A 125,479-nucleotide genomic window follows, 5' to 3' on the forward strand; every position below is an offset into this window, starting at 1 on the left:
TTGGTCTAGGGTTGGTACGACATTTGAATGTACCAGGTGTGATTGTATTGTAGGTAGCTGCAAAATGAATTGATGCTAGTTTTAGGAAATGGGCGATCGTTGGCTTTCCAGGTAGACATGCAGGTAACCATTGCATGTGCATGGCGCGCTCGTGGTCTTGCACACGTTCTGCAAGATATGGAGTCTAAAAATCGACGAGTGGATTAAAACATATCGATATACTTCTATTTGAATTAACGCATGTGAGGGCGACTCTGATTACAGTTTTTTTTATCTTTTATTAATGGCCTTCGTTTTTAGGGTCCCGTCGTTGCCTCTCTCATATTATTGGAACAGGGACTTTACATGGCAACAAAGAGGATACGGTTCAACACACGCCTAAGGATTGCATAGCTTGGGATGAACTGCGCCGAGAACTCACCAACACCTATCGCCACTAGGCTTCGTTAGGACGATGGTACAGTACTAGCAGTCACAGAGCGCTGGTGTAACCTTCTGCCAAAATGCGATTGCAGAAGGAGGCTATGGAAAGAGAGAGGATAAAGAACGTCTCATCTGCAATCGTAGACCTAGACGTCGGAGTGGGTGGGCGCGGTATAAGCCCTTGTCCAACCCCCATAACATGGCCTTGGCGGCAGTTTCGGGGTGATCCGCCGCAAGTATGCCCTGGCCCTGCAATGGCACGCGAACTAAATCTCGCGTATTTATTACGGATGGGGTACTCCAGCTCTAGTCCAAAGAGTTGAGTCACTAGGCCACCGCCGTTGAAACTACGGTAGTACGCGAAAGCGTTCCCGTAGTTTTAACAAAGGTCGTTGAAGAAGACCGTGGGATTTTAGCCAGTAGGAGTCCCGTATAAGTCTTTCGTCGGGATTTCCCTGCTGGATTCTTACTTATTTCTTTATTTACAGTTTTCGCTCTTTTTCTTTTCGTTCATCCGCCATAAAATCTTCTACTTCTTTGGAATTCTTGTCATCCTTTCACCCATAGTCTTCCATCCCTTTACTCCGTTCAGAAAATATTACAGTTTTTATACTATGATCATTATCACATTTTTCTCATCACTTCATTTTTATTGTTTTATTTCACAAATTTATTATTTACTTTAAATTTGGTGGTACTATTACATTTATTACAGGTTTATAGAGTCATTTTATTGGTTAGTGATATTTTACCTCACATATTTAGCAATTAAGAGAAGTGGCCAAGAACAAAGGCGAGGTTATCCAGAACAACACTTAGATAACTGGTTTGAGTCATCTAAGGCTCTGAATTTACTATACATGTAATTAGAGCTAGCAGAGAAGAACTGTTGCGCTTCGAAAACATCATTGCTGTAATATTGGAAGTATAATTTCTTTCTTTCATATTTAATGGAATCAGGCGTTACCTCGCGGAAGTCCATCCTAAGTAAGAAAAGGACCAATATTTAGCCAATTCCGCGCATGCAGTGGTAGTCGTGCAACAAAATGCACCGCCCGCCAGCCCGCTGATAAATGCGTATGCGGCAAACAATGCGAATCACACAACCGCCACCGCCAAATTACTCAACACGTGTTTCACCCCTCCACGGGGCATCTTCAGGAGTTATGTTACACCGATTAGTGCCAAACGCAGAGTTTCTTACTTCTTTCTTTCAACTGTTTTTTCTTAACTGTGCATTGTGTGCGATTTCATCCCTGCTAGAAATAACTTGAGGTCATAAATATATCTAATTCAACGTATGTTGAATAAATAATTTTTGACAAGTAATAATTATGCTTAATTTTAGCGAAATTATGTCGTAAGTAAAATTGAAAAGAAACAAAGTCCTCTATTAAACTCATTTAGACAAAATAGATCTATAGTTTAATATAAATAGTCATGAAGTCCCTGGATGTCGGCAGCGCAAGGCCGGTCATCTTGGCAATCTTTGTGTGAGGTCTTGCAGAGGGCATCTATCGACTGGAAAGAACTTAAGCTTAAATTACTTAACAGCAATGTTGTGGCTTGAAATTGTACTTAAATCTGGTTAATCCTAATGGTTGTGTTACTATAATGAAACAACATAGCATTTTATTTTACATCTTGGGAACTAACAAGTATAAATATAGAATAAATATCGTTGAAGAATAAAGAAGAGTGTTGATAGAATATTCTAGTAAATATGGTCATCATAACTGTTTTGAATTCCGAAAGTGCTTGTTGATTTATTCACACTTTTTACACACATTTTACGATGGCGTACTTAATTTTATCTTATCATTATATATCAAAATAGAACGATTGTGTTTTTTGAATTAATTAGTCATTTTTTCCGGACTGTATAATATATCTCGAGAAAGTTATGGCATGTAGTCTTCACTTCCAGAAAATTCTAGACGTGGTTATTTTTTAATGTATATCGTATATATAGTTTGTGGTATATGTACGTGTTATGTATATGTGTGTATAGATGTGTATGTAACATAAGAAACACATAAATTAGTTTTCATCGATTTATAATAGTAAAATGATATTTTCAAAAGGTATATAAAACTAATTATTTTTCTAAAATATTTACATTTTAAAATTGTTAGCTTTATTTAAATATTCCACCAAACAAATTATTTACTTTCAATTGTTCCTGTTTACATTTTTAGATGTAGAAAATTTGTGGATACAAAATTTTTTACCTGCTTTTTGGTTAATCCAAAAGGGTTGTTTTTTCGAACACAATTGAACCAGGTTATAATTAGCACAAAAATGTCGTGGTCTCTTGTTACAATTTTTTTAAAGCACCTCGCCCGAGTGCCGGAGAGGAACACGATGCTATTTACTAAGAGCCCACGTTTAAAAGGATTATTTCTCGGCGGCCATGTCACTTGAGCGTCGTGAAAAAAGTAAAATAATTGTTGGGGATTAGCTGCCAGTGTCAAAGTGTTAAATATCGAACACACGGCGTCTAATTTGACAACTGTAGCCGAAAATCTTGGGTCTGTGCCTTCGCGAGCTGAATAAAAAATATACATTTGACAAGTGTGTCGTATTTCTGTTGAGATGTGACAGTTCGATTTTAGACTATGTCGCCGCTTCAAAGTTGCGATGCCTTAATCTCAGACTAGGGTAAACATTGCACGGTATTATCGTGGACAGTCCTATATTGGAGTCATTTATTTTACTTTGAAAATTTCAAAATCAACTATACAAGAAAGAAGGAAACCTTTTACTTTTTTATTGTAGATTGATTAAATTATGTAGTGAATGGTTATTGGTATAAGTACAGGATTTAAAGGGTTTAAAGTGTGACTGATTAGCTGTTGATTAATGTGGTTTTGTGGTACACAGACACACTGCTGCCCATCCTCTGTAAACTCGGAGAAGTGGCGACCCTATGTCATTAACCCTTAATTAGGCGCATGGGGTCAGGGCCGCTTGAAATTCAAAAAATAATGGCTTACAGTCTTCAGAGCGTACTAACGCTCTTTCTAGCTTCCTCATTCCCCTCGGGGTACGCAAATTAGTCGCATCCAGAACATTAACTCTTGACGACACATCGCTGTCCTTTAGAGAGCTGACCCCATGCGCCCAGTTACGTCCCATTTTTTGGCAAAGGTAAGTTTTTACTTTTGTGATTTTTTTTGTGTTTATATTAGTATATTGTTTACTGTTTATCTTTGTATGTGTGTATTTTGATACGGTGTGATTTCTTTATGTATTTTTGAGTTTTTTTCTATGCTTTTTCTTTTTTTTTGAATTGAAATGCCTAACGACAAACAAATATTGCAATGGCTGGATGAAGTGCTTGATGAAGAGCAAGATGTTGCTGGTTCGGATTCGCAAGACGAAACTTTGAACGATGCTGTCATTGATAGTGCTCATAATTCAGAAAGCGAAATTGAGGAGTCTGAACATCCAAGACATCCCTGTATCAACGGAAGATAATTATTTTTTATCTCGACATACTCAGAGAAATGGCCCGAAAGTGAAATGGTGTAAAGTACCACCATCGAACGCAGTAAGGACCCGAGCACAAAATATTATTTTACATTTACCTGGAGTATAAACATATCTGGAATCAACCCATTTGTCATACACAAAGCGAATACTGAGAAGACTTTGACATATACAAGACGGATTTTCTCGAAGAAAATAGCTGCGGCACTTGTGGAAGATCACCAAAAACATCGCATACAACTACGTGCTGTACCAGCGACAACAAAAAGACGGCTCCATGAAGTTTATAATGTTAACAAGGCGGTTTATCAATCGACAGCTAAGCGCGGGCGCTGTTGATCATATCCTAGAAAGGACGACAAAAAAGTGCCACCAAAATGTTTCAAGAGTCGTAAATTTATTTGTCAGCAACACTCAAGGATTTACTGCGTCGGATGCAGAACAGAAGATTCCGCTGATGAGGCTGAATAAACTTTATTTCTTAAGTTGATCTTGGCTATGCCAAAAAAAATAGTTTAAAGAGAGGTTTACTGTTTTTGTTTTTTTTTTAATATTTTTAATGTCATAGTAAGTATTTGTTTCTTAAAGTAAAGTATATTAAAGTACTTTATTAATTACTAAAGAAATCCATTAAGTTTTATTCCTTTTTGATACTCTTTTCTCAATATTTTTTTGGGGTCATTTAAGATCCCATGCGCCTAATTGAGTGATTTTCTTAATGCGCCTAATTAAGGGTTAATTCATAAAATGTGAATAATTTATGATTTTATTCCCGAAATTGAATCCGCGACGTACGAACGCAAGTCTCGGTCCAATACTTAAAATTCAAAAGTATGCATTTCTAAATATTACATCACTAAATCTGCGATATTAATTTTGCGCGTAGTTCAGTTATATTGTGAAATATTTGAATTAGTAAAACAATTTTTCGGTATAGTCATTAATTTCTTTTAAATATATATAAATATTACATATGCAATTATATATCATTGCACCGATAAACATACGAAACAAAAATAACCAATGTCCTAGAAAGTTTTCTGTAAAATATACTAACACTACATATGAATCATTTTTTCCAGATAAATATGAAGATTGAATTTCATTATTAATTAATGCTACATACAAACCGGTTCACAGATTAGTTTATTAACAAAAAACCTAGATTCGAATAAATGACATTCTCGTGTGAAATATCGATTTTGGATTAATGTTGCCACCCACGATTAATTTTAACTTATTTCTATCTCTCTTGCTGTTTTCCTCACCGCTGGTCATCGTAGACCCTGTCTACGTCAACAAGCTTGAAGTATTCCAGCAGTAACTGGTAACTTCAGCTCCTGTGATATCTGTACTGAGCATCGCCAAGGAGTTCTGTTTATAGGTTCCTTCCACTTCTCTTGTCACTATCACGCGTTCCAAGTGATTGTAGTCTTTACAAGCAAAGCGATCAAGATAATACAGGGTGGTTGATTAAAGGTATAAAAGCTTTAAAGGCGTTAATGTATTGTTACAAATAACAGTAAGCTTATATGTATTTATTTTATTTTATTTATTTACACTTTATTGTACCGTAGATAATAACTAAAAAAAAAGAAACAATTTATATAAAGGTACATAAGGCGGTCTTATCGCTCCAGGCGATCTCTAGCAGTCAACTTTTGGAGATGAAAGACATGTTGGATAGGACAGTTTAGGATGTACGTACATCCAAATACATACATTACTATACAGACATACATATAGTACAAAATAATACAGTCTGTATGGTGCCCATTCTATGACTTTTTTTTCTATTTGAACAATCTAATAACTTCTCGCTTCTTCTGTTCACTATCTATCTCTGCAGGCTTTGTACTAAAAGTATAAGTATTTTTTTTAAAGCTTATTCGTCTATAAAAAGTTTAAGTTTCACTCCTATTACGAATGAACTTTATAAAGTGATCATTCTTGAACTATATTGTAATGCCACAGGCCAATTATTTCTGGCAGTACAAAGTCAACAGGTACAGATAATAAAAAATAATTAAGTTTTATATTGTCATTACATTATTCATTATTTCCGAAATTATTGGTTTTTGTATAGGGTGTACTATACATTGATTGACAGCAAATGTGCTATATATTCACGCCTTTGAAGTTTTTAGACATGTAACCACTCACCTGTATAATTGATATTACCTTCAGTGTCAGAAGCAGTCGTCGGTTATTTTGGAAATATATAGGGAAGGCATACATCTAGCTGTGGACGTCCAACAGATGTTATGATGATGATGATAAAAGACCATCATCAGATCTGTCTTAATATTTTTACGCGACAAAGTACACCTGTCCCCCGATTTACACGGTACTTGTTTTACACGTTTTCGCTTTTACACGGTTTTCCAAAAAAGTTTTTTTTTTGTTTTAATAACCGATTCCGAAAAAAAGAATGAGAGTAATTTCTTTTTTGTTCTTCTTTTTATGTATATTGTAATTAAATTAAAAAAAACGGTTTTCCGTAATTTATTAAATATTTAAACTTGTCAATTCATTTTATTTGTATTTCTTTGTACACCTAAAATTATTTAAAAAAAAAAACAACTGTTAAATAGCAAATCATGCATTTTCTGCAAGTTTTTCGATTTACACGGTTTTGACTTGAAAATTTTTAATTTTCGATTTACACGTTTTTCTCGGGAACGTATTTACCGTGTAAATCGGGGGATAGGTGTATAAAATCACAAAAAAAAAATAGCGCCGAGTTGCCAGTTTAAAAGTACTTAGTACCGTACATTAACTGGCTGATAATTAAAGTCATTTAAATCCTTTTTAAGACATTTACACCTTGTAATAAATAATGCAATTAGAATCAATATTTCCGCCACAGGACTTACAGGACATGACCCTTCCCCCGGTGCATTTAGCGTCTTCCGACGAACATAATGTCTTCTGTGGGTTTAAAAAAAGTAAGCTTCAAGGGTGGGCGTTCTACACTGCATCAAGCCTTGTATCCTGCCTAATATCACTTCGCTGACCAATTCGCTGGACTATGTCGATCCATACGGCCCAAGATAAGATGTATGCAATTTTTATTTTTGTGATCTTCGGTAACATTGCAAAATTGCCAATTGTAAATAAAATATATAGTTTATCACTTTAACGCTCGCCATACTATTATTTACTATAGTCTCCTTTGTCTTATCATTTCACATTTTTTGTTATAACAAAAAGTATACATTGTTTTTAAGTATTGTTGCAATAAAAACAACGCATATATGTATATAATAAGAGCAGTGGTAGACCAGAGATTAATTATTAATTCCCAGGACACAGTCTTATATATAATTCACACTCTGTACATTAATTATATAGGATTGCCACTGCTCACAAATAAGTTTCCAGAAGATGCAGTTGCGTCTTCTGTGTACGATGACATCACGTTCCTTAACCCTTTCCACTCCAATGTCGAGTGTCACTCGACACTGATTTTGTTCCACAAGCTCCATTGTCGAGTGATACTCGACATGATGTAATACTTCTATTTGCGGAAAATTTTAAAACAGGAAAGATTTTTATTACTAAAATGTTTGAATCACGAATGAATGAAACACATTCTAGAATCGCAAGATACTATAATTCAATTAAATTTTATCGATGCTACATAACAGCCTTGGAGTGGAAAGGGTTAAGAGTAACAAAAATATAACAGAAAAAAAGTATTGTAAGGATGTTAATTTTAAATTTAATTTAAATAAAATAAAAAAAATGCTACCTACATATCTCTTAATAATATTTTAGTTCGTGACTTTATAATTGCTATTATTCATTTTTAATTGAAATTGTTAATTAAAATTACACATTGTTATAATTTTACAAAACAATTTAAATTCAAAATTCAAAATTGATTGCACCATAAATAATAAAAATCAAAATGAAAATATCGAATATTTTTAATTTAAAGTTATTTGCTTATTGGCGATATTTAAATAAAAGCGGGTCCAAGTAGAGAATTTTTAAATTTAAATTACGATTCTGTTCTATGTACCACAATATACATACATATATATATATATATATACATATATATATATATATATATAGATAATGTTACATTCATGTATAATTATAGTATTTAGTAGGTATTAGAACAATTATATGAGATGTTTTAATGTGATTATTTTCCCTATCAATTTGTTTTCACTTTTTGTTTTATTATATTAACTTGTTTCACCTATCTTAAATATTTTATCTCTGCACTCCCTAACAATTAACTGGTAATGCCGTACCGTTATATTCGCCATTATACATAAATCGTGTAAAAAATATTATAATTAAATAAATAAATGCGACATAACATAAAAAATGCAGTTGTTTTTATAGCCAACGTCATTCTGAATTCAAAAAAAGTTTTACTGACATTTATATTATTAATATTTAGCTATCGTTACACCAAAGAGGTAAACAATCTCATTTCAATTAGTCTACATGTTCGATTGTCTCGTGGATCCTTAAAGTGCGATCTATTGAACTTTTCTTTGCAAATAACTCGTGGTCAATATTCCAGATGACCTATTAAAATTCCTAATTATATGGAAATATGATACATAGTAAAAATAAACGAAATACATTTTTGCCTATTCGTACCATGGTAATATGTTATCATTACATCAATGGTTCTCAGAGGACAGACAATGCAACCGTAAAAGTGCGTCGTAAGAGCAACGTCACGCACAAAAACCGTAAAACGGCCAAACGCTCCCAAATTCCACGTCATTGATCTAGATACAGGCCATCTTGTCCACAAACAATGCCATTATTCATATAAAAATAAACAACTAGAGGCTTCCAGTCGGTATCCGATGCTCGAAAATTAAAAAAATATATATATATCCTTACGGCATAGACACGCCGGCGCGATCGAATTTTGAATTGAAAGTAGAGCACGGGTTAGGGCTGTGCCCGAAGGAAGTTTTTTTTTTAAATCGATCACAAATTTAAATTTTGATTTAATTCTTTCTTCTTCCTCCGCCATTCTAATGTCATCATAATTATCACATTGAGTTCACGGCACTTTTCTGCCTGTGGGATCCTAGCTATTTATGTATCCCTCACTACTGAGGATTCTGACCCATTTGTTGCTCATTATGCTTCACCGCCTGTGTTAATCTTTGGCGGTGTGCATTACTTAGACTAATGTCGAGTGTGGTCTGGCCTGATCGGACCAATGCGTGAGCGCATGTCTAACCACTATTAATATGATTAAAAGTATTTTTTTAACGAACATAAGCAAAGAATTTGACCTGTTTCGCCCGAAGTTAAGTGATGATGAGGTTTAAGAATAAACCTATTTACTCTCGACTAGACGACTCCTAATTTATAGTTAGCTGAAAACAACGACAACGGCAAGTTGTTCCATACCTTGGCTCTTTTAGTACTTTGCCTTTCACCACTTTTTCTAGCTATGTGTCCGAAAAACACGAAAATATTTGTAGTACTTTATGCAAATAGTGAAAAGGCGAGCGGACACTCCGAGTTCTATCAGTGTAGATGCTTTAGTTCTAAGAACAGTACGAAATTCGTAAAATTTGCTCTCTATTTTGCAACTCCATATCACAAAAAAATTATTAAGTAATCGATCCTTTTCTTAAGGTCCGAGTTTCAGCCCCATATAAGTATATGAAGAAGACCAGCATGATGATATTTCTTTTCTTAGTTTTAATGGAGATGTTCTTATCGGGCTCATAAATTTACTCCGAATTATTATTATATATTTAATTTAAAAACAAACAAAAAATTGTTAAATTGTAATCGTTGCCAACCCTAGCCGTAGACATAACCGTGACGTGTCACACAAAAAGCGCGCGTAAAATATTTTGATATTTGACAACTGTCACGGGAATCTGATCGATATCTGTTTATTTATTTAAACTCTAGTGCTGAATCACGCTGCGGTTGTTGGGACACAATATTATGTTTGTAACGCTAGCTCAATAGTTGCTCTGCTTTTTCATGCGCCATTTTATTAAATTCACCTTACTAAGATACTTCTATTTAAACTTTTCAAATGGTTCGATGTTTTATTTATAATACACAAACGCAAAAGTCTAATTCTGTAAAACAATCACCATTTAATCCATATTAGCCAAAACAACAACAAGAAACCACATCAAAATTAACAGCAAATAAATAAACCAATAAATGTACAATAGATTCTTTACCAAAACAAAACCCGAAAATGAGTAATAACAAAAGATTGCATTATAAACATCTCAGTAAAGAAGGAAAATCTAGGGTCTGGACCGTGAATGGAAAGATACTTATTTTTGTAATTAATTATGTAATGTTCACTTAGTATACATACAGGTGTGTATATCCTTTTTCAACTAATAGACACTAATAGCGAGGCATATTCCTACACCAAAGATGGCCACGGTGATCGGCCTTGCGTTACCCGCATTCAGCGTCATCCTGCAACCCTATGTCGTCGGTCGTAGTAGGGGTAGGGAGGCAACATACACTGCGTTTACCGACTCGTGGTCGCCACTCGAGTAACTCCAACAGCCATCAGGTACACGAGCGCCCCCCCCCTGCCAGACGAGCAATTCTTCGATCTTCAAACCTTAGGTGTTCATCTCCTCAATTCTGATCAGATCTCGCAGCATAATTACGAGCATAGCTCTCTCCTTAGTTCTTTGTCCTTTTGTTTTGTATACAGGGAGGTTAAAACTTTTATAACCATTTTCAATCACCATATATAAAGTGTTTTTTTTTCTTCGGAAATATGTTGCATTATTTTTTTTGTACTGAAATGCGACAAGCTAACAACTTCTGGCAATGCTAATTAAATCAGAACAGATAGTAGATAATAGGTAATTTTAATATACAGTAATAAAAATAAAATCAGAGTAAAACGCTCTTTCTTATTTTATTATCATTAAACTATTTATTATTTATAAAACCGTTGATTTATTACATTCACCCCTTTAAAGCTTTCCATTTGTAACCGATCAATATGTACACAATAATATAATAAAAAAGGTAAGGTGAATTTGTTTATGAAATGAAAATTCTTTATTTATTCTTTCAAATTCAAAGTATTCTCCGTCTGATAAAACGCACTTTTGCCAACGCTTTTTCCATTGCTCAAAACAGTCGGAACAGTCTTTTTCCCGTTTAGTCTTTGATACCTTCTTCGATTCGGTTTTTATCTCCTCAATCGTGTCAAAATAGCATCACCGTTTTGGTCTTTTGAGTTTGCTGAATAGTCAGAAGTAGCACGGAGTCAAATCAGGTGAGTCCGTTGGTCGTAGAACGATATCAGCCGAGTTTTAGACGCTTTTTTTGTCCAAAAAATTTAATGCTTTTCGTACCAATCTAGACTTAGTCAAAACATTCTTTAAAAAGGGGCGGGCGAAGTCAAATGACAATTTTTAACAAATATTATAGACAGTCTTACCAACATACAAAAAAATTACCTGCCTTCCTAATACCCGGGATTTTTTAACGACAATTTCTTGTTATTTTATTAGTTATCTGTGGTAACAAAACATGCGTAACGTCCTTATAGATGTGAATGGCGGACATATATGTTAAAAAACAAAACATTTCTCAATATAGTAAACATAATAGTAAATATTGCGTTTTTATGATAAGTCACCTTCAAATATTATCTAATTTAAGTCTTAATTTTACAGGAGCTTCTGAATTAAAAATATCGATAATATATTTATTATTAAGGCCATTATATTAACGGCTTTGTTGATGTTGAACGCCCTGAGTTTTTTAAAAACTTTAAAAGCTCTTGAGAATATCCTTGCAAGGTATAGGCCTTTCCAAGGATTGACACGATAGCCAGTCTTGCGCTGCTCGCTTCCAGTTACTTCTCGCAACTTTAACTGTTATCTATCTCTTAAGTGATCCTTTTTAATAAATATACACCAATACTTCGCTTTGCGTCGTTTCGTTTTGCGTATTTTTCGAAGTTGCGTTGCTGCTTAATTAGTACTAATTTTGCCTGCGTCGTTAGATTTTCGAGCTTGCGTTGTTTTGGGTTCGAGTGTTTAATTTCTTTTTAAATTTTCTTTTTTTTCTAAAAGATGGCAACACTTTTGTTTTTAATTGTGCTATGCTATCAAAACTCGGTGATTCCCTTTGTAACTAAAAATCAACGCAATTTTAATACAGTTTTATTTTCACTTTGTTTTGCTAATTTTAGAGTTTAGTTTCAATTACGTAGTGTGTTGTAATGTAGTATGTTATGCTTTTTTTAAAAAGAGAATAATAAACTTATATCAATTTTTAGGTGTTGTTTCTGGTTACAAAAAAGGTAAATATTATTCCAATTATTTAATGGAATCAGGCATTACCTCGCGGAAGTCCATCCTAAGTAAGAAAAGGACCAATATTTAGCCACTTCCGCACATGCAGTGGTATTCGTGCAATGAAATGCACCGCCCGCCAGCCCGCTGATAAATGCGTATGCGGCAAACAATGCGAATCACACAACCGCCACCACCAAATTACTCAACATGTGTTTCACCCCTCTACGGGGCATCTTTAGGAGTTATGTTACACCGATTAGTGACAAACACAGAGTGCCACAAAAACACAGAATGCACTGAAGTGGCTAAATATTGGTCCTTTTCTTACTTATTATTCTAATTTATTTGCAGTGTTATATTATTATTGTTTTTTAAATGTTTACTTTGTTCAATTTTCTTTTTAAAAAGTAGTATTTTCGTGACCCTGGTACCTTTCGGAATCTTTACATGGCTTACTATAGAAAATCTTAATTCACTTTGCGTCGTTTCAATTAGCGTCGTGTTTTTTTGGAACGTAACCACGACGCAAAGTGAGGTATTGGTGTACATTATTTGTGAATCTTCTAATTACTTTGTATTAATGTACAGTGCACCTCGCATAGCTGGAATAACTCGCACGTAACAAAACATGTCCATCACCTAATTCGAGATGAAGACAAGCCGACAACGAAGCCTTTTTGTTAATTAAGTTAAAGGTTGTAATAGACAAAAAGGCAACACGCAACGTCTCGGCCTCGGTCGATAGTAGACGAAGCCCGTTGAAGCTGTACAACTGCGGCCGCCCGCCCGTGTGCAACGCCGCCGCGACACGAACCTTCGTGAACAACTATTTGAAAAAAAACTCTTGAATCGCTCACCAAAATTCTGCTTCGTTCAGACATGTACTTCGTTTTATATAGTTTAAAGTTTCACAAGATATCTAATACCTTACTTTTACTAGTTTTAAATGAAAAAATAAATATATATTATTAAATAAATTTATTAGATCATTCAATAGTTCTTTTTTGGTTGATCGAAATGTATAAAACTTGGTTTGTTGACTTATTCATTGTTGATATTAAAATATATATATCAAAAATTGTTGAATATCATTTAAATAAATCAAGTGTTGAGTTTCTTTTATCAGCAGATAAACAAACCGAGCCGGTTTTAGCTTACTAGTTATAATTTTAATATATTCGTAGATTTAAAAGTGCATGTAAATGCCTAGTTGAATAAATATATTTTGAATTTTAATTCTCACTTTATTATTCGTATTCTTAATAATGTTTAGTAAAATTAAATCTAGAAACCTAAATTTAACTTAATCTAGAAGCGGACTTGTATCTTGTGTATATATTTATGAGTAAAAATTATTTTACTGTGGAATGCGGGCTAGGCTTTTGTGTGTGTAATTTCATAAAATTATATTATATAAAATCTTCATATCATTAAGTAAAACACAGTACGTATATACATATATACATACTGTTATAGCCACTTTGGCACACTCTGTGTTTGGCACTAATCGGTGTAACATAACTCCTGAAGATGCCCCGTGGAGGGGTGGAACACGTGTTGAGTGATTTGGCGGTAGCAGTTGTGTGATTCGCATTGTTTGCCGCATACGCATTTATCAGCGGGCTGGCGGACGGTGCATTTTGTTGCACGACTACCACTGCATGTGCGGAAGTGTCTAAATATTGGTCCTTTTCTTACATATATATTCATTATGTATTATTAAAAAAAAACATGATTACATATTAAGGATACTTATTCAGATTATAAAACGATAAAATTATGAAACAGTAAACGAAGTAAAATATATTTCCAGAAATCCTAAATGAGAAAAAAAAAATTTAATTTTTATATTGGATTGTGAGCACTATCACAAACAAGTTCAACAACAAGAAGATGGGCAGCAGCGTCCCCTGCGTACCATAATACCACACTGCGATCACCAACCCGCCCGCCAAATGTGGCGATTATTTTATATCTCTCCATAGATATCCTTGGGATAGTCCTATGTCTTGAAGTAGGCGTCTGTGAGCTGACCACGTCGAGGGTTTTATGAGAGAATAACGACACGCAAAGTCTTGTAGCGGAGCAAGATTCATTTATAAAAATAGAGTTTATATAACAATTATCTCATTGAGAATTCAGAGTTCAATTATTATACATAAAAGACTGTGTATTTAAATTTATACTTAACATATAATTACATGTCATCGTATTGATGTTGGTACGAATTTCGCGATTGAAATGATTTCATATGCAGTTATATTTTATTAAAACTTCACGGTAGACCGTTGTTTGCAGTGACTGTCTATCAGCTGATATGATAATGACATCATCATTATCATGATGATAAAAAACTAGAACTCAATTCTTGAAATTCTTGTGTAATTCCCAACGTATAATTACGTGGCGATAGCCCTATATTTTCTTGTTTCACCGTTCCCGTGTCACGCGATACTTCCCTTTAATTTGACTGTCTACGTACCGCGACAATATAGAATTTCTTTTTGAATTAGAAAAATGCCGTAAAATTTATAACAATACCTAACATGGTTGTGTACAGTGATACCGAAACCTGTTATCATTTATTACTATGTCCCTAAGATAGGGCAGAGGGCGTCCATAGTACGTCGCCATCTCAAGCGGTCTAGAGCTTCGCGGTTTACTTCGCTCCACGTCATTCCAACTGCCTTTACTTGTGCAGTGATCGTCCACCGCCAGGTTTGCTTTGGGCGGCGACGTCATCGCTTTCCTTGAGGATTCCATTCCAGGGTTTGCCTCGGTATGTGATCAGGGTCCCTTCGTAACGTGTGGCTTATTCAATTTCACTTGCGGCGTTTGATCCGCTGGTCGATCGGTATCTCACCGCAGCGTTTCCAGAGATCTACGTTGGAGACTTTCTCAGGCTAGTAAATACCGAGAATACGTCGAAGACAGTTGTTATCGTAACCTGGTATACTCTTGATTTATTTTAACGACGCCCTAACCAATGTCCGGTTTTTAAAATAACGTTTCGTGCGACCACCTTCTCATATATATATATATGAGAAGGTGGTCGCACGAAACGTTATTTAAAAATATTAATAAATATATAAATATATATATATATATATATGTATATATGTATGTATGTATATATATATATATATATATATTGCATCATTTACCGCGGTGAAAAAAATCCACAAAATTCTTTCTTAATAATATCCTGATGATGAAGGTCCTTAACCAATGTGTGTTACCAGTGATGACGTACGTATACTAAACTTGGTCACTTACTTATAGGCCTAATAAGAACGCTCGAGATCACCCAGAGAGCAATAGATGGACTTCGCCGGGAGTATCGTTGCTACATCGACTCAGGAATTAAGAGATCTACAGAAAAACCGTGGTAGTTGTGAGCTCGAAGAATTAGTATTCTGAAGTAGCAGTAGGAGGAGCTCATTGCTCATGCAATCGATGACCATTGGGGCCGAAAGTTTCGCGATGCGACCACAGGCTGATACACGCAGCATGTCTAGGTCTCCTACTAAATGAACCGACGATTTGAGAGATGATAGGAAGTCGCTGAATGCAGGTCAAGATCATCATGGTGATTTAGAGGAAGCCTACACCTTACAGTAGGCATATGTCGGCTGAAAAAGGGAATATTCCACCGCCTTGTCTATTAAAACTAATAAACCATAAACTTACGTACAAAATTCTAAACTTTAAGGTTAAAAATATAAAAATTTAATTTAATAATTAAATTAATTATTTGTTAATTATATTCTCTTTTCATTAAACAGTTCATGCATGGAAATGTGCATACAGTGTAATCATAACCAGTAGATCAATTTATAGCAAAACACGACACTTTTTTATTGTAACTTATAAAGGCACAAGGCGTTTATCTGACAAAGTCTATGTCAATATGATGCTATTTTAAAAGAAGATATGCAATAAACAGCTTAATCGTCATAATTTCAGCCGCAGGTCGTTCACTGTTGAACAAAGACTGATGTGGTCTCCACCCAACGTCTTCCGAGGGCCTTAACAAGGTCGCCGGTCTGCGGTCTCGACTCCAAAACCTCAACACCCCTGCTGCCATCAACAACTAAACATGGTGCATCTTTATAAGTAGCCCTAGGTAATAGTGTACATTAAGAGAATTACTCATATTTGTGACTCAACGATCGCCCCACGATTAAAAGATTAAATTACTATAATATACATTATAAAAATGTAAAAATACTTGTTCGTTTTCTAAAACAAATATTTTAACTTATCAATGTGAACACAAGCCGTGTTCCAATTTACTATAACCTAATAGGTCAAAAGAACTGTATTGACAGCTGAAATAAAAGCTCAAGGAATTAAACATGGCGGTAATCTTAAAGAAGCCGTCAGACTGTCACAAAAAGTGTGTATAAACTTGTAAATATTTTAGAGAATTTAGCTGGGAGTTCTGTAAATATAGCATCTTATTCCAACCATAACTAATAGATTATTTATATATTAATAGATTATTTAGTTATTCCTTCCATAATTTATTTGAATAACCCCTTGTCGACATTGTTTCAGTATAGAGACGCCTCCTGCAAGGCATAAGTCTACCTAAAGATATCTATGGGAATATTCCATGCTCGCCATGCTTGGCAGGCAGGTTTGTGATCGCAGTGTGGTATTATGGTACGCAGAGGGCGCTACTGCCAATCCTCTAGAAATTTGTTTATGGACAGTGGCAATCTCATATAAATAATGCATAAAGTGTGAGTGAATTATAAGATTGTCTCTTGGCAAATAAGCTCGCGACCTACAATTGCAAGTTACAGCTCCCTGTCGCACTGGGCTACCACTATACACTGAATACTTATGCTTAAAAATATGTAATCATGATTTTTAAAAATAATTCACGTAATAAAAATTAAATTTTTTTTCTCATTTAGGATTTCTGGAAATATTTTTTACTTCGTTTACTGTTTTTATAATCTGTGGCGACGTCACGTATGAACCTTGAAAAAAGCAGGTGAAATTTACGACAGGTGAAACTAAATTAATTCGATTACCAAAAAAATATGTATTTAACTTTTTACTAAATTTCATAATTATGTCATCTACTTTAAAATATAGTAGTATACTGTAACTAATATTAACCAAATAATGCACTTTATATATCGTTGCAAGTTAAACTACTAATTATTAAGCATATATAATTGCAATCAAAGAAACTTAAAACAAGAAAATGTACAACTAATGTCAGAAAAAAGCGAGTTGAGTTAAAGATTTGTGGGAGGATGTCAGCCAAATTATTGAAAAAAAAAACAATTGAGGAATATTGCTCTCCGATATAATTTGGGAAATGATATTTCTTTGAACAAATATTTTAAGAAGACAAATATAATGACATTGGATCAGTTTTTAGACACTTCATTCAATTCAGTTTAATAATATATAGATATTACATATTAAACTGTTGCAAAAATGTTGCATATTTTTATAATGGACCATTACAATGTTTAATGAACTTTTAGTTACTAGTGTCATCTACCAGAATGTTAATGAAATAAATCATTACAACTTTATTAATACTGCCATCTATGATGAAAATACAAAACCATTTTTCTAGTGATTTTACGTAGATAAAAATTATTTTCAGTTAAAATTTATAAAATGATTGAGCTCAAAAGTCTTAAAATTAAAGAATACTTTCGTTAAAAATAAAACAAACTCGGATTTTAAAAAATATACTAATTAAAAAAAATAATTCTAAATTATTTTATACTTTTGAGTTGGAAACATTACATCAAAATCAGACATGGCGCGCGTTAACAAGTCACCGCAAGTGTTAAATTTTTTCATTTATTTCTGTATAACAATATGTTGTTTTACAAATATCGTTAGTGCAACTAGTGAATTAGATGAAGATAATTGGAGAAAAATCCTCAATGGCGAATGGATGGTGGAATTGTAAGTTTTTTCTTCAATAAAAGGGCACCGGCAAATTTCGACGTATTTTTAAAAACGTGTCACTGTCTCTTTTTAATGTTTTGCTTTTTTCTAACAGCATAAAAAATAACAAGAATTTTACATTTTTCGATAGAAATGAGTTGGAAGTTAAAAATTAGGCTTTAATGTGTGGCTTCCGTGGGTCGTGAAATGCCTTGAGTTCAATAACCATTACAAGGCCGCTAGGGTCTCAAAAGAACCGTTTTGTATCCATGACGCATCCGTCTATCGTAGGCGCAGTTCACGATTTCTAAAACATTATTTAAATCACAGCCTGGAAATGAAAAAGGTATTATCCGAGAAAATAGCTTTTTGTTAATAGACCAGAAAATATATTCATGTATTTTAAGATGTTTTTGAATATTTATCAAAAACAAATAACTGTTCCATTACTATTATAATAAAACATATAAAACAAAACAAACGTAAACGATTTTAGGGTCAGAATCATTCGTTTTTAAAACTAAGAAGTTAGGTAATGAATGAAAATGGAAAATAAAGAAATTCTTATAAATTTAAAATAAATAATATTGCAGTTATATAGTAGTAATAAAGATTTCGTCACATGCCTTTTCCAAGAAAACAATCAATTTTAAAAGACAATTCAAAGACTTTATACTTGGTCATACAATTTAAGTTTGATTTCTAAAAGGGGTTTTATTTGTCAATGTAAATTCATACTTACTGTTGTATGTATTGTGATATTCTCCATGTAGCCTGATATGGAACCTCCATCAAAATTTGGCTCTTGACATATGTTAATCTTTATATATGACCAAAAGTAGTGAGTGTATGTAATCATTTGCTGACTAATAAGCTATAAATTCACCCTTTATAGCTTTTACACCTATTAATAATTAACTTCTTTACATATTCACTTTGAATTGCTTATAGTCATCACTTATGTCTTAGAAGAAAATCAAGATCCAAATTTAAGAGAAACTAAATTCAAATATACTTCCTCTATAATAGTACTCTTGTATTGTATATATAGCTGTGAGAGTCTACAGAAACAGTTATTATTTTGTTTTATGGTCACATTAATATCTGTCTGTATTAAATACTGTAGTTAGAGCAATTTAATCTCACACTTTCCATTAACTTCAAAATTTATTTCTTGATAATTCAGAGCATTACATGAGAGTTTATTATAATAATATCATAGAGTGTGAAATTACTTAACAGGTTCCATGCCATTGTAATTATAAAGATTTCCCATTCAGGCTGCATGAGGCATATACAACCCTCACTTAAAAAATTATGTATATTATGTATGTTTTACACTTTTTACTATGCATTACATATATGCATACTTGATGCAAAGTTGTTTATATTCAACTGTACAATTTATTTTTTAAGAATTCTTTGTTTTTCAATGAGAACTTCAAATGGCCAGAATAGAAAGTGCAGGGAGGTTGTATTATTGATTCTCTAAGTAATATAAAAATTTCTTTTTTTATATTGTGTTCAATGACATGTCAATCCCATGAAAATATTAATTTCTCATCTCTGAAGGTGCGCTGCTAGGTGATTATAACCATGTCATAGACAAGCCTAGAGGTCTCAGTGTAAGGTTTAAATAATATTTCTTAAAACAAACCACCATTGGATGTAGCCATCACAAGGCCACTCAGTATTGTTTTTTTTTTTTTTTCAAGCCAATAATATCTGTCCTTTGCAAATTGTCATACATAAAACAGAGGCATTAATTCTATAAAAACAAACTAATTTGCAATGAATTGTCTAGTTGACCTTGTGCATGTCAAACTGCAACTAAATGATAATGAGTCAGATGTGATGTAAGAATTATTTTACTTCACTGACCTTCCTATCTATAATGATAAATTTTGTTTACTCAAACTTGGGCAAGTGTGAATTTATACACTGTAAGCTTTGTTTTAAATTCAAATAACTAATGTTAATTTGCATTAAACTTTATTAAAAGATGTGTAGTCTCCACAACTATAGCGCCTTACAAAAGAGATTAGAGTCACAAATAAAATAGATTAAAAAAATAAATAGATAATAATTTTTTAATTGATAAGAGTTCTGTTAAAAGTTCCTATGTTGAATAAAAATATTTTATCTTTTTCTTTGTGATATGTAAATAATTGCAATTACACAATGGGACACTACCATTACCTATTGGATGTGTGAACTGGAATTTTTCATGGCTTCAGTGTTGAGTCCAAAGCCAAAGAAGGAGCAATTATTCAAAGTTCTCAGCATTTCATGGATTCATTGATGGCCCCAGTACCTGTATGGTATGATGTCAATTACATTGTAATGCAAACAGGAATGGTACCCGGGCTGACAACCGTGTGGTTTCAGGATGGTTCCTGGCAATACATTGGCAATCACCTTTACTGTCTAGAGAAGGGTTTCCCAACATGGAGCCCACGCCTCATAGGTAGGCAATTTGAAAGTGGACTTTATTCAATTTTAACCCTTTTAGTTCCGAGCGAAAAAGAGGTGCCTATGCAAGAATAACGGGCCGAATTCCAGTTATACTAGGGTTTGGGAAAATGCTCATAAAAACCAAACGAGAAACAATATTTACATGATTCAAAAAGCATTGTACTAAATATGAAATAGACAACAAATCAATGACACTAGTTACTTCTTTCTCTACTCATTTAAAATTATGTAAATAACAGGAGTATAATAGTTCATAAAAATAATAGAAGTTCTCTCTTACATGCATTTGCTTTTTAGATAATTTATTTTTTCATCATAATTTTATATGGATCAATTATGATGAAGGGATATACTTTGCATTTCCAATGTGTTTTGTAACAAGATAAACAATATTACATAACAAAATTTAAAAATAACTCGAAGGTACATGGTTTCATTTTGGTAAGTTCAATAGAAAAAGTAGTCATCCACAGAGTTAAAACAAAAATTTATTTTGAGAGAATTCTCTCATAATGTGAAAAGTAAAGCACTACGAGGCGCGGGCTGATATGCAGGTCTGTCACTTTTTGACAGTGCAGCAGTAGCCGATATAGGCTCTCAGCATTAAAGGGGTTAATATAAACATTATGTTTGTTACATAGTGGGGGGTGTAAGAATTATGGAAAGGATGAAGTGGAATTTAGCAGAAAAAAGGTTGGAAAGCACTAGACTAGACTCTTCTCTGGAGAATGAGCTAATGTTTGCTCTTTATAGGCCTTACTTCTTCAGCAGGTTTTAAGTCTTACCACATAGAAATTTAGAAAAACGCAAATACTAGTTATTTATTTGTGTAGTTCATGCAACTTGTTTACCTTAGTTGTTTTTAGTATATATGTTTCCCAGTAAACTTATGTTCTATGATTCAATGTTCTTGGAAATAGGAATATGTCTTGTCTGGAAATCATTCTGACATATCCTTGAGTATTCTACTCTAAGGACGAAAATAAACAGAAAATTTTGTTTGAAATTCACTAGATTTTTCTTAATGCAAATGAGATTTGGTTTTAGAAACTGAGTTCTTTTTTGTTTCATATAAACTGTTTAATTAGAATGTTTCTAATATGAAGCTGCATGTTAACTTATTATAGGAAGAAATTGTTTACAATGGACAGTAATTTTATATTGAATAAAATGTGTATGGGAAGTGAGGCGATAAACCATATAGGCTTGTGCACAGGTAGGGACTGGCCTAAGAATTGTTCTTAATAATGTTTGTTTCTAAAAGCACCAATATTTACTTGTTATACAGGCGAGGAACAGTATTATGTTTTCTATTTATAAATTAAAGAAAAACAACATAAAAGAACAATTAACATTTGTGTTAATAAATTATTCTAAGAAATCTGTTATTGACTTAATTCTCCCTACAACTTGTCAGTGTATAAACTATTTCTACTATTATATAATACTACTACTATATAATTGTATATCCTATTTTTTATTAAAATTAAGAAACATGGTGAGAAATGTCGTGTCAATTCTGCTTCCTTCAATATATCTATCCATTTATTTGCAAATATGCTTAACTCTTTTCACATTCTTTTTTAAAATGATTTTTATAGCGTAGTTCACCTGTTAAAATAAATACCCTTTTTATATGAATTTTTAGTGTAACAGGAATAATCCCATTAAAAAGGTTTTCATTCTAATGACAGCGCTTACAGAAACTTATCAATGCAACAAAATACAGTTGTGGGAACATGAAGTTCTTCAATCTTATACAGAGGTGTTAGACATCTGTTATATCTGTAGATGAAAGCATATATATTCCAGTTGTAATGACTGTGCACAGTTGTTATAGAGTAGCGATGAATAGTTGAAAAATGTATTTTTATTTGTAATATCAATTTGAATTTTTAGGTTTTGTACCTATTAAAATTTTTTTTATAAATACTATGTATTAAGGGGACCAGTAAGTAATGTCGCTTTCTTAAGTTATATTCACAGGACTACATTTTTAACAAGTTTTTATTACTTATCAATAATTTATTCACCTTTGTTATCAACAACCTTTTGCAACCTAGTATACATATTTTCAATGCTGAAGCAGTAAAAATCTATCGATTTTTCTGTAAAGTATGATATTACTTTCTGGTCCCCCTGATACTAATATATAATATAATATATAATTAAATTTTTTATTTACCCTATGACACTTGTATTTTATACATCCTTTTCCAAGGAACAAATCAACCATGTAAAAAAGGAATTGTGTGAACAAAACCTCCACATGATATATGATTGTGTAGCAGATAATTGAAATTTGTTATTTGTTCAGCTATGCGCCATGGTGTCCGGCTTGCAACGCGCTGGCACCGACCTGGAAGGAGCTCACGGATCGCGCCATCCGCAAGTCGCTGGATATGAACACCGCAGCAGTGGATGTCACCAAGTCACCAGGCTTGAGCGGCCGATTCGTCGTCACAGCTCTGCCTACTATATTCCAGTGAGTTTCATCATCGTCATCAAGCTTGTAATATAACTGTAGGAGTTTGCAATACAAAATCTTTTCCAATAGTATTTTTATGAGTGAATTATATCACTTACCATTACCAAAATATGCCACTGTGCTTTATAAAAAAGGGATTTCAATATTAACACGTTCTATGGCGAAAAAAAAACGCAGTTTTATGTCCAGGCCGTGTCGGTCAATGCTGATGCTGACTGGTGTTAATTATTTCCATAAATAATGGTACAAGTTGACTTTTGTTATAACCAAGTAACATTTAAGTAAAGGATAAAAGTATATAAGCAAAAAAACAATTTAGAAAAATTTTAAATAGATTTATGATTTTTAATAGGCCTGAAAGGAAACTTCACTCTCAGTCAGCACTGACCGTGTTGGCAGAGAACGTGTTATGTCATCATCACCTTCATCATGTCAGCCCATAAACGTCCACTGCAAGGCATATGCTTCTCCCAAATCTCTCAGGTCTTACATTGCCCCCTTCCAGCAACTTTTTGTGATTGTCTATATGTCATCGGTTCACCTAGTGGTGGGCATACCACGTGTTTTGGTTCATTGTTGCCTAGGAACTTTTCAAACCAAGACTATCATTGGTTAATTTAATTAGGAACATTAATTATAGAAAAATACTTTATCATCGAAAATATTGAAATTCAGTAAACTCTTTCTGCAATGTGCATAAGACAACCTGACCTATTAGAAATCTATAGTAGATGGCTCTATGGCAGAAATAATTATAGTAACATACAAATCATTAAAAGCAATGGATCAAGACAATTCAATCCTCTCGAGCAATCTCAAAGCAGAATACTTATTTAACAAAATGACAGTAGCATCCAGTTACATAGTAAGTAAAATGTGTATATCCTCAGTGTCAAGGATGGTGAGTTCAGACAGTACAAGGGGCCGCGCAACGTGGAAGCAATGCTGAGCTACGTACAGCAGCAAAAGTGGAAGAACACAGAGCCGATCTCCGCTTGGAAGTCACCTGACTCGGTTCAGATGAGTCTTGTTGCTCATTTCTTTAAACTCAGCCAAGCATTGCGGGTAAGTAATGACGTAACAGATCAAGTAAAGTACACATAGTTGTTATTTTGGAATACAAAATCTTAATTTTTTGTTACATCAATGCATTATAAAATGAAACATTCACATTAAGGTGTTTAGAAATTGATATAAAAACCTTGAAGGTGTCAATGTGTACCTCTTTGCTGTGAATTAATATATTTACACTCTATCCAAAATCATTGGTTTCATAAATAATATAGAGTATAATGATAATATAATAAGAAAAAATGTTTTTAAAATTCAGATTACAGTATATTAAAATTAATCATTGTTTACTATATGTTCCTGGAGATTTTGTCCTTTCAGAAGTTATCGACGTGTTGCAATGCAAATGAAGAAATAAATTATTGTAACATGTTTTTGGACTGATCCAATATATAGGGTGATTGGAAATAAGTGTAAAAACTTTTAGTTGACAAATGACCTATACATTTATTATTAAAAGATTTTGCACCTTTAATCAATCATCTTGTATATGCAATTCCCGACTAAAATAGTAAAAACAGTCTCGATAAGCACCAGTATAAAATGAAACATCCTACAAACTTACACATAGAGTTAAATTCATAAATAACTGAAAATAATATTTATTAATATGATTTTAACCTAGAAAAGAGACTAATGGCGTATTTTATTTGTTTAGAGTGTGCACAACATGCTGATGGAGACATATGGTTTGCCCACATGGGGCTCATATCTTATCTTCGCCCTGGTCACCATTTTCATCGGTGCACTGCTGGGATTGGTGAGTTAATCTGAATAACTTTATAATAGTAATGACTGTTATTTAAAACAAAATTAAGCATATGACTGCAGTCCGGCCTCTGAAAGTAATAAAACATTTATATTACAACAGTCCTTTACCATAAAATGTTATGTGTCTATTAGTAAAAGCAATATAAAATACACAGTAATAATAAAATACAATTTAAAATATAGCAGTCTAGAAGGTTATGCACTACTATGGTATGGGAAATCTATGGGGGAGGTATATATTCAAGTGGATATTCTATGGCTACAATGATTGTTATACTATATAAGTTAGAGTGTGCGTGTATACACGGGTATGTATGTGTGTGCGCGCGCATGCGTGCGTGTGTACGTACACGTGTCTCTCTCTTCTTCCCTTTCCCTCTCTCTCTGGGTGTGTATGCGCGTGCGTGCTTCTGTATACACGGGTTTGTCTGTCTGTATGTTTGTGTGTCTCTATGCGTGCTTGCGTGCGTGTATAAATGGGTGTGCGTTCTCTCTCATTGAGTGTGGGTGTTTACGTGTCTGTGTTAAAAACTATATATTAATTAAGAGACGTCTAAGTAGTCAAAATAACTCTCATTAAATCTACTAACAGAATTATCAGTAGACCACTTCTTATAAATCGAATACTTCGAATACTTCCTTACGAGACTTAGATGCGAAATGAAATAGACTTCAAAACAATTGTTATAAATGGGTGTTATAAAGTAAAAGCCATTGTAATTGCCATTTCCAAAGTACACAATGCAAAATAAAATATAAAAAGTACAATATATAAGGCAATATATTCCTAACTATTATCATATATATGAAAACAAATTAAAGTTAATGACATCAATTAATACTTCTCAGATATATTAAAACGGCAGCAAATAACATTAATTGTGATGTTATCTGGAAAATGACTTTTACAGACACCTGTAAAGCAGTGTTATTCAAATTCCATTATTTATAAAGACGTTTAAAATTTAATAGTGGTTTAATGTAATATATATAACTTGCAAGTTAGGCTTAGTTTATACACTAAAGATACGCTTTAATAATTATGTATAGTATTAATTTCCGTATCGTATCATAATCATAGGAACAAGTTATATAATATGCTTATGAATATATAGTTAAAATATATTGGTTAGCGCAGAGCAAGTCACCTATCTATATGGTGGACAGAAGGCTTTGTTAATATAGTCAGAAAATACTGTAAACAGGCCGCTTATTTTTCTATTGGAGGAGATATATAAAGAATCTATACCCTCTTCATCTGAAATGAATTTTTTGTGTTGCAGCTGATGGTGTGTGTGATCGACTTTCTATACCCGCCTCGTGGGCCTGGCAAGGTGACGGTGAGCTTGGCAGAAGCTGATAGGCGCAAGGCGCAGAAGGAGCCCAACAAGTCTGATGATGAGCAGGTAGCGGTCAATTACATGTAGAATATTCATTTGTTCATATCATTCAAATTTGAATGAATGATAGTATTTACAAGTGTACAACAACACTCAACATGTATTGTATTGTATCCACGGGAGTCAAAACAAGAGTAACAAACAACATATACCTTTTCCAAAAACATTGTTTTTTCACATTTTACATGACAGATGTTTAATGTATCCCTAAAATCCAATAATAGATATTGGATTTTAATTGGATGGGTCAAAATATAATTTTATTGAACAAATAAGTAATTTTTACAATAAGTGCATGATACACATGTGTTATGGGATGTGTCTAATATTATTGGCCAAGACTGTATGGACAAAAGGAAAATGACAAAAGATCAATATATTAGAAACTAGAATTGGACTCTTCTATAATAACATACTTAAACTTGAAATAAAGACTCAAATATTCTTAGTCTCTTAATCTGATAATAGCAAAGGTAACAAACCCTATGGCGTTTTTAACATCATGATCCCTTTCACAAATGTTGTTAATTAATATCAAAGAATTTCTTTAAATATTAAACACCAGTGGAGATGATTTAGATAAAAACTTAAAACATAACTGGAATGTAAAATGAAGATGCGGAGGATTTTAAACTTGTCCTGGTATAAGAGTTCACAGCAAACTAAGCTAGGTTTATTGTCATCACTTTTATAATAATAGTGATTCATTTCCAACCTGTATTATCCAAAAATTCAAGTTAAAATACTTGAATTGCGACCAAGAGTTGATAGATATGGCAATAGCATAGTCAAGGTCAGTCGCTGAATGTGGGCAGTGCAAGACTGCTCATACCGCGATTTTCGGGCTAGGCGTATAAACATGTTATTTTTTGAATAATGGTACTTAAAAAAATATTTTGAATGTAAAATATTGACTTATTGGGTGCAATTGCAGGAGCTGATCAATGATGACATTGTGGACGACGCCGAACACTCGCAGAACAGCGATGCGGAGAAGAACTCGCCTAGTGACGTAAGTGTCTCCTGTAGTTGCTAATTGTGAAGACCAGAAAAGGTGACAGCTACTGTTACAGTTGGTCTTTCCCATATTACAATTTTTAAGTTGAAGTATTTCTTTATTAACATCTTGTAAGCACGATATAAAATATTACAATAACTATACAAAAGTAGTTAAGATTCATTATTTGGGGACTGGTTTTTATATGAGTCGATTTTGGGACTTTGGACTCTTAATGGAGTCTATTGTGGTGTGATGTCCTACCGGGAATCGGTCCAAACAAGTATGATACAACACACTAAACAGCACAAAAGAATTAGCGGCGAAGAGTCTAAACAGCAAGTACAGCAAATAGAGAAAGGAAAGCTTAAAAAAAACTTAATAATAAGCTACGTGCAAAGTGCGGGAAATTGTCGACCAACTAGCGTGCAGTCACCGTGGCGCTCGGAAGGTCACTGATGACGACAGCCTGCTAGCACAGGCGCGGAGCCTACCTAAACGTGCTGGTCGTTACCATATAAGGCACTACTTTGCATAACAATGATCTCGCCTGGGTTTATTCTTGAATATTTTAAAATAAAAATAAGGTTTTTAATTAAATAATAAATTAGTTACATAGTAACCAGCCTAATATAAAATAGTTGTTTCCACAGCGAGTGGTTTCCCTTGAGTCTAAGCTAGAACCCTGGTGAGAACTGATTCTACAGGATCCTAAGTATTGTTTAAAAAAAATGTTGTATATAACATTTACTACTATAACAGTATGTTAGTTTAATACATTGATATAAAACCATTAAACATGTATAAAGCTTATTTGTAGTTGTCTCCGTTGAATACTGTACAGTCCTTTAAACTTTGAGACTAACTTTTAATAGCAGCACACTATGACAAAGTTCTGCACTGCCAGTCATATGGATTGTATAATATTATAAGCATTACTCTGTGAAATTGACCATAAATCATAAACCAGTGGATTAATATCAGTAGATGATGACCAGCCTTCAGCTCTGATGAAGTCTGGAATGTTCGTTTTTAACTAAGATTAGGTGGTTCGAACTTTATAACCGTGCACCTAGTTTTGCTGAAAAGAGGTTAAAGGGAAGTTAAGGCTTGTTACTAACTAAATATGGTATCTGGATATCAAAGTTTTGAAGCAATTTTCACAAAAATATAGCTTGCTCACTCCATAGTCAACACCCCACCAAACACATTGTACTCTGTTGACTAATTGGAAAGTTTCTTTAGAGCTTTTAGCATAAATACAGTTATGTAAAATATGGCTCAATATACAAAAACCTCAAAAGTAAATAAAATTATAATCGCCCTGTGCATGTCCCATAAGTGCTTGTTTTGATTTTACCACCTTATTCTTTTTAATTCACCAATTAAAAAATAAGCATGTCATAAGTCATCTTTCATAATACGCGACATAGTTCTTGTACCAAAATTTCATCTCGCGGGATAAAACTACTTATAGAATTTCTTCGAATAGTTGTTACACGTCCTTCCTTAATAAGGAAATTGGTCAAATCAATAAAATCTAATAAGTGATGTTAACAAAGCTTTTATAGCACATTTACCTTCCAAAATACCACTTTTACTAATTAGTATCATATAAAATTTTATTGGTAGACCGAGGAAGAGGCACAACCTGCTGCAGAAGGCTCCGGTGACGACAAACCGTGCGAGGTGCGCAAACGGCGGCCACGGAAGGCGGACTAACTGCTCTACATCACCGCACGGTTCGCAGGGGGACATGCATTCATTACGTCACGGGAATTAGCATGGGGGGTTCTAAGGAACGGGTTTACTTGAAAGGGGAGGGGATGTTTCGTAATCTATGCATGGCCCCTACAGTGCTGCCTACATTCGGATACGAAATTATTTAAATCAATTATTGGTATATAAATCTAATCGTGTAATGTTTGTATTATATCTTTGAAAACCGTACATCCATAGGGATGGTACAAATCAAACGTTTTCATGGATTAAGCGCTTTCTATCGCCATCATGCGCCATCTACCGGCGGCCAGTGGATGCTCAAACTGATGCATTTTTAAAAGGTTTTGATGATACGCCGTCTTGGCTTTAGCAATTTGAATATGCTTTATAATTGGTTATAGTTGTTAAAGGCTTGAATATATAGCTTTTTGGGCTTTTTCTAGCTCTAAAGCTGTGAGATCTATTTTCAATCATCCTGTATATGTACACTCTGCACAGACAGATAGTTATTAATTTAAATATATAGCAATTTGAAGTTTAACACTCTTTTCTTACTATCTTATCATTACGTTATTATTTCTGAATTAATTTACTTTGGGATATTGTATACTGTACAATAATTCTTTCTGTATTTATGGTGTATAGTTTATGTAAATCGAACATAGTATGTATTTATATTGTTTCACAAGACTGGCTTTTTATAAAAATATTTTGTTATTTTAGTCGAAGAGTAGGAATGGCGCAGTTACGCACAAACTTACATGTTTATATTTAAAATAACAATTTAATATATCTATCCTGTATATGTATTTTTTCTGGTTATATTAAATTATATATACATAGTATTATATCTTAAAGGATGCATGGAAGACTATGCAGTAGATATAGCAGTTTTTTTATTATATTTATCTAAATATTGATAAAATTATTATTGTTTTAGAGATAAATTTTAATTTAACTTAAAATCTTCCATGTAACTATTGATTTGTCTATCGATCACAAGCTTGTTATATAAATGCCTGTATAAGAGGGCAGAAATTATTATATTATAGGTTAACGGTTCAATACTAAGATAAAGGATAAAATAGCAATGAGTCAAGACATGTTCTGATCTTTCGGACATCTTTAATTCTTCGGGCTTTATATTACTCCATGGAGTGTTTGTCTGAGCTATCTAAGAGCACAACAACCTTCAAATCCATTAAAAATATTAAAAATAAGTCGGACCGAAGCTTCTAAAGGAGCTTTTAAGTGTATTGTAAAGTAGCTCTATCACTTGCGTTCGATGAAAGTTCCTGATTTTTTTATATTCAAACATCTTTTGCTTTGGTCTGCCTTAGGGTATAAACCTCCAACGTTCTAATCTGGCCAGCTGCTACCCTGATCAACATAGCGCTTAACGTAATTCTTAAATCGTTTAAATCTTCTGGATTATCGACTTCTACTTCTAGGGACAGGCATAGAAGAAACTGTTCATACCATAAAGCATAGCAGAGGAATGTTTACGACAAGAAGAATAGAGGAATTTATTAAAGTGGTTAGACAGTGGATGCAAGCTGACACAACAGAATGTATCGGGATCCATATCATATGTTTGATACAAGAAGTAACCACTCACTTACCGGAAATGTTTAAAGAAGTTTTTGCTGAGTTAAAGACAAGAATCTAGGCGAGGAGATTGAAGTGTTAATGAACTTTAAAGACTAAGTAAAATTAAGGTGGAGTCCACATACTGTTAAGCCTGGGTTGGACCCACAGGTGGACAAGAGAAACTTGTGAAGTTCGTCGGAAGACGCTGAATAGTGGACGTACAACTGAAAAGATAAATGGAGATGGCGTATTATCAAAATTATACTAAACTTTTATAATCTAAATCATTCCTTACGAAGAGTAGATGTGAAAACAATGAGCCAGCAAGCGTAGCGTGGGACCTCTGCCAACATGTGGACAATTGCACTCATTAAAAGACCGGTTCTATTGGAAATCTTAAAATAGGGCTATGTCCAGTAATGGATGACCTACGGCTGAAATGATGGCGTATCATCAAAATCATATTAAAGTTAACAACTTAACCCTTATAAAAATTATTTGTGTCGTTTGCTTATTACGTTTTATAGCACCAAACAGCACTTGTTTAATTATAGTGGTCCCGGGTGCGATGAACTGAGAGTCCTTAATGTTTTCAGTTCGAAGGCTGCCCCGGAGACGGTGAGATGTGTTGACGGTTTCTATTTGTCTGTGTTCGCATTCCACGTGTTACTGACATCGTAACTGCTACGTACTTACTGAGATTATCAACGGTTGCGTATTAACTGCATTTTGTAATTAATTGTTTATATAACGTTTAATTTTATGTAATGAAATAAAAAAAAAGATTTTTATACATATGTCTGGTCACTGGTGAGCCTTTGAGGCATTTGGAGCATATTGTAGAGTAAATGTCGTGAAATCATGTCTCAAATTTTTCCCGCCAAAATATAATGACAGCCATTTTGTTTTAGATTTGACGTTTGATAGTTAACCACTAACTACGGATATTTCACTGGATTGACGATCGAGTAAGTTCCTGCGTTGAAATATCATTAAAAGTACGCGTATTTTAAATTCGTCGCGAAATTTTTTAACGGTTTGTCGCGTTTGATGGAAAGCGACGATGACGTATTTACTCCGACCCTAAAGAGACCTGGGCAAACTTAAAAAAATTGAATGCTGACAAAAATTGACAAAATACTCGCCGGCGACGTTTACGTTTATTAAAAAGTAACTGGTTATCATCCTTAAGTCGAACAGAATACCGTTCTACCGAATAAAAAGCTTAGAGCTGGTTTTTGGCGGAGCCATCCCAAAGATAAAGGAGCATTGTTCCACAGACGTTCTGACCTGTGCTTGATTACAGAGTAAGCAGTAAGCCTGACTATTTTAAATTAGCTGATAAAATACTGGAACACCTAGCTTTTTACTAGCTAATTTAACTAGTCTATTTTTGTGTTTATATAATAAATAGAAGTGTTTATGAGAAATAACTTTAAATGCTCTATATGTTAAGGTGTATCAAGCCAGTAGCAAAGGGAAATGTGAGAAAAATAAAACTAAATAATGATATTTATTTTGGTAAAATCATTACAATATGGTTGTAACTTTTTTCAAAATAGCTACCAGGTTATTCTGCCGGAAGGAATAAAAATAATTGAGGATGTGATTTGTCAATAAAATTTACCTTACAATGCTAACACTAGTGATCAGACATGTATCTCTAATGTATTTGTTTATAGACATATGACCTGCCATTACTGAGGCGAATGTGGTTAAGCTTTTTGTTTTAACTCGATGTTACAAAATTGCCTTGTACAGACTTGATTTATTCGTCGCCACATTAGTGAGATAGTGATTTGCAAAATTAAATAAATTGTATTAATATATTCGTGTTTTATTTCTTGCCATCACTAGGCATATCCTTATTAAATATACAAGAAATATATATGTACAGTTCTCTAAACACGTTAAGCTGTTAGTATATAAGAGAATTGTTCAAATTATTTGGAAAAATTACAGCTATTTATATAACAATTATATTATAGAGAAAAGCCAATTGAAAACTTTCACTTAAAGCAGTACATTATAGAAGTCGTGACATATTGGTTATATAGATAGTACAGTACCCAGTGATGAATATTACACATCGACCTTTGGAAAGAGACAATCTGCTAATTTTGGCTTCGTAGAGCGTTATCTCTGTCACACGAAATACAAACAGTTGCTTCTCTTGATATTTATTTTTATTACAATGTCTCATTTTAACAATGTTTTGTTTTTTTTATTTTATTTTACACCAACCATAAGCCACCACTTGTAGAAATATTGGTGTATTTTATACAAAGAATAATAATAATTATCAGCGTGACGAACGTTCCAATGTGTGTCTATTAGCTGAAAATAAGAAAGGAGTTAAAATAAAAAAACCAAGCCATCATTCAAATGTCTCTTTATTCACGTATGTACATAAAATAATAATGACACTTTTGTATCCTTGCTATGTATATTAGTAAATAATTTGGATTTCAATACAAATCGGATACACGAGGATTAGTGGCGTGTAGATACAGAGACCGAACAGCTTCGCATATAGTCGATATTAAAGTCATAGTAGAGAGATATAATTTCGTGTATATTATGCAAATATTTATTTTAATTTTAGCCAAAACTACACCTAAACGATACAAATTCATACAATTTCATTATATATCAACATTATATTTTTATATTAATATAAAATTGGGATGTTCCTCAAAAAACTTTGTCAATATGCGCAATTTTAAATACATAAATAAATAGACGAAATTATCAAGGGAATAAAAAATTAATTAAAAGCAATTTTTTTTTTTATTGTCGAGATCGAAATTTCATTATATATTTATTTATAAATAAAACTAGCTCCTGCATGCGTCGTGCGTTATTACACGAGTATATTATTCAATTTCACTCGTACATAGTCTAGTGTCGCTCGAATATCAAACGCTGTCTTTGGAATTTGAAACGATTTATCAAACGCGAGTGAAATCTGCGCGGGAACACTAAACCACAGCGACGTGCATTCGAAGCGCCATCTTGTACGCGACCGCAAAATGGCCGACCACTCAAATACAAAATAATATACTTAACCTAAAAAAAATCTCGTTTACGTAAACAATGTAAAAATCCTTAAGTATTTAAGACAGAGTTCCAGTTCGGACAATACATTACGGTCACATTTAAAAAAAAACTCAAACAAAAAAAAGACTAGATCGTTAAAATAATTACAACTTACGTTTAAATAATACACAATCACAAAATATACGAGATTTTATGTGATTTATAAAAAACAAATAAAAATACACTTCCATATATAGAGAGCTATAAATATAGGAAGCGGGTAATCTCTAAGATTCATTTGCATTTTCATATATACTAGAAATGGTACAACAGAAAAGCTGTATTAATATTGTCAAACACTAAAAACCGAGTGAAACCGATATATTAATTCATTCTAATAAGATTTAAATACCGATTGATTACTTACAAGTATGGATGGATCTTCGCGTACACGAAAAATCACTTAAAATTACGTAAACACCAAAATGGCGACACTAGCGTAAATCGAGTTTGATAATGGAGATATATTATAGGTGGGCCGAAATATTAAAAATAAAAAGAAATCAACTCGTTGTCTAATTAAAAACACGCTATGATATACTTAAAGCAGAGAAAACTTGCATTAGACGCGTCAAAGCAATTAATAAAAAAATATATTGCCAGTGATATAAGGTTTGACAGTTATATCAAGCGAAATATATAAATATAGCGCTATGCGATAAGTATATACGTGTAACGTATATTAGAAGAGGAAATATTGAAATTGACTTCAGTGACTAACCCGTTTGTATCATAAGCGTATATATACGCTAATCGCAGCATCGGAGCGTATATATAAGCGCCAGCGATAAAACCAAATATTTAACTAAAAACACACTCCTTAATTTTACTTCTCTTTGTTATTAACTGTATTTAATCGCAAAAGTATGCAAAAAATGTGCCCACGTCCCACAAGAGGACAATTAAAAAAAAAACAAACTTAAATAATCGCGGTAAATAATTAATAGGTATAATTTCGATTGACGATACCAAAATATCTTTGGCTATGCTATTACTTCCCTATGACGACTTGTTCCTGTGGTTATATGAAATAGTGTTTTACTGAAAAATTATTAACAAGTAAGGTTGGGAAACACTGGACTATATGAATTCCACATTTAAAATTTTACAATAATGCACAAAAACCCTAATACTTTTGAAATATGATTTTTTATATTTAAATAAACACTCAATTTGTGATATTTTTCATATTTGTACATGATACAAACGGGTTAAAATAAACGTTGCTAATTTACAGTGCATGTATCAGAACATTCTCGAACATTCCACAAGCCGCTGTCGAGTATTCCAAGTACCTCATTTCCCGCTAAGCATCCTATACATTTTCCTTTTAAAACTATCATTACTTATAATATAATTCGCCATTCGTCCGCTCGTTTGGCCCGCGTGTGCCTTCATTTTAAAACAAACAAAGCACAGATAAACGCAAACCGTACGACTGCAGCGCCAAACGTTGAATGACGAAAATATTCGAAACTAATTGACCTACAAGTCACATCGGATTCCAACACATTTATACAATTTATAACATATATTATATTATTATTATTATCATCCTTATACTGGAAGGTTCTTGTATACCGTACGTCAAGCATTTAGCTACGTAATCACACGAATAAATATATTGCAAATTATATTTTCCTTAGCGCTACCGAAACCGCTGTACCGCGCCTTAGGCATGCTATACGGGAAGGGGAGTTTGCAGCTTCTTTCACATCGCTTACCCTAAGGCGCAGTACAACGACATCGGTAGCGCTATAACACATCAAATTAGGAACCCATTAGACATCCATGTATTAATTTAATTTTAAAAAGGATCCCTAGCAACACTGTAAAGGTCAGGTAGTTTTAATTTTAACGTAATTTACAACTTCATCGGTCCTTTTTATAATTTAAACAAAATTTTTTTAATCCCGAGTTATCGTCGCATTATCTAGTGAGCCAATGCAAAGCGAAAATATGTAATAAAAACCTCAAATAAACTTGATCAGCTAAATATATTTACAAATACTTGTCATTTTATATTTTAATGCATTCACTATGTGTTTGAATTTTAAAATATTTTATAAAGAAGTTTTAAATAATCAGAGATAAATATATTCGTGTTCGAGTGGGCTTAGTATGGAAAACACTTTTGTTACGAAATAAATATGATATAAAGATGTAAATGAGACAGATTTATAAAGGACTATCTAAAAAATTATTTTACTGCATTCCTACCTAAAGGACATTGGAATGAATTTACAAGCTTAGAGAGACTTACCATGTGTTTGATTTAGTAATATTTTATTAGTCATGTCCTGTTCCTCTTAAGTATGTTTTTGTACCTATTAAAAATAATTATGTGTATTTGCTTGTATACAGGACTCTGATGTAGTTCATTTATAAATGTATCTACTATTTCATTGAAGTCGCTTCCATAATTTTCTAGCACAACTAACATAACCGTAAAGCATAATTTCTTTGATTATTATAATAAATTCCAAATTAAAATCAGCGCCGTCTATATACAAAACAGTAATTTCATTTATAACCAATAATGCACTTTAATTCATTTTAATCATTTTAGTAAATAAATTAATGTAATTATATTTTACGTATCTTTGCAATGGCTCAAATGCGAAATAGTCACTATACATAAATAAATAAAAACACATAAAACACATTCCGTTCGAATTAAGAAAAGGCGAATCATTATAGTTCTAATTAGAAAGTCAAGTTCACAGTGACCAGTCTAAATGATTTTCAGTGTATTCTCGACGCGAAGGGAATGTAAAACCATACAAACCGTCAGCGAAGTTCCTCAGCAATTGACAACGTATATATATATACATATATATATAAATCGCATATTATTAGCCTCAAATTCTTAAATTATTCAGTTGACGTATGCCAACCTTACGAATGTCACTCGATAGTACGTATAATGGTTCGAATACGCGTCAAAGGAGATAGCATTAAATCGTCCTCGGAACTCATTCGGCAAATTGTATGATCATATTCTCATACAAATGTATGGAGATTTTCTTTGCATCTTGGTGCACATGACCGCAATAGCTCCTTCATTGCAATTGGTCAACAGAAACACGCGTACAACCGCGACATGTCTATCCCCCAGTACGCGTCCAGTTGGTTTCTGCGAACAAAAATAATTTAGATTTACTTATAATATTATGGTGTCATACATAATATGTGCTATATAGCCCTTTTTCCGCCACACTATGGACAAATGAAAGAGATGGATGACTAAAATGGGCATCAACAATTGTAACGATGCGTTTACAAACTTCACCTTGTATGTTTTACAAAAGGCGGCACATGTTTTATATAAATACGAGATTTATCATAACCTAATTTACTATTTCTCACTTTCTTTACATTTACAATATTTCCAAACATCGAACCTTGAAATCGACAATGCTTATTCATTCAATATTCATGGAAAAATCTTTCACTTTTTAAAGTCGCTGTCAGGTTATGTAAAGCATGTTATGTACATATATATTTGTGTGTATTTGTATGTATGTTTTTATTATGTTCATCCTATACCGTACTTTTCTTCATGTCGTAATTTGGAAGAGGTCGATATCGCTTCGAGAGATAATACTGCCTGTTTACACGACCTCTGTACAAACTATACAACTTTTGTTTATCACCTACATTTTTTGTAACATATCTGTCTAGATGTATTGTCTTTTTAGTGTACAATGAATGGAAATAAAATAAATAGATTATTATAGACATGGCTCACCATCAAGGGTCCATCGGATGCGGCGGTGACGCCCCGCAACTGCTGTCCTCCGAGTGCAGACCTTCGCCCATGTCCGTGCCCACCTGACAATGTAAGCCCAGCTGTATAGAATTTCATCTAAATAATTATGGTGCTAGTTTGCTATTAACACTAATTTAAAGTAACAAAAGAAATGAAATTATATGTATATAATAAAACAAATAAATATATATAAATATATATAAATATATATATATATATATATATATATATATATATATATATATATATATATATATATATATTAAAGACTGCACAAGTCTTCATCATGTTTAATACCTGTGTTATATTTGTAAAACAATATATGAAATTAATTCAGCAGTTTAGGCATTTATTACAAATAAATACAACAATACCAGACAATTATATTAATAAATATTGATAAATACAAATAAAAAGTATTGACAACTATACTTCGCTTGTCGGAAAGAGACCAAAAATTAATAGTCATAAAATTGATTTAATACTACTTAAAACCTCCATAGTCATCCTTGTAAATTCCGCCTGTGTACTTTTTTATTATTAGGAAACTATTTATATGTATTTTAGCGTGTACAGCAAAGAATATTGAAAATAAATTGATGTTCATGTTCCAGCCAACTTTATTGTTTTTACGGTTTTTACTAAAATCATAAATCGAACCGTCTAAATGTCAGTCTATGAGAGCAGCAACTTCTCTTTGTTTATGCTTCGAACTGTTATACACCTAGCCTAAGTATTCAGCACACTCAACATTTCCCAGCCTTCAGTCAACGCAACCAATCCGCCCAGTCAGTCTCCTTCCAGCATCCACATTAAGCAGTAGCCTTTCTATTTTCTATTTTTTTCCAAACCATATTTGGGACTCTATTAACTAAATCTTTTTTTTTAAACTTCCTTTTTACAGAGACTCATAACAGATCTATGGCGATTGAAAACATCGGTTCACTATTCTACTATTTTATTTCCGTCTTAATTGTCAAAAAGAAGACATTTATTGGACAGGCACTGTGAAGTGAACGCGCTCTTAAACTAACCCCCCCCCCCCCCACCCCCGCCCCACTATTTCTCTATCTGTCTACCAAACTATCTTGACTTTCCTCTCACCCTATTTCCATCTACTTTCCACGCTGTCTCCATCTACTGCATATGCTATTTCCACCTACGTCCCATGCTATCTCCATCTACTTTCTACACTATCTCCATCAACTCACCACGCAATTTCCATCTATTTTCAACGCCATCTTCGTCTCTCTCAGACAGTCTCTAACTATGTGTAGTTACAAAAAAGAGTGTTTACCTTGAGCACGTCGTGCAGCGAACTCATGCTGCCCAAGCTGAGCGGTGTAATGGAACGCTCCAATAGCAGCGACCCGCTGCCCTGCGATCCGCCACCGATCGACCTGCTCACGGACGGACGCACCACTATATATATATACAAATAACAACTGCCCCGCCCATTTACTCGTTTGATTCAAAAGACCAGTCATTGTAATGACATGTAAATAGATAATTGTCATCATCATCATATTAGACAATAGACACCAATTGCAAGGCAACCTCCCCCAAAGAACGCCACTATGACAAGTTGTAGTGTAGTTCTCTCTCGTCGCTGATAGACATTCGAGGTTAAAGATACCTCTACCGTGGTTACATCCCAACAGTGGGAAGTAAACAAGACTAATAACATGTAACTCCAACATAAATATATGAATAAGGATTGACATAAATGGTTACCTGTCCATACCGCGCGCCATTGTCTCGTTGGCGCCGTCGGTCGTGTCCCGTCGTCGCCACGAACCTGAAAAGTGTTAAATAATTCTTAACTCTTTTCTATATTATATGTATATTATATATACGTATTAATACTATGATAATGCCAAAAATAAAAATAAATATGTATAAAAACATATTTATTTTATTTTTGGCATTATCGGCCCGAGAAAATCACCAACACTGATCTATAGGCATGCTGCTATGTGAGCCCGATCGACCAGCAGATCAAATGCTGGAAATGAAGCTGAATACGCTGCAAAGAGACCCTCAATATATACTGAGGCAAACCCTAGACTAGAATCCCCACGGAAAGCGGAAGTGTTCGTCCTCAACAGTCCTGGCAAGGGACGATAATTGCGAGTTATAACGCAAAGGATGGTGACGCATCGTGGACGGCCTTTGACCCACCTGTGGGACATAAGAACTTAAGACAAGAAGTAAGTCATATAATTATTGGTTATTTATTAAACCCGCCTTCGTTAATTTAGATATATTACCAACCGAGATGGGCACCTTTCATAAAGCTAACCAGCCCTTTAAGAATTTTTTTTGCAATAGGACAATGGTGTAATTAATGTGCCATTTCTACTGCCGTGCAGTATTACGTAAGCATTGTGTTCTGGTTAGATAGTTAAATTATTGAACTAATAAATTATCATCATTTGTCCCGTTTAATGTCCAGATATAGTATAAGCAATATTTTACAAAAAAAATTACAGCATACCGTTATATGAGCCGGTTCCATGCGAGATTGTCAACGGAGACGTTCGTTTGCTGCTCTCTCGGCTACCGTACATCTGAAAAAAATTTATAAATAATTAAAGAACATTTCCTCGTGTTTAAATGGCACATGGACGCTTACGATGGGCCTCATGGGAAGGCTCATGGTCAGAAAGCAAAGGAGACGGCATAGAGATCCGCAGAAGAATCAAAGTCAATGACGTGACTTGTTGTATAGTCATATCAAGTAACCTGTTGCTGATGCTGGTCGTCAGCCGTCTCCACGGTGGTGGGCAGGTCGAGGAGCCGCTGCGAGCGGATGCCGTCGCCGGGGCCCATGTGCGAGAGATGCGCGAAGTTCGTTGGCGCGGAGATCAGACGCGAACGACGCTCGGATCTGAAAATTAAAATTCAAAAATGTATTTTCACGTATGGGTACGTATATTTGAGGCTGAAAACGATGCAATGTACTGTATAAAGCAGTATTTTTAACTTTTTTGTGCCATACCCCAACTTAAGCCTTTCTAAAATTCTTTGCTTACCTACACATACATAATTTTTATATTAATGCATAAAAGTTAAACTCTTTCATAGAATTGCCTTCTGTGGAGCTTGAGCATCGTGGGGATGGAAAACACTGGTACAGAGTGTCGAATAGAAGAGGCTTTGAGACTGTTCAAACTGTTTATTCACTCTTCACAGATATTCACAAAAGTTTCTCTATCTATCGCTGGTTGCTTCCTAAATGTACTCTTAGTAACGCACCTTAAATACCTCTGAACGTCCGAGCTGGCTGGCCACAGCACTTTTAAATTGGATGAATAAAGTTCCAGAGAATTCATTCCCTTTTATTACTCCCACCAGGGCCAGGACCCTTTCTTTCTCTATTCCTAATTTGTTGATTATACTGTCCTGGGATCATATACCTGCCTGACAGCAGTGACCTATTTACGGTAAGTTTTGCCTCTACCATATCCAACCACCGGACTCTTCAAGAATGCAATGGAGTTGTAATGTGCACTTACTTCTCGTAGGTCACCAAGAATGTATTTACTACTAAATTCTCGTTCAGGACACTAGCTAAACTTTTTGCCATATTATCCGGAAATGGCGCCGGAAATGTGGGCATACTGACTTTACAATTCCCATCACTGGATCCAGCCTAAACTACATCCGTCAGCGGTGGGTATTATATACCTCTTTCGAAGTAGGTATAGGCTATAACCTGATGGTTGCCAGCTAGTAAGCTACCGCTAACGGTAGCTAGGTCTCTGAGCGATCTCCCATCATGCGGCCTGTTTGCATGACTAATGATGATTTACCACTCATTTCCGCGTGACGCTGAATGCCCAAAGTAGCGATCTTTGGGGAAGGAAAACGCTCTATATTTGGCGTCTAACACTTCATAGTCAATATCAAACAGATAAACTTACAATCTGTTGTGGGCCTCTATCGCTTGATGGGACTGCTCCCTCACTGAGAACCTCCTCTTGTTGGTGCCCCACGAGGTGGTCGTCTCCACGCTAAGCGGACCCTCGGCTGCCGGAGAAAATATATTATTATTACACATTACTGATGTTAATATTACATTAAAAAGAATAGTACCGATGTGAAAACATTTTTAAAATGAATTTAAAAAATATCACATAATATATACAACTAAGAAAACCAGGATTTATTTTTAAAATTTGTGTTTTAATCTGTCACTCCCTTAACCAGAAGTTCAAAGAAAGCACTCAGAAAGTCAATAATTATAGATGATATTAATTTATTAAAAAAAAAAACATCAAAAACAAGGTCAAGAGCAATATCAAAATCTAAATATCTAATAGATTCAGGCATTACTAAGAAAAGGACTAATACATAGCTACTTCCGCTATGTAGCAGTAGTTGTGCAGACTTTTCTCTTTAATATTACTAATCCTTTTCTTATATCAGTCCCAATTTAATGAAATGTGAAATCTATAGGGTAATATTATATTCACTCCACAATGGACATCCCTTATATTATATAATAATTATAAACATAAGTATATGTAGTAACTATATTAATAATTATATAGGTACATATAAATATATTACGTTTAACGTTTTTCATAGTAACATAGTTTACATTACACAAGTACGGGTTACATCAACTTACGCGTGAAGAGTGGCCGCAGGTAAACGATAAAAGGGGCGGAGTCCGAGGAGAAGGGGAATCCGTTGTTGCCGCCGCCCCCAACACAAACAACGTACCCGCACTCGTCTAATGGACGCGCGTTCGCTGCAAGCCAAAAGTTACACTTTTAATATTTACCACGTTCATTTTGAACCTCGCGCATTTATCAATACGCTTTGATCTTTGACCATTACACTTTTGACAGTACGCCTTGAAGTTCGTGCATGAGTTCTTTAAACTTTGTTCAAACAGTTCATGCGCTGCAAATATATATTATTTTGTTTAACATCTACATCGGTCAACATTAACAGATTACAAAATTTGTTCACATGCTTGATATGTATATATTCAATCGTTGAATAAAGTGGTTCGATAACAAATATGTCACAATAATTTGTTATTTCTCTTGCAATGCGACAGAAAAATAGCTTCAGTATTGTATTGAATATTACATAGTCGACATATGTCACAGGTTCATTCCGTTTCACTGAATATAAGGACATATAATTATTATATGAATGTAAACTCTATCTGGTACGCTTGTACTCATCAGCTTGACTTATTAAACTATACAACAACAAACACTTACGTAAATTGAGCGTCTGTACCCACTCCCCGGATTCGATTTCGTAGATGTCGATATGCGAAGACGTGAATATGAGCAGATGAGTTTCGTTGATGGCTGTCGATAAAAAATCAAGGATTTTAAAAATATACAAAAGTATATAAATAAATACACATTTTTTTATCAGAGCAATACTTGTTATTACAACATTTCCGGCGGTAACTCTAACTACTCTCTTTGCTTAGAATTGCAAGTACACACGTTTTATCAAATTGACAATCCACTCATGCACAAAAAGCGTCCACCAATCTTCGCTATAATAGTGCTTCACAGCCATTCTTCCTTGTCTTTCGCTCTATATACCTTCTTTGGCGCTTTATAACTGTCTCTTTCACTCCCTCCCTCTAGTTCTATCTTCCTCGCTGCACCTATTTCTCACACTTTGTCTCTTTATCTCCCTTACTGTATATATCTCATATTCTGTGTAGCTCTATCTCACAGAGCGAGGTGGGTACTGACCGTGGTGCAGCGGCTGCGCGGTGTACATGATCTCGGCGTCGCGCGCGCGCATGCCGGCGCGGTCCACGTAGAGCGCGAGCGCGCTGAACACGAGCAGCCAGTCGGCGCCGGCCGCCACGGCGCACAACGGCCGCGCGCCCGAGTGAGACAGGAACATGTTCACCTGGTTCTCTGGGTGCACCAGCGCTATCACACAACAATAATTATTCATTAAAATTTTGTTGGAATAAATAAAATATCTTCACTAAATCTTATCATCAGCAAATTAGTATAGATGCTATAGAAACAACTACAACATTTTTAAATAATTGCTGCAAAGTATAAATTTCGTGTCTAGTTTTGGGAATATAGTAGGAACAAACGACAATGGAATCGGGTAAATTTTGAACGTAAAAAAAAGATATAAGTACTTTTGTCCTAGACAAACACCATGTATAAAGAATTTAGTTCAGGAAGTTATAGGGGATGGTGTCTTGATTACTACTTGATACATTGTTGTCAAGGTCATGGTCGGGTTGTGTATCAGTCATGTAGCTTCAAGGAGTCAACCGAAAACAGGTAAATTGTAAAAGTAAAAAATTGGAAAAAGAAAATCTAAGAAACTTTGTTTTAGACAAACCACAGTTGCAAGTGCGCGTGCGCCGATGTATGAGCTCTAGGATCACCAGTAGTAGACGTTGGAAAAAATGGTGTCGCTAGTTGAGCATGCGGTGATGTAGGTACGCCCGAACCTCTGTTTTAAACGTAGCAAGGGTGATGGTGTCGCTAGTTGCGTGTGCGCCGATATCAGTGTACATGAGCAGGTATCGACTACCTGCTCATGCTTGTGTAGATGTGAAGGTATTAAGTGCGTGCAGCGCATCACTTACATACGGCGGGCTGGTCGTGAGCGCGCCGCGGCTCGGGCAGCGCGTGCGCCGCGAACCCGCCGCGGTATCCAAGCAGCAGGCGCGCGCGGCACAGCTGCACGCACAGCACGGCGCCCGGCGCGCGCAGCTCGGCCACGCGCCGCCGCCGCGTCGCCGTGCGCGTGATCTCGTATACGTACACCACCCACGAGCTCTGCACGCACACGAACACACACACACACATAAAAAACCTACAAAAAAACAAATGATAATCATAGCAATTGAATAAATTAAACTACACAAACTACAATGTAGGTCGGTCATCACAATTATTTCAGCCGATAGACGCCTATCATTTCAAGACATAGGCTTATACACTGACTGACAATTTGAAGTGCCAGCGGGCAAACCAAATACCGCGCAGAACAGATGGCCAATGGGACCTTAAGGTTCTTGACATAATGGACCGGCAAGCGCCACGCAGGACATAAAAGTACGGATACAGGTCGCTTCCGATCGGCCTTGTTGGTAATTTATGAAAGTAACTATGCAGTAGTGTACATCCTACCAGTACATTATTTTTATTTTATATTATTTTTACTTGTTGAGGAACCATAAACACTGAAAAATGGATAGATTTATACAACAAGGAGTCATCACAAGTTTCCGCCTTTAGCATAAATTGTGAGGGCATGCAAAAGGATCATAATCCTACATAGAAGGAAGTTACATGCACGACGCAAAGCTATTTCGAAGTTGCGCTGTTTTGGGTTTGATTCTTTTTTCTTCTACAAGATGGTCAACTTTTTTGTGTGTAATTTTAATAGTTTTATTTTCACTTTCTTTTGCTAATATTAGAGATCAGTTTCAAATACGTAGTGTGTTGTAATGTAGTGTGTAGTTCTTTTAAGAAAAATTATATACATTTTGACGTCTTCTTTCTAGTTACAAGAAAGGTAATTATTTAACTAATTTATTTATTTGCAGAGTTATATATATTTTTTATAAAAACTTCTAATTTTTTGTGAAAGAAAGCCGACACGACAACAGCAATCAATGAACTCGTCCGAAAGTGATTAATTTTAAATTTATTTTTCATTTATTAATTAAATAGTTTATTTTCTTTTAATTGAACAATTTTTTTTTGTTTCTTGTACATATGTAAAAAAAAACTAAATTATTTTTGTTTTTTAAATGTTCACTTTGTTCAATTTTCTATTAAAAGTAGTGTTTTTGAAATCCTGAAACCTATGTTCGATATTTACATGGTTTGCTAGAAAATTTTAATTCATTTTGCGTCGTGTTTTTTTAGAAGGTAACCAAAGGTAAAATGAGGTATTTATTGGTGTAGTATGAAACATTTTTACACGCGGAGAATACAGATATTTTGTCATAATATGTCATATATGACAAAACAAGATGCAATTTTTTAATAAAAAAAAACACACAATTTACCTGTCGTTTACATACGACAGCGAACCCGTACACGGATGCATGCAGCTCGCCCACAGCCAAGTCTACGGCACCTTTGGTCTCCGCCAGCTTAACGCTTTCCACCTCAGGGCACTCCAGGGCTCGGATGGGCACCAACCGTACGTGGCGACCACGACCCGCAATCACCACTGAAAATACATTGATTGTTAAGAAATTATTTCTGTGGGGTGGGAGATCAACACTTGTACCATGTATACTTCTAGAATATACATTTAAATATATATACACATATATATATAGGTGTATATCTATACATATATGAAGTATTGTTGGCAGAAGTATAAATAACAACACACTTTGAACCGCCTGTGCATTCGGACTTTTCAAGATGTTATAACAGTATAAGGTTTTTCAAAACTGTAAGTGGTAGTGGGCAGAACAGATACTGCTAAAGCCTTAGGGTTTTTAAAGGACCACAGACAGCCAAACGACCAACGACCCACAGGATGGACTGACGATTTTGTTAATGTCATCAGAAGATGCTGAATGCTAGCTACTTTCAACCGGTCCTATTGGAAGATCCATGTCCGGCAGTTGACATCCTTTTGCTAAAAGGAATTATTAGATTTAACCTACGTTTTTTATTTATTTCTTGTTTTACAATTTTCACAATATACACACCTTAAATAAGCAAAAGTGCATTAGAATTTTTAATTAACAATTAAAATGTTATAATTGTAACATTGTAATGCGTGCTACGAAGTGCTTTTTTAAATAAATATATGCGTGTACGCGTGTGTAGTATACGTGTTCATGTATTCGCGTATCTAATACGCATGTGGATATATGTGTGTGTGTAGGATGCGTGTGTATATGCACGTTAACGCACCCAGCAGCTGCTCCTGCGGCACGTAGCGCATCTTGGCGACGGGCGCGTGAGCTCTGCGCGGCACCAGCTCGGCTCGCTCCAGGTCGAGCAGCGTGAGGCCCGGTTCTCCGCCCACGCACAGCCGCGACCGCTCCAGCACACACGCACAAGTCGCGCCGCGGATCACCGCTGCGCTTGCGTCTGCCACCACGCACGCCGAGTACACCTGAAAAACATAAACTCATTGCATTTGCACTACGAATCTTACACTCCTGCACACACACTCCTGGACACAACTTAATGGATACGTTAATACTAAAAGAAAAACTTTTTTTTTATTTTAGGTGGATGTCTATATATGGATATAGATACCCTGCCCTCTAGGAAGAACAAGGTTATATAGGATTCTTATCCTCTAATTCCTTCTCGGTGTACATTTTCCATACCTTAGTAAGACACCGGATGATATCTTACAGAACTCCGTAGTACCCCTCAGTACTTTGCCAAAACATATTCCGGGATGAAGCTTGATAACCCTTTTTAATTTATTTATTACTACTGTTGACACTTATAAATGTTAAAGCTATAACTTAACTATAATATTATCCTAACCTTTTATGAAATTTATTACTTATCCGATTCAATTTTTTTGTTTTTTTGCTTTAAACAATTTATTTTATATTTTTATATAAAATTTATTGTTTACACTTTCAAACAGATATTATAAATACACATTGATATACATAAAAATGAATTCTCCTTTCACTTTGTCTCATCGTAACTTTTTTTAAAAGCAGATATTTCATAAAATATAGCAACTATTAAAACTGCGTCAAATCATCAAATGCGCAAGCACATTCTCATGTTTAACATGAGCAATGAAAAAAGAATTCTTTTTACATATATATGTCGTGTCGTTGTCTATTCTTCTATGGGCACTGTCATCAGTCGCAAAGTTCCGAAATATAAGTTATGGTTTTGGTACTAACACATTTGTCGGGGAGGTTGTTCCGCTTCAGTATCCTGTGCAGCTCGCTGAGTGCCACGACCCACTTGGTTTTCTCGGACTCCGACTCCGCCAGCATTAGCGTGTGGTAACGTTTGCCGCCTTCCAACTGCGACGTTGATATCTGAAACGTATATTTATAAGTCGCTAAAGTACCAAACAAAGGGTTATATTTGAAGCTTCGCAGCAAAATCGAATCAGAAATCAAATCCACGAAGATCCTGGGTCACCGACGTAGATAGAAGAATTGCTCGTCTGAAATGGGACCGAAAGAGGCGGTAAATAAATACATTTAATTTTTTTTTAAGTTAAACGGTTTTTTGATACCCATATTGTGGTGGTTGTGGAAAAATATGTACCTAGTCCGCCATATTGGAACGGCATCCATCTTGAATTTTAAATTTTGACATAATCATCGTGTTTTACTAGTGTAGCCCTTTTATTTGATATCCATATTGAGGGGGTTAAGGAAAAATATGTAATCCGCCATTTTGTATCGGCGGCCATCTTAGATTTATAATGTTATTGATTTTATTATATTGTATTGTCATCTAAATTAAATGTGTGTACCAAATTTCAGATCAATCTGACAAAGGGAAGGTGCTTAAATTTCAATTTCTAATTTTGATCCAAATAAATTCCGTACGGGTCGAACTAAATAAAACCGTTTAAAAAACAATTATTCCTTAGACTGATCACCAAACTTTTGGCCATTACGATATGAAGTGTCGGCTTACCCTAAATATACAAGGTATGTCCCGCTTGCTGGCGTGTATGACGTCAGACTCCTTGACTGACGTCACACTGAAGTCCGGGTCTCGCATGTCGAGGACTTGACTAACACACACTGATGGTAACGCGTTTCTGCATACAATAAAAATACATTATTAATTAAAAGTTTTCATGTATCATAGGCAAGCACGCAGTGAGTAGGCGCCAAGCAGAATAGATGACCACTGGAGTCTTAAAGTTCTGGAGTGGAAATCACGAACCGGCAAACGTAGCGTAAGATGCCCATGAGGTAGAAACAAAGCATGCAGGTCTCTACCAGCAAGTCTTATGTGAGAGGCCTATGTCCAGTAGTAGACTTCCTGCCGCTGGAATGACGACGATGGTCCAAACTATTCTTGGTATCTGATAGTAACTTAGCTCTTATAGCACCATGTGTGACTGCTTGCCCCACTTGGATAGATATCTAAAATTGAATTCAAAACATTATAAACTGATATTCTTATTTCTAGATGAACCGATGACATAGTTAAGCTAACGCCTTGCAATGGACTTGAATGAATGAATGTTTTTATTTTCTCATTTAACGTATAACCAAAAATGTGATCTCAAATAACATATTCCAAGTTTTATTAGATTGGTTCAAAAATATACTCTATCGCAAACGAAATAGATACTATATTCGTATCACTCACCTGTCCTGAGAAATATCGTAGAGGAACAGTTTGAAATCGCAGACGACAACGAACTGACGCATCCAACCCTTCTTCACGCCGCCTGGCTTAGGAACCTGTCGACAGTTAAAAATAATGTTAAAATGAGTTATATAATGTGTTTTTTTTTTTTGTATTGTAATTGTAAATGTAATTTAAGCTTTCTGCACATAAAACAAAAGATGTTTTTATTTGTTTTTAGACAATTTAATCAACCGATAGCCTGCCTCTGCATGGTATAGGCCTAAAAATCTTCCAAAGGTAGCCTGAATGTCGTCAGTCTATTAAGTGGGGGCCTACCCCCACCGCGTCTACCGGTTCATGGTCGTCACTCGAGAACCTTTCCGCCCCAACAGTCAAGTATAGGCTTATATAATATTAATATTAAAGCTTTTTATCAAATACAGGAATGTATGTCATGTATTGAGAGCGCAAAGTTATCGCTGTTCATCAACAGATGGCTCCACCAGTATGTTGGAAACCTCTATGATATTATATTCCGCAGACTAATCATACTGAAATGAAAGCACTTCATCCAAAGTTCTTTCATATCAGTTCAGATAGAGAATGGCTCTTCTTCTAAACTTCTTTTAAATGGTATGTTGGTCTTGGAAGCGGATGTGTGCTCACCTTTACGTATCCCTCGTAGGCGGTTCCCTGACCACGAGCTGGATCGATACCGAGCGGACGCCGACTGCGTTCTGGTGGTAATGGGCAGCGCGCGGCCACACGTGAGCAACACCGCGTGTGCACGGCCAAACCACATGTCTCACATACAACGCCCTGCCGCGTCAGCCCGATCTGGATACAAGCACAACCCCCGTTATAACAATAACATATTAAATGGTGGGAAAAAAATAGTATAAAATTGTTTAAATTAAAATACTATCAAAAATAGTATAAAATTGTTTAAGCTTGTACTAAAATATCTTCCGCTATATTATTTGTATATGGCTGATTTTGGTAACATTAAATAGGTTTTATTTTAAAGTTTGCAACCAAGTTTGCAAAATTTGGTTTTAAGAGTAGAAATCTTAAAATTCGTATTTCGGTGACTAAAAGTTATAGAACAAAATGACACCTATATTACACCCGTTGGCCCATTGATATAAGGTAGTAATAACAAAAAAAGTACAAGATGGTGTCTGCACTGTATAATGATAGATGCATATAAACGCATCTTTACCTCGTTACCACTAACAAATAATTTGCGCATTTTCTAATAATAACTCTGTTATAAACGTGTGTATTATATGACAAATACATACCATCAAAGACGTACAGTGGTTGCATTTGGTCGGACTGCTGAACGTACGCACAAGGAACTGGTGTATCTTCTGCTTACCGCCAGGCCCCAGAGAAGGATCCTGCAATGAATACTGACGATAAAAATTATTACAGATAAATCGCATAAGACAATTTTTCGCTTGCATTATATAACTTTGTTTAGTAAAATGACCCAAGCTAGGGGTGTTACTTCAAACGCTTCTAGCATTCTGATTGTATATGTACCAGTGTCATATTCATATTGTTACAAAGCACCAATTACAGAACCCTTTAAACAACAAACACGAAACCCTAGTATCAAGAAGTGCCATAGAACTTATAGTTATTTATAGATTTTTGTGTACTCGGATATTCTAACTGAGCACTATCTTACTAGAACCTTCTTTGTAGTATAAATAGGTGTACTCCCCATATCGACAGTTCAGTGTTGTTTTTCGAGTTACAAAATTAAGATCTACGATCAGTGATATAAAGTGAGTATTTAGCAACTTATTTGGACAGTGGTTTCTTAATCGATTTGGAAGCATTCTTTTGACTAACTAAAGTATACTTTATGTTAAAGTAGGGTGACCATCTGATTTGTGAATGAAGGACTCCTTGTGAATCAGTGTTACATTTACACCGCTGGTAGGTGTTACATTTACACCGCTGGTACATAATATACACGAAATGTGTATATTATGTACCAGCGCGAACATATCGTTACCCACTACTGTGGGTAACGATATGTTCGCGCTGGTACATAAAACTGCTCTTTTAGAAAGGAGGACATAGGCGTATATTACATATCTTTGAAAATATCGGTCTCTTAGGTTACTGATTTAATAGCTTTTAAGGGTGAATATGTGTATGAGGCATTTGTCAACAAAAAGCTTTGCTAACAGCTTACACCGATTTCAAATCACACCGTATAGTGTAATGTGTTACATTAATTGATTATTTATATTGGAATGCTACAGGCCAATAACTTATGGCTATACAAAGTCCACAAGGGACCGCGCTAAAAATACTGTTTAATCTTGATATATAATATGTAACATAAAAATCCGAATTTTTAAAATGCTTATTTTACTATATGATATTTGGTTAGGTTTTACATACATTAATTATAGAGCTATACATTCACCCCTTTAAGCTTTTACATTTTACAATCATCCTGTACATGCAATAGGTATTGGCTATATAAATGTGACCCTCACCGTTGACATTTCACTGGGCGAACTCTTGCTGGAGGCAGGGGAGGCTGCCCTCGGTTCCATCTCATCCGGTGACTCCGCCGAGCCGCTCAGAGCGGTGGACTGCTGGGATCCGTACATTAACTGTAAGAGTTTTATATAAATATACCTGACTCTATTTCCTATAATCATCATTGTAATCAATCATATCAGCTGATAGATGCCATGCAAATATCGCCCCGATGACAGGTGTCGCACTGCACCTGGGACTTTTCGGTCCACCTGATGTGGGGGAGGGGGGGCTACGCCGTGTCTACAGCGGTTGCTATTCGAGAACCATAAGTGTCAAAACTATGCCTTTAACCTATTCCACTCCAAGGCTGTTATGTAGCATCGATAAAATTTAATTGAATTATAGTATCTTGCGATTCTAGAATATGTTTCATTCATTCGCGATTCAAACATTTTAGTAACAAAAATCCTTTACTGTTTTAAAATTTTCCGCAAAAAGAAGTATAACACCATGTCGAGTATCACTCGACAATGGAGTTTGTGGAACAAAATCAGTGTCGAGTGACACTCGACATTGGAGTGGAAAGGATTAATTTATGTAATTGAAGTTACGCTACTAGCAGGTTCAGACTGTGCAGTTTTATAAGGCTTAACATTTTGTAACTGCATATCAAAATAAAGTTCACACACGTCAGTGATTTATTTATATATTTAATTTAAATTAATATACACGTGGGCGGATTTAATGCCTTATGTTCAGTAATACACACCTGCCTACTAGTAGCAAGCGAATGAATCTAAGACAATGCTCTATTGTCATCTATTATCTTGATAAGAATTATTTTAGTTTCAATTAATTATAACATGTTTATTCAAAGAGCAGCTATATTATCATTTTTTATTTATTAATAGCACTGTAGCGTATTGTTTAAGACTTGCTAGTATAATCATGGGCTGGACTGTATACGCCTAGGTTAGACCAATGTATTTCAAGTTATACAATTGTTGGCGGCTGACCGGGGCATTTAGAAAATGTCTAAATTTTAATTTTTTATACTTTATATATTTGCAGTTCATGTCGCGATGTATAATATTTGCTTGTTTCATTTATTCTGTCAGTCTATTGTTACATATTACTTTACTGGTACCTTGTTTTGTTAAATTATAAAGAAATTACCGGCATAATTTTCATTTATTTAATCCGTTTATACAGTCCACACGCTCACAAACAAGAACATATAACATCCTTTTAAAAAGAAAACCTAAATAAACATAAGTAAGAAAAGGGCCAATATTTAGCCACTTCCGCACATGCAGTGGTAGGTAGCAAACAATACGAATCACACAACCGCCACCGCCAAATCACTCAACACGTGTTTCACCCCTCCACAGGGCATCTTCAGGAGTTATGTTACACCGATTAGTGCTAAACACAGAGCACTCTGTGTTTGGCAGTTGTGTAGTCTTTTTTTGGTCCTTTTCTTAGTTAGGAGGAACTTCCGCAAGGTAACGCCCTGATTCTATTAAATAAATAAACATAATTTAAACAAGATAGGTTATCGATCTTTGAGGAAGGCCTATATCTAGGCGGTAGGCTTCTATCGGCTGATATAATTATATTGACAATGATTCAAGATTAATATATACATGTTTTATAGTCTTTGACTAATGTAGTTTTCTCTTTAGAATGACGCAACCCTGAGAAAGTTTATTCTAAACATTTTTAAAGTACCTAAGCGGATGAAGGTGGACCTCAGAGCCACCATTACATTATTTAATTAACAAGATAACAAATAAATATATTAAACCAACACCGAACATAATGTTAAATGTTAATAAAATAGCAAAAAAATAAAATAAAATAATAATAAAAAAATACCTTTGCATTGCAACAATGCTGAGCATTTCTGTATCTGTACTGCGGCGACATCTGTGCACGGATAAGCGATGAAAATAAAATGAAAACACGGACGCAAACAAACAAAAAAATATAGCAAATAATAATAGTTAAAATGGCTCTACTGATTAGAAGCTTTTAATACTACGGAACACAGAATAGTTCTTCTTATTTTCAGCCGGTAGACGCCCACTGCAAAGCGTAAGACGTCCACAAACATCGCCGTGATGATGGGTTTTCGCTGCCCGCATACAGCGACCTCAACACATTCCACGTCACGTGGGGGGCATATACGACCCCCGCTGCACTTTCCGTTCAGGCCATTTGCAGTTCTCATTGAAAAACAAAGGATTCTTAAATGAATTGTAGGCTCGAATATTGATAACTTCAAATTGTCTATGCGCGTACGTAATACATATTAAAATTTATAACTTCTTCCCGCTAATTATAGCTTTGTAGTATTGAAAAAGTGTAAGCATACGTCTTAAACAACTTTTTTTTAATTTTAACGTGCGAGTCGCTGCCTGTAAAATCTTCAAAAATTGCCGCGGCACGGCACGCGGCAACGTGTTAACTATATCGTCGATCCACCTAGTGGGGTTACCTTCTAGTTCACGAACCCTTCCGCTCCTTGAACTCAGTACCGATGAAGCTGTGAAAGCCTTAGGGCTGACAGCATTAACATCTTCAGAAACAATAGATGGGGTGCCTACTTACGTCGCGTCTACCGGCTTATCTAAAGTTAATCTAATCAAATTTAAAAATTACTTGTACAACATTAGATTTATTACATACCGACGTCAATATTAGTCTCTATCACTAGTTCAAATAGTAATGTCTCATATTTTATCAGGCAAAAGATGTATATATATTTTTTATATTTATGGTCGTAGGATCCGATAGATCTTATTAACAGCCTTTTACGTGAAGCTATTCTCATTCGACAAAGACTTTTTTCCACATAATTAAAGATTTTTTAGCTCTTTAGAACAGATAACATGAACTGTCCCATAAATCAACGTCATATGGCTATAGTTACGCCTGTAGGTTGTTCCGCTCTTTGTCTGTACGAGTACGCACTATGAAAGTAATAGCGAAACGCTTAGTGCGTGGAAAGGGATTTCAACCGTGTATTATTGTGGTTATATAGCAGATGAGAACACTGGATTCTTATTAAAAAAAATTACGACACCTTTTAATTTCATAAATAATTGAATGTAAAAGCAATATAACTCTCAAAATATGAAAAATGATAATCAAAGATTTATCAGGCCGAACATAATTTATTTTCATTAATTTAATGGCAATAATTTAATAATTACGTCAAATGGAATTTTTTATTTTATCTTCTGGTTGACTTTGGTTAATGAGACACGTGTATACCACCGCCAGTGGTACATTGTTAAGTTACATGTATGTTTTAATTAGTCACGACTATGAATATTATGCTAAGCGTTTTGTTTGATTATTTACACAAAGCCTTATTTATAGAGAGACTTACCTTTTGCTCGTTATTGATAGAAGCCACGTTGTCATAGTGCCTCTCGGTCGGTGCGTCTTTTAAAAATTGATCTAAGTAACTCATCTGTGACGGCGGCCGATCCAAAACTGAAATACGAAAGGGCTAATTTAATAACGAATCTATACATACAGGGTGATTGTTTATAGGTGTAAAAGCTTAAAATCGATTGAACGTATAACTCATTTGTCTGAAAAAAATAGATTTATAGCCAATTTCCAACCAACCTGTATAAAGCGATCATTAAATCTCTATTGGAATATGACAGGGTAGTAACTTCTAGCAGTACAAAGTCTACAGGAACAGAGAGTGAACAATAATTATTCTTTATATATAAATGAGCTATGCATCCATACCTTTAAAGCTTTTACATCTATAACCAATCACCCTGTACAACATTATAAAAAAATTTAACGACTGAATTTAAAAAATAAAAAAGAACACGTAAACCAATCCCAACCGAAACCATGTTCACAAAAAAGAAACCTGTGTCTAATATCTATTAAAAAAAATAATTAACATTATGGTGGCAATATAAGTATAGACGGGTGCAAAAGTGCAAAACATAAAAATAATATACTAATTACAGTTGTATTCTATATTTTTTAAATCACTTTCACGCCCGACTGTACCGAAACATTTTAGTGGACAAATTCAGGACTACTACATGCAATGGACGCTTACGATCGACGCTATACAAAACTAAGCCCCGCGGCGCGGTCGCACCCACACAATACTTGTTGTAGCTTATAAAAGAAAATATTTAACTAAAACCCGTATATTTACACTTTGAACACAAATACGGACATACGGAAGTGTAAAATGGAATAAATGTCTTCTCGCCATAGATGTAGTAATAAGTTCCTATGTCGCTTAGAAATAAAAGTAGTGTATATATATATATATATATATATATATATATATATATATATATATATATATTTATATATATATATATTAAACAATAACAAAATTTTAGATAATAGGTCGAGGAATAAGTTCCTTCGCATTGAATATGAGACAAATATAGCTTTTTGTACACCCAGCTTATTCAAATAGATACAAATAAGCCCGTACATTTTGATCAACTTTATTTAAAAATGGCGTCCGGAGCAAAATCTCAGATTGAAAACGCTTATATTAACTTTAAGTCACTCTTACTGACCACTGCGTTCCATAAACGTCTCAATTTTTTTGGAACTTGCGTTGCATATTTTTAGTAAAATTTGTAAACAAAATTTCACTAACATATTTCTTTTTTTAATATCACCCACCGATAAATGTGATAAACCTACGTTACAGCCAAAAAAAATTGTTATAAGTTTAAAAATATTATTTACGAGCTGGCCTAATATATTTTTCTAAACACACTAAATTTTTTGTCACTTAGGTTAACGTTCTATAGAATTGCGAGAGGATTTCAAAATAACCACAAAAGGGTAGCCGAGAAGAATCTTGGCTCTAATATAGACACACAAGTATTCAGTAAATGGTCCAATATAGACAATAATATATATAAACGGGTTTTAGGTATATGTTGACAAATTACAATATCACCGTATAAATCTCAATAAAATCTTATTTATTAATTTATAAAATAATAAGTATTGTGTGGATGCAACGCTTGCCGCCTATCTAAAGGGTGTTTACAAAAACAGAGGAGTATACAATAAACTGATTAGTCAATACCTATGCTTATACAAACAAGTGTTAAAGAAAAAAAAACCATGTCGCTTAGCGCGTTATGTGGTGTTATGGTGTGGAATTTGTACGGGTAACACAATATTGAAACAGCTGTAAAGTTTCACGCTATAGTTCTTTCGCGTTAAGAATGAGTGAATCATTGTCCGCAAACCTAGCCACGCCTCTTAACGAAACAAATCGTTCCTAGCCACGCCACTTGGCCAATAAATTCAGATTGTCCGTTTAGTTCGAAAGTAATCAATTGAAGACATACACGCAACTGTTTTTTTGTGTAATTTATATATTAAAGTTATCTAACCTAATAGACGAAGTAATCAATAAAAAAAGTTAATAGGATCTTGTATATTCTTGTTACGAATACATACAAGCGCCCAGTAAAAAGCTACCTATGGCAAAAACTGACCCCATGATAGCTAAAAAAAATCAGCTCTAGATGCGTGCGAGGTGGTATCTTCAAGAGATAGAAAGTGAAGGTAGTTAACGTATTGTCGGGCTACGAAGAATAATAGTCATACCTTTACTAAGTCAAGACATTTTCTACATGAGACTTTTTTAAGCGGTTTCACAGCATGAAAAACTTTTTATTAGTTTCTCTTTCATGAAGTTTTTTTACAATTTGTTTAAGCTTTTTCTCGTGTTACTATTTGCCGTACAAAAACACGTAGTAGTGTACATTATAAGGCCGGCGGACAATAATAATTCGCGTCATTCTTGACGCGAACGGACTGTTGTAGTTATCAAAATTAGTTTTTATACGTATGAAAAGGTGTTTTTAAGAAACAAACAAATATGATTCAAATGTCTTTACCATCCCACAAGGCAGATTGTTGAGGGTATTTCAAAAAGATGATTTATTTTTTAATTTTATATAGCTATACTCTGCCACGTCCATGCCACCGCAAGAAGCTTAAGCAAAAGCGAAGCGATTTACACGATGAAGTATATCGGAAAATAATGAAGTAGTTGCCTTTTCGCTTATCGCTGTTTTGGAGTACGACTCCCAATTGTTAAACTCAAAATTCCATATAACCGCCCAAATACCAAAACGTATATATACAAGTTGATTGGTTATAGCTGTAAAAACTTTAAATGGGTTAAACGTATACCCATTTTCAGAGCATTTACACCTATTTCCAATCATTCTATATAAAATTCTCTGAAATATGTTACGCTATTTTTTTCTATTGGAATGCTACAGGCCAATAACGTCTGACAATTTATGAGGACAAACATTAAGCAATGATCATATTTAAAAATACTAATCCGAATTTTGAAAACGCATTTTCTAACTATATCTCTTCTGATACCGTAAATTTTGGATAGGTTGGACCATACATTATTTATCAACAAATGAGCTCTACATTCACCTCTTTAAATCTTTTACACCTATAACCAATCACCCTGTATAGTTTCATAAACCACCCATACAATTTATAACCTTTTACCAACATTTCTCAATCTCTCAATAAATGTATGCCATTGTGAAATAGACAAAAATATATTATGCATAATAATTTAACAACGCATAAAGAATACTACAAAAGAATAACATGTAAAAAGATAACAAAGGCATACATATAGTGTTTTTAATTTTACAAATATATTCACGACTTTCAAAACAGCGATAGTGCGAAAGGGTAAACGTAAAAACATTTTTTTTTCTTTACACTTGCTCATACTTACAATATAAAGTCAAAGTATAAGATATATTAATTAAGAAACGCCGCACAAAGGCAAGAAATCCATTAGGGTATTCATAAATACAATCCCTGTTGTTATAATTTAGACATACGGATTTCAAAGCATTTAACTGTATGACCTGATATGTTTATGGTGCTACCGAAACCGATGTACCGCGCTTCCCTAGTTTCCCTGTTTTTGAAAACTTCATTACCTCATTCATTCAGAATTTCACCAACTATAATAGATTAAAATGCACCAACACACTTGTTCAATGTTTGGTAGCATAAATACATACCATTATTGTTTTCACATATACTTATAACAAAGGGGATGGTTTAGCCACTAGTATATTTAAAAGGACAACAGGGCAGATAAATATAATTTTGTTTTTACTAGCCGATTGCAGTGATGTTTATATATTATAGTGCTACCGAAACAACTGTACCGCGCCTTGGGAAAGCGCAGCGATGTAGGGAATCGAAAAGGCATTAATTACCCCTCTCCCCCTCCCCTATCTTACACATACCTCTAGCGCGGTACAGCGGTATTGGTACCACTGTAACATATATCTTTACAAACAGAATTATAATAAATAAACGTATTCTAACAATAATCAAACAGTACGAAGGAATCTTGTTTTTAGTGATAACAACAGAAACTGTAAACATACAGGTAAACATTCACAAACAATAATCTACTTCTATATAGACATTATGAAACAAAACGGATTTAACATAAAAATAAAATCAACGAACCATTCTCTTCTTTGCCGCTCCAATATGTAGACGATTTAGCAGATCCTTGCCTAGCTGCTTGCAATAACTTTCAAATTTAATCCGATAACCATAAACCGTTGTATGGGCCAATAAAACAAATGTACATAACAAGGCAGTTACAACTTTAATATCATATATACAAGAACAATGCTCTAAACAATGTTCCCATAAACAAAAAAAAAATTTACACATCGCGCGTGGATGTCGCAATACAAAACAAAAACGAAGTAAATGCAGAATAAAAATTAAAATTAAAATAGCAAACAGTATACGAATAATAAATAAATTAAAACCTCTACACTACAGCTTATGTAATTAAAAATCTCACAGATGAAAAATACACTACCATTATTATTATATATTTAATGCATGACTATATAACACAAAATACATTTAACCAATTATTTTTAATTTGATACTTAAAGTGTTCAATTTTAACAATAAGTAATGAGGTTAGATCTTTGAAAGTAATATATCGTAAAATTTTAAATTTGAATTATGACTTGAATTAATATTTCAATGGAGATTTTTTAATTAAATCTCTTAATAAATAATTCCGTTTTTAAATAAGCTGGAGTATAAAGGTAATACAAAATATTGCTTAATAAACTAATTCATAAATATGCCACAGACAATAAAAATGCACTGAGATTCGAAAACTGTTTAAAATTTAAATATAAACAGCACTTCCACATTGTGCTCAAGTTATTTATTAAAAAAAATTAAAACAATTTATCCTATAATGGATATTTAACAAAAAAAATATGATTTAGCTAAATACGTTTTTATTTTATTTTTCAATATTTATCAACTTGTGTTATATCATAGGTAAAATAAAATGACTAGTTCGACTGATCGAAGGCAAAAAAAAAATTAAAAATTATTACAGATTAATAAAATCTTTGGCAAAAATTACAGCAGACTAGATTTAGATTTAAGGACTAGATAGAAGTTCTTAGATGATAAATGACCCAGTTATTAAAACTTCTTAAAGCCACTTAATATTTCTCATTATTTGCTATGTCAGCAAAAACTTGTAATAGTTTATCTATATCATCAAGAACTGTACATCTGATGGTACACTAAAACAGCAACACCCCATATACAAGAAGTGACTCCAAGGAACAAAGGTATGTATGGCTTCAGCCACGTCCGAACTGTCATTAAAAATATAATAACAAAGTCACAATGTGGAAGTTACGATAATATAAAAGCATACAGATATCCACGCGACGAAAAATAAATGCCACAGTAATACACATCGATCAACATAAATGCAGTTGGCGTTTAAAAAATAAACGAACGCTCAAAATAAAGCCGCCATTGTTCCGCCATTTTTAAAATGGCGCGCAATTTCCGTAATCACAGTTCCAATTGCATTTTTCACAGTATCATTAAATATAATTTGAATATAGTCCATAATGCCACCAACGTATATAACATAGCCCGGAATTATTTTCGTTTTTTTCGACGCGGACGACGTTGGACTTTGTGCGAGGAGCCCAAAATTCCATTTGACGTCGGGGGCGTGCAGTTTTTGTGACGTCACGGATACGTACAATTGACGTTTGTGTATTGGGTGGGATTGTGCGGTAACATGTAACCAAAACAAAAGAAAAAAGTGCACTAAATAAACATAATATTACTCCTGTATACGGTGAGTGCTGGAACGGTCGGTACGTGAGATATATATATAACAGTGAAAAAAAAATATTTATATAACTACTATGAACAACTAAGTATACTTTATGTAAAAGAAAAATACTGCAATGATGTGAACTTGATTGTTTGTTACTTTTGCATCTAACAACTAAACATTTAAGAAAAATAAATTTTATAACTAAACAGAGGTGGATAATTTGAATCAAGTTTGGCTTAAACTTAGATGCCTATTCAAGTAAAAATATTTTTTTTTAGTTTTAGTTTTATCTGTAATTATACTTGTGACAGTATTTATGGACTAAAAGTGTACTAAAACGATTCAAATGAAATTTGATAAAAATCCATTATTTAATCATCTTTAATTTATAACATCGGAATTAGAATTAATTTTTCTAAATATGGACTTATCTATGGACATTTAGAGTGATCAGAAAATAACCAAATAGGCGTATTTTCTCAATGGATGTCATTATAAGGTAGCTAAATTTGTTAATCTTTATCAAATTAAGTTTTGACGGTATTTTGCTAATTCAAATTATTTTTTTTTTTTGGAAAAAAATATTTTAACTATATTGGCTGTATCCTGTTGTGGTGTATTCCATATTTAAATTTAAAAAAAAAACTTTGATTTGATAATTAACATTGACTGCCATGTTGGTAATATATGACCGGCAACGGTTGGCCCCGTGACGTCACGGTGGTCATTGATGACCGCAGCGTTTTAATTTTTTAACAATTGTTAGAAACTAAATAAAAATCGAGAGTTTGTGTATTATAATATGACCGGTATATAAAGGATACTTCAAAATGAAAAGTGCCGCATTGAAGGATTAAATTTTTTTAATAGAACGTCAATAAAAAAAAGTTGGAATAAATCTTGCTTCTAACAGTGCACTTTATTAAAGCATAAATGTAGCACCAAGTGGTCACCTTCTTTGTCCTATTTTAAGCAATTTTTAGATTCCAACTAAATGAGTATAGCAATCGATTAATTTTTCGGCCAAATTGATACTATTTTACCAGTTATTCATGTAAATCATGTGTCCCTATGTTGTTGAATATTATTGCATAGATTCATAACAACACTTGTAGGAGTTACGCTTGGTTCAATTGGATTTTTTCTCAAATATATTTGAAATTGATATGTATATCTTCGGCTGGTACATATTTTGAAATTTACTGCCATAATTGTCATTTTTGTTTCATATATAGCCTAAATTTTATAGGTGACCACCAATAAGATAAAAGCTAAAAAACTACCGTGGCAGTCAGTGTTAAACAATGTATACATATCTTTTCTTTTTCATATAATTTTTTATATTAAATATTTACTTATTTTATCTATAATGTGGTTAAATGATAGAAAATTGCTCAGGAATAAAGTAAGTCTACATATATTGCACAAGTATTGTAAAATGTAAATCAATCAAGTCCAATCAATGCAGTAGCATATACCAGTACATGAGTGCGAAGGGGTGTGTGATATAGGTATACTCACAGGAGTTGCCCGGCTGCAGTGGGGTGTCCAGCTTGGCCTGCATGTCGCGGATGTGCTGTTCCTTTCGCTTCATGTCGTGAGCGAGCGTGTCCAACCGCTGACGAGTTTCCAGCAGCTCCCTGGTATAAAAAGGATCATTGAAAAATACTTATTCGGGTCATACACATAACATTTTAAAGAAAATGATTAAGAAATATTATTTAGACCAATGATTATTTATCTGTCAATTCATTTCTCATTCTACCTGTTTCTTTATTCTTTCTTAGGCAAGTGCGATCCAAATCAATTTGACGTCTTTTATTTATTATAAATAAATATGCTATCTACTCTCTTTATCATTCGTATGTATATGTGTATATTTTGTACACGTAACTACACATTACTTATACTTCTATTGTTTCCATACTATGGTTGAGTGTAAGAGATTGCCTCGTGTGATAAGACCGCGCATTGTTCATTGTTCATTCTTTTGTTCATTATAATGAAACTATTTAAATGTATTCTAGCGTGTACAGGAAAGAAGATTAAATTAAATAAAATTAAATATAGTACAAAATAGCTCGTCTGTACCGTGCATGACAAAATAAGGATGTGTTTACATGGTAACAAAATGTCAGTCTACTTCAGTCGATTCCACAGCACATATCTATTATGCTCTATTTGATGTGTGCATGTAGCAATTCGTGGTTAATTTGTGATTTCTTCTGATTAGCGGACAACGGTGGCAGATACAATTGAACACCTATCAATGAAAACGTGCAGATCGTTTTGAAAGTCTGTTACAATATAAGTACGTGAATTTTTATTTGACACATCAGGGAAACGAGTTAGCTTGCATTAAGATCAGCTGGATTCCATACCAATACAAATGCCGGGTAGTATCTGTGTGTACCTTTGACTTGCGAGCAGCTCGGCTCTCGTCCGACTGAGCTCTTCTCCAACGGCTTGTTTGGCCTGGATCTCCGAGTGCAGCGACGATTGGAGAGTGAGGATTTCCATCTTGTCCAACTTCTGGGAACGCCTGTTGCGCCAGCCACCCGCCGCGCCTACCGCTGGGGGTGATGATGGTGGGACTCCGCCAGAACGAGCTGCGCTGGCTGTTTTACAAATAAACATTATTACATAAAAATTGTTGAAGCAGTATAACACTGCTGAATTTCCTAGTTAAAATCAAGTGTTACCAAAATTAAATATAACACAAACTATATCATATTCAAATGATTCATAATAAAGGTGAAGAAGTGTGGAAAAAAAATAATGCAGTTTCTAGATTTAATTTTACGGTTAGTCCGAAACTTATCTTAAATATAAATCGATGGACAGGCAGTAGTTATAAGTCCAATTTTAGATTAGTAACAATAGATTTAATGCTACCGAAACCGCTGTACCGCGCCTTAGGTATGCGCGCGGCGAGATGGAGGTGGATAGTAAGGGCCGCTTCGTTACGTAAGCTCCTTTTCTTCAGCCCTCACTTTGACATGCTTTTCTAGATCGCGGTAGAAAAAGTTTCGGTAGCACTTTACATATTTATTACATATATTAATATACAAAATTACTATATGTAATATTGTATGAAACATCAGTTAAGTCTTACCGTGTTTTAAATAATCCAATTCCTCAGTCATCTTGGTAGCCAAAGCCTGTAGATAACCACGTGCTTCTTTCTCATCAGCCACCCATCGGATAATGTCTGCAATCTACATTAAGAGAGCATTAAATTAAATTTTAAACATATACCAACTGATCTCATTATTTTTGTATGATTGAGCAAAATAAATAAAACGTAATAAGCTGAAATTGAATATGTTGAATCATGGCTCTTTATAAAGAACACCTTTGAATGTAAACATCCCAAATAGAAATGTAGAAGTGAGATGTACAATTATACCCGTTTGTGCGAGACAACAAACTAGGTGTAGTTTACTTTAGCATAAATAGACTATTTATGTATTTATAGTTAGTTACATAGATAATAGAAATGAACAAATTGAAAAAGTACTAATTACTAAACTAGCTTATTACGGAAAACTCTTTTAAAGCATGGACAAGAGAGGTGTACAACCATAACTGTTTGTGCAGGTGAGACTACAAACTACACCTGCTTTTAGATAGACTCCTAGTTAATTTTAATAACTTTTCTGTTAGTAATTATTTAAAACCGCTTCCATAAATTTATATCCAAGGGATGACTGTATGAATCTTAAAGTTTTGGAGCAAAGACCACGGACTAGCAAGCACTGCGTGTCCTACCCACAAGGTGGACATACAATCCTGTTTGCAATTGGTACTGGAAATCTATAGATGAGACCTCTGTCCAGCAGTTGGCGTCCTAAATATTTAAGGATGATTATAATGATACATTCAATTATCAGACTAGATATAAGCTTACGTCGATCATTATAGCAAGTGTTAAATCGATAATATAAAATCACAATCGGTACTAAAAATATAATCAAAATGAAATCAGACCTGCGTCTCCCAGTGCTGCATAGTATCTCTCTTAGCACGTAACTCTTCCAATTCCATCTCCAACTGCCTCCTCTCGGTCTGCCAACGTCTACCGTTCTCTGCCATCTGGTGACAGAGTTATGAAACTTTAGTCACATGCACGCTTTACTCGAAAATGGTTTCTTACAGTAGCAAGTTAAATATTAAAGTTAACCTTTTATGATAATACATATTACGATAATAGGTTTAGAATAAGACCCACTTTAAAGACAAGAAATAATTTTAATATCTAATGTATTTATTCTATTGTACAGCTTTTCTTTAAAAGGAATGAAAGGAGATATAATTACATCTTGTAATGAGTAAGTGTAGAGTTTCTTGCCGCATATATATTTAGAATTCACGTTCATAAGAGACTGAAGTTAGGCCTTCTTAAAATAAAGAATTTTATTTGGTGTTGTCATTGGAATTCTGAATGCACTCAACTGTGTAAAAATGCCGATTTTGAATGTTGTTAATAAACAACATTCAAAATCGGCATTTTTATATATATATTGTATATTTTACAATACAATAAAATAATTATAGTCTATGCTCTTTTGTCAGATATCTCACAGACCTAGTTTATAACTTTACCATTTCTATTGTAAACCAAATTTTTATTGTAAATGTTGTCACTCACAGCATCGAGATCCTTTGCGAGCTTCCTGTTCTCGTTGATGAGCATTTGTTTGTCTTCGCTATCAGACAGCTGTTCCAGTCTACGGCTCTCCAGTTTATCTTTGGACGTCTGCAGCTACAATAATTAACATAAAATACTTATAAACAATTTGTGAAATAAAATTATTTACTTATATAATTAGTTCATCTTGTGCCGACCATAACTTCACCGAAAATAACTTCAAATGTATATACAACATTATCTATATAGAATTATTTACAGCTACTAGAAAGTCTTGAAAATTCTAGTTTCTATGAAATTTCGAATGAATAGAAACTAGATAGTACTGGATTATAAGCAGTTTCATGTTGTATATTCAATTTTCTCAATTTTCTGATTCACTCTCCAATATATATCTGTATTAATGCCAATTAACCGCCAAACTGTTCAACCAATTCGGTGACTATCCAACAACCTTTGACGACATTAGAACTTAGCCTGCTTTATCTTATTTATTTGATAAATATTGTGAATGTAGTACACCTGCAAATGAGGACAATATTAAAAATGTGTTATAGTACCTACCTCTCGATTGAGTACATTCCGCACAGCGTCACCTTCTTGCAGCTGTTCGCGCAGGGCCGCTATCTCCGAACTGTACCGCGCCTGTTGTTGTGCCAGCGACTCCTTGTATTGGAGCTGTATATATACGATACAAATTAGAAACATTTATACAATTACAGATATAAAGGATCTTTAATGGCGACTATGACTTAGACGTGGCGTGGGTAGGCCTACTAGACTAAACGACGACAAAGTCGAGGTCGCAGGAAATCGCTGGATGCAGTCAGGATAAAACTAGTCATCATGGCAATCTCAGGGAGAGGACATTTCCTTGTGGTCATCTATAGGCTGTCATGAATGAATACAATTAAAAACTTTAATCTCAGGTGAAGAGATGATCCCTGTCCTAATAGTAGACCACATGACTGTTCCATACGGAACTTTGTTAAGGCTTTACCAAGTTACATAGCTATTTTTACAACAGCAGGAATAATATCATAAAAATTTCCCACAGCCGATAAAGTATGAAGGTTCAAGTGGCAGCTAAGGAATGTTTGAGTTCATAACGTGGTTAATCACAAAAAAGATGCGTAAATGACCTCTAAAGCCTCCACGTCTGCTTGCAAACGCGCTACGTCAGCCGCTGGCCCACTCGCCGCCGCCATGCCTTCGGTGCGCTGCGACCGCAATGTTTCCTCTCGCAGCTTCCTTTCCTGTAAATAATTATAACTATTAACTATGTTTAGAAATTACATCCATAAACGAATTAAAGCGACATAGACTAACGAATTGGCAAGTTGAAATGGCAGTCGACAGAACACATAGCACACAGAGTTATTGTTATTGGAAGACATTAGATGCAAACCGCTTCCAACCGAAAATTCACTACAGTACACCAAGGGAACCCTAATTTATTAGTTGCCCCCATGCAGCCCTGGGCGTCCTCCAGCACTTCTTTGGGAAATTAGGGTGTGATACTTGTTAAAAGAATACCTTAGTGGCCTCAGCGATGGCGGTATCCAGCCGCGCCTCTAGCTCCCTTCGCCCCTTATCGCTGCGCCGTATATCCTGCCGGAGGGCGTCGATCTTCTGCATGGCAACTTCCAATTCCTCTTCTTTGTCGCGGACCTAATTAAAACAATCATATTTACTATACATACTACACATGGTGATTAATTATTAGTGTATTTTAAAGGGATAGATATGTAGCTCATTTGCTGTCAATGTATTATGATACACTCTATTCAAATATCAATTAATTCAGGAATAATATATAATCTAATGATGATAGAGTAAGAAAAAGCGGTTTTAAAATTGGGATTCCTACTGTCCCTGCATACTTTGTACTATCAGAAGTTATTGGCCTGTCGCACTACAGAAAAAATAATTAATGTAACATATTTCTGAATGATCACTTTATGACGGCGATGTAAAATAGGCGCAAAAGGTTAGTAGTAGTTTGCAAAAACTGACCTACAATTTCATCCCTTAAAAGCATTTATACCTATAACCGATCATTCTGTATATGGCAGAGAAATAACGAACTACCGAGGTATTGTTTATTAGTAATGTCAGCTTTGTATTCATCACTAACATTATCCCGGTGTTTATAAAATTTTCAATGTTCTTCAATGATAAAACGACTTCTTAAAATATTCGATCGTTCCGGCTACTGATGCATTGTTATTTATACCCACTAACAAAAACTTACAACGCCACTGCAAAGTACACGCTATATAAATATAAGTTTACTTCAGTTAATTATTTTTAATCTTTTGTGGTGGTTACATCTGGTTGAAGACGTTGAAAAACATTGTGATTTCTTTCAACCAGACCTATTGTAAATATATGAAGGAGGCCTATGTCCAGCTGTGGGCATACTACGCCTGAAATGATGATTATGATGATGATGACGTGGTCACGCCGTCACACGCATATATATAATATACAAAGACACACCTGCCGCGAAAGCTTCTGTTTCTGCTGCCGAAGTTCAGATAGTCTCTCCGATACTTCGTTATACTCCGCCATAGCCAGCTTACATTGCGACAGCGCATCTTTCAACTCCTTGTCCTAAAAACAACAAGTGTATTTATAATTAAATCATATACCGATATAATGTCTTACATTGTAAAGGCATCGGCTCTTATAAGCAAATCAGAGTTCTGGACGAGCGGTACCTTACGGTTACCTTAGCAGTACTTAAAATGTTAAAATGATTGACGATTCAAAAATGCGTATAAATGCCTATTAAAATAAAGATATTTTGAATTAAAAAATCTGCTCAGGCCGGGATTGTCCCTGTCATTTGATTTCGAATGAACTCCTTGGTTGTCCAACTATTTGGTTTTACCTGCAATCTCAGTTTCTCCAGTGCATCAGTCTTGTCCTTTTGCAGTTCGTCTTTCTCCAAATTGAGCGAGGCAACCAACACCTCCAACTCCCGAAGCCGCGTTGGGATGTCCAGCGAAGTGTTGGCAGGGTCCTGCGATGTAACGTTGGCGCTGAGTTGTTCGTAGCATCTCACTTGCGCCTCCAGGTCGCAATTTCTCTTTGTTAACGCTGCTATTTCTTCTTTCAACTGAATTAACTCATCTGAAATATAAATCAAATTAACTTACTTGTAAATAAAATATTATATTTATTAATCTGTTTACTAATTATATAAAATTGGCAAATTGATAGAATATTTAGGTTCATTTCATCTAATTATTGGCAAATGCCGTAACATCATAATTTCATACAGTTCAGTAGAAAGCGGCCTGGATCCAGCATCTTCCTTAATAAAGTCTGTTTACCTTGTGACTGGCCGTCATACTATGCGCTTGCCGATTCGTTGTCTCCATTTAAGGTCTCGTCTATCTCGGCTATATGTTCTGCGCGCTATTTAACCCACCCATTGCTATTGCAACTTAATTCACCGAGTTGGAACGCTGCTTAGCTTATCGACCCAACTGTTGAGGCCTATTCTCTTATGGGAACGCCATATCTGTACGTCAAATATTAATCCCTAGTTCTATCTCGCTCACACAGTACTTACCACACGCAGACTTGTGCTGGTTCACTCACCTACGAGTTGATACAGCGGCAAAATAAGGAAACCAAATGAAGCAATAGAAACGTAAGAACAAACCAGAAGAGAATTAAGAATCAAATCAATGGGCAACAATCGACTAGCAATATTTAATACATTGTTTGTTCGACGAATTTTTACAATAGACTGCCTTACTGAGTCAGGTGATCCAATGCATTGTGCAAAGAGGCCTTTCTAAACCCGACCCGTAACTACAACGCGATGGGCTCGTCACCTGCACGGCGGATCCATAGAATGCTAAAAAGTTACGTCTCTTATATATGTTATATAATTAAATAAATAATATCTCACCACTATCGGGCTCCAAGCCTACTCCTCCGGCTCTCAGCTCTGCTATCGTCTGCGCGAGCAATGCATTCTCTCGTTCCAACGCTTTTAGCGCTGCTCGATCGCCTGCGTTTGACGGAGCCTGCAGATAAATAAAAGTAAATATATTAAAAAAAAGAAAAAGACAAAAACATTTGCACAGAATTTTTATTATCAGATATTTTCTAAAAATTATAAAGATGATAATAATGATAATGAAATCCAGTAGTCTCTCATCATGGAAAAAATATTCAATCCCTATGATTGAATAACAAAAATAAAATCGAATAAAAGAAAACAATTGATCCCTATGATCGAACGTTTTTTTCTTATGATGGATTAATAAAAATAAAATCGAATAATAAATAGATGGTTTTTGAACCCTATGATCGAAATGTTTTTCTCTTCATGGCCAGGTTATAGCTCTGCTGTTCCAGGCGAGATCAGTCGAGGTAGTTTTTTTTTTATTTTCCTGGCGTCAGAAAGGGTCTAAACTCAAAAAAATGGTTAAATTCATTATCCCATTAAATACATTAACTAAAGCACATAAGAAACCAAAACCCAGAAACTGTTGTATAGCAATGTTTCTACTGTTAGTACATGCATAAGACATCTTCAGGAACTGTGTTTGTTTTTATTCCAACACCGGTTCCCAATGTGTCTGACTCTCGGCGTAGAAAAATGTATGGATAGTTTATTGAATTTAGTTCAAGCCACTTATTGATTGATCAAATTATGATTAATGAATGATATTACATTGCAACTTTTAATTTGTGGAGAACAATTGTAAATGTTTTCTTAATATTATTATACTAAAAAGTATATAATATCTTAATGTTACAATCTCTACCGATACGCAATATATATATATATATCGGCGCGAACCCTGTACTGTGTACCGACCCTAAAAGATGCTTGGTAATTCATGTTTGATTATGTTGTAGCCCTCACACTGATTCCTCCTTGTAAATACGAAAGCAAATTCATTATTTTCAGTAGTGCTTTTTAAATACATTTCTGCGTTTAATAATAAAACATATACATATATACTTTTGGAAAGAGACAATCGCCTAATTTCGGCTTCATAGAACGTTATCTCTGTCGCACGACTGACAAAACGTCACATAGATAGTGTTGGGACGGAAATAACGGTCTACGAAACCGAAATTAACCGATTGTCTCTTTCCAAAGGTCAATGTGCAATATTTAGCACCAGATAATGTAACTTGCGTTATAATCATGATCAAATAAATTTGGTATGTACCAACAAATTGGTATATGCATGTACCTGGCTTGGCGCGTTCTTTGCGGGACTGAGTGGTGTCGGAGCTCCCAAATCTGACAGACGCGAACCCGCCGTGAAGGTGAACCCGACGAACGGTAGATGTCTTCCCGAGAACGCAGCGGACGGCGGAGGTGGTGGTACTGCTTCTGAGAGACTACAAAAAATATTACAAATAAATATTTGTAGATAATAATAACAATCATTATAAATATATAGTTAGTATATAGTTGCTCGTCTGAAGTGGCAGTAGGCGGGGCATATCGCTGGTGCAACGCCCGTCAAGCCAAAAGGTAAGTGGCGACCACGCTATAGCCGGTAGACGCGACCTGGGTAGGGCCTCCCTCTAGGGGGACCCACGATATGGATAAGATCGCGGAAGACTGGTCATCGTGTTGATCTTTGGGGGAGGCCTAACCCTTGCAGAGGATGCCTATCGGCTGATTTGGTGATGATGATGAATTATAAGAATTGCGGCTGTAAGACGTAAGTTAATTATGTTAACTATATACAGAGATATATAAGTATGTATGTATATATATATGTATATATACATATATGTATATATACATATATATATATATATAAATATATATATATATATATATATATATATATATATATATATTTGTCATGTTACGTCGTACGGCTGGATTGATAATGATGATGAATAAAAATGAAGTGAGTGTAGCAACAACAAACGGCTGTATATGCATTCGTTCATATTCATATTCGATGGTCCATATTTATATACGTCCTACTCTGTCGCTCATATATACCGTAGTCTCACACACATTACACGTGTGATTGGTTGTAAATTAGAGATTCTGATTGATTGTGTAAATTAAATTAGTTCTAATATTTGTTAACGCAGTTTTAAGGTTTTGCTAGATAAATATAGTATCTCTGTATTTGTATATACACATGTTTTACATTTAACTCCAAGAGTTAATCACCTAAATACGTACCGTATATCCGTGTCGTCGACGTCAAAGTTGGAAGTATCGGTGGGACTGGAGACGTCGGGTACAAAAGGTGCCTGCATCTCGCGGAGGTTCTCCCAGTCCAGCCCGGCGAACCATGGGTGGCTCTAAAAACAATTATTTTTAATATAGTAGATAGGACAATCAAACAAATGTTTATTTTTTTAATAAACTTTGCCATGCATAAAGTCAGTTAAACAAATAAAATTCAATACATTATTATAGTGTACACTTGAATATATATTTATACCCATTTTAATTCTATATACTACTGCCTTGTCAGACAGTTGATTCTATGGAGAAGAACCTGGCAACATACTCGATTGTTACTTTTTAACGAAAAATTTACAATTTTTTCATGTTATAAATCTATTTATCATGTTAAATTCGGCACGATACTAATATCAAACATTTATGTCTTCTATATAATATCTTTAATACAATATGTTTTATAGATTAATTTTTCCTTGGTATAAGCTTGTAAGTTTTTTGGCAATGAATTTAAAACTTTTTATTGAAACATATACCTTGTCCCAAAAAGGTTGAATCGACTTTATGTAAAAGAAAATTCAGCTTGGCAACTTAATTTTTTTATATATTAAAGTACAAAACGTAAGTGTAATTGGAGGTCTAATCAGATAAAAATATCGTATGAAGCGTTACCTTAAAATCTTGCAACCCATTCTTGCCCAGCCTGTTCTCCGACGAGCAAATCAACCTTCGTATAAGATCCTTCGCTTCCTCCGAAACCTTCAATGGAAATACATAATATTATTATACTTTTCCCATACATTATTTCATTCAAATTTTTAATGAGAATTAAAAAAATTAAGGCAAAAAATTACCCGAACTAGATTTTTTATTAACTCTGTATCAGTATCCTCCAGTTACATATTTACTCCTTATCCTACATCAACTTTTGTTATTTAATATCATATTTTTATTCTTTTTTACAATACTGCAAGAATATATGAAATATCCGAGGTTTAAAGTCAGCAGGGCGCATGGGGCACTTAGCCTAAACATCTGTTAAGATAGCGAAGCTCGATGGTTTCCACTAGAGATTCTAATGCTACTACATACTAGTTTCACTGGATTGAGTAGAATTAATACCTGGGCCGCGAGTTCGTCGGGTGGTGGACAGTGGAAGCACCGCGCGTGGTTCATGATCTTCCCGTACGTCTCCACCAGTGACTCCGCGTAGAACGGTGTTTCGCCAAACAGCATTTCATACATGCAAACACCTGGAATGTTAGTTTAATAATATTGTTAAGTTACCAGACCGAGTGTCGGATGCTTTTTAATCGTCTTTGATGGTAAATACAACTTTAAGACATTTTACAGATTTATATGTTTTATAATTCATTTGCGAATAGAATTAGTGCTGGATTTATTCAATCTTATAGACATCCTCTGCAAAACGTAGATCTCTTCCAAAGATCACCACGATTACCAGTCTTGCGCTGTCCCACCTAATTGGAGGCCTATCCACGTCGCGTCTACCGGTTCGTGGTCTCGAGAAACTTTCGGCCTCAATGGCTATTAGTTATACGAGCATCGTGCCTTACCTACCACTTCAAATGAGCAATTCTTGGAGCTACATCTGTAACTGGTTCTTTGGGGAATCCCCTCATTTCTGATTCGATATCGCAGCGACGTTCTAAGCATAGCCTTCTCTATTTCTCTCTCAACTTGAGCCTTATAAGGCCCACCGAAGGCGACCACGTCTCACATTTATAAGTTATCACCGGCAATACACATTAATCAAATACTTTCGTCTTCTGGCATTGCGAGATTTTGGATATTCATGTGTTTATCATCATCATAATTTCAGCCGCAAAACGTCGATTGCTGAAGTAGGCGGTACCATAACAAGGTCATCCATCAAGTGCATCCAAGGTCATCCAGCAAGTGCAGCATAGGACGTCCATCTCATAGACATGGTGACGTCCTACGCTGCACTTGCTGGTCTGCAGTCTCCACTCTAAGACCTCAAGGTCTCAGTGGCCATCTGACCTGCGCGCTATGTTATCATGCAAGGAATAATTAAAATTGTTAAAACTTTGAACCCACCTAACGACCACCAGTCACATTCAGGTCCATAACGACCTTGACCGTCTTCCATTGCCTGAAAAAGAAATTACAATTTAAATAACATTTTTTTTCACACAATTACTATTTCTCTTAATTATTATTTCTTAAATGCCGATTCGATGAGTTGCTTTCACAGATCTCTATGACCAGCTTTTCGGTATTTTCACGCCCGTCACCATCCGCTACATATAATAATGAGATATACAAGCAGTACCTTTTACCCTCTCCTAAACTATTGCATGTTTGTATAAAAAAATCTAAGTCATTCATTATTTAAACACGAAAAATATTTGGACACGAAGTGAGTTTATATTCAAGTGACCAACAACAAAAAAAGTAACTTTCACAATCAATTGTGACAAATTATTCACGATAAATCTGTTCTCGCTTACATACTCTATTGTTTTAATCTGTAGCAGAATAAATTAACTTTAAATTTATTTTGTTTTTATTCTATAATTCTTTTCACATTCTTTAATATATTTTATTAGTATTAATTGCAACTTTTTAATATTCTCTAGATTTTCTTTACTGAATTGCCACACAAAGAAAAGCCCCATATTTAGTGATATTTAACTCACCCTTAATATCTCCGGAGATATGTAATCTGGAGTCCCCACCGCTACATTACTTTGTACCTGCAATAAATACATTATGAATAAGACACGAGGAAGTAGTTAGCTCTGTTGTTTTTTTTTTAATATGACGTCAAAATTGCAATTTATTGATTATTGACCATGTTTAATATTGGAAAGATCACTCCATTGGTATTTGCTGAACTTCGTTTATTTCTTGGAGCTACGTAACGACATACCAGGTTCATAAACCTTTACCCAAAATATAATGGGAAAGCGGATGTAATGAGTTGATCTAATTTTCAAGTCACTAGTAGCGCACAAACATGTCTGTTTCTTTCTCTTGCCTATTTATAGTCAGATTTTTCTATTACAATAATACATTTATGCATTCGAAAACACCATCTCTATTAATGTTGTAAATACATCTCACCTTGCCATCTTCACCTAACCGCAAGCAGGAACCGAAGTCCGCCAGCCGTATGTGACCACTTGCGTCTAACAGCACGTTATCTGGCTTTATATCTCTGAAAGATTTATAAATTTCTAATTGTTACTACGAAAAAATAATATAAAGACATTCGATGTCTTTCAATGCGTAAAATAAAATTTATTTTTTATACCATTTCTATCAGAATTCTATGATCAGCAGTGGATGTCCAACATCTTAATAAAATGTGGAAGTAATCATAAAGCACATGGGTCATTATCGCTTTAACAATAACACTTATAAGTTAATCTTAAAGTGCAGAGGTGGACCTCACCTATGCACATAGCGCAGCTCATGCACACTCTGTATTGCAAGCACCATCTCCGCGATGTAGAACTTGGCCATGTCCTCGGGCAGCCTGTCCTCGAACTTAGACAGCAGCGTCAGCAAATCCCCTCCGCAGTAGTAATCCATTACTAAATACTGAAAATTAAATCACATTGTCAACAACATCTTCTACACTTCAAGAACCAGGAGGTAAAAGGGCTAGAGGAAGATCACCAACAACATCAACAATCAACTATCCCTAAAAATCTATAATAGGTATTGCTAACCTATTTTTACATGAAGTAAAAATTTGTTTTAAAAAAAGTGAGTAATTACAATATTTTTTTATTTATTTACAATTATACAAGTTATGTATAGTTATCGAATGGGTTACTGGTAGGCCGCGAGTCTATATTAGAATTATTATAGTGCTCTTTCAATCGAACTTTTGAATATGAAAGGGATAGGTATAGGTAGGGTCCTTCAAATTAGATAAATATAAAGATGCGTTTACACACGTCTACTTTGTAAGAATTATAATTGGTGCATTTATTTTTTTCGTCCTTGTGTGTAGGTTGATAATAAAAGCCGCGTCAATATATTTGTTTTAATTTTGTAAAAAAAAAAGTATTTAATTTTAAAATCTTTTCTTTAAAATAAATAGATACGATGGGATATTTATTCTGTGGTAATAAACTTTTTTTAAATACTTACCAAATTATGTTCATCTTGGAAGGCATAGTGTAAATTTGTTATCCATCTTCTATCCCCAAAAACTAAAACGTCTCTCTCTTCTTGGAAGCACGCAGTTTCAGCCCTCTGGAAGAGAAAAAGGTAAATTTAGTTTTTCTTGAAAACAATGGCATAGAGCAGTGGTGGCCAAGCTCTTTGATAGTGTGAACCATTTTTCAAAATTTGAAATTTCTTTTTTAAGCCACAGTTGAATACACATTCTCGCTCTCATTTGCGCACTCACTCTCGAGCCGCAGTTTGGCCACCCATGGCATATAGAATAACTAAGTAAATAGTATAAAATATTAATTAATAGGAAATCTCTATAGGAAACATTACTTAAAATTATTCCGGGCAAACATAAGCTACAATCATGCATACAGATATCTTTTCTATTATCTTTATTTTTGTGATGTAGATATTCAATCGTTATAACTCTATTGACTCTATATTTAAGATGACTCCAAAGTAAAACAATCCAAAGTTATTAAAATAATTTCTATTACTCGCTTTTGTATGTTATGACAATGTCAGAAAATCCTAATTAGTTGAAACTAAATCTAATCTAACTACCCTGCCTGCATCGGCATCTTTAAACTTAAAACTGGGTTCCAAACACACCCTGACCTGAGTCTCGTTTCATTAGTTTTCTTATAACTAATAAAATCCTTCAAATTGTAATAAGATTTGAAAATACGCATTTTTGAATAATAAACTTTTAATATTAACTTAATATCTCTTATATCATAACTAAGAATGGATTTTACTAAATTGCATCCGCATGGGGTTGATGGTGCGTTCATTAAGTTCGACGAAACAACTAATAAGTGTATAATATCAAAGTGTAGGCACTCGCCTTGAGCATTTCCCATTTGTTCAATATCTTCATCGCATACACCCTTTCGCCGGTCGTCGTAGATACAGTTCCGCCGGAAGCAGCCGCCATATTTCCGCCGCAGTCCGCGCCCTGCTAATGTTGCAATTGCATCATTGTATTTAATATTATTCGAAATTTGAAATAAAAATATATAAACTATTAATCATGTTTTTTAATCAAATATTGTATGTAGCCCGTATACGCCCACTGCAATGCACAGGCTTACCCCAAAAGATATCTATGGAGGAAAGCAGAGGACGCTTCTGCTCATTCTCTGGAAACTTGTTTGTGAGCAGTGGCAATCTTATATAAATAATGCATAAAATGTGAATTAAAATTAAAATGTGAATTGTAACCACTGCGTACGATAGTATGTCTCAATCTTCTACCGCAGGGCATTAATTTGTATGTATATATATGTGTACATATATATATATATATATTTAATGGAATCAGGCGTTACCTCGCGGAAGTCCATCCTAAGTAAGAAAAAGACCAATATTTAGCCACTTCACACATGCAATGGTAGTCGTGCAATAAAGTGCACCCCCCGCCAGCCCTCTGATAAATGCGTATGCGGCAAACAATGCGAATCACACAACCGCCACCGCCAAACCCCTCAACAAGTGTTTCACCCCTCCACGGGGCATCTTTAGGAGTTATGTTACACCGATTAGTGCCAAACACAGAGTGTCACTATACATATATATACTTAAATATATATGTATATATAAATATATGAGTGTATGGGATGTGATTTAAAGTAAATCTTACTTTAATATTTATTAAATTATAATTCTTATAACTGTCACACGCCTCTCTATAAAGTGTCCACTTTGAAATATGTTACATTAATATTTTTTTAAATTGTCTGTAGGGACAGGTAGTAAACAATAATTAATTTTAACATATAGTAATTCGAATTTTGAAAATGTTATTTCTTACTATTTTATCATTACATTATTTGCATTTTAGATGTGTTATTCACAGTTGATTATACAATATTTGAAAGCAAATGTACTACACATACACTTCTCTAATGCTTTTACACTTATAACTAATGACCCTGTAGTATGCAGGGATATGTACGCAGCAAGTTAAAGTTACCTGCAGGTATGAGGCGCGGACGACGCAGACCTCGCCGAAGGCGCCGCGTCCAATCACTTTCACCAGCTCGAAGTCGTCCCTGGACAGCCGCAGCCGCTTGAGAGCCGTAGCCACAGGTTTCACTGGAAACGACATCATTATTATGTGATTGTGTCGACAACAAAACGTTGAAGACGATGAACACACTTCCTGAAATTTTTTTTATTCATATGAATATAATTTATGAAGGCGGCAGTCATTTGAAAAGAATATCAAGATAAGTATCAAATATATATTACTTAACATAATTTCGTGTCGCTGTCGTCCTGGGGTTTCCTTTAGTGGACGATGAAGGGCGTTGTATGCCCACGAAACCGATACTCTTGTAGTCGCCTTATGCGACTGGTAGGGGATATTCTAGCAATATTCTCAGAAACTCGTAACTGAATAAGCATGCCGAGGATATTATCACCCTCTCTAATATATTCATAATTTGTTGCTTATGCTGTCCCCAAAGCTCCCAATGGTTAGGTTTTTTTTTCTTGAAATGGCCCCGCTATTGGAGGCCTCTCGTATCCCTAACTTATTTATGGGTTACAGGCTTTAATCTCTTTTTAATAATTGTATCACTTATATTTTTATTTTCGCGCTCTTCTTCCGTGCATTTTAAGATCTTTCATTCTTTTCCTTACTTCCTACATTTCATCTGTCTTGCCCTTTCATTCCATTTTTCCTCTTTTTCGATGCCTTTCATCCATCACCTCGTTTCGTTTATAATTTATTAATATATACTTACTTATCATTTTCCTTACATTCGTATTATTTTATTAACATTTTTCTTAGATTATTGATTTCTTTTTTAATACGTTTATCACAATTTTTCTACATAGTCTAAGAAACTGGTCGCATCTCATCATTCTCGATAAGCTAGGATATAGCGTCCTCGCAGATCTTAGTGCCTAACCGGCATTCGGAGCAGATTCAGAGTCTCCCGAAAACCAGACAGTTGGCCACAAGGTGGACAAAGGTCTGGGCCACGCCCGGTTCACAGAAGCTCCAATGGTTAAGTTAAAAAACAAACAAAAACAAATGGGGACAGTACGAGGGTGGATTGTTATATAACTAGCCTTTGATAGATGGCGTCACTTAAAACCGAATTGCTCTCAGTTTTGACATTTGACATCCATGACATGACGTCTGTCAAAATTTGAAGCAAAACAAACTATTAGTTTGGTTTTTACAGCCGTCAGAAGCAAACAACTTTTGTGTTTTCGAAAAAATGGAAAAAATCGAGTATCGTTCCGAGTGCAGGTACCTATTTTAAGTGCGCGTACGCACTTCCTGATTCTCAAATCAGGCGATGTAATCGTAAGGTACACTCTACATGTACGAAGCTACGTGTTCATCTCCATATCGTTTAGGGAGGTGCTTAGTAACTCACCGTATTGTATGAAGTCAGCGACCGCCTTCTCCCTGCGCAGACTGCTGTTGCAGCATTCGTCGTACAGCACGAGCAACATATCCAGCAGTGTCTCCACGCTGAAGCCGCTCGTGCGCGGGCCCTGCAGCCGCCGCGACACGAACATTGTCTCGATCTGTTTAAGACGCTTGTTGCCGAGGACTGTGAAACAAGGAGAGAATATTTAAGTAATTTTAAGTAATTTCCAGAAACTATGTGAGATTGACAGAGTTTACAGCTACAAATACATATTAATTTATATAATAAAACACAACCAAGTAAACACTAATATACATATTGACAAAAAATGTTTCAGATATTTATAATAAATTTAGTTTAAGCTTATGTCAATTACGTAAATTATTAACTAAAAATGTAACATGTTCAAGGTACTATAATTGAACAATTATTTTGATAAAAGTTAAAAAAGAAGAATAGTACGTATTTTATTTCATTAAATTATCTCTCTTGTGCATTTCCTGACGCTATCTTTCATGCTGTTCACGAAGACGTTCGGCTTTGAATTGTTAATTGTTGAACCTGTTACTCTGAACCTCCCGCATCCACGAACAAATCAGACCTTCGCTTGGAGCATCACGTAAAAATAGAATATTCTACCAGAAAAAAACTAGCGCGATTAAAAAACCCGTACGAATAACGAAGCTAGCGCTGACCGTCCTGTGTTCAACGGTTACGGAAAAATTTGAATTTGAAATTCGAAATCTGGTGAAATCTGGCCACCGGTCTCCCTGTACCTTTTGACTTTTGTCTATTCCTCTGAAATGTCTTACGTATTTAATAATATGTTATGTGTCTGTATTATAGGTGTTTTTATTTTATGTATATAAAAGTATATACGTACTTAATATATAAAAAATTAACAGCCTGGGAGAAAAATCGTTGATACCGTCTCTTACATTCCGTGCACTCCATATTATTTAGTTTTTTTATCGTCCTCCAGAATGAGTATGCAGATACTACACTGTTATTTAGATTAATATTATAACTATATAATTACATATACCAAAATATTCTATTAAGTTTTTCCTATTATATTTAATACATCTAACTTCTTATACAATCAGAATTGGTGGCCCAGTGTACTTTTTATTTAATACTTCTTAAAAAACACAGTGACCAGGAAACGACCATCGCCTCCATCATGTTAGAAAAAGAGGAAAGAAATTCCTTCCTTAACTGCTGTAAGAAGGTAGCCAAAACAGCAATAAAAAGAAACAAAAAATAACTATAAGCTCAAATATTGTCAGAAAGGAAATTAAATAGTAAGTAAGCACTAAAACAAAGAAAGAAGTTAAATTTAATTGTAAATTAAAATATGAGTAGAATAAAGAAATAAAAACTGTGATAGATATATGTAAATAATAGAATGTAAAGCTGCATAAATCTGATATTGAAATAGCTGATATTTAAAGAAAATTTTAAATAAATATACCTAGAACGTAGTGGTTGAGGATGGATGGATGGCGAATAGAACGGAAGAGAAAGGCTAAATGATATATATATATATATAGCTATAAGCTAAAGGATATATATATATATATATATATATATATATATATATATATATGATGAATGAAAGATAATAAAAAAAGCGTAAAAAAATCAATAAAGCAAATAAGGGTCCCTGTTCTTCCCAAAGATCGTAGTAACTCGAACTAGTGGTCGAACGTAGTGACTAGACGCATAAGGACATCACCTGAAATTACGTGATACCTTCCAACTATAATAACGCAGCGCTATAAGTATTACATTACGAAGCGGTGACTTCAATAACTTCTTTCTTGACATCTTCGGCATCATGAAAGTTTTGCCGGAGTTTTTAATTTTGTTGACTAGACATTACAAAACTTGACGCTATGAGCGCCACCAGGTCATACAGGAGAAAACAAGACCAGACACGATCTGAACATGGTCACAGAGGTAGCTGAACCAATGCTGACCGTGGAATTTTCAGTGAATAGGATTCGTAAATAACTCTGTTTCGCACCAGAGGGCGTGGTGTCTTGCAAATCCAGATTTTACCATCTGAACGTCAATAGATAGAGACACTAAACAAAGTTGAGCTAAGTGAAATACATTTTCTGATAAATAATTACTAAAAAGAACAAACACGTATCCAACGCCAAGATCCGAGATTCACGTCGGCCGCTTGGGAAAAAATGCAATTACAAGAATAAAAAAAAAGACTTCTTTAAAATGCATACGGGCTAAAATTAACCCGCATAGCCACCGACCCGCTGACCTACTAAAATACTGCAAACAAACACGACTTTTTCATCTTGTTTATAATACATCGCGTTTCGAGTTCTCGAGGGCTTTTAATACTGAATACCGTATTCGCGATGTATCTCGAGTTTGAATATTTATTCAACATAAAAAAAGAAAGGTTTCGCATGCTTAATGTATGGTAATAATGGATTCATTAAATCCAGAACTTATCTACTAATACAAGCTTTTGTCAACAGTGTCTACCGTACGTAACTATACGTTCAATAACAAGTGTTCAGTAACTCCTTCCTTATAACTAAGTGGTAGCTTAGTTGTAAGAACTGTGACTTGCGATCATAGGTCGCGGGTGCGATTCCCGGGATACGATTGTAAATAATTCACACTTTGTGCATTATTAAATATAGGATTTCCACTGCTTACAAACCAGTTTCCAAAGGATGGGTAGCAACGTTCTCTGCATACCATAATACCACACTGAGAACTCCATCCCTACATCCAAGCCTGGCGATTATGGTATATCCATCCATAAACATATTTGATAGATATTTTATTTAAGAAGATATAAGAACTAACAGACGACCTTGTTAAGTTCGACAAAAGACGCCCACATTCACAACAGACCCATGTCCAGTAGTGGACGTTAAAGTTGAAATGAGTGATGTTGATGGACTAAGTTATCCAGAAAAGAGCTATCATTCTATTATTCAGAGAGACCGAAGTGAAAACTGAGGCATAAATTAAAAATGTTTACATATTAAATTCATATCATCAGACACTATCTAAACACTATATTGCCTTACGAGCTACACCAGTTCTTGTAATTTTTCCACGTCTATTAGTCATATTCTTCTCCATTATTTCTTCATCACCGAATGTCATTTCTGTCTTGAAACATGACTTAATGGATGAAGTGCTACATCTACTTCATCTTATCCTCTTCATTCGTCATGCCTATACTAACATAGTCCAATTATTGAGTATACTTCATCAATACAACGAGTACGTGATCGTCCACGTGGTCTTTTACCGTATATTTTCCTTAGAACCAGTACTCTGTCGAAGGTATCTGGTCTACAGGCGATGTGGCCAAAATAGCTGTTGGAAGAACATTGTATAGAGCCTTAAGACTTTTACAATTTCAATTGAACTACACTACTGCGTAAGAAATATTAGCAGTTTCCAAAGGTTCAAGGTGGTATGGTGCGAATGACGCTTATCCTGACCCTTTTTTGATAGTAGCGAGATCAAGCTACTGCATTCTACTGCTTTACCAAATTCGGCTTTTAAAGTGTCAATAATAGATTTCCAAGTGCATCTTTATTGACGGTATACGTAACGTTTTTCTACACCACTTTTCAAAAACAAGCCTTTACAGTCTGTTTCGCGAATTTAATATGATTCAGACCCATACAGTTCATATACAGGATGATTAGTTATACGTGTAAAAACTTTAATGTCGTGAACATATAGGAATTAACTCGATATATTTTGTTATAAACTATTTACTTTTGCTAAAACCTTTTCTATTGCCGTTTCAACATTTTCTTCCATGATTATTATTATTTTTATAACTATTATTTTTTACATAAGTATAAAGGGATGAATGTATAGCTTATTAGTCACCCTGTATAAAGTGATCACTCTGAAACTCTATTAGAGTGCGATAGGCCAATAACTTCTTGGCGTAATCTTCAAGACAGTAAAAAATAATTAATTTTAATGTATATTTAATCGTATTTCGTTAACAATTTTTCTCAATATTAGGGGGACCGGAAAGTAATGCCGCTTTATGTTAAAATCACACGACTGCATTTTTAAGATGTTTTTATTTCTCATCAACAATATATTCACCTTCGTTATCAACAACCTTTTGCCGTCTAGTACACAAATTTTCAATGCCGGAGCGATAAAAATCAATTTTTGTCTAAAAATCACATCACATCACACCACAAAACATATCGACAGAAACGATATTACTTTCCGTTCCCCCTAATATATTATCACTACGTTTTTGTTTCTTATAATATTTCTAGATAGGGTGTACCTTAATGTACTATAAATAAGCTAATCAAAATATCCGTCGAACTATGTACTCGTCGGATATAGATTTGTGGTTAAAAAAAATAAAACGCTAAACGAGTACATACATACTAATCCGTTACAAAACGGATTAAAACCTGACCAGATGCTTGTATAAATCCACGACATACCGATGGTTCGATGACTCGGAAAACCAATACCATCATGTTACTTTAATTGTAATGTCATTATTATTGTTTCAAATACAAATTCAAAATATCTTTATTTAAGTAAGCATTTGAATCGTCCATTATTTTAACATTATAAGTCGTAAGCTACCACCAGCTCGTAATGGTGATCTGCCGAGAAAAGCCGGTCGGAAACTCAACAGCCGCTCTTTTTAAATGAAATTTAACAATATTTTCATATGTAAATTATATTATTAATCATGTAAATGAATCAACAAGCCAAGTTGCACGCATTTCGATCAACTAAAAACTCTTGAATGTTTTAATAGGATTACTTTAATAATAAACTTTTAATTTTAGATTCAAAACTAAGAAACAGAAGGTCTAAGATATCTTGTGGAACCTTATTATATATGTGTACATCCCGAACCATAAAAGATTGTTTCTTGTTCATTGTTTATATCACAAATTTAATTTAGAAACATTAATTTTTTACCAGAATTTTAAAATTTGTTCACGATAAAATATTAGAGAATTCAATTAAATATATTCATTGAGTGAGATTCCAGACTCCATAAGAATAATCTTGATCATTTCACCGGACTAATAAAGTCCTGGTTCTGTTCTCAATAGATCCCAGATCCAAACAAAATCTTCATCTACTTGTTGGTAATCTATGGGAGAGGGTGATGTCCAGCAGTGAAATTCCAACATCTGAAATGCTGATGATTAAGTATCTTAAGCAAGACCTAAAGATAACTCGGAGCTATGTAAAGTGCATTCGATGTAACCCGAAGAAATGCTTATCTGAAATGGCAGTAGGCGGGGAACTTGGCTTATGCAAAGTGGCAGTAGGCGGGGAACTTGGAAGACGAGCACGAGCCGGTAGAAGTGACATGGGAGGTTTACCCACGCGGAGTAGACTGATGACATAATCAAAGTCAGGGGAAGTACCTGAACGCGAGCATACCGATCACCACGGCAATGCTTGGAGGAGGCAAATACCGATCGACTAATGTGATGATGATAAAATAGCATGTATAAAGATTACGCAATGGTCGAACGCAATATAAATTTATAACAAGAATTTTAAGTGCCGAAAACTTTTCGCTAACACATCCTGGGCGTCTGGCAAATAAAAGGTATATAAATATTTCAAGTCATTGATGAAAATATCTAGACGCAACGTTCTATGCGTTCAACGTTATTCTGTTTACATCGCATTTTAATGATTACTATATTGATGGTTTTCTTGAAAAGCAGTAACAAGCGGTGTTCGCAAGAATGCATTCAATCATTAGCCAAATTGGTATATATATTTTTAACACGTTCAGGGCCAAACAAAGCCTATCGAATCTAGACAAAAATCTTGAGATAAAACCAGGTAAAGCCAAAATGTTTAATTTATGAAAAGGTTGAGAACAACCCGTACCGCAGTTATTGGAAAATACAGCAGAATAAGTGCCGCAAGAAGTGTTGTACATAATGTTTTAAATTTTATACTAAGATACTAACACTAACCAACCTACTAACCCACCAGACAGAAAATCTATGCACTCTCATACGCGGTACTACATATATGTATGGATTGAAAATTCAGTTTCCTCTAATCATCATATCAATCATAGGGCGCCCGTTGCTGAACATGGGTCCTCTCCATAGATTTCCAATAGGTCCAAGTGTAAGGTCGTCTGTACATCTAGTAGGCGGGCGTTTCACGCGCCGTGTGGCCTGTACATTGTCACATCAACTCAACAATCCGTTAAGCCTTGTCTGTTATTTTCATTCGTATACGGAACTCATTTCTGATTCGACCTCCGTGCAGATATCACAAAATAAAAGATACGTTCATCTCCTTGTCATACTATTCAAACTAGAACATGACGTTGACTGGCAAGTTATAAATTATAACTTTAAAAAAATATGTATAACCTTTGAGTGATTGGGCTATAATTAAAAGTCAGAATCGTAGTGTAGTGCAAACGGGTATTAACTAAAATATTAAAATTTACAAATCCGATAGTTTCACACAATCCAAATCCGCGTCATTTAAACAGAGGAGAAAAGAAACAATCAACAGGAAACGACGCGGTAACAATGCGTCTAAATCAAAAAGGATATCCCATGCCCGTAGCCGGACAATAATGTGAGCGCATTGTCAATGCGCACCGTAACCATGCGAGTGATTCAGTGCTTACAAAATGCTAATTAATTTGCACCCAGGGCCCGCTAATTGGCTGAATCGCGGCCTTGGTGTAGCCAAACTATGTAGGTGTGCCGAGCCAATTGCACTATACTCTATTTATTACAATTGTTGCTGAATAGCGAAATTACATTAAAATAACAATTAAAGGTTATAACCGACTGATTGTTTAGGTGTAAAGGAAGGTTCTCTATCCTAATTTTAAAGAAAGAATGATATGAAATACACCCCATAACTGTTTCATCATCATAACAGCCAAGAGACGCCCATTGCAAGGCATAAGCCAAAGATCGCCACGATGATCAAATCTTGTGATTAACCTTAAGTATGTCGTCGGTCCAACTAGTATGGAGTCTACAACTATCCTATACGACAAGATGCAAAACCGAAGAGAAAGAAAATAAAAAAATGTCGTGAAAAAATTAAATATATGTAAAAAAAAAGTCCCTGTCCCACACCAGATAGAGGGTACGAGAGGCTCCCAATAGCGGGGGCCATTTTTAAAAAAAACTATCCTATACGATATCTTTATTTGGTATGGTTTCGAACGATGCAAGTGGTATTAACTTATACAGTTCCTATAGCTCCTCGGTACTGGGTTAGGAATCAGCGGAATGAAATGGTCCACGAATTAATCAAAAAAATTATCCTCCTGATTCCTTACTTACACTAGCACCTGATTTTCCAGTCACTGAAGACGTTCACACGTACGAAGAACTAAACTCAACCCAGGTTTAGTTCTTCCCGGGTAATTTTTTATTTTATTATCACACCTGTATACTAAAGCGATCGGAACCCTATGCTACCAGGATATTTTTATATAATCGGCCCTTATGACAACGAGAAATAGCTTTATTTATTTGACGTTTACAGACTGTTCCTTCTTTACAGTCTATAAACGCCCACGCAAACCATAGACCTCCTCAAAATATCGTATTGATTGGTCCTGCACTCCAGCGAGTTCACGCGACCTTGACTATATCGTCGGTTCAACTTGTAGGGGGGGCATACCCACGCCGTCTTTATTAGCTCGAGGTCTTCGAAATTCGAAAATCTTTCGACGCTAACAACTGTCAGATGTATACCCAATAGATGCTTTAATTCTACTACACTAACCTATAAATACTTCCACTTAGGCTCCTGCTTAAAGACGTCTTATGTCTATTAGGTGTTGACCTGCAGTACAAAAAAGTACTCTCCCAATTTCGCCTTTCGGCAAGAACAGAGTCGCATAAAATGCCACCGAAAGAGCTATGTTCGAGATGTCTCTATGAGATCGAATTAGGAATGAATAGATCGTAAGGTGAACACAAGAAACGACAGAAAAAAGACATAGACAGCGGATTAGTAAATTGAAGTGGCAGTCCACAGGTCAGATGGCCACTGAGGCGTTAAGGTTCTAGAATAAAGACACGGACAAGCAGGAAGCGCTCCGCAGGAAGTCCATGCATATACGGTGATCTGGTGATTTTGTGAAGGTCGAAGGGAAACGCTGGATGCAGGCCACTCAACTGGTCTTATTAAAAATTTATGGTGTAGACCTTCTTAGGACTGAAAAGATAACTATGAAGACGGTGTTCACCAGGGTGGCATCGCTCTAAGACTAACATTTGTATATTCATTTATGTTATTACCCACATAGGATCATTCAGAGGTATTTTTCAACCTTTTATGTGACTTGCCTCACCTTAGTCTAACATATGTTTTTTTTTAATTTAAAGCAAAGGGATTAAACTCGTCTCGAGTCAACTTTAGAATTGCCCACCTTAACAAATCAAATTGCACCGTTTTGGAGGGAGGGCCTCACGTTGGGAAACACTGATTTAGTATCCACTTGTGTACATCGCGAGAAGAATGGCAGTAGACTCCAATTTCATAGAAATTAGAATCAGATTGAACTCTTTTAAAACGGTATGCTTCAGTTTAAAGCTACGAGGAGTTCAAACGCGCCCTGATCCGAAAAGAGCAAATAATAAATTCAGACGGAAATCTCTATTCGTAATCACATTGACATTATCCTTGGAGCAATAATGCAGTTCATTTCTAAGCTTTATTATCACTTAACACGTTCCGTGCCACGGCAATTTTGGAAGATTTTCTATTCAGGCTGCGTGGGGCGTATGCGGCTCACACTTTAAAAATTAAAAAAGTCCTTTACGACGTATGCTTTACACTTTTCTTATACGGCAAAGCTATAATTAGCTGGAAAAAGTTATAAATTTTAATATGTATTACGTACGCACACACCTGATGTGAAGTTATTTATATTCGACCCTACAAGTCATTTGTTTAAGAATCCTTTGTTTTTCAGTGAGAACTTTAGAAGGCCTGAACGGAAAGTGGAGCAGTGGTCGTATACGCCCCACATGGCATGGAAAGTGTTCATCTTGCAAGGTCCTTCCAACTCGTCCTTTTGATAATCCTAAAAAGCCTGTGCTCGCTGCTGGTCCTATACTGCCCCCCTATTTTTTTATAATTTTATGGATAAAATCATAAGGTAATATCTTATAAATCCTTCGTACCAATTTTTTTTTATATTGATCTTACCGGTTTCGCATAGTGCTTGCTAAGTATAGAATTGCCACACACATTGATATCACCCGGACATGCCCCACATTCAGCTCTCTAAACAAAAGCCGCCTCTTTGTTTGCAACAGTTCTCACGCCAACTCTATCATAACACTCGATGAATATTATTTCTTAACTGTGTCACTTTGCGCATTTAACAGGAATGATTACGAAATCGGAGGTAGATAATTGTAACATTTTTTTCTATTTCGCATTAACATAACATGTTAAGTAATCCAACATAGTAAAGCATTGTAATAAACTTGTAATATGTACCATATTACTACTGATACTAAAATACTTTGTTTATAGTATATTACTGTCACTACTTCCAAAATACTTTATGATATCAATATATTTAAAATATGTTATCATTATTAGTTCGAAAATACTTTATGTATGGTATGTTAATATTATTGGTACCAAAATGCATTGTCTATAGTATATTATCATTGTTAGTTCCAAAATACTTTGTCTACTACAGTATTTTATCATTGTTAGTTGCAAAATACTTTATGTGTAGAATACTATCATTATTTTTTAATTTTATAATTATATTTAATTTTTAATTTTATAATAATGATGATTTCAATAATATAAGTAATTATAATATATTTATACTTTACATATAGTATGTTATCATTATTAGTTCGAATATACTTTATGTACAGTATGTTATTATTAGTTCCAAAATACTTTATATCATAGTAAGTAGCTATCTACTACAGCATAGGACCTCAGATGATTTTTCAAATAACCTAATTAAGCGACCATCGCGGGGATACGGATGCAAGGATATATTCTCAGCCGATTACAAGAGATTTCAGATGAAAATGGTCATTGACTTGATAGAAGTTTACGGTAAACAAAGGCATAATAGTTTAACTACACCGAATTATTCACTACACTTTTTAGACATAGCCTTAATGAAAACAAAATAAGCGACATCATTGCCATGATATTTAAATAATGTTGGTTAATTGAATAAATGTTTTTTTCATCAATTTACTTTTAATAAGTGTTTCGAGTTTTGTTATGAAAACCAGGTATAAGCTGAGCACTCACTGCTCCCTTAAACCTGCTGTATAAGCCTTTATGGCGACAGTTACCATCCTTGAACAAAAAAACAAACACCCCCTTGCACACACCATTATTGACATTATGACAATCTTCGTATGTTTTTAATATAGTCTATTTTATCCTATTACCATAATCAAGATTTAACTTTAAAAATTGAGATTAACACACAATTTGGTATTCATAACCTTGAATAATTCTTCATGGGTCTAAGTATCTTCATTTCAGCCCTTAGGCGCAAATTGCAAAGAATATGCTTCCCTCATATTTATGGGGGGATTGACCATAATCGACACGCTAGGCAGGCGTTTTGGCGATCGCAGTGTGGTATTATGGTACGCAGAGAACGCCGCTGCCTATCCTCTGGAAATTTATTTATGTGCAGAAGCGATCTTATATAATTAATGCACAAAGTGTGAATTATATAACATCGTGTCCCGAGAATTGAACCCGCGACCTAGGATCGCAAGTGGGCTGCCACAGCTTTATCTATCTCAAGTTGGACTATCACAAATCTGAGTGCATACAAAAATTTGTTCAATACATTTCAAACCCTCCTTTTCTTAGTTTTAAATCTAAATTAAAAGTATATTATTAAATAAATCTTAATATACCATTTTAAAGTTTTTAGTTGATCGATATGCGTGGAACTTTGGTTTGTTGACTTATTTACATGATTAATATTATAATGTACACATAAAAAAATGTCAAATTTTATTTAAAAAGAGCAACTATCGAGTTTCTGGCAGGCTCTTTTCAGATCAGCTTTCTGAGCTGGTAGTAGCTTACTATACTGACCTATTTATAAGTCAGAAGTAATTGACTATTCAAAAAAGAGTCTAAATGTACACTTAAATAAAGATAATTTAAATTTAGAAAGTTCCCAACGATATCCCAAAACTAATCAAGTTGAAAAATCGCACGAATCCACATGAATTTCCTTCTACCATCGTCTCGACGTATGACGTATGCCCATCCGTTTGCACTAGACATCCCTTTTGAATTGGCATAAACCGTAATTCAGCATTCGTAACACGTACTTCAAATGGTACAAATCGCCAACTGGCGCCAGTTTTCATGTCTGTTTTCATGCATAAATGCCATTTACCCTTTGGCATTTTTATTATCACTGGGTTTACAGTGGTCACAGTATTGGAAACATGAAAGCTTTCTTAAACACCCTCAACTATACAATGTACTAAAGTATTTGTAATAAAATTTACATTTTTACCTCATATAATGACAAGCTTAATGCTAACACAAACTAGCTGATGGGTTACAAGTTCAATTTAAATAATTTTTTATCATCATCATAATTTCAGCCGTCTACTGATGAACATAGATTCCCGTAGGTTTTCATTAGAACCGGACCTTCGAGCACACGGTCACTAAACTTTTTTTTTAATTGCGCCCACGATTGGGGACTTTTAATACAACCGCTGTCTTGTGTTAACAGTGACAGTTTTGCTTAATCATTTATTGACATTCTTTTTTTATTTTCTCACTCTTCTTACGTCCTTCTTAATATCTCTCACTCTTTTTTCTTATCTATGACATTATTTTCCATGCCTATCTATTTCTTTTTCATTTCATACCTTACCTCCTTATCTTTCACCGCTCCTTCTGGATTGCTACTTTACAATTTAGATTCATTTATTTATTTATTTTATTTCACCTTCTGTTATATCCCAAAAGTGGTCACAAAAGATTGTCAGTCAACCTTGGGGGTGGACGTCTTTGGCAGCTCTTGCCAGTCTGGTCTTCATTTCCGAACCTTAATGTTCCAGTGGCCTGTCCACTTCCACTTTCAAATCTGCTGGACTATGACAGTTGCTTTTATTCGTGCTTATTTCAATTTTAAAACGTCGAAGAGCAATCCTGAGAATAACACTCTATTTAGCGACTGCATTCAAACCCTAGTACCGTATGTCATGAACGATATCCTATTTATTTACAGCATTAATGTTTAAGTTAAGGCATAACCGTATATAACGATTCGGTAAGGCTCAAGGGCCGTTACAAAAGTTTCAACATATTGCACGATCAAACTAAGCGAGTTACCCAAAGCGTTAAACTTGGCGTGTTATCTCTCGCGATGCATTTTGAATATTCAAGAATAAGGGCGTGAACCAGACAGTGATCCACCTGGTAGCTGAATGCCCCGCATTTGGAGGGCTCCGAACTGACACCGAGAGCTGGTTGAGCAAAAAGATTGACGAGGCGACCATCGCCCCCATCATGATAGAAGAAGTAACAAAATTCTACCTCAAATTCTGCAGGTTGATGAAAAAAACTGTGATAAATAAAAAGAAATAAGTAAAACAGACAAGAAAAAATGTGAACTAGAATTAATTATATCAGAAAAAGTGAAAATGTAAGAAACAACAATACTGTAATCGTGATAAATTAAAGAACTGCGATATATGTATAAGAGGAAAATGAAAATAAAATCTGTGATATTATAAATAGTAAGTAGACCTAACTGCAGTGATTGAGGATGGATGAAAGGTTTAAATAGCGGAATAGAAAAATAAAATGAATTCTGAAATGAAAGAGATAGAAAGATAGATATTGTGAGAAATGGAAGAAGCTAATAAAAAATAATAAAACAAAGTGAAAAATTTAATATAGAATATAACCTATTCCCACGTAAATAGGCGTAGAACGAGATGTCCCCAAAACGGGGGTCAAAAAAAATTCTAGAATACACTACTACCTTATTACACTTTGACAAGAAAATGTATTTGATAAACTTATTATCAGAAATTATAAGGTCCCTGTCCCACACCGAACAGGAGGAAGGATTTTAAAAAAAAGTACACTACCTGGTATAATTTAAGTTTTAATAAATTCTTTAAATATTGTAATTCCAAATTCGAACTGTGATATTAAAAAGTATGTATAGAACGAGTGAAAGAATGGGATTTCAGGTGGCGTAATAAGAAAACAAGTACACCTGTTTAACTTGCCAATGGGTTATATCTGTGGCATTCGTATCCAAAGTGTTATCTATTTTATCTATTTCATAGCAGTATAAGGCTAGACCAAATTTAAATCTATTAATGAAACATTAGTTCACAGTTTCCGTTTTTGAACGCCTTCCGTTCCGGCCAGTCCGGCGCGTATCTAACGGTACGTAATTTGATATTATTTCCACCTTATTGAAATTCGATATTTACAGTGAACCCCTTTCTAAATTATCAATGTTGCGTGAAAAGAAATTGTTTTCACTTGACTGGCGACAAGTAAGAGGCTTTTAATTGCATTTTTTAAGTTTTTTGGTTCAATAGTAATCGGCATGAATGTTAAAAAATAACGTCAGAGACAGCTTTGTACACTTTCTTCATCATATTGACGAATAAATGTCCACTGCAAAGCTTAACCTTCCCCCAAAGATCGACACCATAACTGGACTTTCATTTACTTCACCTAGTAGTTTGCCCACATCGAGAACCTTTCAGTCCCAACGGTTGCACGAAAGATTTACCACGCCCACTGCCATATCAGACGAGCAATTCTTCAAAGTAGTTCTAAACATAGGCCTCCCCCAAGATATCTACGATCGCAATGTAGTATCATGGTATACGGAGGACGTTACTGCCTTATCCTGGAAACACGTTTGTGAACAGTGTCAATCCTATATAATTGATGCGCAAAGTGTGAATTATGTACCAGTGGTGGCCAAGCACCTTGATAGTTCGGGCCATTGTTCGAAATTTGAATTTGTTGATTTTAATTAAACAAAAGTAAAAAATATGTATATAGAAGTTATATATAACGGTACACGTATATGACAGCACTCTTAATAATACTTAAGATGCCGGTTAGTTATTTGTGATCGGTGTTTGGATTTCGCTAATTTAATGTTGAAATAATAATTATTATTATTCACACCAGTAATTTATTTCGATTTCCTACGAGCTGACATAGGTTATATAAATTTAAATATCGAAACAATTCGACAATCAACCGAAGCTAATAAAAATCGTTCAAGGAGCTACATGTGGCTCGCGAGCCGCAGTTTGGCGACCCCTGGTTTATTAGATTGTATTCCGTCAATCGAACCTGCTACCTATCACAAACCTCAATCCTCTAGTGCTAAGCTACTGTTGCTCAGGATTTGCCTATTTTCAAAATCTAATATATAAAACTCTCGTATCACGGTGTTCGAACTTGAACTCCTCCGAAACGGCTTGACCGATTATTACCAAATTTTACATGCGTATTCCGTATGTCTGAGAATCGGCTATTATCTATTTTCCATACCCCTAAGTGATAAGGGTGGTCCACCCCTAAATTTTATTTTTAATTTTTTAGACAATTTTTTTAGTTTTTATTTTATTATGATACAGCATACAAAAATACATACAAACCTAAATTTTCACCCCTCTACGATCAACCCTTATCTTACATTTGTTAATTAAAAACTAATTTTTTTTGCAAAACAACGTTTGCGGGATCAGCTAGTATTTTATAATTTTAGAGCATTCATACAATCGTAATTGTTGTGTCCTGTCTGTCTGTAGTAATGCAGTGTCATTATATCGTTTGATATGCTATTTAATGACACTGCATTACTATTATATTAACTTATTTGAGTACCATGTTTGCTCTCTTTAACTTAAAACAAGTTAACGGGTGTTTAACTTGTATTAAATCAGTAAATTTACTACTACAGCTTTCAAAGTAGAAATACGGCACTGAAATATTATCTCTTAAATCCATAGATTTACAACTGTTAATATACTACTGCCTGTCTTTACATAAAAAAATCCATTTTCACCCTTTTAAAAAAAAACTATATATTTATCATCTATAATGCTTATATTATAACAAAGGATTTAATGTTTCTTTACACGTGTAGTAATAATAATAATATAAACATTTAAAAAACTGTGGTGTGTTATGAAACCCACCATTTTTCTTCAGACTTCTACCATAAAAAGTTCTACCACTACCAAGGGGAAGTATTAACCCCATTAGGAATATATGACCTGGCACCTACAAGCAAACTTTACATCAACTCTTAATAATTTATAGAATATCTTACTCCTAGAATACTCAGATATACATATCAAACCAATAAGAAATATAAATATAACAGTACAAAAAATATTATGAAAGCTAAAAAAGCAACCATTATTAAATTTAAATATATGTAGAATTTTGTCACAAGATTAACTGTTATTTTAGTTATTTTTATAACGCCAATAACTATTGATCTGTACAATGTACAAACATAATCTATTAATAAGGAAAAACATTATAAATATAAGGAAACAAACCAATATATTATGACATAAATTGAGATCATATTGGAAGAATTTAACACATTCCATGCCACAGCAATTATTGAAGATTTTCCATTTAGTCCACATAGGGTGTATATGACCCACACTTTAAAGATTAAGAAAAATCATTTAAGACATATGCTTTGCACTTTTTCAATACTGCAAAGCTATAATTAGCGGCAAAAAGTTATAAATTTGTGATGCATTACATATGCACATATGTGATGTGAAGTTATCTATATTTTTTCTATTTCATTAAAAACTGAAAAAGGCCTGAACAGAAAGTGCAATGAGGGTTCTATACACCCCACATGGAATGTGTTAATATTACTATATAGTAATTCCAATAACTGCTAATTTATAATGCCTTCCAAATAGATATGCTTAACTCTCCAAAGGCTACATAGGAAATAAATATCACTACAGATTAGATTTTATCTGATAAGCCAGTGTGATAATATGAATAACATGTGTATTTCATGTTCAAGGCTTCATATTTATCATCATTACAGCTGTCAGATGTCTACAGTTAATAATAGGCATTCTCTTTAAAAAAAAATCTGGTAGCAATTTGCTACCATCTTTTAATGACTCTAACAAGGTTGTCTGTCCATCTAGTGGATAGATGCCTTATGCTGCACCTGCCAGTTCATGGCTTTATAACTTACACTACAAAAAGGTGTTGACAGACTAAATACAAGAATGGCCATCTCCATCATTGAGTTCGAAATATAAAAACAACTGTTCCAGGCTGCTGCAAGACCTAGATTAATAATGGGGCTTTATAACTGTAAATTATTTGACTTGTGTAATTGTGATTTAGTTGTGAATGCAACCTCAGCCTCTTTCCTTCTCAAGTTAGATGTTACGAATAAACTGATGGTTTGGGTGACAATGTCAATTATTTTACACATGTCAATATTAGTATCATGTCAATATCATTCTGATTTGATTTTTAATGATATCTGGTAAAACATTTATATATTATTTATGGAAGCAGTGAACATACAGAGGAGGGTTTAGTCCTCTGTTTTGTTAACTAATATTTATGAGGAAGATAAAATGTATGTGTATTCACTCCATTAGATACACAATGAAGTTTATTTTTTTTTGAAAGGATTTTAAAATATCAAAAAAGACCTTTAAAACCTTCTTGGTTGGGAAATGTTGGGGCATTCCAATTTTTAAATAAATTCTAATTTTTATTCACTGATATTTATTTACAGACAATTTTAATAAAAATCATTTATAGCTTCATTCTGCTGGTTTTAATTTATCTACTAGTTATTAAATAAGATCACATTCATTACAAGTTAAGTATATATCACATGAGTCTGTGTAAATCTGATATTGGATAACAGGGTATGTAATGGTTAACCAAATTAACAACAGTGAATAAATTTCATGGTCCCTTGAAGTTCTTTCCATTACTATGACAACAAATTCTCATCGTTTCTTCAACTTTATTATTACTATAGATAACCTTTTTATAATTACTTATTTTGTACTTAAAAATAGCAATACATACAACCTTTATAAATTTTACAATGTACCATTGATTTTTTTTAATTATTTTCTAGAGTTAATTACTGGAGCTAACAACTGTGTACAATGTTTTATAAGGGATCATTGGTTACTGATGTAAAGACTATAAAGGTGCCTATGTTTAGCTCATTTGCAGTCAATATATGATATAACGTAATAATAATAAAAAATATAAAATATAATAATAATAAAGTAAGTAAACACATTAAAAATTAGGATTACTTGCATATTAAAAATTAATTATTGTTAACTGCAAAAAAATAGGCAAAAATAACTGGCATGTTGCATTCCAATTGAAAAAAATTATTAATGTACCATATTTTATGGTGATCACATTATACAAAACTATTGGCATTAGGTATAAAAGCTTTAAAGCTTTTTGCTGGCAAATGAGCTATAAATCAACCCCTTTTAAACTTTTACACCTATAACCAATCACTCTGTATAAATATGCATGATTGTAGGGAAAATATATAAATATTTACTTATGTAAATATATACAAGTGTTATGGTTATTGTAATATTTTAAATCACCTCCTATTCACTTTAAATTCATCACTATATCAATTTAATAATTTTGATTATGTACTTCCTCTGAATAATATATACAATTGGTACAATAAATATTATAAATAAAATTTAATATGACTTACCTGGTACATTGTTGATGGGCACTAAAGCCCTATCTGACGAGGAATCCTCTTCATCAGACATCCTGGATGTTAACAGGCTTTGCTTCACACACTTAACTTTTAATAATACAATACACCGCACTTCATTACACTAGTTCAGAGAAATTCACATCAAAAAGTTAAAACTGGTGCATGGACTCTTATATTATCTGTACCAACAGTGTACTCCATTTTAAGGCTTATCTGAAAATAGAAACCTATTAGAAGTTTACATATATAGTCCTCTCTATCAACACTGATGATGGCAACATTAGAAATTAACAATTAACATGAAGTCTAATATTGCTCACTAGAAAAAACTTTGACTTAGGTAACTAAATATTGTTTCCCATCAGTTTCTTTAAACATTTAAGTCAAGGAAGAGAGATCTTCAAAATGACCTTTGAAATGCATGCTCCTAACATTTCATATGATAGCATCCAGGTGTCTTTAGAAGACAGTCTTTAAAACACAGATGATCTCAGAGTAGAAGTAAAAATTAGATAGAAAATCATCATAAGAATGATATTTAGACTCCAGGATAGGTACCTAACACAGTTCCCCAATCTTAGGAAAGAATTAAAACATCCCAAGTGGATATAATATTTGATAGTTTAAAAGTACGCACGACGGAAACCCTACGAACGGATCTTCAAAATACGCGTAGGTGTCTTCGAAATTAGAACACCCAGAAAAATTTGTAACAAATAATTCACTCATATTATTTTTACCGCAACTATATATTTTCGATCGAAGCGTAGTGAGGAAGAATTGTTAGCGTTTATTGATTATCGTATTCCTGAGAGGAAATACATACGATTTTCACCATTGTCTAACGATTGTATGACGACAATTGCTTTCTATCTATTACAAGGTTGCAGGTGTCAGTTTATGCTGGTGTACTTTCGTAATATTTAGATTTGAACTTTATCGAGTTTAGCATTACAATTATTACCAAAAAAAGAACTTTTAAAGCCGATGACATATTGATACGTTACCGTTTCATTATATTCAATATAACTTATAACATTCACTTAGGTAGTTTTGAAATATGAAACGATTTCCGACTCCCAATTTATAAGAGTATTTTTTTTACTCCGATTCCAATACAACACTAAAGATCTTAACCTAAATTTATTCTATTGATTGTTATGCAAAAACACTTGTATGACTCATCACAGTCATTTTAACTGCACTTATGAATTTGGTATTACCGATATTCACCTGATAACGACGCGGATATTAAATTAACATTACTGCAGCTATTATTTTACCATAAATAACTTATTTTCTGAACCTTGCAAAGCAGACATTTTTCTTGGGGATACTACAAGTGTTACCAGAAAGAGCATAAATGAAATCTATCAAATAGTTGATTTATTTTTTACAGATTTATATTAATGCTTCATTTTTTAAAACATTAAATTTAATCCATTTTTTCATAGAAATTCATAACACTTTTTCTATAATGGTTCAGTTTTAAAATCAATAACTTTTCTTTTTTAAGCAGTTCATAAATTTATAATAAATTATACAAAACGTTATCTGGATAGTGTCCATTATTATTGAAAATAAACAATTTTCAAATTTACTTAAATTTAGGTTTATTTACGTACGGGGAATAACAGTTTATGAAAAAATATTTTTTAATAGTTTTATTCAAATATAAGGAAATCTGCTTTCTACTCCATTTTTGGATAGTCTTTTAAAATTACTAAATTTATCTTGTGTTCTTAGACTTTCAAGTGATAGTGGACAAGTGTAGCTACTGTTCATAACACAGAAATCTTAGAGGCTACGTATCGTTGCAATTGCTAAATTCAGAAGTCACCAGACTGGCAACGACCGTACCGGATGTGAAGGTTTAAAATAAAACAACAAACGTTCTCATTTACTGAAAATTAACGACCTTGTGATTTTCGAGTATTTTAATTTTGAAAATAATAACATACAAATTCACAAAAGGTTATAAATGTAAAATTTTTTTTAAAGAATTGTTAATATTTCATAAATTCCTGAGTTAAAAGTAACTCATTCGACAGAGCGTCATTGTACGTAATGGAGTCTATTCAGTAGATGTTCTGTCTAAAACTCTGTTATTGAGTATTATGTACGTTTTCTTACAAAGTATCAATTAAAACTGTGTAAAAGTGTTTATATAAGGATTGCAGTGAATATTTAAAAGTGATTTATGGATACCACTAACGTAAAAAACTATTCAAACAACCTATGTTGTCTGTCAATGGTATGTGTGCCATCAAAATATTTTGGAAAGTTAATTGTAACTTTAACGTAAACCTAATTCTTACTATATTAATGTTTATTTCGGGACGTTAATGTAAATTATCCACGTTTTTACCTTTATTTTTCGATTCATTCTGTTTAAATCGACAAAAGCTTCGTCGTGCGCGTAACTTAGTAGCTGAGAAAAGGTCATACGCTCATTCGCCTTTTTGTTTCCAGAATAACGGCAGTGAGCATTTTATTATGCATTCGGCAACTTAAATACGAGTAATTTTGCTATTGGCTGTATCGCAACGCGCGTTAATGGTTCACCGAGGGTATTTAATACCAAAGTCAGATGAAGGAATGGCCTCAGATCAACCTGTGAAGAAAAAGCAACGGATTGACGCACCTGACATTAACGATGGTTGCGACAGATCGACGGAAGAAATACTCACGAATATCTTTGATTCGGATACACCGGCAGAAATCACAGAAGATTTCACGTCGAGAAATGGCGAGTCACCGGATAGTGGAACGGTTAGCGAAGATGCTGTGGACTGTTCGTCAATCCTGAGACTCCCGGGTGATCCTTCTATAGATATCATACCATCTGGCTCTAACACTGTACCCATTTGGTCTTCCGAAGATGATAAATTGTTAACAGAGTTAAGGATATTGCAAAATGTTCTTGTTGGACAATGTTTATGCAGGTATGATGAGAATGTATTGTCACAACTCTTCGATAAGCAGCTAAATATTGCATCATGGCCATTAACATGTTCCTTGACCTATCTGTCCACAATGCAACTAATGTTTGATATATACTTAAAGCAGAATAGCACTGGCACCATTTGTTCAAAGATCATGCAGGCATGTGACATTTTTGTACGGAATCGTCATGATTGGATTACTGAAGTTGTTGAATTAGCTGATCATAAAAGCAAATTCATTACATTTGTAGCAATTAGAGTTTTAGCTAGCTTTTTAATTGTCTCAAAAGATACTGTTGATGAGAACTGGCTTCAACAGATAGCTGAAAACATTTATTTGTTTGATAGAATTAACAGGATAACTGTACAAAAGATTAATTTTAGTTTGGATATTATAAAAAGGATAGTGGAATGGAAGGATGTTGAACAGCATCCTCTGGAGGAGAACAACTATACGGTAGCCAACAGTCATGTTCAAGATGATAATCCATTTAGAAGTACATCAAGCTTGAGTGGCAGTAGTAGTATCCAAACCCCATCAGGATCACGAACCGATAATTTGCACAATGCCTTTTCCAATTTACAAACTCATGGTGCACCATCAACATCATCAGGTGAGAAATCCACTGAAAAAACTGTTACTTTCAAATTACATGAACCAGTATTAAAATTTACAAGTAATCAGCAAGTAGAACGACCTGTCACACCAGAGCCTCCCCCTGCAAGAATAGAAAGGGTCACTGAAAACGGTTGTGTCACAGTCATACTGACAGACTCAGAATCATTTGACACATCGCATATAAAATGTCTAACAATAAAAACGTTAGAACATCATTGGCCAGTTTTAGTCAAAAATATGAAACTTTTGCTACTAAGGTACCTGAATTTAGCTAATGCTGAAAACTGTATACTAACATTCTTCTCCCTGTGGGAGAATATAATAAGTGTTAAGGCTAATCTTTCTGTAATAGATACTAAACCGTTTTATGCGGACTTACAGGGCTTTGTAGATCTGCTAAGGAATACAATGCTGCCAGGTTTGATATACTCACATTTGTTAAGTCTATTCAATGAGGTGTTATGTTATGGGTCAACTCTAGCATTGCAAGATATTCTTCCTGAAGAGATCTGCTGTTTGGCTCACTCTATTGTTAGATATGTTAAAGATTTTAGGTTATTAACTGATGTTAGAATACAAAGTAGTAGGAGCGGATTTGGTTTTTTAGGCCATGAATGCACTATTATTAGAGATTATTCATTAGGCCCTGAAACAAGTCCTATATCATCAACCATTCAATTGGTTGATCAAAGTTATGGAATTGATGATAATGAAGATTCATCAAATTTAAGGAGTGATGTTGACAAGACTACATTGCAAAGGATGTCTTTATTAGTATTGAAATCGGTTGCTGTCACTGTGAAAGAAATGAGATGTGACTCGTCTGATAGTTCCATTGATTCTTCAGATTACAATGCTATACAGGACATGCAAATTGTTGAGAGATCAATCAGAGATGTTTTAAAGAAACTTGATGTGTTCATTCGGAATAGTTTAGAGTTCCATCCGGAGACTCCCTTCACAAAGATGTTAATACACTTGTTTAGTGAACAAGATGATTATCTTATAGAGTCAATGGTCTGCACTTTAGACATAACAGTTGGTATTGTTTATAGAAATTCAATGTATCCCGATCTAATACCAATGCTGAATCCTATATCTTCATTTATAGAGTTTCTAAAAGTTGTTTCTCATGACAGTGATGTTCTTTTAGATTATTTAGTTAGCAATGAGACATGTTTCTTGCTGTATTTGCTAAGGTTTCTGAAGTACGTCCGGAGAAACTGGCCAAAATTTCTAGAAACATGCCAGCAAGCAGACTCGGGTGGAACTCGGGGTCTTGATGATACAATGCGAGTGTTAATAAGGTTGCGTTTGCAAATAAGTAGGTTAGTGTCGAAATCTCTTTTCCCTTATAATATCAGCCCTGTATTGAGATTGCTAGAGGTATGTGAAAGTCTATATGAAGGTAATGAATTTAGCTGAATTTTTTAAAGTGTAGTAAAGAAAAAATATTGCAATATCATCATTATATTTATACTTATTGTTAAATTTCGTTTTCACGATTGATGGTAAAATGATTCATATGATAACAATGCGTGTGGCTCCGATTTTGTTCCCGACTACCTATAATTAAGGCTCGAGGCGTTTGAACCCGACGTGTGTCGGCTATAAAGGTGAATGTTGCATGAATTCGCCGCCGGCGTATTAACAATTTTCGATGGTTACAGACACGAACATTTACACGATTCTCATACTAAGGTACCGCGAAAATTCTTCACCGAGCTACGTCCGGCCTTATTGTGGAGAACAATTTCACATGATAATTTGGGTGTGTAATTTTGTTACGGATTAAGTGGTGTTGTTTCTGCACGATTTATCTTGCAAATAACTTGAGAAGGGCGCGCGGGGTGCCCCTACCACGGATGCGCGGTCGCTTTCTTTCACTTAACGGTAGTAAGAGTAATCAAACGAATACTCCAATAATAACCGTGACTTTATTGTTAGATATGCCTCCTTTCACATACAGACACAACCGTCGGTTTATTTATATTCACCTCGAGACTTAAAAGCATTCTTATATTTCAATATAATTTTTTTTTACTAAAATGTCATTTCACAATTTTTAAAAATCTTTTTGTTTGACTACAGCCATAGATTAATAATAATTAATAATCTGTGGGAATATGATTTTTATATTCTTTTATTATTGTCACGTGACAGTGATGGCGAGAATGTTTTATTTTTGCCTTTCAGTGGCTACACGTATAATACTCGACAGTGAAAACGTGATTTAACAATGACGAACGGAAATATCGCGGTAGTGATGTTGACTTCTGTCAAAAACCACCTGTTACGTTCACTTTCTAAATATACCTAAAGACTGCCAATTCATTTACATTCCAAAACATAATCAAATACATCGGCGTAGCATTAACTTTAGCTATTAAAATTTAAATAATTTATATTAATGTTATTTATAACATTTCTAGATTGTATTTTGTATTTAATCGCACGAGTATCTCAAGGATGTCTTCCCGAATGTTTTTTATCTAGTAGGGTGACCTTAAATTTTGATTTTCGGTATTCCATATGAAACATAATTCAGAGATCGGTTATTTGGATGCATATTCGCCTAATATATTTTTTTATGTTTAGAAACTATGGAGTAGTTTCAAAATTAGTTTCTAATAAAAATTAACGGAATTGACTTTTCTCTTAGTCTTTTGTACCTGTATCTGTTATTCGCAAATTGCTTTTCAATTCTTTATTTCCATTGTAAAATGTTTTATGGTTAACTTGCACTTTAGGTAAATATTTATCCGAATATTCAATCTCTGCAAAATTTAAAAATTACAAATGAAAAGTAATTTAAAGCAAAAATCGCTATAATTCTTGCAATACCGTTATATTTGCAATGTAACACTGAATGTGCCTTATATAAACATAGGTGCTCACACGCCTTTATATTTCTACAAAAAAAAAAATGTTTTGCGTAAAAAAATTGTTATCAATATTTTTATAGATCGTTAAGCAATTGTGTGTAATATAATTTGATATGAAATAAATATTCAAATTAAAGAGCGTATTCTCTAAGACAGGTTTAGCGTTAATTTATTATAATTATGTGTTGGTTGTATAATATATTAATTATATTTTTATAATGCGGGTTTTTTAAATACATTTTTTTTTCATAACTAAATTATATCGAATGCCACATTGTAAATATATCGCCATCAATTAATTACCATATGATTAGTAACTGTAATCAGTATTAATATTATATCTTTATTTATATGAACATAACTGTAATATACAAGTGAACGGAGTTTTGTTGAATTTAATGAGGTACCCTGTATAAATTATCTGCGAGTTAAATTTTTGACAGCATCTGTTTTTATTTTTTGTTATTTATTTAAATTGCTTTGGTAAAGTGTTGGATTTGTTATTATAAGATATATCCTTTTTATAGACCTATCTTAACTTATAGTGAAAAAAGTGCTTTCGCTCATATTATAGTGCTTAAGAAACTGCTGTACCTTCTTAGTGAAGCAAAGCGGGTTGACGGCATGTAACTACAGATACATCCCCCGTCTCTCCGTGCGAATACCTAAGGCGCGGTACAGCGGTGTCGGTAGCACTATAGATTTGATAACCTCACACGCTACATACTGTACGTATTATACTTTATGATTTATTTATTACTATTGCCGGGTACCTTTTTGAATTTTACAATTATAATGTTTTTTATTTTACAATGAACTTAGCTTTAAGTTAGCAACAGACTGTTATTGTAGGTGTATATGTCCATATTGTTTCATCTGTTTTTAGATTGTAAGACGTTTATTGTCATCCCGTGTGGAAAGGCTGAATCTCAAAGTTCAAAAAGAAATTAGAATGTGTTCGTGTAACGTCAGCCACTTATCTGTGTGAAGTTTTTCTTTGAAACATTGCCTATACCGACGAGTATATACGTCGGTAAACAGCTATAAATGTTCCGTCTACTATGTATTAAATTTCATGTGAACATAGAAAATATAGTTTTATGTATGTATGGCAAAAATTAAAAAAAATCATTTTCGCTATGCCTTCATTCGTCGGACAGAAATAAAATCGGAAAATTCACAAACAATAAGGTACAGATGCATCTTCATGTGTGCATGGTTCTTATATTAATTATATTTATCTATTTATTTATTTACTTGATCAATATCATGTCATCATGGCTATCTTGACTACATCGGTACACCTAATGGGCGGCTTACCCACACCGCGTCTGCTGACTCGTGGTCACCACTCGAAAACCTTCAGGACCCAATGGGAGTCTGTTGCACTAGCATGTGCTCCGACAACTTCCACTTCACAAATGAACGGAGGCGGATTTACATCAAACTGGATGTCTTTTAAGGTATATCTACCAGTTAACACATTGCAAAAGTATAATTCAATACATATAAAATACTATATATGTCATATCTATATAATAAATGCTATACCTAGGTACTTTTTATTATTTATTTTGTGAGTATTTTAGTTTTCAAATATTGTATTTCCATAATTATTTCTAACATCTCCCTTGCAACTGTGTTTTAAGGAAAAATCAAAGTAAATTATTTTGACATTTTAAAAAAAATCTAATTTTTTTTTTGTAAAAAAAATTGTATGTCTTCCGGATTTTATTATAACGGATAAAACTATAAAGACAATAATATATGACCTATAAGTATTTCGTATATATTGGTATCTGTTTTTAACAGTATGCGCAAACGGCACTATGGTGCAATAAAATGCTAGCGGAACCCGGGGCCAAGTCAGGCAAATAAGTGCATCCAGATAAAAGGCAGCTTTCCCTACGCACGCAGCGACAGCCACATTGTTCCCTTAAAATATAGTCTGTCACAGATGTTAAACTTTAAAACACCCCGCGTATTACTGTGTGTTTTCACAAAAAACCTTCACAATATCTATAACACATATTTAAATACACACATATATATCTACGTAACGATGTATAACTAAGTTTTAGAATGTTATTAAGCAATTAAAAAAATAGCCGCATGTAAAGTCATCTTTACATTTCTCATCTTTCATTTCATTTGTCATCTTTGTATTTACATACTGAAAAAAAACGCTGTTACAACTCTGTCCCACGAATAAGGTGTAGAATGAATTGATATTTAAAAATATATATTCGTATATATGTACTATATTTAACCGTCTGGCAAGAGTACAAATACATATAATGAAATGTGTTTGAATGTTTTTAGTTTATAATCAAAATAAAATAAAAAAAAACTCCACAGTAATGTACACTTGGATTAATCTAAGCAATTTGTAAGTGTTAGCGATGTTATTATAACAGACAGCAATATATTTTTGTAAATGATGACAATATTTGGTTTTATTTCTATTATTAATTATTATTTCAGTTGGTTACGTCATAACTCGATGGTCGCTTTGACAGAGGGGCCGAAGACAACAGATTTAAATCTTTATATTATTCCTAATGCTGCAGTATTTCATAAAAAAAGATAACACAAAATATTTTTTTTACAAAGTTTACAGTACAAAGTCTGCATGGACAGATAGTAAACAATAATTAGTTTAAATATGTAATGTTACTGTATTATCAAAAAAATATTATATCTGAAACTATTTTTAGACAGAATCTACTATAAAATATTTGACAGCAAATGATATATAAAGGAATATACGTGTCTATTCCTATCACTTAGTATAATAGTTTAAACATGAACCGAAGATTAATAATTTTAACCCTTTCACCGCAATCCGTTCCGCCTAAGTGACGCTACTGACGCGCATGTGCACCGCGAAGTGTGCACATTGAATGGCGGTAAGCTGATGTTCGAATTTTTTCATTTGTCCTACATATTTAAAGATTTTACTGGTATATTATTTAAAAATAGAAGTTAGGATAATTCTTAGTAATTTATTTGGCCGTGATAAATCTTAAAACATGGATCTATACATAAGCACACATTACAAAGTTGACGCCGGCTAACTCCGGCACTGGTAACGAAAGGTTCAACTAATAATGACGTAAATAAAACCTATTAGTTATTCAATTTATAAATCTGTAACAATTTTAAATATTATTACTAGCTTTTAAACGACAATGTCGCGGTTCACCAATCGTATATATTACCTAAAATTGTAATAGATGTTTGCCTGCATTTTAATTGTTTAGTAAAGAATGCTATTTCCCCATAGTATTTATATTGTATTCTATTTTCCCATAGTAAAGTATCAACAAAAAAACGTTCACTGCGAAGTTTATAGGCTCTTCTTTATGTGATAAGAAAGTGCATACGACAAGAATGTGCACGAGTTCCTCCTTTAGATTTCATGTTAAAAATCTCGGTGAGCCGAGTGGCCTGTAAGGAAATACTTTGGTTTTAATTTATTATTCAACGTGTGAACATTAGTAAATATCTTGTAAGTTTATTAACTACTTGATACTATTAACTTAATGCTACTACTTAGTTAATAATAGCTTTTAGCAGCGAGTCCTCTCCACATTGTGCGGTCATGTATGTATGTACCGTTATCTTCCCTTTTCGTTGTCATGTATTCGATTGTAAAAGCGTATTATCGGTTTTAAAAGCTACGTAGTAATTATTACTACAGGGTAAAATAAAAACTGGATCAATGTTACCCACTAAAAGCCGAATCCCCTTTGGTGATACTAATATTCTTATATGGATCCAATAGTATGTGTGACTATATTTATTATTCTCTCTTCTGGACATAAATCTACCTACGTATATTTCGGTTTTGGACTAGCTGAAAGCGGTCTAAATCCTTAATTCAGTCCAATACTTTACTGATGGCTGCGATAGCAATCCACCAATCAGAGAAGTGTCAATTTTAATATATGGGCCGATCCCGGCGGCACTGCAATGCCGGGCCGACCCGTGACGGGAGTGGAGCGAGCCCCGAACATCCCGTCGTTTTACAAAAATCAGTTTAATATACTGGTCCCGCAGTGCGGGAACTTTCAGATATTAAGCTGAAAAGAACAGATACTACACTTTGATCTTAGCCAAAAGGCCGAGAAGCGATGATGAAACGCGCCGGCGCTGCGGTGGTCTTGAATTTTGGGAAAATCTCAACATCGCGATGCAGCTCGTACAAGGGTACGCTCAGGAAAGTGTTCATCGCCATCTACCGTCACAATTGAGTCCTAACATATACATGATTGCGAACGGCGCCATCTATTATTATATCTTTTTATTACTTCGGTACGAAATACACTCGCAGACTTGTAAACTGCATCAACGCTCAAGACGCCTTTGAAATCCAAGCACTCAAACTTTTTAAATAAATTTTCAATCAAAACCTTAAAAACATACACGGTTTGGTCGTTAGGTTCGTAACGGCGTAGTGTCATATCTTCTAGCGTATGTTTGTACACAAAAAAGACAATCTAAATTTTGATTACAATCGATAAATAATTAAAACTTGTTACTTTATTGATAAATTTATTTATACATTAAAAAAAGTTGAGGCGCAGTTCTTTTCTTTTGGTGGTTAAAGATAAAGAAGGTGCACTGCCTCCACATGCCCTTATTAAAGATTCTAATCGGCTCCGCATAGATCTGTATAGTAAAAAAGTTTAATATGTTCCCTTTGGGTCTACGGCTATGGGAGTTGGACTGAAAGCTTTTGAAAACAGTTTAAACCATCTTTGATTAATACACAAATATGAGTTACACAAGTAGACGCGACGGAAACGACCGGCGACACAGTCCTTCCGCCGTTCACACGTCGCTAAGTATGCTGACTTCATAAAGTTCATGTGTCCTGCTTCCGCCTGACCGGTCCTGAAGGATCGTGCGGTTGCTTACCACCACCATCAGGGGAGTACCGACCTGCGGTGTAAAATCAGACCTGCCCTTCTGCCCACTACCCTTTACATAGAAATTTATTTTTCTTCTGTTGCGAAGTTCGCTCTATTCTTTTACCTTCCTCACCTAAGGCAGGCTAGAAGACTTGAAACGGTACATTACGCGTCGCTAAGTATGCTGACTCTAATAAAAATTGTGTGTCCCTAGAGATTTGATGCGTGTTACTACTATCTAATAAATTGATTAAATTTAGCGGAAATTTCTTTCGTTCTTGTAAAATCGTTGTTTTTAGTGCTGCCACTATTATGGGCAGGATTTCTAGCATAAACGACTTTTTAATCGGTCCCAAACATGCTCAATGGTATTAAGAACCGGGCTGTGTGCCGCCCAATTAGTGGTATGTATCCTATCTTCTTTGTAATATTGTCCATCTTGTGCCGCAGCGAAAAGACGGGCATTATCTTGCATTATAGTAAAATTTTCGCTTGGTAACCCAATGTAAGGTACCACGTGAGCTTCTAAAACCTCTTTCGCATTACTTTCTGCCTTCGAACTATGTAAATGAAGACAAATTTTGTTCACCTGATTAAAAAAATTCCATCCCAAGTCATACATGTATCGCCCCCAAAACGAACACGGTCTTCAATGTAATTCTGCGACCGTCTATACCAAGGGTGACCAAACTGAGGCTCGCTGCCACCTACGGTTCTTTGAACGATTATTTTTTGCTCCAATTGATTGTCGAATTATTTCAATATTTAAATTTTTATAACCTATGTCAGGAAAATCGAAACAAATTACTGGTGTGAATAATTGTTATTATTATTTCACCATAAAATTAGCGAAATTCAAACACCGATCATAATTAACTAACCATCATCTTAAGTGTTATCAGGAGAGCTGTCATATAAGTTTGCCATTATATCCAACTTCTATACTCATATTTTGTTCTTTTGTCATATAATTTCAATAAATATATTTTTGTAAAACAAAATCGTTTGCGTGTTTTAAATGCGTATTAAATTGCTGCTCGCGACATATTTCAAATTTCGAACAATGCCTCGAATTATCAAGGAGCTTGGCTACCCCTAGTACATACTATTTAAACACGTCCTATACTTATCGGCGAACAATATGGAGACCCATTGCTTTTCAGTCTAATTAAGACGCCCACGCGCAAATCTTACATGAGCTGGTCTGAGCCATAGACAGTTTTGGAACCTTTGCTGATCATAAAGGGGTGTTGTTACTTCCTTTAGGCTACTTCTAATTGTTCGTGCACTCACATTACTTCACGCGCTTCATTAAGATCATTTATGACGTATACTGACGTAGGGAAAAAAATTATTAGAGCGGTTACGATGCACAAAAACAATGAAACGTCACTATGGATAAGGTATACTCTAGAAACTGGTTTCAATTTAAATGTCAAGCATTCGATTGTTGATCTAAGCTTTCTTGCACTAATACCACTAATAGAGCAATATATTCGGACAAATTATCCACATTTATACCTACATAACATTCGTTGAATTTTAAAAGACTAGTAATCAATATTAATGACAGCAATAATTTAAATCGCAAACAAAAAAGCGAAGAAAGTCGAATTTGAGACAATGCTTAAATTTTATATTACTGACTACAAGTTTAGCTTTTACGCAGTAGTTGTGTAGTGTTTATACAATTTTACAGCAAAATCATGGCTTTTCTATGCCGAATGTTTTCTTCGTGTCTTTTCAACAAACTGTGTTCATCATTCTTCGTGTCATCTAATCCGTCTTTTGTAAAACGATAAGTCAAAAAAATAAAAAGTTCTTTTATAACAACTACAACGTACGCGGAACGACTCGAGAACCAAACGCTCTTGTCATGTCAATATCTTCTTTCTCCTTGTCATATTATTCCCTAACAGGCATGTAATATTACTAAGGGATAAATAAAAAAGTTCAATATTGTTGTTACCACTAAGCTGAATCCCTTTAGTTTTATAAAATCTTCTTTCATAATAGAATTGTATGAGATACGAGAGCTCGGCACAGGGTCGACATACCATAGGACTGCTTTCGAAACTCACCGACATAAACAAACTGCGAAAACTCTTCAAGACATCTTCCCATCTCACACAACTACTAAGCGGGCACGGGTACTGCAAGCAGTACCTGCACCGTTTAAAAATAATCGATAATGAGACTTGCTCATGTGACGACTCCACAGTACAGACTTTTTATCACTTACTCAGACACTGCTCCCGATTCGAATCCAAAGGACGTAACCACGTGACCTTATGTGAAAACCTTAATACACCTCCGTTCAACTTACCAGACCTTCTCACGAAAAAATCTACAGCAGAATCTTTTGATGAGTTTGCCCGGCACGATGTCCTTAGTCTCAAGGCATTTAACGGTCTGTAGCGCTTGGGCAGCGACTTGAAATAAAATAATATACCAACTAATATTATTATTGAGTAAAACTTTCAAATTGTATTGTTAATGTGTATAAATATTAGCTGTATTTACACTTACCCCATAAGAGAAAATTGTGTAAGAAAATTTGTAAACAATTAGAAAACGCTGTCGTGCCGCGCAGCTGGGAGAAGAAAGATCCGTATCAAATAGCGGCAACCCTCTCCCAACTCTGCGATTAGTAAAAGCGAAAAAAAATATTGTGAAAAAACATTAACGATACAAATAGAATTAATAAAAAAAAATACAATTGTATGGTGTGATTGTCATAATTCTTATCTCTGATGAATATTAATTTACCCATGTATATATTTATTTCGGTTTTGGACTAGGTGGAAGCGGTCTAAATTCTTAATTCAGTCCAATACTTTACTGATGACCCCGCAATAGCAATCCGTTGAGATGTGTCAATATTAATAAGTGGGCCGTTCCCGGCGGCACTGCAATGTCGGGCCGACCCGTGACGGGAGTGGAGCGAGCCCCGAACATCCCGTCGTTTTACAAAAATCAGTTTAATATACTGGTCCCGCAGTGCGGGAACTTTCAGATATTAAGCTGAAAAGAACAGATACTACACTTTGATCTTAGCCAAAAGGCCGAGAAGCGATGACGAAACGCGCCGGCACTGCGGTGGTGGTTCATTTTGGGAAAATCTCAACATCGCGATGCAGCTCGTACAAGGTTAAAATCAAGAAAGTGTTTAACGCCATCTGCCGACTTAATTTGGTCATAACGTGTACATGATTGTGAACAGCGCCATCTATTATTCCTTTTTATTACTTCGGTACGAAATACCCTAACGCATTCGTAAACTGCTTCAATGCTTAAGACGTCTTAGAAAACCAAGTAACCAAACTTTTTATAAAAATTGAAACTTGAAAAGCTTGAAATCATGAAATAGTTTGGTTCGTTAACTACATAACGCAGTGTCATATCCTATAGTGTGACCATTAGATTTAAAAACGATAAGGCTAAAACGATGAGGCGCTAGCTATTATATATTAAAAAGTTGAGGCACAGTTATTTTCTCATTATGTTTAGAGATATAAAAGGTGTATTGTAGCCCCACCCTCTTATTATAGATTGGCTATATTTGACGGGTATGACGGGTGTGCGGAGGCCGACTCGAAGTAAGTTTTTGAGCAAGCCAGAAAGAAATCTTGGACGGTGAGGAGTTTGAGGTCGCTATGGAAGTCAACGTTGCTATCCGGGTTAAGCAGTTTTGGAGCGTCTATAGAGTATTAATGTTGGTGGGTGTGGCGTGCGCGAATACAACGCTCGCCTAAGAAAAAACTGGTCTTACGCAAGCCTTGTACAAGTGCAGCTTGTGCCTAAGGGACATTTTGTTTGAAAAACAAATGATAGGGTAAAGCCTACTGAGGATGCGAGAGGCTTTTTATAAACTTGGCGAAAATATTTTTTAAATGATAGTTCGCAGTCGAAGGTGACCTCGAAGTATTTGACCGAATCCTTCCAAGGGATAGGCCGGTCGAAGAGTGTGGGGGTGCCCCAGTCGGCGAGACGCTTGCGCTTACGTACCCGAGGGGTCGAAAATCGACGCAAAAATATAATAGCGTGGCTTATGTCAGGATTAACGTCTATTCTCCATTTCCTAAACCACTTACCTAGGCGGATGGCCGCGGCTTGGAAATGACGTGAAATTAATGCGCGTTCTGTACTGGTGGTGTAGAGTGCGGTGTCGTCCGCGAAGAGCGCAAGTTGCACCTTGCTATCTTTCGGTATAACGCTGGTGAATAGCGAAAAGAGTAGCGGAGAGAGGATCCTTGAGGGACGCCTGCTCGAATGGGACGGGGAGTAGAGAGGACGCCTTCCCCTCGATAGCGAAAAGTGCGGTTCGACAAGAAGGCTCGTATGATCTTAACCAGTATCCGGCAAGACTATGTCGAAGGCCTTGGCGATGTCGAACAAGATAGCGCCTGTGTCTCTAGGCTTCCTTCGTGCAAAGCCGTTGAGAATGGATTCCGTGAAACTGTGTGCTTGATGGACGCACGAGTGGTGGTTCCGGAATCCGAACTATTCGTCCGGGATGAGCTTTTGCTTATGAGCGACGTCTTTAAGCCGTTTGAGAAGCACGCGTTTGTATAGCTTCACCAAGGTGTTCAGGTGGCTAATAGGGCGACAAGATGACGGGCGATTCCTTGGTTTGCCAGGCCTCGGAATCCCTACCACCATCGCTTCCTTCCAGATATCTGGAAAAGAGCAGCTGGCGATAAGGGAGTTGAAGATGGAGACCAGTAGGAGAAAAAGGTGAGGAGGGAGGAGTTTTAGGACTCTATTGGATATGCCATCAGTTCCCGGGGTTGATTTATTTTTAAGAACTTTTATAAGGTCTACGAACTCTTCAAAGGAGACAGGAGGGAGTTCCGATCCGCTCGGCGGGAGCGCCGATTTGATCCGAACCTCAATTTCGACCGTACGCAATGGATAGAGTTCACTGTCAAAGATGAGTCTGTGCATTGTTGCTCTAAGCTGTCGGCCAGGCATTCAACCTTGTCGACGTCCTCGAATGCTAAGGAGTCGGATTATCTAATGAGGGGTGCTACAGACACGTTAAATGTCCTGAGGATTAAAACAAATTTTTTTCTTGAGGAAATCTGGTATTTTTTAGGTTTACGCAGTGTCACGTGGTTGTCTTTTGGATTCGAATCGGGAACAGTGGCCGAGTAAGTAATAAAAAATCTCTCCTATAGAGCTGTTACATGGGCAGGCGTTGTTGATTATTTTATAATGCTCCCCGCTTAGTAGTTACATGAGTTAAAAAAATGTTTCGATGAGTTTGTGTAGTTTATTTGAAGGATTACTACGGTGTAGCGATCCGGAGCAGAAATCAATTTTGCCAAATGCGATTGTCCCGACGAAATATAAACAAAATGCGTCCCGCACATATTTTTAAGTTCAGTATGAATGAGAAATATCTGTTTTCGGACGTAGAAAGATCAATTAAACATCAACTTTAAGTATTTTCATAAAGATACTGTTAACATTTTTGCGGGTCTATTAATATATTTCATCAAAATCAGAAACTTTTCTTGCAACTGCAACTTTTCGTACGCGGACTCGAAACCTAACGCCCATGTCATGTCAACACCTTTCTCCTTGTCATAATATTCCCCCCTTACAGGTATGTAATATTACTAAGGGATAAATAAAAAGGGTTAATATAGTTATTACCACTAAGCTGAATCTCTTTACAAAATGATCTTTCATAATACAATTTGTATGGTGTTATGCGATTGTCATAATTCTTATCTCTGATGAACATTAATCTACCCCTGTATTTATCGGTATTGGACTAGGTGGAAACAGTCTAAATCCTTAGTTCAGACCGATACTTTACTGATGGCTGCGATAGCAATCCATCAATAGAAGATGTGTCATTATTGATATGTGGGCCGATCCCGGCGGCACTGCAATGCCGGGCCGACCCGTGACGGGAGTGGAGCGAGCCCCGAACATCCCGTCGTTTTACAAAAATCAGTTTAATATACTGGTCCCGCAGTGCGGGAACTTTCAGATATTAAGCTGAAAAGAACAGATACTACACTTTGATCTTAGCCAAAAGGCCGAGAAGCGATAACGAAACGCGCCGGCGCTGCGGTAGTCATGCATTTTGGGAAAATCTCAACATCGCGATGCAGCTCGTACTAGGCTTCGCTCAAGCAAGTTTTCAACGCCATCTACCGATTTAATTTGGTCCCAACATATACATGATTGCGAATAGCGCCATCTATTATGTGAATTACACATCTTTTATTACTTAAATATTTATTAAATACTTTGGTCTCTTATTTAAAAATACGTCTATATAAAAATATATTTGTGTATAACATTATCTGGTGTTTTATATGAGGCCAAGTTAACACAAATAACAATGTGTAATATTGTAGTAGCTGAACAATATTACAATCAAAAAACAACTAAGCTTGTTTCTATATAACCAACGGTAATTTCGATTCGCCCTTTTCACTCCAACCAGTACACCTTTGTCACTCTTCCGTTCGTCGCTTAACTTCAATGTAACATTTGTGCTGAAGCCGTGACAAAATTCTTTGAACGTGATAAACTACTTAGCACTTTGAATGGTATTGGCCCAAAATTATCCTTAATTTTCAATAAATTTATTGAGATTCTTATATTCCCACATTTAATGAAATTAAGTAAATTATTGCCTTTCTTCATAGGTTGCTTTAGACTATAACTATTATAAATAGTATGATTTTTGAAAAAAAAATATTTTTGAAATGTCAGAATTTGTTTGCAGAAAAAAAATCATGCAAGATGAACCATATGGTTTCTCCAAAGGCAAATTAAAAACTGAAGCTGATGCACCATGCATGGAAAAGTCGCAGAATGCAATTGGGGTGTTTTAATTGTGTAGACCATCAGACATTAAGAAACTTAATCACTGTGATTTACTTCCTTCTTACTGTTAAAGAGTCCAGACTTGATGTAAATAATTCTAAGTCTACTCATTCTAACCTAAACATGGGTATACCCCAAGGTTTCAGTCTTGGCCGCTTTTTATTATATGTATATATATGTGTGTATATATGTTTGCATGTATTTACGACTAGTATTGCTATTTCACGTATTGTTCATTGGTTTGAAAATAATAATTTAGACATAAATGTTTAGAAAACTCAAAATTGTAAATCGCTTGTTAATAATGTGGTGTCAGTATTGAATAATTCAATAATTTTCTAACGCATAACTTTAGATCTACAGTGTCGACCTATTTCATACACTCTCAGGAACCCTTTAATTGTGGGGCAGTGTCGCCGAAATGAACTCTATGTTCATCTTACATAAAGCTATTTATAGCTTAACTAAATTTGCCCTGTGCACGTGCAGCTGCGCAGCACGCTTGCAGGTATGAAAAAAACTATAGAAAAAAAGCCAAGTATCTCAATTTAAGTCACCAATCTCGGCAGCTGTTTATACAGAAATGTTTACAATCCATCTGTTAGAACTTTTTGTTAAATTATTAATTCTCATTTGTATCGCTAGAGTGTTTTGTTCACAGTGTATTTTTTCGCATTTACTGAGCGCAGACAGGGAGAGGAATTGCCGCTATTTGATACGCATCTTTATCCTTCCAGCTACAAGTCACTCAACAGCCTTTTATTGTATATAATTTTTCTTTTAGGAAAAAGAATCAGTTAACATATAATACAGTAAACATATATTTATTTCTTTTATTTTATTTGAAGTCACTGTCAAAGTGCCACAGACGCGTTAAATGCTTTCATGTGTAAAACAATGTGCCGGGTATACTCATCAAAAGATTCTACAGTAGATTCATTCTTGAGAAAGTCCGATATTTTTTAAGGTTTTCAGAATGCGTCACGTAGTTACGTCTTTTGGATTCGAATCGGAACAGGGCCGAGTAAGTAATAAAAAATCTCTATATACTATAGAGCTGTCAAATAGACTGGCGTTCATTATTTCAAAACGGAGCAGGAACTGCTTGCAGTACCCGTTCCCGCTTAGTAGTTACATGAGATGAAAATATGTCTCGATGAGTTTGTGCTGTTTGTTTTATGTTGGAAGAAGTCCGAATGTAGCGATCCAGAGCAGAAATCTAATTTTGCCAAATGCGATTGTCCCGACGAAACATAAACAAAGCGCGTCCGCATATATTTTTAAAATCAGTATGAATGAATAATATCTGTGTTTGGGTGCTTCTCGGATGTAAAAATGTCAATTACAATCGATTTTAATAGTTTTTTTCATTATAGTACTGCTGACATTTTTACGCATCTTTTGATATAGAATTCATTAAAATCGGAAAACTTTTCTCGTAACTGCAACTTTTCGTACGCAGAGCGACTCGAAAGCGCGATGTTTGGTCTAGGCTTTGTCGCGCAACTCCACATAAATAAAAATTTGGTACCCAAGTTCTGTACGTGTTAATAATAATGTATTTCAAAAATTAAGACGTCTATATACCTGACATCTATAGCGTAGCTATCACCTATATTAAAAAATAATCTCTAATAATGAATATTAATTAAAAAAATACAGACAACTTCTAATAAAAGTAGAAGGAACAAACGGTTTTTAGCACATAGTCTAATCAAAAAAAACAATTAATAATTTAATTTAAATTACAAATAAAACGTTTGGTTTGAACACACTTGTTTGATATCTACCTTTTAGATATATTCGATGATCAAGCTAATACGCAATAAAACGAATGACATTACGCAGTATTTTTTAAAAAATTCAATAAAGAAATATTCAACTTTCAGTTACGCCAGTTTTTCCTAACAAGATTTATACACCGCACGTCAAAACGTTTCAGTTTAAATTTACAACGTAACAGTCGTCTCCTATATATCTGATAGTGACACAAAGCTTGTGGTGGAACAGGATCTCGGGAAGTTGAATTGTTTAAAGCAGACGTTGGCGTGATCGGGTAGCAAGAAGGAACAGTGAACATTATTTGAGTAAGTAATTTAGTTAACTTAATGTCCCATACATTGAAAAAGGTTGCGAGGAAGCGAGGTTGAAACAATAGACTATTAATCATTCGTATATTAATTAAAAAGTCGTTTAGTAATTAAAAATAACAAAATGCGCCTTCATATTTTTACTATTATACATTCTTGACATTCTACCATTGACATCTGTCATAGAAGAACTTAAAAATAAAAATAAAACAAAGGTAATTTAACATTCAGCCTCTTGAGGGATATATAAACCGCGACAAATTCTTAATAACTGACTTGCACATAAATCGTATGAGTACGGAACGCCTGACCGACTCGTATACATAAGACGAAACCGAAATGCTCCAAGGATCGGTTCTAGGATACACGCTCATCTCCACCAATGACGTATCTTTTTATATAACACATACTGAACCATTTTAGGATTCTGAACGCGACGGGTAAAAAATAATTTGATGCCCATTCAAGCGTATTGAAATATACTTCAAATTGTAAAAAAGGCAATAAATCATAATAAGGAACTGTGTTAAAAATTAATTTATATTAAAAATATGCAGTAGTTATTTACTTACAAGTGATGTAACATATGAAGAAAAAATATTCTTATTAAAATTTATTTAACTCGTTATTTAAAATTTGGCGCCAAAGCTATCCGCTTTTTCTTGCCATCTGAACATATATCTCAAAGGGGTCATGTATGTCATATTGAATTAGATTAGTAGGCCTGCGAGCTCTTAAGTCAATACACGAACGTTCCATGAAGTCACCTAGCACACGGATTCCTGACGCTCGATACCCGTTTGGCATGCCAACTAAAAGACGCCAGATAGGGCTGTACCTTGACTCGGTGGGTTGGCTAACATTACTAGCAATTCGTAAAGCGTTAGCGCTGGGTGAAGTAGTCGAAACTCCAGTAACAGCAAGTTTCTTTTAGTGGGTGTTGCGTTCTTGTACGTATTTTTCACGTTCAAGATGGCTGACGTCTTTTTCGGCCGAAATAGCGCAGTCTTTATTAGTTGTGGATTTGTTTGGCTTGTACTATTGTGGTTGCTTTGTCCGGAAGCATACTCTGTTCAGTTTATTGAATTGTTGTCATCCAAAATTTCTATTATCGGTCTACCCACAAAGCCAGGAGAGGAGATCTTGTTAACATCATCGGATCGGAATACTGGCCACTTCCAACCGGTGATATTGGAAATATATGGAGTCTAGCAGTGAAGATCCTGCAGCTGAGACTCTAAGCTATGATGGACTATATAACGGGAAATAAAACACATATACACATATCACCAATTTTATATTATCATAATTTACAACATACAAGAAACATACAGCGTTGTACACAATTCAGTTACATACATAGCACATATAAACTAGTTATTGCTTTAGAAACGTACTTCTCACACATACATACTTAGCATTAGTCGCAAAATAGTAATAATTGTTACTAATTATCCGGGTCTTTCCCGTAACTCGTTACTTGAACAATCAAAACCTGCCTTAAATTACACTTACCTCCATTTTAATCTGACTCGAGCTAAAAGTGTATAACTTTGTACATCATTTCAAAAACGAAAAAAATCAATGCTGCCATGTTAAGCGACTAGAACAATAATTGTTATTATTTTAAATCAGTCAGGCTTGCTTTCTTATGTCGAAGTGACTCTGTTAATTACAAATCCACTATTATAGGATTATGGTAGCGTGGTGTTATTTAGGCTACTAGGTGTGAATTTAAATATTTTTTTCTATAGTTCAAGAAATGAATATCGATGTCGCTAAGGGCATTAAGAAAGGCAGCTTCGTACCCGACTCGGGCCCATGTTGGGCGCCAGTTATAGTCTCTCACGGTTGTAGTAAAGAAATAAAACATCTAGACGTTAAAGGAAATAAGAGTGCATAAAAAGATTTTCTCTATACGTGGCAGTTAAAATAAAGTGACGTGTCAGGATGGGAAACGAATTAAAATGTATCTTTTACAAAAGAGATGTGTTTAGTGACGACTCAAAAGTTTAAAATAGTCGGCGCCTTGAATAAACACCAGATAAATACTATTTTGCACGCGGAATTTCGCTATGCGTCATAACTTCGCGAATGCCCTTAGAGTTCACACCGCAAACTATTCTTCATTTCTACACCCGTTAAAATGTCGACTATCGTCAGTGAACGTGCGGTGAAGAAACACCAGCTATCGGAGTGCTAGCCTATATCTGATCTAACCACCTGCAAGCTGCAATAAAGGGAGCTACGTATAATAGAACCCAAAAAACTTTTTTTGTCTTAATTAACTTTCCTATCCATTTTAAATGTCGCGCCTTCAGTCCTGACTGACTAGTTTCGAATTCGTTCTTTGGATCTTATGTTGCGATCTCCTTTGTACTGGATATTTCGACGATCGTCACAATAACATAATGCGGTATGCGGGGATTAACCGTGGGAGACCACAATTATAAATAATGGCTGAAAAAATGAACACATTGCATTGACAAAAGGTATGGAATTTCCTGTCACCTAGATATGGCATGGACACTTTAATATACGAGAAAGCAAGCCCGAATAAATGTTTTTGTCGCAGTCATTGTAGCCTATATATGCTTATAATAAATGTGCATATCAAAATGTATCCACACGCAAAACATCAAACTGTACACGTTTGTTAATACAAAATGGCGTCAGTGAAACATCAAACATAAAATAAACTTAAATTACATATAAAACTGCATGTTATTATCATGTCAAAAAATAATAAAATCGTAATTAAAATTCGTCGATTCTAAAAGCCTCTTATTGCCTGGTGATTGTTGAAAGATGTAAAAGCATTTGCTGACAATTAATGCATGTCTCACCCTATCCAAAAATAAATTATAATAAAGTAAAAAAGAAATCATTTCAAAATTGGGATTACTACATATTAAAATTATTTACTATTTGTTTCTTAATACTATGTACTATCAGAAGTTATTGGCGTGTCGCATTTCAATAGAAAAAATCATTAATGTAACATACTTTAGTGGTCAATTAATACAGGGGATTGAAAATAGGTGTGAAAGCTGTTACACCAATAACCAATCACCCTGTTTACAAAAAAGCATCCACGTTCCAGACTTCCACCACTATACTGTTAGGTTACACAATAGCGTTAACAAAATACATCAGAGTTTTAGATACAAAATTGCATATAATTATCACAACAAAAATATTTCAAATTATTAAGAGGTATATTATAAAAGCCTTATACATTTTAAGATACCATACATGAACAAATGTACATAAGTGCGATAAACAAATCTACTAACATAGACAATTATTCTAATACATAAAAATACAATGGATTATTGTCATAAAAATAGATATAGTGTTGCCTAAATGATATTTACATATTAATTCTTTGGATGATTAAAATAATTGACGCAATTTAAAATATTACGGTTTAGAATTGTCTTTTAAAGACAACTCCAATTCAACATTACATATAACTGGTACATATATTGTGCACATATATTACATACAAAAAGTTTTATTAAAGTGCTACCGCAACCTCTATGCCGCGCCTTAGGTATATGCGCGGTGAGACGAGGGACAGTATCGGCCGTTCCGTTCCGTTCGTTAACGCTCGCGTCGGCGGCTCTGGTGGAAGTTTTTTCGGCCCCCGCCTCGCGGCGATTTCCTAAGACGCGGTACAGCAGTTTCGGTAACACTAATTAGATTGATGATCAGGTGACAGATATATACGTATATTCGTGTCTCGTATATGTCTTAGTTTCGGGTTCAACAAATTGGGTTAAGAATAAGAATTCTTTTTAAGTTACCCATAACTTAAAAAGTTATAAATCATGTATAGTAATGTATATATTATACACAGGATGATTGGTTATAGGTGTTAAAGCTTTGAGAGGTTAATGTATAGTTCATTCGCTGTCGATCGGTGTATGCTGCTACACCCTGTCCATTTAATCTTCAATCTAAAAACTTGTGTTACTTCATTTTAAAATTAAATCAGGGGCGTGTAGCACCCGTGTGCAATAAAACCCTGACGCCCTCTAGGCTTGACCTCCCCCCCCCCCTCCCGCCTATAACTATTAACTTTGCCGTCGTGACAAGAAAGTTTTTTCATATTCCAACAAGCTATTTTATAAGTAGGTATAGCTTGCACTATGATTTTATTTACGATCTTTCTTCTTATGACGGCAGAATAACACTCATTGTTTTTATGTCTGTAGCACATCTCTGTTGCGAAACCAAGTAATAAACCGCGATAGTTCATGTTTCGTCTTGTGTTTTAAGTTTTATGGACATAGAAATAGATTCGAAATGATCGAATTTCCGTTTCGCTGCCTATAGAACTAACAACCATGTGTTGTACCATGATGGTCCAAGACGATGCTCTTAGGCGACTCAGGGAGAGCCGTGGCGCCCGTGTATATTGCACACCCTGCACTATAGGTTAAGTCGCCCCTGTTCAGACTTTACCAGAAATTATTTGTCACATTCCAATAGAAAAAAATAGATTAATGTAACATATTTCAGAGTATCCACTACACAAAGTGATTTGAAATGGGTGTAAAAATTTTTAAGCTTATTGTATACAAATGCTATACATACATCCCTTCAGAGCTTATACATCTATAACCGATAATCCTATGTATAATTAAAAAGGATTGTGGGCATAAAAAGTATTATTTTTTAGGTGCTAAAACAAATACTGGATAAAATCCACCTCACTCGCACATTCATGTTCTGAGATTTTTTTATACAAAAGTCTTATCTATATTAAGACAACCCTCAAACAACTTTATTACACTAACTGTTGACTGTTTGTAAAGAAAGTATTTCAATATTTAACAATGTAAAACTGTGGTTATTGCGCCTACAAGTATTTTATAACGTTCATATAAAACCATACTATCGATCTAATTACAAAATACATATCTATAAATGACTTTGGTCAAGGGATTACGTGCTTAATAATTGTCTATGGTATGTCTTTCTTTCTACAGGCAGTATTGGTACAGGGCTACCGATACCGCTGTACCGCGCCTTAGGTATTCGCGGCGAGACGGAGGAGTATCGGCCGCTCCGTTCCGTCATTCGACTTGACGATTGTCAACACTTGCTACAGCGCTCATGTTTTTTCTTCTGTCCTCACCTCGCCACGCTTTTGCACTGTACTGCCGTTTCGGTAGCACATAAGGCGATGCTTATATTATCCGCGTTCTCTTTGAAGTGCTCTACATACATACTATATTCGCCAGACAATTAATATAGCGCTAAGTAAATGAACATATGTTTGCAGTCTCAACGAATATGAAAATATAAAGATGCGTTTACACGCAGTTTTTTATTCACGCTTGTAAAAATTAAATTTTCTTGCATTTTTATCCAAAAAATGTCATTATCTGATTTATAATTATTTTTGAAATTCAGATAAGTACATATTAAAATTAATTATTGTTTACTCTGTTCATGAAGACTGTATTGCCAGAAATTATTGGCTTATCGTATTCCAATAGAAAAAAAAATGAATAGACCTTCATCCACAGCGACTTTTTGTAGTGATGCCAACGCGCTGCTGCATCGTAAAGGGGATATGCAAAAGCCATTCAATAACCTCTGTTAGGTTACTGAACCGTGGGCGAAGGCACACACAGCACACAGGCTAGCGGCCGCGCGATGTCGTCGCTACAAAGTCGCACTAGGCGAGGAGCCGATGTCACTTATTTCAGTGTGATTTCCAAGTTAAGTGTGATTGGTGATCGGTGTAAAACTTTGAAAGCTCTTTGCTGACAAATGATCTATAACCAATCATCCTCTATGTGTCTAAAAACTCTCTATGTCATAGGTTAAAGGAAAAATCGACGTATGTGAAAGAAAACGCAGTACTACAAACGGCAGATGTGAACTAATATTTTGCCTCCATGTAACCGCATCTTTACCTTATATCCGTTACAAATGACGTATTCTATATTTTATTAACTCTCCAGCAAATATAGTATAATGAAATTGCATACGAAGTTATTTCTAGCTACCGGGTGATATTGGAACTGCGATGCAATGTTTCGTATTACAAAATCCAGTGTTGCTATTTGCGAGTAAATTCATTAACCATCAGATAATCGCTTTGATTGTTCTAATTTAGTGCAAAAATCTCTCAAACGCATGATATACACGTACGTGATTTTTATCCGAAATACAAGAAAGTTTATTGATATTTCAGATATTTGCTTCTGTTTGTATATATATTTTGAAACGCATTATAATCATTTGCAAATAAGATTATATTTATTAGTTCAGACGGGTCCTAGTGTCTCGATGTAAGTCAGTCCAGCTAACCTGATCTAATTTGGCTGCCGTTGACAATAATGTGAAAATAGAATAATTAGTTGCGTTAAATTGTTGTTTAATAAGTTAACATAAATAAGCTGTCTTAATCAAGAGCAATATTGGAACCGGAAAACAAAGCCTCGATAGTGTCATCTCATATATAAAATATACCCCATCTCTTTTTATATTTTTCAAAATTAACCCAAAAACGACGGTTCAATACAAATTTTAAACTTTCTAGATCATAAGTAGACGTTATGATATTATAGATATTTCCCAGAATATTCAAGCCCAATATCAAACCACTTCAGGGTTCACCATTCTAAATTGGCCACTCAAAATTTTCAACTACCCTCACAAATATTTTACAAGTATAGTAATAGAATGATAGCATGGAAGATACTCTGCTCATAATACCAATATATATTTAAAAAGGAAATAATTCAATGTTAGGATATAGGGACATATCGGTTCCTTTTTTGAAACCAAGTGCCGGATATTACTTAAATAAATAAAGAAATTCTCTCTAATTTCTAGTTTTATCAAAATGATTATTCGGACGGACACGTGAATTTTATGTGATCCATTTGATTACATGTCTATGTTTTTGATATTACTGAAAAGGTTCCATTTTTTTTTTCATTTCATTGTATACGGTATTGTCTCAGAAGAATGTTTACAATTGTTTAGCTTAATGTGAGGATATTCCTCACTTAGAAACTGAATGCATTTATCCGGTCCTATTGGAAATATTTGGCATAGCCCGTAATCATCCTACGAACTAACTACTCAAACATGATACTTTTTGACCACTTGAGAGCCAAAGCGATCTGAAAGTCCTGCGTGCGTAGAATTTGGTACTGATATTTTATGTACTTCAAAAAAATCTCCTGATGAACAACCTGCTTGGTTATTTAGTGAACAATCTACATCTGAAATAATGATCATGACGATGAATGTTTGAACACATCAAATCCAAAATCAAATGAAAAATTAAGACTAGATTCCCAATTCAGTGGTAAAAAGACATTTTTCACGTTAATCGATAAGCATTTTTACGTGTTGTATTTGCTTTGCCTCCCCATAGATTTCCAATAGGACCAGATGGAAGCAGCCTGCATCCAACGTCTAAAAACTAACAAAGTCGTCTGTCTTACTTATGATTGGACATCATACGCTGCACTTGCCGGCCCAGTCTTTGTACAACGGTAGACGTCATATGATTAAAATAATGATGATTATTTACTTATACATGCGAAGGTAGTATGACTAAAGATGACACCAATGCCTCCTCGCTATGCTGACATCACATCGCTGCCAACTAAACCGAAATGGCATAACTCTTGGATAGAATAGAAAGCCTGAAATTAGTTCTCAAGATATTGATCTTCATTCCAAAACAAAAGAGAAACAGTAGTTAACAAATATTCTAAAGCACAAAACGATAGAAGATTTTAATTATCTGGACTCTGTCAACAGCACTTTGGAAGAGCAGACCATGGAATGATCAAACCGCAACATCACAAAAACACAAGAATAAAATTGGTCAAATGGCCTTTTTTACGGGTGAGAAACGCGGATTTTGGAAAATGCCGATCTAGATCGTGTGAATGCTTTCTAGTCTCGTGCTGGAAGATTCTAGAAATTCCGTGGACTTCGCACCAGTGACTATTCAGCTATGACAAAGTCAAACCAAAGCTTTCTACCATCCATCTGCACCGAATACTGGAATTTACCGCCCATATAGACTTGAATGATTACCAAAATATCCATCGAAAAGTCAAGGGCAAACATACCAGAGATCATTCCATCAATTGGTCGAACCAAAGCACCTCGTCTCTTAACACCAACCTCCATGCTGCGGTAGACGATGCTAAAGATAAGAACATGGTGCATGAAGACCACTGTGTCCAGTGGATCACGACTAATAGCAATGAAGGTAACGATGCAAATAGAATGACTTATTTATAAACTGAATTTTCTATGTACCCTACTTATTTAAGTATAAAAATGTAAAATCAATTTATTATTATTAAATTCTTCGAGGACT

General features: G+C 34.7%; 3 protein-coding genes and 3 non-coding genes across 6 annotated transcripts; 2 read left to right on the plus strand and 4 right to left on the minus strand.

Annotated features, from left to right (window-relative positions):
* Positions 1-18,012: 18,012 nt before the first annotated feature.
* Positions 18,013-29,953, plus strand: LOC137924952 (thioredoxin-related transmembrane protein 1-like). Its single transcript, XM_068768369.1, has 7 exons — positions 18,013-18,164; positions 22,939-23,106; positions 24,000-24,174; positions 24,839-24,940; positions 26,235-26,357; positions 27,286-27,363; positions 28,981-29,953. Exons 1-7 carry the CDS (start codon positions 18,013-18,015, stop codon positions 29,068-29,070), a joined length of 888 nt encoding a protein of 295 aa, XP_068624470.1. The 3' UTR covers positions 29,071-29,953.
* Positions 29,954-36,288: 6,335 nt separating this feature from the next.
* On the minus strand, positions 36,289-98,124 carry gek (serine/threonine-protein kinase gek). The gene is made up of 47 exons (XM_068768279.1): positions 98,035-98,124; positions 96,793-97,014; positions 78,981-79,160; positions 77,561-77,682; positions 76,433-76,546; positions 75,559-75,663; positions 74,852-75,000; positions 74,521-74,614; positions 74,094-74,150; positions 73,492-73,546; positions 72,532-72,662; positions 72,082-72,168; positions 71,404-71,525; positions 70,442-70,592; positions 69,139-69,256; positions 68,107-68,348; positions 67,713-67,826; positions 66,747-66,881; positions 66,353-66,466; positions 65,775-65,888; positions 65,211-65,324; positions 64,550-64,654; positions 63,675-63,777; positions 62,973-63,177; positions 62,081-62,199; positions 58,900-58,953; positions 54,740-54,846; positions 53,221-53,271; positions 51,354-51,473; positions 50,136-50,246; positions 49,498-49,668; positions 48,850-48,944; positions 48,163-48,289; positions 47,409-47,549; positions 46,441-46,645; positions 45,573-45,739; positions 44,139-44,331; positions 43,270-43,455; positions 42,775-42,867; positions 42,168-42,290; positions 41,458-41,563; positions 40,277-40,421; positions 40,029-40,101; positions 39,266-39,329; positions 38,829-38,934; positions 37,511-37,611; positions 36,289-36,895 (listed from the first exon to the last, which is right to left on the minus strand). Exons 2-46 carry the CDS (start codon positions 96,851-96,853, stop codon positions 37,513-37,515), a joined length of 5,448 nt encoding a protein of 1,815 aa, XP_068624380.1. The 5' UTR covers positions 96,854-97,014; positions 98,035-98,124; the 3' UTR covers positions 36,289-36,895; positions 37,511-37,512.
* A 757-nt stretch (positions 98,125-98,881) lies between these two features.
* Positions 98,882-103,005, plus strand: lin (protein lines homolog). The gene is made up of 2 exons (XM_068768299.1): positions 98,882-99,055; positions 99,274-103,005. Exon 2 carries the CDS (start codon positions 99,358-99,360, stop codon positions 101,788-101,790), a length of 2,433 nt encoding a protein of 810 aa, XP_068624400.1. The 5' UTR covers positions 98,882-99,055; positions 99,274-99,357; the 3' UTR covers positions 101,791-103,005.
* Positions 103,006-107,195: 4,190 nt separating this feature from the next.
* LOC137925053 (U2 spliceosomal RNA) lies at positions 107,196-107,388 on the minus strand. The gene has a single exon (XR_011107636.1). It is a non-coding gene; the product is annotated as a U2 spliceosomal RNA (small nuclear RNA).
* Positions 107,389-111,050: 3,662 nt separating this feature from the next.
* Positions 111,051-111,243, minus strand: LOC137925054 (U2 spliceosomal RNA). Its single transcript, XR_011107637.1, has one exon. It is a non-coding gene; the product is annotated as a U2 spliceosomal RNA (small nuclear RNA).
* Positions 111,244-114,038: 2,795 nt separating this feature from the next.
* On the minus strand, positions 114,039-114,231 carry LOC137925052 (U2 spliceosomal RNA). Its single transcript, XR_011107635.1, has one exon. It is a non-coding gene; the product is annotated as a U2 spliceosomal RNA (small nuclear RNA).
* Between the last annotated feature and the right edge of the window lie 11,248 nt (positions 114,232-125,479).

The sequence above is a fragment of the Battus philenor genome, unplaced genomic scaffold (genome assembly GCF_028537555.1).
Source record: "Battus philenor isolate CCGP_79_NKW_IND1 unplaced genomic scaffold, ilBatPhil1.0.hap1 SCAF_25, whole genome shotgun sequence".
NCBI classification, from domain to species: domain Eukaryota; kingdom Metazoa; phylum Arthropoda; class Insecta; order Lepidoptera; family Papilionidae; genus Battus; species Battus philenor.

Excerpts from the sequence above, each read along its gene's own strand:
- LOC137924952 (XM_068768369.1), top strand. The coding sequence starts at position 18,013 with ATGGCGCGCGTTAACAAGTCACCGCAAGTGTTAAATTTTTTCATTTAT. Across the intron at positions 23,107-23,999 it reads GCTCTGCCTACTATATTCCA|TGTCAAGGATGGTGAGTTCA; the intron begins GTGAGTTTCATC and ends GTATATCCTCAG. Across the intron at positions 24,175-24,838 it reads AACTCAGCCAAGCATTGCGG|AGTGTGCACAACATGCTGAT; the intron begins GTAAGTAATGAC and ends TTATTTGTTTAG.
- gek (XM_068768279.1), bottom strand. The coding sequence starts at position 96,853 with ATGTCTGATGAAGAGGATTCCTCGTCAGATAGGGCTTTAGTGCCCATC. Across the intron at positions 70,593-71,403 it reads GTCGACGACACGGATATACG|TCTCTCAGAAGCAGTACCAC; the intron begins GTACGTATTTAG and ends TATTTTTTGTAG. Across the intron at positions 53,272-54,739 it reads CTATCAATAACGAGCAAAAG|ATGTCGCCGCAGTACAGATA; the intron begins GTAAGTCTCTCT and ends ATCCGTGCACAG.
- lin (XM_068768299.1), top strand. The coding sequence starts at position 99,358 with ATGGTTCACCGAGGGTATTTAATACCAAAGTCAGATGAAGGAATGGCC.